This window comes from Ochotona curzoniae, unplaced genomic scaffold (genome assembly GCF_017591425.1).
Source record: "Ochotona curzoniae isolate NIBS_2020 unplaced genomic scaffold, NIBS_Ocur_1.0 patch295, whole genome shotgun sequence".
NCBI lineage: Eukaryota > Metazoa > Chordata > Mammalia > Lagomorpha > Ochotonidae > Ochotona > Ochotona curzoniae.
This window is the reverse complement of record NW_024466856.1, coordinates 1-119,455: the sequence shown is the minus strand read 5'-3', so window position 1 is coordinate 119,455 and position 119,455 is coordinate 1. Positions and strand designations below refer to the sequence as shown.

The 119,455-nt window shown below is 63.2% G+C and overlaps 7 protein-coding genes across 8 annotated transcripts; 3 read left to right on the top strand and 4 right to left on the bottom strand.

Moving 5' to 3' along the window:
• Window positions 1-11,472: 11,472 nt before the first annotated feature.
• Window positions 11,473-19,031, bottom strand: LOC121167048 (probable G-protein coupled receptor 146). The gene is made up of 2 exons (XM_040996421.1): window positions 18,848-19,031; window positions 11,473-12,590 (listed from the first exon to the last, which is right to left on the bottom strand). Exon 2 carries the CDS (start codon window positions 12,565-12,567, stop codon window positions 11,581-11,583), a length of 987 nt encoding a protein of 328 aa, XP_040852355.1. The 5' UTR covers window positions 12,568-12,590; window positions 18,848-19,031; the 3' UTR covers window positions 11,473-11,580.
• LOC121167049 (uncharacterized protein C7orf50-like) lies at window positions 18,728-27,040 on the top strand. Its single transcript, XM_040996422.1, has 5 exons — window positions 18,728-19,024; window positions 21,513-21,701; window positions 25,669-25,826; window positions 26,209-26,290; window positions 26,832-27,040. Exons 1-5 carry the CDS (start codon window positions 18,728-18,730, stop codon window positions 27,009-27,011), a joined length of 906 nt encoding a protein of 301 aa, XP_040852356.1. The 3' UTR covers window positions 27,012-27,040.
• Window positions 27,041-29,010: 1,970 nt separating this feature from the next.
• LOC121167050 (cytochrome P450 2W1-like) lies at window positions 29,011-32,664 on the bottom strand. The gene is made up of 9 exons (XM_040996423.1): window positions 32,482-32,664; window positions 31,648-31,810; window positions 30,960-31,109; window positions 30,734-30,891; window positions 30,211-30,384; window positions 29,960-30,098; window positions 29,695-29,879; window positions 29,276-29,417; window positions 29,011-29,198 (listed from the first exon to the last, which is right to left on the bottom strand). Exons 1-9 carry the CDS (start codon window positions 32,662-32,664, stop codon window positions 29,011-29,013), a joined length of 1,482 nt encoding a protein of 493 aa, XP_040852357.1.
• Window positions 32,665-37,464: 4,800 nt separating this feature from the next.
• LOC121167044 (cytochrome c oxidase assembly protein COX19-like) lies at window positions 37,465-39,564 on the top strand. 2 transcript variants are annotated; one of them, XM_040996416.1, is made up of 3 exons: window positions 37,465-37,560; window positions 37,634-37,745; window positions 39,070-39,564. In XM_040996416.1, the coding sequence occupies exons 1-3, from the start codon at window positions 37,479-37,481 to the stop codon at window positions 39,155-39,157; spliced, it is 282 nt and encodes a 93-aa protein (XP_040852350.1). In that variant the 5' UTR covers window positions 37,465-37,478; the 3' UTR covers window positions 39,158-39,564. The 2 variants fall into 2 exon arrangements, with proteins under 2 accessions (XP_040852350.1, XP_040852351.1); XM_040996417.1 differs by having other exon boundaries at window positions 37,634-37,749; window positions 39,074-39,564.
• Window positions 39,565-46,224: 6,660 nt separating this feature from the next.
• LOC121167046 (arf-GAP with dual PH domain-containing protein 1-like) lies at window positions 46,225-66,811 on the top strand. The gene is given in 12 exon segments (XM_040996419.1): window positions 46,225-46,385; window positions 53,909-53,974; window positions 53,977-54,029; window positions 58,254-58,345; window positions 59,437-59,519; window positions 63,672-63,784; window positions 64,421-64,567; window positions 65,185-65,268; window positions 65,389-65,451; window positions 65,550-65,621; window positions 65,701-65,929; window positions 66,003-66,811. Coding segments are annotated over 12 exon segments (1,113 nt in total). The 5' UTR covers window positions 46,225-46,303; the 3' UTR covers window positions 66,032-66,811.
• Window positions 66,812-67,199: 388 nt separating this feature from the next.
• Window positions 67,200-78,010, bottom strand: LOC121167047 (Golgi to ER traffic protein 4 homolog). The gene is made up of 9 exons (XM_040996420.1): window positions 77,841-78,010; window positions 74,111-74,189; window positions 73,811-73,892; window positions 73,135-73,284; window positions 70,633-70,771; window positions 70,096-70,236; window positions 68,568-68,643; window positions 68,418-68,490; window positions 67,200-67,913 (listed from the first exon to the last, which is right to left on the bottom strand). Exons 1-9 carry the CDS (start codon window positions 77,987-77,989, stop codon window positions 67,825-67,827), a joined length of 978 nt encoding a protein of 325 aa, XP_040852354.1. The 5' UTR covers window positions 77,990-78,010; the 3' UTR covers window positions 67,200-67,824.
• Window positions 78,011-79,711: 1,701 nt separating this feature from the next.
• On the bottom strand, window positions 79,712-112,863 carry LOC121167045 (SUN domain-containing protein 1-like). Its single transcript, XM_040996418.1, has 22 exons — window positions 112,839-112,863; window positions 109,376-109,470; window positions 106,859-107,026; window positions 104,482-104,657; window positions 103,882-103,908; window positions 103,599-103,784; window positions 98,914-98,997; window positions 98,622-98,732; window positions 97,670-97,768; window positions 96,470-96,563; window positions 94,266-94,324; window positions 94,039-94,181; window positions 93,067-93,276; window positions 91,058-91,144; window positions 90,376-90,419; window positions 89,247-89,376; window positions 87,681-87,935; window positions 86,948-87,032; window positions 85,778-85,893; window positions 80,906-81,073; window positions 80,120-80,212; window positions 79,712-80,018 (listed from the first exon to the last, which is right to left on the bottom strand). The coding sequence occupies exons 1-22, from the start codon at window positions 112,845-112,847 to the stop codon at window positions 79,905-79,907; spliced, it is 2,553 nt and encodes an 850-aa protein (XP_040852352.1). The 5' UTR covers window positions 112,848-112,863; the 3' UTR covers window positions 79,712-79,904.
• Between the last annotated feature and the right edge of the window lie 6,592 nt (window positions 112,864-119,455).

Sequence of the window (119,455 nt, the reverse complement as noted above, 5' to 3'; positions counted from 1 at the left end):
AGACACGCCCCAGCCCGCGTGTGGCTCCACGTCCATAGACACGCCCCAGCCTGCACACAGCAACACGCACCGGACACGCCCCAGCCCACGTGCGGCTCCATGTCCACAGATACGCCCCAGCCCACGTGCAGTTCCATGTCCACTGACACGCCCCAGCCCACGTGTGGCTCCACGTCCACACACACCCCAGCCTGCATATGACTACACATCCACAGACAGACACGCCCCAGCCCATGTGTGGCTCCATGTCCACAGACACACCCCAGCCTGCATGTGGCTCCACGTCTACAGACACGCCCCAGCCCACGTGCAGCTCCACGTCCACAGACACGCCCCAGCCCACGTGCAGTTCCACGTCCACAGACACGCCCCAGCCTGCATATGACTACACATCCACAGACAGACACGCCCCAGCCCACGTGCAGCTCCACGTCCACAGACACGCCCCAGCCCACGTGCAGCTCTACGTCCACACACGCCCCAGCCTGCATATGACTACACATCCACAGACATGCCCCAGCCTGCGTGTGGCTCCACGTCCATAGACACACCCCAGCCCACGTGCAGCTCCACGTCCACAGACACGCCCCAGCCTGCATATGACTACACATCCACAGACACATCCCAGCCCACGTGCGGCTCCATGTCCACAGATACGCCCCAGCCCACGTGCAGTTCCACGTCCACTGACACGCCCCAGCCCACGTGTGGCTCCACGTCCACACACGCCCCAGCCTGCATATGACTACACATCCACAGACAGACACGCCCCAGCCCGCGTGTGGCTCCACGTCCATAGACACGCCCCAGCCTGCACACAGCAACACGCACCGGACACGCCCCAGCCCACGTGTGGCTCCACGTCCACACACACCCCAGCCTGCATATGACTACACATCCACAGACAGACACGCCCCAGCCCGCGTGCGGCTCCACGCACACAGGTCAACACACCCCACCAAGGGCATACTGGTTGCTGGGAGAGGGCCTGCCTCCTGCCCCTGAACCTGTGGGCACATGGCGCTCCCTGGTGGGTGAGGGCACACTGGGTACTGAGAGAGGGCCTGCACACTTCCTTTTTGGCAGCTGGGTGCTTGAGACGCTGAAGTGGGAGGGGCGTGGCTCAATGTCCCCACCCAAGACCTCGGTGTCCGTGTGCTCAGAGGTCCAGCGTGGAACACGTCATGGTCACCCCTCCGCCGCCGTGCCCCTTCCCCTCCCTGCCCTGAGCTTCTCCCAGGCTCTGCCCGGCATCACCTTCCAGGCACAAGGCTGCGTGTCTGGGCCCCTGCCCCTCCCGGCCAGCCAAGAACCCACACCTCCAGGCCTGTGCCCATGCTGACCCCTCGCCAGCCTGCTGAGGATGCCCACCAGGCAGACAGTGGCAGCCACCGTCCGTCTTTCGTAGGAAGGCCTGGTGGTCTGCTGACCATTTCTTACTATGAATTATTACCTGGTAGGACCAGCCTGCAGTCTGAAGGGTGTCCAGTTGGCGGATCCAGGGGTCCCGGGCCTGCTGCTGCCCGGCCCGCTGCCGCCCGGCCCGCTGCTGCCCTTGCTTTGTGCAGACTGACGCCCACAGCTCTGCAAGGAAAACAGGAACCTGGTCCCCAGCCATGTAAACCACGGAACTGCCTTTGCCGTGTACTTGGCTGCCATGTGACCCAGAAGCATTCAAACCAGCCTATGTGGGGAGACGGAAAAAGTAACGCTCCCGGAGCCGGCTGGCTGCGGTTTTCCCCGCTGGCCACGTTCACAGCCCCGCCCAGGATGCAGGCGCGGCTGCTGCTTAAAGTAGGACCTGTGGGGAGGGCATTCACTCCCACGGCAGAGGGCTGTCCCGCCAAGGCGCCCACTCCCACGGCAGAGGGCTCAGGACAGCCACGTCTGATCAGAGCGAGGCAGCCTACTCCGCATCCTCTGCAGGCCTGAGGTCAAGCAAACGCTGGCTGAGCCCGTTCCGTGCTGAGCACGGCCAGCAGCCTAGACTGCAGTGTCCTGCCCTTGGCCTCTGGGCAGCGGGGATCAGGGGGCAGGAGGTGCCCGCGTTCAGGGGTGACAGCAGGCCTTCCTGGAGGGGCGGCGCCCAGGGTGGTGCTGGGCCGAGGACCTTGTGGGTCAGTGACTGTGCCCTGCGGGAGAGCCGCCCTGGAGCCCTACCAGGGCTTGGATGGCAACTGTGGCTTGATGATTTCCATGGCAACTGGAGGAGGGCGGCGCTTGCTTCCAGCCCACCCTCAGGCTGCAACCCGCAAGGATGGAATTGGGGGGGGGGGAGGTGCCTGGGGCTGTGAGATCACCAAAAGGGGCACAAACCCTTATCCCCCCCAAGTAAGGGCCAAGGCGACCCCCACCCCGTTCCGGCGTCCATGTCGAGAGGGGTTTAAAAACCCCTTGCACGGCTCCTCCAGCCTCTCCGTCCTCTACGGCTCGTCCTGCTTGTCTGCCACGTGGGGATGTGAAGCCGCGCACAGTTCCCTGAAAGAAAGCCACTGAAGTTCTTACTTAGCTGATGCATTCCTTCCTTGGTGGTCGGCAAATCTAACATGGCTGTCCTAACCAGACCCCTCCCAGGCATCTCAGACTCCTTGATTGTGCCCTGCAGGGGGTGAGGCGTTGTGCTGGTGCCCGCAGTGCCTTGCCTGCCGCCTGCCACAGGAGGCACACGCAGGGCCCGTCCCCCCGTGGGAGCGTTGACCAGCCAGCACTGTCCTCACTGCAGGTCGTCCCCTGCCCGCGTGCGCTCCTCTGCATTTCCCAGGGACTGCAGCACACCCTGCGTGAGGCGTCTTCCCAGGTCTAGATCTGCGGCTGTCACGAGTTCCTTGGTCTTGGTTCTCCCTGTGCTGGCTCAGAGGCCTGGCAGTGCTGAGATGGCCTGCTGCCCCACCTGCCCTGCGGTGTCCGTGGTCCCTGGAGCACAGGTGTCCCGCCCCGGGGAGTCCGTGGTCCCTGGAGCACAGGTGTCCCGCCCCGGGGTGGCCGTGGTCCCTGGAGCACAGGTGTCCCGCCCCGGGGTGTCCGTGGTCCCTGGAGCACAGGTGTCCCGCCCCGGGGAGTCCGTGGTCCCTGGAGCACAGGTGTCCCGCCCCGGGGTGGCCGTGGTCCCTGGAGCACAGGTGTCCCGCCCCGGGGTGGCCGTGGTCCCTGGAGCTAGGAGAGCTTCAGGTTCTGGGGGACATGTCCTTTCGAGGGACAGCACCCTGTGTCTCATCCCTGCACAGCCACTGGCTCCTCTGTGCCCACACCTGTCAGGTGGCCCTGCTTGTTGGCAAGGATGCCTACAAGGCAAGAGACCCATCTAGACATGTGCCTGCAGAGGAGAGGGGCGGGAGGCTGTGTGCTCTGTGCTGGGCATGAGAGGGCAGCAGGGTGATGGTCTCTCGGCAGATGTCTGGGGACCCCACACAGCAGGGCTCAGTGGCTCAGATGAGAGCCGGGTGCCGGTCAGGAAGGGAGGGATGGGATGGGGCCGTCAGGCAGAGGCCAGGAGAAGTGTTTGGTGGGACAGCGGGAGGCGTGTGTCCGGCTGCAGATTTTGTAGAAGTGATTTAATTTGTTCTGAAACTCAGGGCGGAGAAGTTCGGCAGAGGTGGGCATAGAAATATGCTCAACGGGGCCTCTCAGCACTGCCAAGTTGGGTCTTTCCTGCCCTGCCCAGTGCCTGGTAGAGCTGGAGAAAATTTGATTTGATGGTAAGGGTATCAGAGCTGCCTTGTGGGGGATGCAGGATCCCCAGGGACCCACTGTGCCCACAGGGCAGACCCACCCAGCCCCAGGGGGACTGGCCCAGGTGGTCCGAGGCCTGGGGGTTCCTGTGCCCACAAGGGAGACCCACCCACCCACAGGGCAGACCCGCCCAACCCAGGGGTCTGACCCAGGTGGCAGGCAGACTGGCCCAGCCCCAGCCTTCTGGAGAATGAATCAAATGGTCAATGCTGACCCCAGAACGACATGGAAAACCTGATTAAAACCTATGAACAGTTCAACTCAATTTAGAATTACAGCCTTTATGCGAGGAAGCTGCGGGCCCGGCCAACCCCCAGGCATGGTGCGGGCAGCATTCAGGTGTCCGAGGGTCCCCAGCGGCTGGGGGCATGTGTCTCCCACAGCAGGCACCCTGACCTTTCCTGACTGGTACTTGACTCTGGGGAACCCCATGCTGTGGCATGAAGGGTGGCAGTAGCCGCCCATGTGGGTCGGAGGACGCGGGCCGTGGTCCCTGCCTGTGGCCTTGCCGCCTCAACGGCCCGAGTGGCGGGTGTCCAGGGACTGGCCAGTGCCTGCTGAGCATGCCTAGGGGGACGGTGCAGCGTCAGGCCAGCAAGGTGTCTGGGGAGCACAGACATGGGGCGGGAAACCAAGAGACAAGGGCAGAGGAGAAGAGGACAGGGGCCAGAAGACTCAGTGGGCGCTGCAAGGCTGCGTGTGGAGGCCGTGAGGCTGCATTTAGAGGCCATGAAGCCACGTGTGGAGGTCATGAGGCTAGGTGTGGAGCCCGTGAGGCTGTGTTTAGAGGTCATGAGGCTGTGTATGGAGGTCATGAGGCTGTGTGTGGAGGCCGTGAGGCTGTGTGTGGAGGCCGTGAGGCTGTGTGTGGAGGCCGTGAGGCTGCATGTGGAGGCCGTGAGGCTGCGAGTGGAGGCCATGAGGCCATGTATATAGGTTGTGAGGCTGCGTGTGGAGGCCGTGAGGCTGCGTGTGGAGGCTGTGAGGCTGCGAGTGGAGGCCGTGAGGCTGCGTGTGGAGGCCGTGAGGCTGCGTGTGGAGGCCGTGAGGCTGCGAGTGGAGGCCATGAGGCCATGTATATAGGTTGTGAGGCTGCGTGTGGAGGCTGTGAGGCTGCGTGTGGAGGCTGTGAGGCTGCGTGTGGAGGCCGTGAGGCTGTATGTGGAGACCATGAGGCCATGTATATAGGTTGTGAGGCTGCGTGTGGAGGCTGTGAGGCTGTGTGTGGAGGCCGTGAGGCTGTGTGTGGAGGCCGTGAGGCTGCGAGTGGAGCCTGTGAGGCTGCGAGTGGAGGCTGTGAGGCTGTGTGTGGAGGCCGTGAGGCTGCGTGTGGAGGCTGTGAGGCTGCGAGTGGAGGCCGTGAGGCTGTGTGTGGAGGCCGTGAGGCTGCGAGTGGAGGCCATGAGGCCATGTATATAGGTTGTGAGGCTGTGTGTGGAGGCCGTGAGGCTGCGTGTGGAGGCTGTGAGGCTGTGTGTGGAGGCCGTGAGGCTGTGTGTGGAGGCCGTGAGGCTGCGAGTGGAGCCTGTGAGGCTGCGAGTGGAGGCTGTGAGGCTGTGTGTGGAGGCCGTGAGGCTGTGTGTGGAGGCCGTGAGGCTGCATGTGGAGCCTGTGAGGCTGCGTGTGGAGGCTGTGAGGCTGCGAGTGGAGGCCATGAGGCCATGTATATAGGTTGTGAGGCTGTGTGTGGAGGCCGTGAGGCTGCGAGTGGAGGCCGTGAGGCTGCGTGTGGAGGCTGTGAGGCTGTGTGTGGAGGCCGTGAGGCTGCGTGTGGAGGCTGTGAGGCTGCGAGTGGAGGCCGTGAGGCTGCGTGTGGAGGCCGTGAGGCTGCGAGTGGAGGCCATGAGGCCATGTATATAGGTTGTGAGGCTGTGTGTGGAGGCCGTGAGGCTGCGTGTGGAGGCTGTGAGGCTGCGAGTGGAGGCCGTGAGGCTGTGTGTGGAGGCCGTGAGGCTGCATGTGGAGCCTGTGAGGCAGAGTCTGCTACCACCACTCCTCCCTGCCTGCTTGGCAGCGCTACCCCCTAGCATGGCGCCTCCTCCACCCCTTTCTTGCCATCTTAGGGTGTCACTGTGGATTGGGCTTCGTTCCCAGTTGCAGGGTCCACATGAACTGTGCTGGTCCGACTGGGCACCGGCCAGCCTGCAGGCAGAGGCTGGACTGCAGCTGTGGTGGTCAGATGTGTGACAATGGACGGTGTGGACGTGTAGGACAGCATGGAACCCACGTGGCTCCCCGTGTCCTTGTGGCTGCACACACGTGTGTGTGTGTGTGCGTGCACGCTGGCAGCTTGCTTCACCCTGCCCTGGGCAACCAGTACCCTTGGCCATGGCTTTGATGGTCCATATGTCCCCAGGAAGTTTGTGACTCCAGTGCTATTTAGCCGACAGTGTCCTTGTGCCCTCGGCGGGGTTGCCTGGTGGTCTGAGGTGGGCACCCAGGGCCACTGTGCTATGCTCTGGACGCTGAGGCCTGGGCAGCAGGCACGCCCTCTGACCTAGCGTGAGGTAAAACTCGCGAGGTACACCCTGGCAGAGTGGGGTTCTCGAGCCAGGGCTGGGACGCTGGGTCACACAGAGGCCAGGCGGGACGACACCTGGGACTCCCTCCCAGCACCCGCAGGGCCGCCTCGGAGCATGCGCTATCACGTGGCACCTGCTGCCCGTGCTGTGGCCGCACTGAGGGAGGTTACTGTAAGTTGGAGGTGTTGGGCCCCTTGTGTCCACACGTGTGCCCCGGGGGGAGGGCACCCACACAGCTGGGGAGCTTTGCTGTGCACAAGCCAAGGTGTGACCAGCGGTAACCTCTTCCTGGCCTGCTGAGCCATGCAGGTCTGCCGGCAGCCACTGGGCGGAGCTCCGGAGCAGCCGGCTAGCGGCGCCCCGCAGCTTCCCCGCTCCTCTTGTCCCTCGGCCTGAGCAGACCAGTAGTGTATTGGAACTGACCCCCACGAGCCTGGACAGTGTGCACACCTGTGTGGCCGACCGCCCACACCTCCAACACTCCAGAAGGTTCCCTGTGTTCTGCCTGGACCTTACCTGGCCTGACCCTCAGGGCGGGCTATGCGTGGGCATGGTGGTGTCCGGCCACCCTCCCTGGGGGCAGTGCCTGTGGGCAGAGCCCAGTCTGTGTTGCCCACGTGGCTCCAAGAACCAGAGCTGCTGTGGGCATCTGTGCCCAGTGCCCGTGTGGGTGTCTGTTTTGTTTTCTTGGGTAAACACCTAGAGGTGGAATCACTGGGACAGATAGGAGTTGCACAACAGATGGTTTAATTTTTAAGTCACTGCCAAGTGGTTTGCCATTTTGCATTGCTGCTCCCCTTCCCCTAAGTGGCTGAATGTGGGAGGCAGGCCGGGAGCCTAGGACCACGTGCAGAGAGCCTGGGAGCCGCAGCTGCCCACACCTTCGGACTGGGCACCCAGGAAGGCCTTGGGAAGCACCCTGAACCTGCTCCTCCTGGGGTTGAGTGCAGCCGCAGCCCATGCTGCCATCTGCGGGCCCTGGGACTTTGGAGCTGCCCCTGCCTGGCCCTGGGTAGAACACAGGGAACCTTCTGGAACCTACATGAGACCCTCCGAGAGGCTGGGGGCCTGCATGGAAAGGCTGTCCCCGTGTCGGGGAGTCCTGGAGTTCCCGGGGACACAGCACACAGAGCCTGAGAGCAGAGCCAGGGCTGGCACCAGGACTCGGGCCTCAGCACTCGGCACAGCTGTGATGTCCAGGACTGCTCCCTGCTGCCATTGGCGAGGCCGAGGAGTCACAGTCTTGGGCATGGTCCCCACAATACCACCCAGCCTGCCATGCACAGGCAGGTGGCCACGGACAGTCTGAGGTCACCCAACCTTGAGGCTGACACGTGCGAAATCTCTTCTGGTGACTGTTCCTGGAGAGCAGACAGATGTGGGTGTGTGTCCTTGTGTATGTGTGAACCTGTATGTGTGGGGTAGACCCTGTGTGGATATGGGAGTGTGGATATGGGTGTGTGGGTGTGTATGTGGGTGTGTGGGTGTGTATATGGGTGTGCATATGGGGGTGTGGGTGTGTATATGGGGGTGTGGGTGTGTATGTGGGAGTGTGGGTGTGTATGTGGGGGTGTGGGTGTGTATATGGGTGTGGATATGGGGGTGTGGGTGTGTATATGGGTGTGTATGTGGGTGTGTATGTGGGGGTGTGGGTGTGTATGTGGGTGTGTATATGGGTGTGCATATGGGGGTGTGGGTGTGTATATGGGTGTGTATGTGGGTGTATGGGTGTGTGTGTATATGGGTGTGTGGGTGTATATGGGTGTGTATATGGGGGTGTGGGTGTGTATGTGGGTGTGTATATGGGTGTATGGGTGTGTGGCTGGGTATGTGGGTGTGTATATGGGTGTGTGTGTATATGGGTGTGTGGGTGTGTATGGGTGTGTATATGGGTGTGTGGGTGTGTATGTGGGTGTGTATATGGAGGTATGCGAGTGTGTATATGGGTGTATGTATAGATGGGTGTTTATGAGAGTTTATGGGTATCTGGGTGTGTATGTGGGTGTGTGTGTGGCTGGGTATGTGGGTGTGTATGTGTGTATATGGGTGTGTGTATATATGGGTGTGTGGGTGTGTATATGGGTATCTGGGTGTGTATGTGGGTGTGTGTGTGGCTGGGTATATGGGTATGTGGGTGTGTATATGGGTGTATGGGTGTGTGTGTATGGGTGTGTGGGTGTGTATATGGGTATCTGAGTGTGTGGGTGTGTGTGTATAGGTGTGTATATGAGGTTGTATATGGGTGCGTGTGAGTGTGTGGTATCTGAGTGTGTGGATGTGTATATGTGCAGTTGTGTATATGGGTATGTGTGTGGGTGTATATGGGTATGTACATGTGGGTGTGTGTATATGGATGCATGTGTGTGTGTGTGTGTGGATGTGTATATGTGCAGTTGTGTATATGGGTATGTGCAGTTGTGTATATGGGAGTGTGTGTCTGTATATGGGTATGTACATGTGGGTGTGTGTATATGGATGCATGTGTGTGTGTGTATGTGGGTGTGTGTATATATGGATGCGTGAGTGTGTGGGTATCTGAGTGTGTGGATGTGTATATGGGAGTGTGTGTCTGTATATGGGAGTGTGTGTCTGTATATGGGTATGTACATGTGGGTGTGTGTATGTGGATGCATGTGAGTGTGTATATGGATGCATGTGTGTGTGTGTGTGGGTGTGTGTATATGGATGCATGTGTGTGTGTATATGGATGCATGTGTGTGTGTGTGTGTATGTGGGTGTGTGTATATGGATGCGTGAGTGTGTGGGTATCTGAGTGTGTGGGGGTGTGTATATGGAAGTGTGTGCGTGGACACGGTGCACTGCTCTCAGGGTGCAGAGTTCCTGGAGCCTCCGTGGCCTGTCCGGGCAGCTCCCTGAAGCTGTGTGGTGTGGCTGAGCGCTGCCCTCCGCACTGGCAGAGAGGGTGCTTTCCTGAGTGTGTGGTCCCGGCCTCGGGCACGTGAGGAGAGGGGAAGGGTCGAGGCCGGTAGCAGTGGGGACACAGTCATTTAGCTGTGGACCTGCTGCAGCACACCAACACACAGGCCCAGGGCTGAGTGCCAGGAGCTGGGAGGGCAGCCGGTGGAGTGAGGGGCCGCTTGGCCTGAGAGCTGGGCACATCCCGATGGCCCTGCCAGATCTCAGCACTTGCACCTCAGCGAAAGGCAGTGAGAAGGCCCAGCGCAGTAGCCTGGTGGCTGGAGGATCCCATATGGGCATCCTGGCTGCTCTACTTCCCTTCCAGCTCCCTGCCTGTGGCCTGGGAACACAGTCGAGGGCGACCCAAAGCCTTGGGACCCTGCACCCACGTGGGAGACCTGAAGAAGCTCCTGGCTCATGGTTTTGGATTGGTTCAGTTCCAGCTGTTCCAGCCACTTGGGAAGTGAACCAGAGAAGATACAGGAAGCGAGGGGCACCCTGTCCCCTGGGTGCTTCCCTCCCCCACAGTGCTCCGTCCGGCCCTCCCGCGTGGCGGCAGGACCCAGGTCCTTGGGCCATCTCGCGCTGCCTCCCAGCCCATTAGCAGAGAGCTGGATCAGAACTGAGAAGCTGTACAGCTCCAGTGTCAGTGGGAAGAGAGGCTGGCCTGGGATCGAGCCGGCAGTGCCACGTGGGACGATGTCTCAAGTGGCAGCTTGCCCTGCAGTGTCGCCGCGCTGGCCCGACCCGCTGGCGCCCACAGTGCAGAGCAGCAGATTCTATAGCCTTCATCAAGTAACCTAAGATCAAACTCGCTTTGGGAATGAATCATTTTTAAGATTAATTTTTATTTTTTGGAAAGGCAGCATGGGGGGTGGGGAGGGACAGATCTTCGCTCTCCTGTCACTGCCCAGCTGGGCCCATCGGCCAGGGCTGGGCCGAGCTGAAGCCAGGAGCCTCATGCGGGTCTCCCACGGGGGTGCAGGCCCCGACACTCACCCTCCGCTGCTTTCCCAGGTGCACTGGAAGAGGTGGCAGCTTAGCCCGTTAGGCACAGCACCTGCCCCAACCACCTTTAAGCTACTCATACAGGTGTTGGTGGGGAGGCAGGGCTGGGAGCAGAGGAGGGCTGCCCAGAGACCTGCTCCCCTGGGCAGCCCAGCAGGGGAGGGATCAGATGTGCAGGCCAGGAGGTCTTGACTCCACAGCAGGGGCCCGGCTTAGGCGGGAGTGTCAGGCTGCCCAGCAACTGCCCACAGGTTAGCAGCTGGCACTCAGTCCCTCCCCCACAGACCGCCTTGTCCTGGGGACACTGCCAAGGCCACGATCCAGGTCTGGGCCGGGAGCCTAGGGGCTCTGGCAGGAGGGGCGATCCCAGGCCGGCCTCTCCTCCCACTGACACTTGGAGCTATTCAGCCAGCAGCCACTGCAGCCAGAACAGGAGGGCACCAGGAAGGGGGCAGGGCTCAGCTTCAGGCTGGAGACGCCCGCCGCCCTCAGAGCAGCAGGTATGGCCAGAGAACGCACCTGGCACCCCAGACCGCAGGGAAAGAGTGTCTGCCTCCTTCCTGATGAGGCTGGCAGAGGCAGACACTGAGCTCTGGGCCCGGCGGAGCAGCTGGCCGGGGGGGTGGTGGCGGGGGGGAGAGGGGCTCAGGGGCACGGGGGGGGGGGGGGGCAGGGGTTCAGGGGTGTCGGGGGCAGGCCGCCAGGGGCTCAGAGGAACGGGGGAGAGCAGGGACTCGGGCATGATTGGCAGGCCGCCAGGGGCTCAGGGGCACGGGGGGGGGGGGGGCAGGGGCTCAGGGGCACGGGGGGGCGGGCAGGGGCTCAGGGGCACGGGGGACAGGCCGCCAGGGGCTCAGGGACATGGGGGACAGGCCACCAGGGGCTCAGGGGCACGAGGGACAGGCCGCCAGGGGCTCAGGGGCGTGGGGGACAGGCCGCCAGGGGCTCAGGGGCATGGGGGACAGGCCACCAGGGGCTCAGGGGCGTGGGGGCAGGCCGCCAGGGGCTCAGGGGCGTGGGGGCAGGCCGCGAGGGACTGAGGCCAGGGCCAGCATGCAGGATGGGCAGGGGGTGCCGCAGGGCTCGGATTGGGCACCTAGAGGACGGCGGCTGGGCAGGGTTCTGTTCCTGGTGGCCGAGCTGTGGGCCCACCCCTGCCCTGGACACCTTACAGCCTTGGTATCAATTAGAGCTCTTGACCATGCCTCTTTATGTGCTGTAGTTGGGGGCACACGTGGGGGCTGACCCATACAGACCGTGCTGCCCACGGCCCGTGCTCTCAGTGGCAGTGCCGGGCGGCTTGGCATCATCTGTGTGGCTCTCCTGCCGTCGTCCCGAGGCAGATGCACGGTCGGGGCTGGAAGCTGCGTGTGGGAGGACTGCGGAGCACCCGGCGTGGCCCTCACCTGCTGGCGGCCTGGTCCGGGGGGCAGCGCCGGGGCCTGCAGCGCAGCCTCCCCATGAGCCGCTGGAGCTTGCCCGGGAAGCTCTTGCTGAGGCAACGGTACAGCAACGGCGTCACCAGGGCGCTGGAGAAGGCCAGGAAGCGGGACGCGTCCTGGGAGAGGCGCAGGAGCCCGCCGTCCGGGCCCCCCACAGGCGCCCCCCGCGAGACCAGCACCGCGTGTCCCAGCAGCGTCAGGTAGTAAGGTGTCCAGAGCCCCAGCTGTGTGCACACCGTGGCCAGCAGGAGCCTGTGCCCCGACGGGTCCAGCCGGCCCGAGTCCTGGTCCAGGGGCGTGGCCTGCGCCCGCACCCGAGAGAGGAGAGTCAGCGCGTAGAGCGCGGCCAGCGCCGGCACCACGAAGCCGATGAGCACCAGGATGGCCGCGGCTGCCTCCGTGTTGCGCATTTTGGCGCACTCGGCCACGCGGGCTGCCAGGTAGCTGCAGATGGAGAAGAGCAGCGAGGAGAAACTGGTGAGCAGGGCCCCGCCCCAGAGGAAGCCACACACTCGGCGGGTGTTATACACGCTGGCCATGTAGGTGCGCGGCAGGGCGCGCTCGATGTAGGAGTCCAGGCTGAGCAGGGCGGTGGAGTACATGATCACCAGCGAGGCCACGTGGAACAGCACCAGCAGGGTGACCTGCGCCTCGCTGCCCAGGCCCCAGAGCGCCCACCTGGCACTGGGCGGACCCAGCAGGTCCGCGGGGGCCAGGGCGGTGAGCAAAAGCCCAGCCACTGCCATGTTGACAAAGTACACGTCGGGCATGGTCATGGCACTCTTGTGGCACAGGTTCACCAGCACTAGCAGGGTGTTGGCGGCCAGGCCCACGGGTACACCCACAGCCAGGTACAGCAGCGACAGGACTGCCAGGCCCAGGCGCAGGTCATGGCACAGCGGCTCCTGGCCGGGCCCCGTCTCATTGAGGGGGCCACAGCCCCACATGGTGCCCGGCAGGCAGCGCAGCTCTGTGGAAGAAAGGAATAGCCGTCAGCCCCCTGTCCACGGCCAGTCCCCGCTCCCCCTGCACAGACGCCCCGTCCACGGCCAGTCCCCGCTCCCCCTGCACAGACGCCCCGTCCACGGCCAGTCCCCGCTCCCCCTGCACAGACGCCCCGTCCACGGCCAGTCCCCGCTCCCCCTGCACAGACGCCCCGTCCACGGCCAGTCCCCGCTCCCCCTGCACAGACGCCCCGTCCACGGCCAGTCCCCGCTCCCCCTGCACAGACGCCCTGTCCACGGCCAGTCCCCGCTTCCCCTGTCACGCTTGTCCTGCTGATGGGAGCTGCGGGTGACTCAGTCAGACCCTGTCTGCGTCCTCCTGACCTTCTGCCAGGAGGAGCCACAGCTTGGGCACTGCCCAGGGCCAGCACCTGCCTCCTCATATGGCTGCCCCTCTGTGGGACATGGAGATGTGTCTGTATCCCGCAGGGACCTGCGAGCATGTGTGTCACAGGGCACATTGGGGGCACACATGGGCACAAACCTCCATGCCCAAGGGACGTGAGCCCCACAGAGGCCATCTGCTTGGGGACCAGGAGGGCTGGCATGCTGAGGCAGGAGCTGTGACCCGCAGCACAGCAGTCCATTTGGTGGCTCTGCTTGGTCCCAGTGAGGTGGCCCCAGTGCAGGGTGATGTGGGACAGCCGGCCGTGCTGTGACCGGACAAGAAGGTGGCAGGTGAGGCTTGGAAGTCGAGTGGACCCCTCCCCTCTGAAGCCCCCACTCTCTGGCTCTTCCTTGGGGTGGAGTTGCGGGGTGACCGGCCAGCCCCCCTGCTCCCAGAACACAAAGGGCGGATCTGGAGCAGACACCCCAGGGGAAACATCACCCAGTTTCCCAGTCCAGGACAAAGCCAGGAAGCCACACGCTGACGGCAGCGCTGCTTCCCCACCCCTGCCCCAGCGAGGAAGCTCGGGCCGTGCAAAGCCCTTCTCCGCCCCCCCAGCCCTGTGCCTGGCTCGGCTCAGTCTCCCAGTGCGTCCCTGCCACCCGCAGTAAGGGACTAGCCCGTAACACAGGAGCTGGTGGCAGGGACATGGGTGGTTCAGTAGAAAGGGGAGGATGGAGGGAGTGGTGCTGCCAGCCCAGTACTGCCATCACCTGTGGGTGCCTCCTGGTCACCTCCGCTCCCCGCTGCCTGGACGCAGGTCCTCACACGCACACCTGTCCCCTCAGCATGCAAGGTGGTCCCAGGGGCTGGGGGTCCCAGAAGGCCTATGGGTTCTTGTAGTCACAGGACGGGGGGCCGTCGTCTGCGCCCTGTCAGCCCTGTCGTTGCCAGCCTGCAGCCATGGTGGTGCCCTGCCCATGTTTCCCCATGCCCTCGTCTAGCCCCCCCTTGTCTAGCACTCCTCAGTTGCCTAAGACAGGGGTCCAAGAGGGTACCTGCTACACCTGGGTGAGTGCCAGACCCGTCTGTGTGTCGCTGGCCCCCAAGTTGCCCCCACTCCAGCCCTGCAACCAGCAGTGTGGCCACGCAAAGGCAGGGAGCTGCATCCTGAGGAGGAACGGCCCCTTAGCAGTAGCAGCCTGTGGCTCCTTGGTCAAATGCTCACCTGCCCAGCCTCCCTTGGCAGGCAGGATGGACCCTCCCCATTCCTGTACCCTGCCTCAGATGCCAGGCCAGTGGGCAACTGCATACGCAGTTCACCCTGCTAGTGAACACCCAGGCTCCTGGTGCTGAGGGCACGGCCTGGCAAGCTTTAGGTGCACATCTTCCAGGGCCTCACCAGGAGACGCCCATGGAGGCTCCGGCTGAGCCTGCAGCACCCTGAGTCCCATAGCCGCGCACACATCTCCCCCGCAGACAGCTGGCATGGCAGAGCAGGCTGCAAGTCCCTTCATGTGTGCACACACTTGCGTGGTCCTGGTTGGTATAGCAGAGTGGGCTGCAAGTTCCTTGGTGTGTGCACACACACGTGGCCCCGGCTGGTATGGCAGAGTGGGTTTGAAGTCCCTCTGTGTGCACACACTCACGTGGCCCCGGCTGGTGTGGCAGAGTGCGTTTGAAGTCCCTCCGTGTGCACACTCACGTGGCTCCAGTTGGTGTGGCAGAGTAGGTTTGAAGTCCCTCCGTGTACACACACTCGCGTGGCTCCGGTTGGTGTGGCAGAGTAGGTTTGAAGTCCCTCCGTGTACACACACTCGCGTGGCCCCAGCTGGTGTGACAGAGTGGGCTGCAAGTCCCTCCATGTGTGCACACACCCACATGGCCCCAGCTGGCATGGTGGCCTGGAAGTCCCTTGGTGTGTGCCCACACTCACATGGCCCCAGCTGGCATGGTGGCCTGGAAGTCCCTTGGTGCGTGCCCACACTCACATGGCCCCAGCTGGAGGCATGCAGGCCGGTGCTGAGTGCCAAGGACATGCGTACTCCCTGGACTGTACTGGTGAGCGTCTTGTGTCTCCCTGAGCAATAACCCCTGTAGCCCCCGAGTGCAGGGCCTGGGGGGGCCTGTCTTCTCACGGTCAAGGCATCTGAGGGGACGCTCTTACCACCATCTCCTGCCACAGAGAGGACAGGCTCCAGGACTGTGGCCCAGGGTGAAGGGCAGCAGGTGGGCACCCTGAAGGCCTCAGCCAGCCTTGCACCTCGAGCTTGTGTCTGCCCTGGTGCCAGAAGGGGCAGACAGGCCCTCATGGATGCACTCCCCCTGGGGAAGCTACCCACCTTGGCTGCAGGGCCACCACCCGCTGCCTCCTCAGCTAGGCCTGGTCAGGACCCCAGTAAGCCTTGCTTGTCCACCCAGTTGCCAAGCACTGCCCGGCCACAGGGGCCCCTGCTTGGTGGCACGCCTTCCCGTGTCCCTGCCCCCAGCGCCCCCCAGGCTGGTTTCTCTGCTCCACCCAGCAGGTCTGGCCACCTGCCTCCCACTTCTAGCCCCAGTCTCTCCCAGCTTGTCGCTCAATACAGAATGCCACACTCCTGGTCAGCGAGGGGTGGCTGGCTGCACACCTGCTCAGCCTGGGTCAAGACTGGCATCCTGAGGGGGCTGAGGAGGGGAGCCACAGGGCAGGTGCTGGCCTAGTGAGAGGCGGGCAGTGGGAGCTGGCCTGGTGAGGGGCCGTCAGAGGAGCAGGCTGTGCCCACAGGGCAGGCGCTGGCTGGTGAGGGCTGGCAGAGGAGATGGCTGTGCCCACAGGGCAGGCGCTGGCTGGTGAGGGGCCGTCAGAGGGGCAGGCTGTGCCCAGGGCTGGCGCTGGCTGGTGAGGGCCGGCAGAGGGGCAGGCTGTGCCCACAGGGCAGGCGCTGGCTGGTGAGGGGCCGTCAGAGGGGCAGGCTGTGCCCACAGGGCAGGCGCTGGCTGGTGAGGGGCCGTCAGAGGGGCAGGCTGTGCCCACAGGGCAGGCGCTGGCCTGGTGAGGGCGGGCAGAGGAGCTGGCTGTGCCCACAGGGCAGGCGCTGGCCTGGTGAGGGGCTGTCAGAGGGGCAGGCTGTGCCCACAGGGCAGGCGCTGGCTGGTGAGGGGCCGTCAGAGGGGCAGGCTGTGCCCACAGGGCAGGCGCTGGCCTGGTGAGAGCAGGCAGTGGAGCTGGCTTCGCCACCATGGTTCCTCCTTGAACATTTTGGCTGGTGAACCATCTAGGACTGATGGCTCTTCCCACCTTCCCCCTACAGTGAGGGCTGGAGCAAAGTGCAAAGCACCAGAGGATATCTCTCCCTTTACCCACAACCTGGAGAGGACGTGGCACGGGGGGCAGGTGGCCGGCATCCCACTGAGGTGGTCCCACAGGCCTGAGGCCAGAGCCTCCTGCCTGCACCATTGGCTTAGCAGGGCTCTTGCCACTGGCGCCACACTGCATCCCCTCCCCCACACCCCGTCCAAGCTGCCATGCTGGCCCAAGTGCCCGCCAGCTTCCAGCAGCACCTGCTCCAGCTCACAGCGTCCCCATCCTCATCTGTAACTGGCAGCCCCTGGACCGCCCATGCAGACCCCCCCCCCTCGATTGCACCTGGTCATGTAGTGATCCAGAGCTGGGCAGAGAAGGGAGCCTGGGCAGGAGAAGCAAGATAGCACGGATCACCCTATCACTGGGCTGGGCGCATGGTGCACACGGTGACTCCTGGGCTGGCTGGGCACATGGGGACCCCTGGGCTGGCTGGGCACACAGTGCACATAGGTACCCCTAGACTGGCTGGACTGGCTGGGCGCATGGTGCACACGGGGACCCCTGGGCTGGCTGGGCACACAGTGCACATAGGCACCCCTGGACTGGCTGGACTGGCTGGGCGCATGGTGCACACGGGGACCCCTGGGCTGGCTGGGCTGGGTGCATGGTGCACATAGGCACCCCTGGGCTGGCTGGGCGCACGGTGCACACGGGACCTCTGGGCTGGCTGGGTTAAGCATACAGGTCCCTGGGACAGCCTCGGCCATTGTGTTAACAGGGAACTGGCTGGTAAGCAGAGCCACTGGGACTCGAACTGGTGCTCCAGGATGAGAGGCTAGCATTGCACACAGGAGCCACACTGTCCCCAGGCCTCCATCTCCCCAAGCCTGGGACATCCCTGTGAGATGGTTCATGCTGAGCAGGTGGGTACCTGGCTCTTCCAGGTCACCACCTTCCCCACCCCGACACAGAGGAGGAACTGCAGTGGGGACACAGGGGGTGGTCAGTGGGGGCACCCCGCACCCGGACACAGAGGAAGAACTATGGCGGGGCACATGGGGGTGGTCAGTGGAGGCACCCACCAGGCAGTGGGTCCCCAGGCTAGAGCAGAGTGTGAACTCGTGGCTCTGCTTTCACAGCTGGGGGTGGGGGGTACGCTGCCAGGACCTGGCACGGTGGCGCTGGGAAGGCGGCTGGAGGCCCATGCCCCAGGAAGGCCACAGGACAGCACTGCCTGCTGGCCAGCGGGGGTTCAAGGTCATCTCCCTTCCTGTGCCTTATTTAAAAGGGCCCAGCATGGCAGGGCTTCCCCAGCCCCCCTGAGCCCCAGCTGTGCTTCACCCAAGTCCAGGGCTGCTCTGGAGCGCGAATCCAGTGCACACACAGGGGCACGGGGGTGTGAAGGGACAGCTCAGGGTGGCCGGGGCGGGGGGGAAGCTGAGCCTGGGGCCGCTGGGTGTGTGTGGGCGTCCTCCCTGACAGTAGCTGGGGCCTCTGGCTTCCTGTGGCGGGCAGGGCGTAGGTCGGCGGGGGAGGCTTTTCCTGCTCAAGGGGGCTGGTGTTTGCCTCAGGACATTGTGGCAGCGTTCGGGCCTCAGGAAGGCATGGTGTGGCGCAGGGCAGCCCTTGGCGGGGTGCAGCGTGCTGGGTTCTGCAGCCCGGTGCTTTGCACTGCTCTGCGCTGCAGGCAGTGAGAGTACAAGCCACCACCTTCCACACCCCACAGTTCCTCTGTGTCCGGGCGCATGGTGCCCCACTGACCACCCCGTGTGTCCCCACCGTAGTTCCTCCTCTGTGTCAGGGTTTGGGGAACCCCACTGACCACCCCGTGTGTCCCTGCCACAGCCCCTGGAGGCCCCAGAGCCCAGTCCTGCTCCTGGTTGGCGTCTCATCCTGGTGTCTCCAGCTAGGTGATCACTGTTCTGCCCCACTCTGGTCCCCTCGCTGGCTCACACCTGCCTGGTCAGGGGCTGGGTCACCACGGGGCAGCTGTACTCAGCTCTCCTCGGGGGCTGGCCTCCAAGCACAGGGCCACTGTGGAGTGGGTGGTCAGCTGGCACAGGCGGCCCCTGGCCCTTAGAGGCCTTTGTGGGCGGGCAACAGTGTGGCCACATTCTGGCCCCGTCGTCCAGGGGTGCTCCTGGGCCCTGGAGGCGCTGCTTGCCTTGCCAAGGCCCCCAGAGCCAGCGTCTCCAGCTGCTCTCTGCAGCTCCCCCTGAGCAGTGTCAGGGTTCCCAGGAGGGAGCCCGCTGTGCCAGGTGCTCCAGGGCCTGGGAGAAGCGCTAGGCTAGCGGGGAGGAGCCAGCGGCTGTGACAAGTGCACAGGGCATGGGCCGCTAGCCTGGTGGGGAGCCCCGCTGGGCTGCTCCCTGCCCGAAGGACCCAGTCGCGCTGTCCCCAGACGGCCACAGTTCCAGGCTTACAGGGAGTTACAAGGAGCGTTCTAAGGGCAGAGCAGGACAGCTATGGCTGTCATGACCCGTAAAGCGCACATGGATCCAGCTGTCCGGCAACAGTCAGTGAACTGGTGGTCACTGTGCCCAGGAAGGGACCTCGCCACGCAGGGCCACGCACCGCGGGACCGCCGCCCCCAGCCCCCCGGGCCCACTCACCGGCTCGCTGGGCAGCGGGCAGCCCGGGCTCGCGGCGCGCACGCCGGCCGGGCCCTGTGCACACACGTGACGTGCGCCCGCCCCGCCGGTAACCGGAGCCGGCCCCGCCTCGCGCACGGCCCGCACCTGGGAGCGGCCGCGGTGCGGGCTGGCCTGGAGGTGCTGAGTCACCGGGAAGTGGGCGCACCTGGACCTCCTTCCTGGCTGCGAGGCGGCCTTGGCGGCAGATCCGCGAGGCTGCCGCGGAGCGGAAGGGGCCGGCCCCGCGCCTCCTGGGCCGCCCAGCCCACCCCTGTTTGCCGACTAGCAGGCTCGGACACAGCAGCCCTTCCAAGAGCCTTGGCTCCTGGTGCTGCCCAGGGCCACCACGTGACCCCATTTGCAGACGGATTAACTAAAAACACTGCTAGTGATCTGAGCAGGGCCCCGGGCCGTCCAGTGCTGCCTTCCCGTGGTGCAGCCCCGGCTCTGCTGAGGCTAGAGACCCGTCCCCGGACAATTCCCCTTGCCACATTCTCAAATCCTGGCAGGCCCTCTGGGTTGTTCCGGAGTGGCCCTGCCGTCCACCTGTCCTCATGGGGTGTCAGGGTGGGCTGGGAAGGCAAGTGTACTTCCCATGAGAACTTCCTGGGTGTACGCGAACCGCCCGTGGGGCATGCTGATGAGGGTGAGTGTGGTGTGGCTGTGCAGGCCTGGCGCCCCTCTGGTGTGCACTGAACTTCCTCTGTCCATGGCAGGGACGGGCCCAGGAAGGTTTGCTGTTAGCCTGGCGACGGCCGGAGGTTGCAGGCGCTACGCACAGGAGCTGGAGCGCAGGGCTACTCCCCCTGCTGCCAGCTGCCCTCTATTCTGTGACAGCTGCCAGCTGTGAGGCACCAGCCGGCCTGGAACACCTTGCTGTGACCCTGGGGAGACACCCTAGGTGTGGCAGACAGGCCAGCCTGAGCCACAGCTTCTCAGGCCCCAGTCCTCCCACTGTGCCCTCCCAGCAGCCCTGCCTCAGCCCCACCCTGAGGCCTTGGGCTTTGTGGTTGGTACATAGGGGAAAGACAGCCAGCTGTGCACCTGCCCCTGGCCTGTCCCCACAGCGCCCCTACTGGACAGCTGTCCTCATCGCTCTGAGCGACTCCACCTGCACCAGCACGCTGTGCCCACGTGGCTGGGGGGATGCTTGGCCTCCCTCCACGGCTGTGCCCACACGACTAGGGCAGGACACACGGCCTCCCTCCACGGCTGTGCCCACGTGGCTGGGGGGACACACGGCCTCCCTCCACGGCTGTGCCCACAGGGAGCCACATCCTTCTCTGGTGCCCTGGGCTCTCAGGTGTCGGACAGCACGGCCAGGACAGCCTGCATCAGGCTCCTGTGTGCTGACCGCTGTAATGTGCCCGACAAGTCCCCAGGACTTGGGAGACACAAGGACAAGTCCGCTGCCCACAGCTGACCACACTGGGAATCCTGCAAGCGTCCACGTTCTGGGTCTGTGAGATGGCAATACCAGTGCCAGCTCCCGAGACCTTTGCAGCTGTGTGCAACAGGCCCTGGGCAGTGGCAGAGGGATCCAGAAGGGCACTGGGGCCATCTCGGCCTCCAGCTTGTGCACAGCGCTGACTCGGAGCAGTGTCCACCTGGAAGGGTGGTCTCCCCAAGGGTGTGGGGGAAAGAGTTCAGGTTGTATGCGCCATGCAGTGGGGAGCCCCGGCCTCAGGCCTGTGTCTCTGTCCTGTGCTCTCAGTCCTATGCTCCGGTCCCAGGCTCAAGTCCCCAGCCCAGCGCTCCTGCTCCCACCCTGGGCCCGCGTCCCCAGCCTGCGTTCCCTAACCCTGCGCTCCCGCCCCAGGCCCTCGTCCCCAGCCTGCGTTCCCTAACCCTGCGCTCCCGCCCCAGGCCCTCGTCCCCAGCCTGCGTTCCCTAACCCTGCGCTCCCGCCCCAGGCCCTCGTCCCCAGCCTGCGTTCCCTAACCCTGCGCTCCCGCCCCAGGCCCTCGTCCCCAGCCTGCGTTCCCTAACCCTGCGCTCCCGCCCCAAGCCCGCGTCCCCAGCCTGCGTTCCCTAACCCTGCGCTCCCGCCCCAGGCCCGCGTCCCCAGCCTGCGTTCCCTAACCCTGCGCTCCCGCCCCAGGCCCAAGTCCCCCAGCCCTGCGCTCCCACCCCGGGCCCAAGTCCCCCAGCTCTGCGCTCCCGCCCGGGGCCCAGGTTCCCCAGCCCTGCGCTCCCACCCCGGGCCCAAGTCCCCCAGCTCTGCGCCCCCGCCCCGGGCCCAGGTTCCCCAGCCCTGCGCTCCCACCCCGGGCCCAAGTCCCCCAGCTCTGCGCTCCCGCCCCGGGCCCAGGTTCCCCAGCCCTGCGCTCCCACCCCGGGCCCAAGACCCCCAGCCCAGCCCTGCGCTCCCACCCCAGACCCAAGTCCCCAGCCCTGCGCTCCCGCCCCGGGCCCAAGTCCCCCAGCCCTGCGCTCCCGCCCCGGGCCCAGGTTCCCCAGCCCTGCGCTCCCGCCCCGGGCCCAGGTTCCCCAGCCCTGCGCTCCCGCCCCGGGCCCAGGTTCCCCAGCCCTGCGCTCCCGCCCCGGGCCCAAGTCCCCAGCCCTGCGCTCCCGCCCCAGACCCAGGTCCGCGTCCCCCTCCTCCCCGCACCCCTGAATCCTGGGGCGCCTGCGCGCTCTCGAGCCGCGGGGACCCCGCCCGGCGCTTGCGTCACCGCCCAGCCGGCTGGATCTGGATCCCGAGCCGCCGAGCGCACATGCGCAGTGCGCGGGCGCTGCGGAGGGCAGCGGAGCGGGCGGCAGGTGCGGCGGCGCTCGCGTTGCTGGGCCGGTCTCCGGCAGCGCCCGCGCGCCCCACGGCCTGGACGCGGAGGTCAGTGCCCCGGGAGGGGAGCGGCGGCCCTCTCCGGCCAAGCCCCGAGTCCTCTGACAGCCACCGAGTGCCCTTCCTGGTGGCGCTTGGCCCTGGGAGGCCCACCGCCGGAGGAACTCCTTGGTGGGCAGTGCGCCCTGGCTGAGATGCCCCAAGTCCGCCTGTGGAAGCCCGCGAGGGACAGTGGGCGGGAGCCGCCGGGTGGGGGTCCGCCGTTGCCTTTTGGGGGGCAGGAGGGGATCCGCTGTTTCGCGCAGCGCGCACCTGACCGGGTGCGGGGACAGGAGGGGCCAGCAAAGCCCCGCCGCTGCTCACGGTGACCGGTTCACGCACTCTCCTTGCCCTCTGGGAGCCCCGTGTCAGCTCAGACTGACGCTGGGCCGACCCGCGGCTGACCTGCATGGCCTGGCCCGAGCCGGGTCTCCTCCCAGGGCAGGGCCGTGCCGGCTGTGGAGGGAAGCCTGTTAGATGGCTAGGTGGTGGCCGTGTCAGCTACCCCATTACACGTCTGCATGCTGCAGGCGGGCCAGGGCCAGGTGTGGGGGACACGGAGAGCTGTCTGCAGGGATTGGGGTCTGTGTCCTGCCAGTGAGCCACGTGTGGCATGGGGCAGAAGTCTGCCAAGACTGGAGCGGCCAGTGGCAGGTGCCCAGTGGTGGACAGGGAGCCACACACCTGTGCCCACTGTCCTGGTGGCCCTGGGGTCTGCAGATCCTGCCAATCCTCACCCACCTGTGCCACCATGCGCACGAGCGACAGTGACAGGGCCGGACCTGCCCACGGCTGTGGTTCACGCGGGGGAGCCGCGCAGTCTGTCCTCACCTCCCTGCACCCGCAGCCTTGTCTCACGGCCTTGGGGCTGGACGGGATGGTGGCCGGCCCTTGGTCCCTCCCGTTGGGTGTTCTCGTCGGCGTGCCCACTGCCCCTGCTGCCTGGCAGCAGCTGTGAGGCAGTCCACGTGGAAGGCTGAGGTCAGAGCGCGGTGTGTCCCCGCTGCATCCGGCCTAGAGGCGGTCGGGCCTGGCCCTCACCCCCAGACAGGCTGAAAGAAAGCCAGAGGGCAAGCCTGGCCGTGGCCCCTGGGCAACCTGGTGCTGGTGTCCGGGGCCCTTGCTGGTACTGGTCACTGCCATGTGGCAAGGCGGGGCTGCTGTGACAGGGCGAGGCCTGGAGTCCATCTCGGGGGTCTAAACTTCTGGTTTGGGGGTCTGTTGTCCCCAGCACCAAGAAGGCCATGAAGTCTGACACAAATCCGCGTGGGGGGACCCAGAGCCCTAGCCAGTGACCTTCACTGGGCAGGGATCAGGAGTGGGCCAGAAGTGATGTCCCCGTGTGGTCCCGTCAGATCACAGTGTCCCCGTGTGGTCCCCTCAGATCACAGTGTCCCCGTGTGGTCCCCTCAGATCACATGTCCCCGTGGGGTCCCCTCAGATCACATGTCCCTGTGTGGTCCCCTCAGATCACAGTGTCCCCGTGTGGTCCCGTCAGATCACAGTGTCCCTGTGTGGTCCTGTCAGATCACAGTGTCCCCCGTGTGGTCCTGTCAGATCACAGTGTCCCCGTGTGGTCCTGTCAGATCACAGTGTCCCCGTGTGGTCCTGTCAGATCACAGTGTCTCCGTGTGGTCCCCTCAGATCACAGTGTCCCCGTGTGGTCCTGTCAGATCACAGTGTCCCCGTGTGGTCCTGTCAGATCACAGTGTCCCCGTGTGGTCCCCTCAGATCACAGTGTCCCCGTGTGGTCCCGTCAGATCACAGTGTCCCCGTGTGGTCCCGTCAGATCACAGTGTCCCCGTGTGGTCCCGTCAGATCACAGTGTCCCCGTGTGGTCCCCTCAGATCACAGTGTCCCCGTGTGGTCCCGTCAGATCACAGTGTCCCCGTGTGGTCCCCTCAGATCACAGTGTCCCCGTGTGGTCCCCTCAGATCACAGTGTCTCCGTGTGGTCCTGTCCGATCACAGTGTCCCCGTGTGGTCCCCTCAGATCACAGTGTCCCCGTGTGGTCCCCTCAGATCACAGTGTCCCCGTGTGGTCCCCTCAGATCACAGTGTCCCCGTGTGGTCCCGTCAGATCACAGTGTCCCCGTGTGGTCCCCTCAGATCACAGTGTCCCCAGATCACAGTGTCCCTGTGTGGTCCCGTCAGATCACAGTGTCCCCGTGTGGTCCCCTCAGATCACAGTGCCCCCCGGGTGGTCCCGTCAGATCACAGTGTCCCCGGGTGGTCCCCTCAGATCACAGTGTCCCCCGGGTGGTCCCGTCAGATCACAGTGTCCCCGTGTGGTCCCGTCATATCACAGTGTCCCCGTGTGGTCCTGTCAGACCAGTGTCCCCGGGTGGTCCTGTCAGACCAGTGTCCCTTGTGTGGGCCTGGTAGATGGTCCCATAGTTCCTTTTGTGGTCTCCTGGGCCCTAGTACGTTGAGCCTGAAGAGCATGGGTGTGGAACGACTGGGAGGGATGGGGGCTTTTTCCTACCCCCTAGGCTCCCGTGACTCAGGGAGTGAGCTGTAGGGGAAGGGCCCCCTCCCCTGTTGAGACACCTCACTTGGCTGTGGTCGCTGGGTCCCGCACACATGCCGGCTCTTCACATGTTCAACTTGTGCCGTGCTCTATGTCCACGGTGTGATGGGCCTGGGGTGAGGAGACAGCCTGCAGGCGTATCCGCGGCCGTGGGCAGGCGTGTCCGCAGCCGTGGGCAGGTGCAGCAGCCAGTGGCCAGCAGCACGGATACCGCAGCAGCCGCGACGGCCGCCCTCCCTGTCCTCCAGGAGCTCACGTCAGCCTGCCTGTGAGCGCCTCGATGACAGAGCCGGCGTCCGCCACAGTGATGTCAACAGTGGCTCTCCCGTTGAATGCCATGGCTAAGTGGGGGACGTCACCCCATTTGTGCGGTGATCAGGGCGGGACCGTGAGTGAAACTGGCCTGCGATGGCAGAGGTGCCGGGTCCCATGTGGGCAGTCCCGACTGCCCACTGCTGCCTGGAGACCAGCAGGTGGTCCAGATGCTGGGCAGCTCCTGGCTTCAGCCTGCACACCCTGGCCGTGTTGGACATCTGGGCAGTGAGGTAGTGAGTGGCAGGTCTCTGTCGTTCCTTCTCTCTGTAATTTGCTTTTAAATCAATAAAGACAACCTTTTTTAAAATGAAAAGCGGTTAGCAGTTCGGGGCCTTCATTGGGCTGAGCCAGGTAGAGATGTTGTGGTCATCAGCCTCATGTCAGAGTACAGCCTGGTACCACTGCCTGCACTGGGTGACGGCCCGAGCCCCGGGCGCCCGGCTTCGCCCTGACCAAGCGCTCTGGCTGCCTGGTACCACTGCCTGCACTGGGTGACGGCCCGAGCCCCTGGCCCAAGCGCTCTGGCTGCTATGAACCAGCAGGTCACTCTTCTCATCCGTCCCCAGCCATCCTGTCTTTCACGTGAGGAATGAATCCTCTCCCCAGCCCCAGGTCGGCCTGACCACTTGTCCCTGCCGTGCACACTACGAGAGAAGCACACCTCCTTGTGCCCTCCCACCCCATGACCCCTTGGAACTGCAGCTTCCGCGGGTCGCAAGACTCAGGCACAGCCCTGAGGGTGGCCTGGCCAGTACAGCGGTGGGACGGGGGTCTGACACTCCTGTCTTGAGTGCTGGGGCGGGGGTCTGGCCTCTCTGATGAGGGCCTTGGGCTGGCTGGCAGGAGGAAGGGACGAGCTCATGGTGGGGACCAGCCTCCCCCCACCCAGCACAGGGGGGCTGTGAGGGTGCTGAAGGGCTTGCCTCCCCAGGCTGCCTCTCTGGGTCCCACCTGTCAGGGACGCAGGGGGTCACTGCACACGGAGGGGGTGGCCTCCCAGAGGCTCCAGCGCGACCTGGCCCAGGCCGGCACCTTGCTACAGCCCGGTGCTCCTGCCTGCAGCCCTCCACGGCTGAGGACCTGGCCTGCCATCTGCGCCTGGGGGCCTGACTGGCAGGTGCTCCTCCCTCAGGATGCCGACCCCACCCTGACCCCAGAGGAGAAGAGGGTCCTGGAGCGGAAGCTCAAGAAGGAACGCAAGAAGGAGGAGAGGAAGCGGCTGCGGGAGGCAGGGCAGGCGGCCCCGGCGCAGCGCTCGGGCGCAGAGCTGGCCCTGGACTACCTGTGTGGGTGAGAGCCGCTCCCCTCGCCCTCCTTCCCCCGCACGGGCAGCAGCAGCATCGGGCAGGCATGCTTGGAAAGCCGCACGGAGACAGGGCAGCGCCCGTGTGGGTCACTGTGGATCACTCCCATGGGGGCAGCCTGCGGTGTGGGTGCAGTCCACACGGCACTCTAGGGACGGAGGTTCTGGTGGGCATCGGGTCGGGACGCCCACAGCCTGCATGGGGGACCCTGTGTGATTCTGGGGCACACCCGGCTCCAGCCTCCTGCAGCCGTGGCTCAGGGGTGCGGACCCTTGGCATCCCGTGCGGTCCCCGGGCACAGCCCAGTCACTGGCATTCAGGGGAGCCCGGCTCCCTCGGCCCTGTGCAGTCAGGCCCTGTGTCCCCAGGTGGGCCCAGAAGCAGGCGGGCTGGCGGTTCCAGAAGACGCGGCAGACGTGGCTCCTGCAGCACATGTTTGACCAGGACAAGGTCTGTGTTGGGGGGTGCCGGGGGAGGTCCCTGCTCTGTGAGGAGGTGGGGGTCCCTGCTCTGTGAGGAGGTAGGGGGCCCTGCTCTGTGAGGAGGTGCAGCCAGGGTCCTGCACTGGGAGTGCATGTTCAGGGCAGAATCTGTGCTGGCTCCCCAGGCTCAGACAGGTTTGGGAGCTCAGCCCACAGCTGTGAGGCGACTAGACCTGCCGCTGTCCCTGCCCAGACTGCATACATGGCATTTCCTCTGTGGGCCTGTGTGTGCCTTTTCCCAGGGCACCACAGGTCCTGCTGTGCCATCTGAGGGCAACTGGCACGGGGCTTCCGGGAAAGTTGCTGTACCCCACAACTCGCCCCACACCCTCACCCTCAGCCTGTAGCTACCCAGGTGCTCCTCCCCACCGAGTTTGGCCCCGCAGCTCCGCTGAACGCCAGCATGGGCATGCCTGAGCCGGGCACCTCTGTGGGACAGCAGGCAGGGGCTCTGCTGGGCGCCGCGAGGTGCCCACTCCTGACCAGAGCGCGTTGGACTTCCTGCACAGGTCCCTGACCAGCACTTCCCCACACTGCTGGCCTACCTGGAGGGGCTGCGGGGCAGAGCCCGTGAGCTGACCGTGCTCAAGGCCGAAGCCCTGATGCAAGAGCTGGACGCAGCGGATGAGACTCACGACTCCCCGGGCAAGGTGCAGCGCCTGCGGCAGGTGCTGCAGCTGCTGTCCTAGCAGGCGGATGGCAGACACCTGCGCCCTGGCCCGTGTGACGGGCAGCACAGGTGCTGCAGCTGCTGTCCTAGCAGGCGGACGGCGGACACCTGCGCCCTGGCCTGTGTGACGGGCAGCACAGGTGCTACAGCTGCCAGCAGGGCACGGCCGGGGCCGAGCGGGCCATGCCTCCCTGAGGGCTGCACATGGACTCTGCTCCAGGGTGTGGTGACCCCCTGGTACCCCTACTCGTGTTTCTAATAAACCAGCCTTGGCTGCCGTGCCTGCGACTTGGGGAGGTGCGTCTCACTGCCCACAGCTGTGCTGTCTCACACAGGGCTGCAGGAGCATGTTCTGACCCTGACCCTGACCCTGACCCCACCCCTGGCCTCAGCCCCACCAGCTGCTTGCAGCAGCTGCAGTAACAGTCCCAGCCGGAGAACACTTGGGACGAATGTTATGTGGCGTGTTTACCACAGGACACGGATGCCCGCCCCACAGCCCCACACAGGCGCCAGGCCACAGGACACAGATACCCGCCCCACAGCCTCACTGCCCCACACAGACACCAGGCCACAGGACACGGATGCCCGCCCCACAGCCTTACTGCCGCACACAGGTGCTGGCCCAGAGCTGACAGAGCCCTTGGGCCTATGCAGTGGGGCCAGGGCCGGGGCAGGAAGCAGCTGGCGACAGTCTGTGTCATGAGTCCAGGGCACTCAGGTAGACAGGGCACTGAACACTGAACCCTCTGAGCGGCTGGAAGCAGGAGTGGGACCTGGCACTTGGCTCACAGCAATTACTCAACAATCAGTTTGTAAATTCCTGTTCCCCAGGCAGCCCCACACACCCCCACGGGTTCTGGGCTGTGCCCTGTCAGAAAGTCGGCAGAGGTGGACCGACAGGTCCTTGGGAGGACCCCACCCGATGTGTGGGTGGCAAAGTGACCCTGAGCAGGTCGGGGGCCTCCATGCCAGTCCAGGCGCAGAGCCCCCTCTGGGGACTGACCAGCCAAGACAGTCAAGCAGATGGTGGGACTGGGGTTTTGTGTTCCGGATTCCGGAAGCCAGGATGTAGCCGCACAGGGTCTGGGGGGAGCAGGGGTCGTGTCTCCTCCAGAAGCAGTGTCCTCGGTGGAGTCCTATGCTGGACCCGATCCAGGGCTGCGGTGCTTTACGCCTGCGATCCAGTCCCTGCCGTCCACGGCTGGACCCTCAGAGTGGCCGTGGAGAGTCCATGGGGAGAGGAGCGATGTGGAAGACGGGTGAAGGGGCCTGAGGGAGGCGGCCCTGCCCCCTACCCAGCCCCCAGTTCTGCAGTGGCTGGCCCAGTAGGAGGGCATCGCACAAGATGGCTATGTGCCAAGCAGGAGGTCGCCGAAGCCCTCAAGGTCCAGGGCAGTGGAGGCGGGGGCTCAGCCCTGGTGGGCTCTGTGTCGTGGGGCAGAGGGGACAGCCTTGCTGTCCTCGGGGCCGCCTGGGACTGTGGGCCGCTGTTCTAGGCCTCGTGCAGCAGCTCCCCACCTCTGTGGCTTCCCCTGAGACAGGTCCCCTCCTGGCCCCAGCTCTGAGGGCTCAGCACTGGAGCAGAGCTCTCTCCACCCCTCAGCCTAAGGTGTCCTAGCTGGGCACCTCCTGCCAAGGCTGTCTTCCTGGTGGGTACACTGAGGCCCGGGAGAGCTGGGGTCTGCCCCACGTTCACAGCCTCCCAGGAGCCTCGGAATGGGGAGAAGTACAAGGGTGTGCAGGCCTGGCCACACCCCCAGGGAGCCCCTGGCAGTCGCTGGCCTGGGGTAGAATTGGGTTGCAGCTGCAGTCCTAGGGAAGGGCATGGGTGTGGGGGCCGCAAGGGCTGGTGGGCATCTGGGGGCAGCCAGAGGGCGGGGGAGGCAAGCCCAGCAGCTTGGGAACAATGGGGATTGGGGTGTGTGCATCCTGGGTGCAGGAATCCAGGGGCAGGGGGTATAGCTGCCCTCGGGTAGGTGGACACGCCTGACCATGGGGACAGGTAAGGACTGTCCCTAGGGCCTGGGCACTGCACACAGGGCCTGGGCCCGCGGACGCATTGTGAAGGCCCGGGCAGGCTCCGTGTCCAGGGCGGCAGGGCTGGTGCCAGGAGGGGGCAGCAGGCGGTACCTCTGCAGGAGGCCAGCAAACAGCAGAAACAGCTCGGTCCTGGCCAGGCGCTCCCCAACGCACACACGGCGGCCTGTGGGCAGAGGGTGTGCTAGGCTGGCCCTGGAGGCTGGAGGCACCCGGATGATGCCCGACCTCCGGGCCTGGTACCTGCGGAGAAGGGCAGGAAGGCAGCGGGTTGCACAAAGCGTCCGTGCTTATCCAGGAAGTGGTCAGGGTTGAACTGGCCCGGGCTCTTCCACTGGGTCCTGTCCAGTAGCACCGAGGTGAGCAGGGGGATCACAGGTGTGCCCTAGGGACAAAAGGGTGTGGGCAGGGGGCATTGTCAGAGGGGCATGGGCAGGGGACATGGACAGAAGGGCATGGGCAGGTGGGCATGGGCAGGCGTGTCATGGAGACGGGGGCATGGGCAGGTGTATCCTGGGGACAGGTGGGCGTGGGCAGTGGGCAGGAGGTGTGGGCAGTGGGGCATGGGCAGGGGCATGGACAGAGGACCTGCTCCTGCAGGGACTAGGCCACTTCCTGCTATGCCAGGGCAGCCCGGGGGGAGGGCAGGCCAGGGGCCCCACCTTGGGCAGCAGGTAGCCACCCAGCCGGGTGTCGGCGGCCGTGCAGCGGGGCACGTGTGGCAGAAGCGTGATGTAGCGCTGTACCTCGTGGAGCACCGCATTGGTGTAGGGCAGTGCCGCCTGGTGCTCTGGGCGGAGCTGCTGCCCTGGCCCCAACACGCGGTCCAGCTCCTCTTGCACCCGGCCTACGGGGCAGTGGTCAGTATGCTGAGAGGAACTCTCAGTGGGAGGGGAGGGGATGGCCACCTGGTGCACCGAGCCTCACCCTGCACGCCCTGGTGCTGGGCCATCAGCAGGATGGCCCACTGCAGCGTGGCTGAGGTGGTCTCCGTGCCAGCCATGATCATGTCCAGTGTGCATGCCACAGCGTTGTCCTCAGCAAACAGACCCTGGGAGTCATCCCTCTGCAGAGATGGGCAGGATGGCTTGGCTGGAGTGGGCATACCTGTGTCCTGGGTTCCCCCGTGGAAGGGCTCCAAGCTGGGGGCTCCTCCTCACCCCCGCCATCTCGCACACCTGTGCCTGCTGCATCAGCGCGTCCGCGTAACTGTGGGCAGGGCCTGGCCCAGGCCCAGAGGCCCGCCGAGCCTCCAGCAGGGTCCTCAGGATGTCACGGACCTGCTCGATCTTGCTCAGGAGCGGCCGGTGCAGCTGTAGCAGCGCGCCCAGCCAGGGGTAGAGGTTGAACAGCTGGGCAGGGGCGAGGTGGGGTGAGGCCAGCAGGTGTGCTGGGCGCCTCCCGGGGTCCAGGGGACTGCAGGCGGTCTGAGCTCAATCCCCAGCCCCCACCAGAGCCAGGAAGACACTGCAACAGCTGCAGGCTGCTCACCTGCCCAGGCAGCGGGAGTCTGTGGGGCTGGCACCCGGAGCAAGCCTGGGCAGGGAGGAGGTGTGCACAGCGCCCCAAGGCCCTCTTGTCCATGAGGAAGGTCACGCACCTCACAGACACCTCACACAGGCAGGGCAGAGTGCCCATGCACACATGCACTTGAGGGCCTGGGAGCTGAGGACCCCTGCCCGCACGCCCAGGAAGCCTCACCTGTACGCTGGGGGAACCCAGCAGGACCATGACCTCATCAATGAGGCCCAGCAAGGCCAGGAACACAGGGTCCTGGTAGTGGAACCGCTGACCGAAGAGCAGCGCGAAGGTGACGTTGGAAGGGGCCCAGCCAAGCAGGGCCAGGGGGAAGGGCTGGCCTGAGGGAGCGACAGAGTCAGGCTGGCCAGGGGCCGCGGGCAGGGGCAGCCAGACCCCCCGCGCTCACCTCCGTAGCTGTCCAGCTCATGCTGCAGGCACCTCAGCTCCTGCAGCACCTTGCCGGCCACCGGTCCCCGGCCCACGCCCAGGCCGTGCAGGGTGCGCACCGTGAACTGGCGGGCAGCCTTCCAGCGTGGTCCAGATGCAAAGAAGATGCCTAGGGGATGCCATCGGGTGAGGGACAGCCCAGTCCCCATGGACGCCGCGCCTCCCCTCCCTGCCCAGTCCCCATGGACGCCGCGTGGACGCCGCGCCTCCCCTCCCTGCCCAGTCCCCATGGACGCCGCGCCTCCCCTCCCTGCCCTGGCCCGCGTGGACGCCGCGCCTCCCCTCCCTGCCCAGTCCCCATGGACGCCGCGCCTCCCCTCCCTGCCTTGGCCCGCGTGGACGCCGCGCCTCCGCCTCCCTGCGCCTCCCCTCCCTGCCCTGGCCCGCGTGGACGCCGCGCCTCCCCTCCCTGCCCTGCCCGCGTGGAGTCCCGCGTGGACGCCGCGCCTCCCCTCCCTGCCCTGGCCCGCGTGGACGCCGCGCCTCCCCTCCCTGCCCTGGCCCGCGTGGACGCCGCGCCTCCCCTCCCTGCCCTGGCCCGCGTGGACCCCGCGCCTCCCCTCCAAGCCCCCAGTCCCCATGGACACCACACACCCCCCCCCCCGACCCTCTACTCTTGCAGCATGCTCTTCCTCTCACACACCTACCCCCTCCTCGCTGGATGAGGTGGAAGATGGGAATGGGGGGCCGGCCGGCCAGCTGCTGCCCGGTGCTGAGCAGCGCCTCCCTCACCGCTTCATAACCGGTCAGCACCACTGTCTTCTGGAGCCCCAGGTGGACAGTGAACACGGGTCCGTAGCGCTGTGAGAGCTGGGCGGACAGCCAGGTTACCACGGGAGCCATGAAGCCAGCAGGGCTGGGCTGGGATTCCCCAGGCAGGAAGGGCTCGGACACTCAGGCAGACAAGGCCAGTGCCCGGGGCCTGGGCTGGACAGGCCTCCCTGGCTGCGGACCTTGCCAAGCAGCAAGGCTGCCTCAGGGCTGCCCCGTCCCCTCCCCACGCCCCTGCCTGGGACGTGAGCACGGTTGCCTGCAGCTAGGCGTCCACCTGCTCGCTGACCGCCAGGCCTCCAGCCGCTCCCCACGCCTGCAGTCTTCAGGCTGGGCTGGGCTGGTGTCTTCAGGGACACCTTTGGAACGGGGCTGAGCCTGTTCCCTGTCTGGGAGCAGCCTGGGTTGTGTTGCCCTCATAGGTGGGTTGAGCTCCCCTCCTCCCCTTCACTGCAGGTGCCCCAGGACCCTCAGGCACCAGCCGGCCCCAGGCACCTCTGTGCCGAAATCCAGGCCAGAACCTCTCTGCTTTCTCCTCCAGGCAGCCTTCTCGGCCTGCCACTCACCCCTGGACCCTGGACATGCAGCCTGCCTCGTCCGAGGCCAGACCCCAGTTCCACACCTGGGGAGCCCAGACGGTGATGGGGCCAGGCTGAGCTGCGGGGCTGGTAGGGGCTGGGCCGGGTGGTGCGCAGTCCTAGCCGTCCTACCTCCATCAGTGAGCGGTCCTGCTGGGTCACACGCAGCAAGTGCAGGTTGCCGATGAGCGGCAGCGGGCGCGGCCCCGGGGGCCAGCACGGAGCAGGAGCCGGGCCCCTGACCCAGGCTTGCAGCCAGCCCCAGAGGCCCAGCAGGCCGCAGAGACCCAGCAGCCCCAGGAGCAGCAGAGCCATGAGGACAACGGGCGCTGTGGCCCTGGCCCCTTCCCTGTGCCTCCCTCCCAGAGGGCGTGCCAGCACCCCACCCACCCCACCACCCCGAGAATGTGGAACGAGCAGTTTGCAGGGGACAGCCCCAGCGAGCGGCTTAAAGCCACAGGCTGTGTGCAGAGGTGTGGTGGGACTTGGTGGAGGGACTTCAGACCCTTTGCTGGGAATCCTGGTCGCCTTGATCTGCCCAGCCCACAGTCCCTCCCCGGCTCCATCATCCCACCCCGGTCTCTCCCAGACCATGCCACCGGGTCCATCTGAGTCCTGTCCCACCCTGCCCAGTGGGGGTGGCCAGCAGTAGAGACCCTGGTTTCTGCACCTGAGGGCCCGAGAATCCCAGGGCCAAGGTGGGCAGTGGGGGCAGCAAGTACGGCGTCGCTTGGGGTGCCCACATCACACAGGGGCACTATGCCAGCACTCCAAACCTGGCCTTGGTCCTGACTGCAGCGCCGTGCCAGCGTGCGCCCTGGGAGGCCGCCAGTGGTGGCTCAAGTGCTTGGGTCCCTGCCACCCACGTGGGCGACCTGGAGCCAGTTGCAGGCGCTTGGCTCTGGCCCGGCCCAACCCTGGCTGTTCCCAGCATCTGAGGACTGAGCCAGTAGGTGCTGCGTCCGCTCCCTTGGGAAGACATAAAATGAATCTAAAACTTAGAAACTCAGGGTCCTCAGAGATTGCTGGCAGGCCTGTCCCCCCACTAGCTGTGTTCCCCATCTCACGATCACCCCAAGTGCTGTCCCGGGAGGCTTCCCAACAGCTGCTACCTGAGCCGAGAGGGGCTGGGAGGAGGGAGGCTGCGGCCCCCTCCCCAGGCAGGGCCCACTGGGGGCAGGAGGGCCTGGCCCGTCCCTGGCTGCTGAATGCTGGGTTGGGGGAGAGACGGGAGGGGTGGGCCAACTCTTGGCAGCAGAAGTGGCTAGGCCTGCTCCCCGCCACCTGCCCCGACAAGAGACAGCCGGGCTCTTCGTGCTCCCCGTAAGCCGCACCCCACAGTACACTGAGAGGAAAGCCCCACCCCACTACGCACCCCGTGACAGGGCCCTCAGCACCACTGTCCTTGCCCAGTGCAGGGCTGGGGCCGTGGCGACCGTGCGGCTCATGGTTCTGACCCCAGTCCTGGGCCAGTCGTGCCTGAGGGTGGGGGTCCTGGCTCTGGTCGTGCTGAGGAACCTGGAAGCTCAGTGCAGACTCCAGAGACACGAGGTGCTGGGAGAACCCTGGCCTCGGCCGCTGTAACATCTGCCAGGCGCTGCCCACTGCTGTGGGCCCAAGAAAATGCTGCGACAGAGGCCGAGTGGCCGGGTGGCCGGGTAGGCAGTCAAGTCCTCTCACAGCAGCTGGCCACGGGCTGGCGGGCCCAACACTGCTGCGACACAGAGGCCGGGTGGCCGGGTGGGCGGCCAGGTCCCCTCTCAGCAGCTGGCCACGGGCTGGCGGGCCCAACACTGCTGCGACACAGAGGCCGGGTGGCCGGGTGGGCGGCCAGGTCCCCTCTCAGCAGCTGGCCACGGGCTGGCGGGCCCAACACTGCTGCGACACAGAGGCCAGGTCCCCTCTCAGCAGCTGGCCACGGGCTGGCGGGCCCAACACTGCTGCGACACAGAGGCCGGGTGAGCGGGTGGCCGGGTGGGCGGCCAGGTCCTCCCAGAGGCTCCCCTGCAGCTCCCTGTCCAACATGACATCCAGGCCCCTGGGAGCCCCTGCACACATCATGTTCCTGTGCGATGTGAACAGCGTGCAGCCGTATGTGTGTCTGTGTGTGCTGACCACATGTTTAAAGCAGAGACCATACCCATCTGGCCAGACCCTCGAAGCTGATGGTCCTCCAGCGGCCTGGGCAGGGCTTCTGCACCGGCCACCCCTTGGCCACACAACAGGACCTGGGGTCTGGGCGGAGCATCTGCCCAGATGGACTGACCCAGGCTGTGCCCGGCCATGGCACCATAGATGAGGGGAGATATCTGGCTCCTGACTGGACTCTACTCGCTGGCCATGGTGGCCAGTGGCTCCCATGGACATGCACATGGAAAGGCCCCCACCCAGGGTGCAGCATGCCCTCTGGGCACCCCCACCCGCTGTGCCAGCATGTCAGACTTCCCATCATGCCATCCATCCTCAGTAGGGGGTCCCTGCCTGCTTTAAACTATCCATCCCTTTCCTCCTAAGAACCCCAAACCCAGCTTGAGCGCTGCTCTATCTGGCAAAGGCCTGGCCCCTGGCGCCAGCCCAGCCCACTCACTCATCCATTCAAGAGTGACTGGTAGAAGAGTGTTGGCTTGTCGCCCTATGAACCACCATTGATAGCCTGCCCTCTGGTCTTCCCACAGGAGGCCCCACCCAGCCCCATCCCAGCCCCCATCGCAGCCCCATTGCAGCCCCCATCCCAGCCCCCATCTCAGCCCCCATTTCAGCCCCCATCCCAGCTGTCCCCCTCCATGGACAGCTCAGGGCTGGGCTGGGCCCTGGGAGCTGGGATTATGGTGGGTAGTTAGGGGGCAGGGATGTGTGCTGCATATCGGGGTGCAGTGTGGGGTGGGGACTGTGTGCTGTGTTGTGGGGTACAGTGTGGGGTGGGGAGTGTGTGCTGTGTTGTGGGGTGCAGTATTGGGGCAGACACTCTGCTGGGTGGTGAAAGCTCCATTGTTCCAGCCCTAGGAACATTAATGAGTAACCCAGTGTGTGGCCCCAGGGCAGTGCTGGTGTGACAGCTGTAATTCACTTATGGGACAAGGCCAGCCCACCCCTGGGGCCCCTGTGGGTGTGAAGTCAGTCTGGTGCTGCCCATCCCCACCCAGGGCCCAGGGTGCGCCCCTTGGGGATAAGGCTGAGCTAGGGTGCAGCCTGGGGCTCCCCTGGGTGTGCTGGGGGGGCGGCAGTGCTGGGGGCGCAGCCTGGGGCTCTCTGGGTGTGCTCCTGGGGGTGGCAGTGCTGGGGGCGCAGCCCGGGGTCCCTGGGTGTGCTCTTGGGGGTGGCAGTGCTGGGGGCGTAGCCCGGGGCTCCCTGGGTGTGCTCCTGGGGGTGGCAGTGCTGGGGGCGCAGCCCGGGGTCCCTGTGTGTGCTCTTGGGGGTGGCAGTGCTGGGGGCGTAGCCCGGGGCTCCCTGGGTGTGCTCCTGGGGGTGGCAGTGCTGGGGGCGCAGCCCGGGGCTCCCTGGGTGGGCTCCTGGGGGTGGCAGTGCTGGGTGCGCAGCCCTGGGTGTGCTCCTGGGGGTGGCAGTGCTGGGGGCGCAGCCCTGGGTGGGCTCCTGGGGGTGGCAGTGCTGGGGGCGCAGGCCGGGGCTCCCTGGGTGTGCTCCTGGGGGTGGCAGTGCTGGGGGCGCAGCCCGGGGCTCCATGGATGTGGTCCTGGGGGATGGCAGTGCTGGGGGGGGGGCGCAGCCCAGGGCCGCCTGGGTGTGCTCCTGGGGGTGGCAGTGCTGGGGGCGCAGCCCGGGGCTCCCTGGGTGGGCTCCTGGGGGTGGCAGTGCTGGGGCGCAGCCCGGGGTCCCTGGGTGGGCTCCTGGGGGGTGGGGTGGCAGTGCTGGGGATGCAGCTGGGGCTCCCTGGGTGGGCTCCTGGGGGTGGCCGTGCTGGGGGTGCAGCCGGGGCTCCCTGGGTGGGCTCCTGGGGGTGGCAGTGCTGGGGCGCAGCCCGGGGTCCCTGGGTGGGCTCCTGGGGGGTGGGGTGGCAGTGCTGGGGATGCAGCTGGGGCTCCCTGGGTGTGCTCCTGGGGATGGCCGTGCTTGGGGGTGCAGCCCGGGGCTCCCTGGGTGGGCTCCTGGGGGTGGCAGTGCTGGGGGCGCAGCCCGGGGTCCCTGGGTGGGCTCCGGGGGGGTGGCAGTGCTGGGGGCGCAGCCCGGGGTCCCTGGGTGGGCTCCTGGGGGTGGCAGTGCTGGGGACGCAGCCCTGGGTGTGCTCCTGGGGGTGGCAGTGCTGGGGGCGCAGCCGGGGCTCCCTGGGTGGGCTCCTGGGGGTGGCAGTGCTGGGGGCGCAGCCCGGGGTCCCTGGGTGGGCTCCTGGGGGTGGCAGTGCTGGGTGCGCAGCCCTGGGTGTGCTCCTGGGGGTGGCAGTGCTGGGGGCGCAGCCCTGGGTGGGCTCCTGGGGGTGGCAGTGCTGGGGGCGCAGGCCGGGGCTCCCTGGGTGGGCTCCTGGGGGTGGCAGTGCTGGGGGCGCGCCCGGGGTCCCTGGGTGATGGCAGTGCTGGGGGCGCAGCCCAGGGCCGCCTGGGTGTGCTCCTGGGGGGTGGCAGTGCTGGGGGCGCAGCTCCCTGGGTGGGCTCCTGGGGGTGGCAGTGCTGGGGCGCAGCCCGGGGCTCCCTGGGTGGGTTCCTGGGGGTGGCAGTGCTGGGGGCGCAGCCCGGGGCTCCCTGGGTGTGCTCCTGGGGGGTGGGGTGGCAGTGCTGGGGGCGCAGCCCGGGGCTCCCTGGGTGGGCTCCTGGGGGCGCAGCCCGGGGTCCCTGGGTGTGCTCCTGGGGGTGGCAGTGCTGGGGGCGCAGCCCTGGGTGGGCTCCTGGGGGTGGCAGTGCTGGGGGCGCAGCCCGGGGTCCCTGGGTGTGCTCCTGGGGGTGCAGCCCGGGACTCCCGGGACCCGCGAGCCAGGGCGATGATCCCACCGGGCGGAGAGCAGGGGACGCTCGTCCTGCCCCGAGTGTGTCCTCGGCGCCTTCACGGCCCCTCAGGCCTGACCCCTGACCCCCGACCCCCGACCTCGCAGGGGGCGGGACCGGTGGCCGCGCTCGACGCGTTCGGCGCTCCCCGGGCCTGCTCGGCGCTCGGCCGGCCGCCCTGCGCACTGCGCCGCCGTCATGTCGACCGCCATGAACTTCGGGAACAAGAGCTTCCAGCCGCGGCCGCCGGACAAGGGCAGCTTCCCGCTGGACCACTTCGGTGCGGCTCGGGGGGCTCGGGGGGCTCGGGGGCGGCGGCGGGCGGGCCCTCAAGCCGCCCCCTCTCCCTGCAGGCGAGTGTCGGAGCTTCAAGGACAAGTTCATGCGGTGTCTCCGCGAGAACCGCTTCGAGAACGCCGCGTGCCGGCTCGAGTCCCGAGAATACCTGCGCTGCCGGATGGACAGGCGAGTGCGGAGCGGCCCCACGGGTGACCGTGACCCCCGAGGCTGACCGTGACCCCCGGGGCTGACCGTGACCCCCGAGGCTGACCGTGACCCCCGGGGCTGACCCCGTGACCCCCAGGGTGACCGTGAGTCCCGGGGCTGTCCCCGTGACCCCCGGGGTTGACCGTGAGTCCCCGGGGGTGACCGTGACCCGTGGGGCTGACCATGATCCCCTGGGCTGACCCCATGACCCCCAAGACTGTGTCTGTGACCCCCGGGACTGTCCGTGATGCCCAGTGTTGTGTCCGTTCCCTCGGGGCTGACCATGTGAACCCCGTGGCTGACCTTGAGGCCAGGGCTGTCCATGACCCCCAGGGCTGACCATGACCCCCCAGGCTTTCCCCACAAACCCCAGGCTGTTCTATCTCCAGGTCAGTGACTGCCAGGGTCAGGCCAGGGTCTCCAGTGGCTGCTGTGTGCCCATCCTATCCTTTGCCATGTCTGGGAGCCCGACCAGTGTCCCTTCTGTCATATGTGTCTCCTTGGCATCCTTGGTGACCACCTGGGTCACCCCAGATGCTGCAGCTGGTGGGAACAGGGCCGCCGGAGGCTGAGGGCGGATGGGGGACCGATGTGCGGGACTCCTGCCCTCTGGAGGAGAGGGTTGCACAGGTGCCCTGTGAGGGGTACCATTCTCTTGGGCCAGCACGGCCAGCACAGGTGGCGCCCAGCGGATGGTCTCAGCACCCTTGGCCACTGGTTGTGGGGGTGCGGCCAGGAACAGTTAGCTGTAGGAGTTGCTTTCAGCAACACCAGTGTCCAGTGTCCTCCTAAGGCCCTCCCACCGTGCCCTGCAGCTCAGCCGCCGGATGAGGCTTCATCCACACTCCTGTGGGGTGGCCTCCAGGCCGCTCGGGCGTGGGTCCGGCTTGTCCCACAGCGCCCCAGGCAGCACCCTGCCGGAGTCTTCATGCTGCTCCTGAGGGCTGCATCCCATCCCTACTGGGTGTGGCCAGGAGTGTCCTGTTGCATGGCATAGCCACAGGAAGTGCGTGTGAGGAGCCCACCCCTGGGCAGCCAGCTCCTCCCTGGGCTGTGAGGGGAGCTCTGGCAAAGGTACGTGGTGCCCAGTGCTGGGCAGGCCTGGCCGCTGGCCCTGGCTGTGCAAGTGGGAGCAGGTGTGTGGCCCACCCACCTCAGGGCTGTGCTTACCTCCTGCTGACCAGAGGCCAAGCTCTGGCCACGGTCTGAGGGGTGCTGGATCTCCAGCCCAGGTCCCTGGAAGGCCAAGGTCGGGGCGTGTGGAGGCCTTTGTGCACTGACACCACCTCCTGTGTCCCTGCAGGCAGCTGATGGCGCAGGAGCCCTTGGAGAAGCTGGGATTCGGAGACCTGGAGGACGGCAAGGCCGAGGCCCAGAGAAGTGCTGAGTAGCCCTGGCGAGGCGGCCCTGCCGGGCTCCCCTCCCCTCATGGTCTGTCCTCTTAGCTGTGTGAGCAGGGTGGCTCCAGGCCGTGGGGTGAGGGTGTGGCCACACCTGCTGTGCCCTCAGCCTGGGGGAGAGCCAGGCTTCGTCAGATGGACACGAGGGTGACCTGCTCAGGCGTTCCGGCTTTTCACTCCTGAGTCCTGTGCTCGCCAGTGGACGAGGGCCAGTCATGGCAGCCCTCCTGGGTCCAGATGCCAAGGTGGCGAGTCAGGGTGACTGACGTGGACTGCTCAGACTGAATGAAAAGCCCCGTGTGCACAGGCTGCCTCTGTCCGTGACTAATGGGGAGGGACCAGCCCCGCACGTGGCCCCTGGGCCCCGTCTGTCTGCAGAGGAGGTGGGGCGGAGCTGTGAGAGGGGGGACTTTGCAGTGGACCCCACCTGTCTGCGTGGAAGTCCTTCTCCGCGTGCTGGGGGCAAGGCCTCCGTGAGCCACATGCACTGGCCTCCCACCCACTCCAGGCTTCCGCGTGCTCCCATGTAGCCTCTGTGGCCACTGCTGTGAACGAGCTGCCTGCCAGTTCTCAAGCAAGCACTGTCAGGCGTGGGCTGCACTTCTCAGCCCCTCCATCTGTGGTGTTAAAGTGGGGCGACCCTCTGCCCTCAGGGTCTGAGCACGGCACATGCACGCGAGGGGCCTGCCAGGGTCAGGCGCCACCAGGTGAGGGGGCGTCGAGGTGCGCCTCCAGGCCTCCGCACCCGCCACCCTAGGTGTGCCTGGTCATGCGATTCTGGCTCCCAGCCTGTGGGGGACCCGAGTGTGACGGTCCATGCACCATGCCCACCGAAGGGCAGGGGCAACAGCCACCCAAGCAACTGAGGGCTGTGTGAGTGGCTGCACGTGTGTGTGTGTGTGTGCGTGCACACGGGCAGGGTGTGTGAGTTCCTGGACAGGTGCGTGTGCTGTGTGAGTGCTTGGACAGCTGTGTGTGTGCACAGGTGTGTGAATTCCTGTGGGTGTGTGTGCAGGCAGGTTTGGGTGTGAGCTCCTGGGCAGGTGTGTGCAGGTGGGTGTTTGCAGGCAGCTCTGTGGGTGTGCACAGGTGTGTGAGCACCTGTGTGCACGTGGCTCAGCAATAGGGCTGGGAAGGAGCAGAGGTGGCTGTGCAGTGGCTCTCACGGAAGACAGTGACAGCAGTGCCCCCAGTCCCAGGACAAGCCGTCGTCGAGAGGGGCAGGGCCCAGGAACATGTCTGCTTGTGCCCTTGGGAGTCTGAGTCATTTGGAGTTGCAAAGATTAAACACATTTTTGTGTGCTGCCATGGCTGAGTATTGTCCACTCTGCCGTGAGGGTCCCAAAGGCCTATGTGTCCCTGCCCAGGTGCCCGTCACCTCCTGTGGAAAGGGCGTTGTGTTTCCCACACAGGAAGTGTCCCTGGGCCCCAGCTGGGTGTGTGGGGCCTCAGGAGAGAGGGGGTCCCTGGCCTGACCCTGTGGTCGCGTGCCAACCAGGGGTATCTCCCCAGCCACCTGCATGGCGTGTGCTGTGGGAGCTCCGAGGACAGGACAGCCTTGCACCCCGTTATTTCTTGCAGCAGAGAAAGCTGGCGACACCCTGGGACGCCCACGTTACAGAGCAGAAACCGGAAGTCACCAGAATAGCCATGCGGGCGGGGTGCGGCTCTCAAACCCAGGTTGGGGGCTTGCTGTGCGTGGGTAGAGTCCCCTCATGAGAGCTGGTGGCCTTCACCTGTCCTGGAGTGGCCAGCCAGGGCTCGGGTGGGACGGAAGCTTGCACACAGTGAGCCCCTAGGAGGTGGCACCTCCCGCATCCAGCGCTGGCTTGGAGCCATCCCTGGCTCTCCTGCTCTGAGCAATGCAGCTGGAGGGGTGGGGCAGCCCCCCAGCAGGCCCAGCACAGGTCTCTGGCGTTCCCACAGTGAGCTGCCTCATGGAGCTCTCTTTCTGCTCTGCCACTTGAATTAAAAATCACTAAAGTTTCCTTTATTTGAAAGGCAGGAGTTAGAGATCTTCCCTCTGCTGGTTCACCCGCTGCCCAGGAGGCTGCGCTGGCCAGAGCTGCAGCAGTGGGTTTATTCTGGGACTCCCCCCTGGGTGCGGGGGTCAAGGACTTGGGCCATCTTCTGCTTTCCCGGGCCATTACAAAGGGCTGAATCGGGCCTCGGCAGCTGGGACTCAGACTGGTACCCACATGGGTACTGGCTCGCTCCCCGCATGGTGGGGCCTGCTCCCCTCACACGTGGGGCCTGCTCCCTGCATAGTGGGGCCTGTTCCCTGCACGGCGGGGCCTGCTGCAGACCCCACCTCCCTGGTCAGGAGCAGGACTGTGCCATGTTATCTCTGGTGTCCTGGGGAAGGTGCTCAGGGCTGAGGGCACCGCTCACCGGGCAGCCACAGTGGGTACAGCGGGTGGTTGGCAGCCGCCCAAGAGCAGATGAGTGCTGGCCTCCTTGTCCAGGCACTGGGCTCGTTCCTGACTTGGAATGGGCAGTTGCTGACTGTGGAAGACATTAAAGTCGGTCTCTTCTGCTTTAGAAAATGGAACCTAAAGACTCAGCAGCCAGCCCCCAGTGTGACTGTCCTGACCCCAGGACGTGGAGCGGACCCCAGCCATGCTGCCAGGAGCAGGCACCGTGGGCCGCGGCCTGGGGCTGCCGCGTGTCCGTGGGCTCCATGACGACATTACTTCGCAGAGCTGCCTCCTGTATCGATGCTCGTGCTGCCCATTGGATGTACTGGCACATGGAGCCCCTGGGGGAGAGAACCAAGCTCCCTGGACACCACAGGCTGTGCCCAGGCTGAGCGTGCAGGGCTCTGGGGCCTTAGGGACAGTGGGTGCTCAGCTTGGAGCCCAGGGCTGTCTTGTGCCCGGGACAACCCCCTTTCCTGTGCCTCCTGTCACCTCCAGGATGGACAGGCAGAGGGTTGCTGGGCCTGTGACTTCAGCAATAGGGAAGGGACCAGGTCACGTAGACCCTGCATCCCCACAGTGCCCTGCATTGCCCCTCGGGCACTACCTGGGTCATCTGTGCCCGGCCCCGGCTGCCCACTGTCCCTGCATGGCCCCTCGGGCACTACCAGGGTCGTCTGTGCCCGGCCCCTGCTTCCCACTGACCCTGCACGGCCCCTGGGGACTACCTGGGTCGTCTGGGCCTGCCCCTGACCACAGCTGTCCCAGGACCGGCTGCCAACTGGCTGCTGCCGCCTTGTCTGCCTTCTGCAGGGTTTCTGACCCCTGGGCTCTGGTGCAGGGGAGGGAGGGCCGAGGCCCACGCCCTGCAGCTGCTGAGGTCTCTGAGGTGAGAGCTCCACAGTGGGCACAGAGCTGCACAGAGGCCCCAGCCAGAGGCTCCCTAGGGAAGCAAATGCATGTGGCGCCCCCTGCAGGACAGAGATGGCGCCTGCTCAGCCCGTGTGCCGCTGGGAGTGGGGAAGATCTGGTCCTCTGGGACCCTGTGAACAGTGGGCACTTATGCTGGACAGGGCTGCTCGTGCCTGCAAGCCCCCACCTGCCTTCACCCCCTGTGCAACCCCCGTTTTTGTGAGGAGACAGGAAGGAGAGCGGAACAAATGACACGGGGTTGGTCCTGTGCGTGTGTCCATTTCACCAGTGGAGGCGTGTTCCCATCCCCGGCTGAGCCCGGGTGGCAGCCGTCCCTGGGGTCTGAGGGCCTGGAACAGCTGTGGGCATTACAGGCCAGCACTTCTGTGCCCGTGGCAAGAGAAGGCTCCATGTTGGGGTGGGAAGGAGCACCCTGGGCTCTGTTGAAGCTGTTGTCCCTTGAGGTCTTGCATTCCTGGGTGGTCATAGTCCTGCCCACTTTGTCCCCTCAGATCCCTCCTGCCCAGGGAGTAGGGAGGCTCCCCTTAGCATGCCCTGTGGGCCTCGTCCAGCAGGCTGGCCCAGGCTGGGATGGTGGCCCCGTGTCCTGTACCTCCCCACACAGCAGGGTCAGCCTGCCCTGGCGGTCCCTCTTGAGCTCGGGACCCAAGGCCTACTCTCTGGACCCACGTCTGCCCAGGTGCTGACAGCAGAAGTCCCAAACTCAGAACCTGCTCAGGGTGCCAGTGGTATCCTGAGGTGTCCCATACCTGCTCCCGTACCTTAGGGGTGTCCCCTCAGACCAGGAGCCTGAGACTCTGGCCCTGAAGATCTTCCTCAGGGGAGTCCCCCAAGACCACCTTCCTCAGGGGAGTCCCCCCAGACCACCTTCCTCAGGGGTGTCCCCCCCAGACCACCTTCCTCAGGGGTGTCCCCTCAGACCACCTTCCTCAGGGGTGTCCCCCCAGGCCACCTTCCTCAGGGGTGTCCCCCCCAGACCACCTTCCTCAGGGATGTCCCCCCCAGGCCACCTTCCTCGGGGATGTCCCCCCCCACCACATTTCTCAGGGGTGTCCCCCAGACTACCTTCCTCAGGGGTGTCCCCCCCACCACATTTCTCAGGGGTGTCCCCCAGACTACCTTCCTCAGGGGTGTCCCCCAGACCACCTTCCTCAGGGGTGTCCCCCCAGACCACCTTCCTCAGGGGTGTCCCCCCAGACCAGGAGCCTGAGGCTCCAGCCCTGAAGAGCAGACCTTCCTCAGACACGTGGCCTGGCACCCAGTGTTGGGAGAAGAGCACTGGTTTGAGGGAGGGTAGATGGGAAGGAACCCATGGAAAGAGCTAGAAAGCAGAAGCAGGGAGGGGTTGGGGCTTGCAGTGGGAGCAGAGCTCCCTGTGTGTGGGCTGTGGAAGGGGAAGGAAAGGCCTGCCCGTGGCTGGGGTGCCTCCCGCTGCCGACCAGACCCTCTAGGGAGGACGGTGAGGCGAGCCCAAGCTACCTGTGTGCCCTGACAGGGCCGCTGGCTGGCACTGTGAATGCATGGAAGCAGCTGTGTGGGGTTGGTGCTGTGGCGCCAGCATCCCATATGGGCCCCATCTTGCTTGTGGCCTGGGAAAGCAGGGGAGGATAGCTCAGAGCCCTGGGGCACTGCACCCACTGGGGGACCTGAAGGAGAGCTGGCTCCTGGCTTCTGCCTGGGCCTGCCCTGGCCCTTGTGTCTGTCTGGGCAGTGGACCAGTACATATAGCAGAGCTCTGTATGACTCCCTTGTCATAGAAACAGTTGTTTTAAACAGACTGTGTGTGCAGCCCTGCGAGGGTCTGGGGCAGCCGGACCCCAGGCCATAGCCCAAGTCCACTGTCCAGCCAAGTAGCTTGCTGTAGGCCCTGTGGACATTCAGGCATGACAAAGAACACACCTGCCCCACATCTGTGTGACATCCTGCCCCATGTCCCCGTGTGCGCCCCAAGTCCTCCCCATCCCCGTGTGCTCCTCACCCCATGTCCCATCCCCGTGTGCTCCCCACCCCATGTCCCTGTCCCGTGTGCTCCCCACCCCATGTCCCTGTCCCGTGTGCTCCCCACCCCATGTCCCTGTCCCGTGTGCTCCCCACCCCATGTCCCTGTCCCGTGTGCTCCCCACCCCATGTCCCTGTCCCGTGTGCTCCCCACCCCATGTCCCTGTCCCGTGTGCTCCCCACCCCATGTCCCATCCCCGTGTGCTCCCCACCCCATGTCCCTGTCCCGTGTGCTCCCCACCCCATGTCCCTGTCCCGTGTGCTCCCCACCCCATGTCCCTGTCCCGTGTGCTCCCCACCCCATGTCCCTGTCCCGTGTGCTCCCCACCCCATGTCCCTGTCCCGTGTGCTCCCCACCCCATGTCCCTGTCCCGTGTGCTCCCCATCTCCTTCCCCTCCCCGTCCACTCCATGTCCCACCCCATGTTCCCCATCCCTGTGTGCTCCTCGTGTCCCTGTCCTGTGTGCTCCCCATCCTGCCCCTTCTCGCAGGTATGTGTCCCTGACCAGGCAACCACAGGGGTCCCACTCACATGCATTGCCCCACAACCCCTCTTTCACGCTCTGCCCCTCCCTGGCCAGGGGTCTGGGCGTTACTCTTGCTGTCCCTGAGCCCAGCTGTGCCGGGGCTCAGTGTCTCTCCGCAGAGCTCCTGCTGGCTGCTGCCCCCTCAGGCCAGCCATGAGGAGTCGTGGGCTGGAAGGGAAGCTGGTGGCCGCGTGCAGGGCCATGAGGTGCAGCTCTGTGTCGCTAGCATTTGCTCTGCAGGGGCGGAGGTGTACAGAGATAGCCAGCGTGTCAGCTCTTGAGGCTCCAGGGTCCTGGGGGAAGGTCGGGTGCGGAGGAGGCTCTCCCGCGGGTCCGAGCAGCTGCTTGGGAGAGCATGGGGACCCTGGCCTTGGGTGGCTGCCAGCCATGGCGCTGGGCTCCTCCAAGGGCTCAGGCCTGCTCTGGGCCTACTGTGTGCAGGGGCTGTGCCTGCAGGATTCCTGCTGAGGTCCGGACACCAGGGGGCGCGCTTCCTCCCCAGGTGCAGATGCCACAGTTCCCCCTTCCCCACCAGCCCGTGGGTTCTGAACCCACAAAGGCGACCCCAGAAACAAAGCCACTGAAGTGGGTTGCTCTGTTGTGCCTACGGTGGCCGGGACCCCACAGGCCTGCCGGTCAGCGTGGACTCCAGTGCCTGCCCCAGTGGGACCCAGCCCAGCCAGAGACACGGATGGGGTGACAGAGCGGGCAGCGGCCAGCCAGTGGACCCTGAGTGGACAGGAAGGCAGATACTCTGCAACTCGGCCGCAAAGGGAGGCTGAACCCGGACCCCTGCGCCCACAGGGCGCGGAACCTTCTAGAAGGGGCCAAGGAGCACGGCATGCCTTAGGGCCGAGTCTGAGGCGGGATGTGGCTTCCCCAAGTTGGAGGAACGCCCTGCCCCGGGCCAGGCTCCGTCGGAGGGCAGAGGGCTCCGTGGGAGGAGCTCCCGCCCCGACACCTTGCGTCCCAGTGTGAGGGCGGAGGCCGGCGGGGCCAGTGGGCGTGCAGGCGTGCAGCCTGGTGCCAGTGGGCGCGCCGGCAGCCTGGTGCGCAGCGGAGAGCCGCCCGCGCCGCTGGGGGCCGCCCGCGGGCCGCGCCGGGCAGAGCGCGCCGTGCGCCCGGGCCCCGCGCCGCACACGCTCGGCGGCCGCGCGGAGACACGGGCGGCGGAGCCGCGGGCGGCAGGAATGCGGAACCCGCGCGCGGGCTGAGGCGCCGGCATGGCGCAGGGGCGGCTGTGAGCGCGCGGGGTCGCGGCCATGGCCAAGGAGCGGCGCCGGGCGGTCCTGGAGCTGCTGCGGCGGCCGGGAAACGAGCACTGCGCGGACTGCGGCGCCCCGGGTAGGTGCGGGCGCGGCGCGCGGGGGTACGGGCGGCGCCCGGCGCCGGGGAGGCTGCGGTGGGCTGCCCGGGGGATGGAGCGCCCGCTGCCCGGCGGGTGCGCCGCGGGCTCGGCGCCCACCCGGTGCACCTGCGGGAGCGGGCGTTGCCCCGCGCTGGCCCCGCGCCGGCCCCGCGCCGGCTCCTGCTCCCATCCCCCACCGCCGGCTGCGTGTCTCGCTGTCACTCGCGGGCCGCTCGCCGCCTTGCGAAACCTTGGGCTCCGCAAAGAAAGAGGAAATGGGGGCAGGGGCAGAGGGGCCGGCCTGGGAGGGTGTGGGGTGTGTGCGCGCGCGGGATTGCGGGGGGCCACCTGGCTCCCCAGCCACCTGCGGGTGACGTCATGTTGGAGGAGCGGGGGTCCACCTTGCTCCCCGCCACCTGCTGGTGACGTCATGGCGGGCAGCCCTGGTGCAGGTGTGACGGGGCAGCCCTGCGGCTTCCTGGCCGCGGACTTTGTTCCCCGCGATTGCTGCCCAGAGTCCCCTGAGGGATGCCCCTCCCTTGATGGCCACCGTCGCCGCGTTGGGGCGGAAGGAGCGTGCCCTGGCCAGCCTGACCCTGCCCCCAGCTGGCAGGTGCAGCAGGGACCCTGCTCGTGCCACCCTCAGGGCAGGGTCCCCTGGGATCCTAGCCCCCTCAGAACAACCCCAGCACCACAGAGCAGGAGGGTGGGGCCTCACGGGGCTCTCCCCACGCAGGGGCCACAGCAGGAGCAGGCATCCGTAGTGGGTGGCACTGGGGGTGGGCGGCAGCGGTTCCTGGCAGCGAGGCTTGGCTGTGCCCACACTCGCGGCCGCCTCTCCCAGACCTGGTGTCCGTGTGCCAGGAGAGCGAGCAGAGGGGTGGGCACTGACCCACGCACAGGCCAGGCCAGGGGGCTGTGCCTGGCAGGAAGCCACCCAGGGTGCCCACGGTGGTCTTTCCCACCTGGGAGGCCCCCTGCCAGCTCTTGGCCTGAGTCCAGGGCAGCCACCGGTGACTTGGGCCAGCACCTCCTGCACTGGGCCCCGCCATTGTCTGCTCAGAATCTGCGAGACATCAGCGTCTTGACTCCTGGACCAGCAGCCGTGGAGAGGGAGGCGCAGGGTGTGGAAGCCCCTCTGACCATCAGCCCCACAGGGCCGGGAGAGCCAGCGTGCTTGAGGCCTGCTGGGTGTGGAGCCCGGGGCTTCCCCCGGGACCCTGAGCAGACATGAGCCTCCAGCTCGCAGCTGCCCAGAGAGCGGTTACTGCTCGGGGCCTGGTGGGGTGCGCTTGGCCAGCCGCCCCTGTGCGGTGCTGGAAGGGAGACGTGCCCATCTCCCTGGTGTCGCAGGTCGTGGCTGGGTGATCACTGAGCTCCAGAGTGAGCGGGCATCGGGGCCAGTGGCCACTCTGCTGGCGGCGTCCCACGGGCTGGGCTTGGCTCACGCTCCTTGAGCACACCCTGCCAGTTTCAGGGTGCCATGGTGAGGTGGCTGGAAGTGCCGGGCAGAGAAGGGGAGCCCAGGGAGAAGGCCCTGGTGGGGGCCTGCTGAGGGTAGGCTGGCCACAGCCACTGCCCTGGGAAGGAGCTGGCAGGGTTGTTTTTGCCTGTGTGTTTTAGAAGACTCACTTATTTGTGTTGGAAAGGCAGGTCAAATGATTTACAGAGAGAAGGAGAGAGAGATCTTCCTGGGTCTGGTGCGATAGCATAGTGGCTAAAGTCCTCCCCTTGAACACGCTGGGATCCCATATGGGCACCAGTTCTAGTCCCGGCAGCTCCAATTCCCATCCAGCTCCCTGCTGTGGCCTGGGAAAGCAGTGGAGGACGGCCCAGAGCATTGGGACCCTGCACCCGCGTGGGAGACCCAGAGGAAGTTCCTGGCTCCTGTCTCCGGATCAGCACAGCACCGGCTGCTGCAGTCACTTGGGGAGTGAATCAGCGGACGGAAAGTCTTCCTCTCTGTACATCTGCCTTTCCAATAAAAATAAATAAATCTTAAAAAATTATATCTTTCTCCTGCTGGTTCGCTCCCCAAATGCCTGCCATGGCCAGAGCTGAGCCCATCCAACATCCAAAGCCGGCGCTTCTGCCGGGTCTCCCGCGTGGGCGCAGCAGCCCAAGCACTTGGGCGTCCTGCACTGCTTCCCAGGCCATGAGCCCCCGCTGGACGGCGAGGGAGCAGGCGAGTCTGTATGCTGGGGTGCCAACCCCAGAATCTCTCTTTTTTTAATTTTTTATATTATTATGAACATTTTATTTATTTATTTATTTAAGATTTATTTATTTTTATTACAAAGTCAGATATACAGAGAGGAAGAGAGACAGAGAGGAACATCTTCTGTCTGTTGATTCACTCCCCAAGTGGCCGCAAGGGGCAAAGCTGAGCTGCTCTGAAGCCAGGAGCTAGGAGTCTCCTCGGGGTCTCCCACACGGGTGCAGGGTCCCAAGGCTTTGGGCCGTCCTCCACTGCTTTCCCAGGCCGCAAGCAGGGAGCTGGATGGGAACTGGGGCTGCTGGGATTAGAACCGGCGACCATATAGGATCCTGGCATGTTCAGGGCGAGGACTTTAGCCACGATGTCACCACACCAGGTCCTAAAGTTTTATTATTAATGATGTTTACACAGTTGAGAAGGATGCATGCCCATGTGGACCACTGACCCCAGATCACCCAGCTGCCTGCCAGGGTTTGCACGCACAAGAGGCCAGCCCCGGGCACCCGGCCCTGACCTGCGCTCTGGGTGCTTTGGTCAGTGTGCAGAATGAGAGCTGGGTGAGTGTCCGGCTCTCGCATCCCCAGGCCGTGCCCGGCGTCCACCCTGCCTGCTCGGCGTCCGGCGGGGCTTGTCCGTGTGACCTGAGTGTCGTCTGCCATCTTGGGCACAGGGCCCCCACCTGCTCAGGGCTGGGCAGTCTCCGGTGGCTCATCCCTCGCGCCCCATCAGTGGGCCCAGGGCGGCTCCTGCCCCTCGAGGGCGGTGGGTGGTGCCGCATTCATTCCTCCCTGAGCACCTAAGGAACTCCGTGGGGAGGAGCCCATCCTTGTCCTCTGCCTGGCTTTGTGCTCCAGCTGGACGTGGAGGCTGCTGGGGCTACGGAGGGAGCAAGTCTGGGCCTGTGGCCTGAGCCTGCCTGTGGGGGTCGTGGGTCAGCTGCCCTCGCAGTGTCTTGGCAGCCTGGGCAGGGCCAGGGTGAGCAGCCACGGGCCGGTGGCTGGGAAAGGCTGCTCCGTCTAGGGAGGGCACGCAGAGAGCGCCACAATGAGTTGGGAGGATGGCGTGTGGGCTTCGGGCTGTTTGGGAGTGGGGACTGGTGTCTCTCTGGGGTGCAGGGATGCAGAGGTGGGGGCAGGGAGCCCAGTGCTGGGGCTGCAGAGAGCAAGAGGCCCACGTCGGTGGTGACGGGCGGTCAGGCAGAGGTGTGCTGGCCGCTGGACACACATGTACCAGAGCCGGTGGTCCAGGGCGGGGGCCGAGCGGCCTGGCACTGCCACTTTCTTCAGTCTTCAGGATGTGGCTAGGTCCTGGGCAGGGGCGCCGGGCCGAGAGCCAGAGGCACAGGGTTGGCCTTGTGGTGCTCCCACGCCGGGGAGGGGGTGTTGAAAGAACGAGGCTTCCAGGGAGGGGGTGTACTGTGAGGGGTCCCTGGGTGGGGACGCCTGGGGACTCGCAGAGCTTTGGGGTATCTGGTGAGGTGGGTGGCACCTGGGCAGAACGGCAGGGGGAAAGCATGGTGCAGCTTCCGCGTGAGGCAGTGCTGGGGCGGAGGGTCCAAGTCCAGGCCTGATGACGGACACGTGGGGAGGGGATGCGCAGGGAGCAGCTGGACAAGCTGCGTGGGGGCGAGAGTGGGCGCTCCCACTCGGGGTGAGGGTCCCGCACCGGTGTTGGCCATCCTGCGTCCATGACTGCCACCTGCAGCTGTGAGGGCAGGCCTGGGTTGCAGAGGAAGAGGGGAGCCTGGGATGCACCCTTGGGGGTGGATGGGGCCCTGCACCTCTCCTAGGGCCTGGCTCCCGGGCCTCGCTCCTACTAGGGTGTCCTGGGACGCCCATGACTGCTCACAGATGGCGCCCCACCCGGCGGGGCTCTTGGCCCTGCCTTGGCTCCTGTGGGCAACTGGGAAATGAACCAGCAAATGAAAGGCCCCTCTCTCTGCCCTCCCCCTCATAGAGAGAGAATGAACAGGGTGAGGCCCACCCTGGATGAGGCTGTCCCATGGGCTGTGTGCTTGGCTGAGCAAGGGGTGTGGAGCACGGTCTCCAAGGGCCAGGTGTGGCTTCCTGAAACTGGCCCCTGGCCCCTGCAGGGCCGCCCCACCCACCTGCCCAGGGGACACACCTGCCTTATTACCCCAAAGGCCCTCACCTGGGCTGGGCCTCACCTACCCAGGTGCCTCGGGCAGCTGCCGGAAGTGACGAGGGGTTGAGTCAGCACCTGAGGCCCTGGAGATGCTGGGGGCAGCGGGGCAGGCGGAGGGGGCAGAAGGCCTGCAGAGCTGAGTCCTCCTTGGCCTGACCACCTGCTGTCCCAAGCCTGACCTGGGGTGGGCACTGATGCCTTGCATTAGCTGGACCCAAGTCCTGAGTGGGGTGAAGGTGTTTCCTGGCTGAGTTGAGTTGGAGCCTGTGTGGTGGGCAGCAGAGCCTGTCTGAGGGGTAAATAACCCATCCCCCAGGTGTCTGTACCCTCACCCTGTCGGGGGGCTGGCTGCATGGTGGAGGGCTCCGTGGGGAGGCCCTGAAGGCTCCTGGCCGCACGGTGGAGGGCTCCGTGGGGAGGCCCTGAAGGCTCCTGGCCGCACGGGGGAGGGCTCCGTGGGGAGGCCCTGAAGGGTCCTGGCCGCATGGTGGAGGGCCCCGTGGGGGAGGCCCCATGGGGGTCCTGGCTGCACGGTGGAGGGCTCCATGGGGAGACCCCGCAGGGTCCTCGTCGCAAGTGAGTAGAGGGCTCCATGGGGGTCCTGGCCGCACGGTGGAGCGTGGAGGGCTCCATGGGGAGGTCCCATGGGGGTCCTGGCTGCACGGTGGAGGGTGGAGGGCTCCGTGGGGAGGCCCCGCAGGGTCCTGGTTCCGGCCCTGGTCGGGCCCAGGCCTGTTTGCCATGGCCATCTGGGAGTGACCCAGATGGTCTCTGTCCCTCTCCATAATTCTGTGACTCACAAGAACAGATGGATGAATGAATGAGCCTTTTAAACAAGCCGCTGCCTCTGGTTTGTCCCAAGCTCCACCGTCCCCAGGGGACTCTGCGTGCTCTGTGAGGCCCCGGTTGGCCTGTCACTGCCGTCCATGCATCGCCAGCCTGTGCTGGTCCTGTGGGTCAGAAGGCAGCAGCACCCCCAACCTGGTCCCCCATGGCCCTGGGGTGTGATGCAGGTGTGAGGGGGGGTCCCCACGTGCTGAGTGCCCACGGGTGGTTTTCAGGGTGCGTGGAGGTGGTCTCTTTCTTTTTCATGCTTAGCTGCCGTTGACTAATTGTTGGCGTCACACCAGTCTCGTCTCCCCGTGAGTAGGGGTGCCCAGTTCCGCGTCGTTGGCCCGTGTGTGTGTGTGCCACGGGCACCCCTGCTCTCCCCGCGCTTGCTGGAGGCCCCGCCATTGTCTGCAGCTGGGGGTTTTATTTTATTTTAAAGATTTATTTGTTTTTATTGGAAAATCAGATATACAGAGAGAAGGAGAGACAGAGGGAAAGATCTCTCTGCTGGTTCACTCCCCAAGCGGCCAGAGCTGAGCTGATTCGGAGCCAGCAGCCTCCTCCGGGTCTCCCACGTGGGTGCAGGGCCGTCCTGGACTGCTTTCCCAGGCCACAGCAGGGAGCTGGATGGGAAGCAGGGCTACCAGGACACGACCCTGCGTCCATATGGGATTCCACATGGCAAGGACTTTAGCCCCTAGGCTACCACACCGGGCCCAGGTTTTGTTTTCAAAAATTTAAAGTTTAGATCGTCTTTTCTTTTTAGACTTATTTATTGGAAGGAAGGAATGACACACAGAGAGAGAAAGATGGTACATTCAAGCCCCAGGTCACTTCCAGATGGCTACAGCAGACAGGGCTGGACTGGCCAGAGCCAGGAGCTAGGACCCCGCGGGGCCTCCTGGGGACCTGGGCTACCACCACTGTGTCCCCAGTGCCTTAGCTGGGAGCTGTCGGGAGGGGCAGGCACTGGCCCAGATCCTCTGTGGGATGGACCAACCCTCAGCCCGGGCGCCGCGCACGGCCAGGCCTGCTCAGACCCCCGGCAGGCCACGTGTGCGAGCGGGAGGCACTTTGCTGCAGCTGTCGCTGGCTCCTCTCAGGAGAGGGCTCTGGCCTGGGCACGGTGCTGCCCACCCAGGCCACACCCCTGCCAGGCCCTCCCAGCGTTGCTGGGAATTTCCAGAAAGATGCAGCACGGGGGTGAACTTGGGGTTCTCCTCCCAAGACCCCCACTCAGCGCCCCCACCAGCCTGGGAGCACATGGGCAAGGCAGGGCATGCTTGTCCACTTAGGGGGACGGGATTTCAACCGGCCAGGGCAGACTCGCATGGGGACCTGCCCTGGGTCCCAGGTGGGCGGTGGCCCAGGTGGGCGGTGGTCCCAGGTGGGCGGTGGCCTGGGTCGCACAGGCTGCCCTCCCCGCTGGGGCCATGTCCGGCCCAGGCACTCCAGCCTGACCCTGCTGCAGAGTGGCCGACCTGCATCCCTGGGAGATCCCTGCAGGAGAGCAGGCCAGGCAGTGGGGATAGAAAGGGTCGGGGGTCCCTGCCGCCAGCAGGGAGCCTGGGGGGCGGGTCCCCAGCTTCTGCTGCATCGTGGCCCTGCCCAGCCCCAGGCCTGTGGGTACTGGAGCGTGAGCCGTCAGATGGCGGCTGGCTTCTGCTGCTCACCACAGCATGGAGGCAAGCGCGGCTCCGCGATGACTCAGCCCTGTCAGGGAGAGCATCCTCTGGGGGCCTTGCCACTCCACACCCTGAGGCCCACACCCCTGTCAGGGAGAGCGTCCTCGGGGGGCCTTGGCCGCTCCACACCCTGAGGCCCACACCCCTTGGTTCCCCTCAGCCAGTTGTGCCATGAGCGGTGTCAGGCACATGCGCACTGGACGCTCCATGCTGACCCACACCCCTGTGGGAGAGCCTCCACGTGGGGGCCGTGGACGCTCCATGAGGCCTCCCCTGTCAGGGGGCTCCCCCCTTGCCATGTTCCTGAGGCCCTGTCAGGGAGAGCGTCCTCGGGGGGCCTTGGCCGCTCCACACCCTGAGGCCCACACCCCTTGGTTCCCCTCAGCCAGTTGTGCCATGAGCGGTGTCAGGCACATGCTCACTGGACGCTCCATGCTGACCCTCATCTGTGGGCTCCCTCCACGTGGGCACCGTGGACGCTCCATGCTGCCTCCCATCCATGGGCTCCCCCTCTTGGCCATGTTCCTGAGCCCTGCTGGGTGCGCTGGGAATGGTGCAGCCCTGTCCATGTTCATTCAGGGAGAGGGCTTAGGGCTGCCCCAGAGGGGGCCATGACTTCTGACCCACACTTCCCCTGCAGACCCCGACTGGGCCTCCTACACGCTGGGTGTGTTCATCTGCCTGAGCTGCTCCGGGGCACAGGAACATGGGGCGGGGCCAGGGCAATGTGGGCGGATGCCTGGGAGGACTCACAGGTGGAGGTACGCGGCAGGGCCATGGGTGGTGGGGCGGGGCCTGGGGTGACAGGGCGGGGCCAGGGCCATGGGCGGGGCCAGGGCCATGGGGCGGGGCCTGGGCAATGGGGTGGGGTTTGGGGTGACAGGGCGGGGCCAGGGCCATGGGGCGGGGCCTGGGGTGACAGGGCGGGGCCAGGGCCATGGGGCGGGGCCAGGGCAATGGGGCGGGGCCTGGGCAATGGGGTGGGGCTTGGGGTGACAGGGCGGGGCCAGGGCCATGGGGCGGGGCCTGGGGTGACAGGGCGGGGCCAGGGCCATGGGGCGGGGTCTGGGGTGACAGGGCGGGGCCAGGGCCATGGGGCGGGGCCTGGAGTGACAGGGCGGGGCCAGGGCCATGGGGTGGGGCCTGGGCGATGGGGCGGGGTCTGGTATGGGCATGGAGCCTGGTGGGTGATTGGGTGGAACCTGGGGCGATGGGTGGTCCCTGGTGTGGGAGTGGTGCTGGTGGGTGGGGCCTGGGCACCCACCCCCACCCTGATCCCTGCCAGCCTAGCCGCCCTGTGCTGTGGACAGCGTGAGGCGTCCTGCAGCCCAGGCCCTCTAGGTTGTTCCTGGGGGCAAGGCCAGGGCAGGGGGCTGCTGGGACTGGGAGTGAGCCAAGTGTGTGCCCCGCGTGCCTTGTGCCCAGGCACAGCTCCCCTGTCCATGTCCTTGCCCCATAACCCAAGGTACCCTGCCAGCGGGGAGGGCTCCCGGGGCTGTGTCCGAGGCTGGGAGGGCTCTCGTGCCCGCAGGCTCTGTGGGGCCACACAGGCAGGTGGGCCGTGTGCGGGCGCAGTCTCCTGTGCCAGCGTCATCCCTCCCGTCCAGGCCTCCAGGCCGGTGTGGCCTCTCCACTGCCAGCGCTGCCTGTGTGCCTGGACGCCCACTCCAGGCCCCAGCCTGGCTCGGCAGTGTTGCTCCCAGTGCTGGCTGCCAGGGGCAGGGGGTCACTAACCCTCACGTGTCCCATGGCCTGGGGACTGGTGGGAGTGTGACCCCAAACCCCCAACAAGGCTTGCTGTCCACAGGATCTTTGGAGTTCTCGCAAATGCTGATTTATCTGGAAGGAAGTGAGGGGCCAGTGCAGTGGCCCAGGGGCTAAACCCTCCGCCTTGTACGTACCGGGGTCCCACAAGGCTCTCATGGGTTGCCAGTTCATGTCCCAGATGCCCCACTTCCCATTCAGCCTCTGCTTGTGGTGTGGGAAGGCAGTCAAGGACAGCCCAAAGCCTTGGGACCCTGCAGCCCTGAAGAAGCTGCAGGCTCCTGGCTTCAGGTCAGCTCATCTCCAGCCATAATGGTCACTTAAGGAGTCTATCTCCTCTCTGTAACTCTGCCTTACCAACAAAATAAATCAGTCTTTAAAAAGAGAAGAAAAGAGAGAGAGCTTGATCTTGCACCCTGTGGCTCACTGCCCAAGTGTCCACAATGGCTGGGCCCAGCCAGCCTGCAGCCAGGGCCAGGGGCCTCTTCTGGGTCTCCCACATAGGTCCACGGGCCCCAGGACCTGGGCCATCCTCTACTACCTTCGCAGGCCCCAAGCAGGGTGCTGGCTGGGAAGTGGGGCAGCTCGCCTGGGCTGCCCGAGTGCTGGGCAGTGGCTTAACCGGCTGGGCTGCAGCCAGCGCCTGGCAGGTCCTCACCCTGCATGAGCGGGTATCCCCGTGTGAGAGCCGTGTGTGCTCACAGCCCCGCTGCAGCTCGTCACATCCAGCCCCTGGGCTCAGGCCCGGCTTTCCCTGCGAGGTCAGAGTTCACCCGCAATGCAGCCAGTCTCAGGCAGGGCGGCTTCTGAGAGAAAACAATGATTGATTCACAGGGACCGGGCATGGCACAGCAGAGCTGGCCCACCCCCACCCCCAGGAGCGGGGCAGAGCCTGGCTGAAGCTGGGAGCCCCACGCGGGTGCAGCTGCTCAGCCCTGGGGTGGGTTGGCAGGGAGCCGGAGGAGACGGGCTGGCACTGTGGCGTAACAGGGCAAGCCGCCTGCTGCTTCACTGGGTCCAGCTGGGCAGTTGTTTGTAGTCCCAGCCGGCCTCCATCCCCGCTATTGCTGCTGGAAAGCAGTGGGAGGGACCGAGCGCACGGACCCCTGTGCCCCCGCGGAAGACCCGGATGGGGCTGTGGCTCTTGGCCTAACCTGGCCCAGTCCTGGCTGTTGCTGCCATCTGGGAAGCAAACCCACGGATGGAAGGTCTCTCCATCTCCGTCTCTCTCCCTAACTCTGCCTTTCAAACCGGTGACTCTTAGAGCCGGAGGTGCCGGCGCTCTGCTGCGGCTTGTGGCCGGCCGTGAGCAGGCCGGACACCGCCTCTCCCCCGCTGGCTGAGTGACCAGGCCACAGTGCTTCCTGCGCGGGTCGGTGGCGGACTCCCGTGGGTCTGCGTCTCGTGACCTTTGAGGCCCTCCTACCCGCTCCCGGCAGTGGCCTGGCGGGCAGGAAGTCACAGCCGCAGTGGCCCTGGGCCCCTCCCTCCCCCGGGGACGTCCGCTGAGCCCCCTCCTCGCCCTTGGTCCCTGAGTGAGGGGGGATATGTGCCCAGAGCTGTGGTTTGTTCTCCCAAGCCCTTGGTTCATCTCCGCTGCGGCCCAGGATGGCAAGTGGAGCAGCCGGGACTGGAACCTGCACCCTGTGGGGTGCTGGTGGTCCCCACGGTCGCTGTTCCCCGGGGAATATCTGGCCCCTCCCACTGTCCTGCCGAGGCTGGGTCCCCCTGTGCACTCATTCACTCAGTGTCAGCAGAGAAGCCGCCCCGCCCCCGTGCCCTGGCTGCACCTTCCTGTGGCTGTCCGCTGCTCTGTGGTTAGCCAGTAGCTCTAAATTGATATTGAGAACCGTGGTGGTGAACCCCACCCCGGGGAGGGGGGGTGGAGTGTCCAATGGAAGGGCACATTTCCAGGAAGAGCCTTGGCCCCCGGCACCCACCTTGCCCCCCCATCCCCACCTTGCCCCCAGCCCCCACCTTGCCTCCCCGTCCCCACCTTGCCCCACCAGCCCCTACCTTGCCCTCCCAGCCCCCACCTTGCCCCCGAGCCCCTACCTTGCCCCCCGGCCCCCACCTTGCCCCCCACCCCCCCCCTGGCCCCCCCCCCCCCCCCTGCCCCCCCCCCCGCCCCCACCTTGCCCTGAGGCTGGCGGCTCAGCAGAGGAGACCCCAATGGCTCGGTCCTCAGTGGACCGGCTGCCCGCACCTGGGACCTCCCTGGAGCCTCGTGTGTGTCCGTGGTGTCTTGAGCCTATACGTGTGTGAGTGCGTGTCGGCGTGCACATGTGTTCATACACATGTGGAGGAGCAGAGTTCAGTGTGGTCCTGAGGAAAGCCTGGGCCCCCAGCTACAAGCCCCTTCTGTACAGGAGCAGGCCAGGGACCCGGCTCCACATTCAGTCACGAGCATGGGCCACAGGGCGCCCATGAGCGTGGGCCCTGGGGGCTGGGGGTCCCCAGCTCCACATTCAGTCACAAGCCTGGGCCACGGGGGCTGGGCGCCCACGAGTGTGGGCCACGGGGGCTGGGTGCCCACGAGTGTGGGCCACGGGGGCTGGGCGCCCATGAGCGTGGGCCACGGGGGGTTAGGGTTTAAATGTAGTGAAGATGTTACATTCTTATGTGCAGCGACTTCCGGCAACCGAGTCCTTGTGTCATGGTTAATTTGCCACGAGCCGAAATAGCCCAAATCACAGATGCGGCGAGGTGCAGGGGAGGGCCTTCATTCAGACGGCAGCAATGGGAAGGGGTGGTGGGAGAGCCGAGAGGAAAAAGGGCAAAGCCTCCTGCCATGGTGGCAGGTGGGGCCTGCCAGGGCAGGGGAGGGGGCGAGATGGAGGACGAGGGCGGGGAGAAGGGGAGGGGACACACGTGGAACCCCAGGTGAGCCTGGAAGGTGGGGGCTTGGGGAATTGGCTGGGAGGGGCTGTGGGTGGGCCCAGGGACTGGTGACCGGGGTGATCTGAGCCACAGGTGGGTGGGGGGCCAGAGGGAGGGCTGCAGGGATGGGGGTTGGAGTTGCAGGGCAGAGGCCAGGTTACGTCTGATTGGTGGACAACTGAACAGCGCGAATTCCACGAGCTGTGGGAAGGGAGAAGCAGGAAGTGGCCCCGGGCCGAGCTGGGATGTTGGGATCGCTCCTCACCAGGGGTCTGGGTGTCCCTGGTCCGGCCCGGGCAGCTCTGTGCGGGCGTCTGACCGGGCGTTGCTCTCCCTTGCAGTTCCTGGCCTCCCATGGCAACGCCGCCGCCAGAGCCACGTTCGAGGCCCAAGTGCCACCCTTCTATTATCGGCCCACCTGCGCTGACTGCCCGTGAGTACAGGCTGTGCCGGGTGCCTCCTGCCCGTGGCCTTGGCGGGCCTCCCCGGATGTCCCTCCTGGGCCTGCTGCCGTGCAGGTGCTGGAAGGCTCAGCCCCCAGCCACACCCCAGTGCCCCTGGCAGGGAGCAGGGCCCCTGGCCAAGGCCTTGGAGACAACTGGCCATCTCCCTGCTCAGGGTGGGGAAGGCAGTGCTGCGGGGACTTGGTCAGGATGGTCCTCCGGCTACAGGCACCGGGCAGATCCCGAGTGGTGGGAACCAAGCACCCAGGAGCCACTGAGAGACGGGAAGCGGGCAGGGCTGCCCCAGGTGCTGAGGTGCCTGGCATGAGCCACAGGCCTAGAGGGGAAGAAGGGGGGACCCTCATGACCTGACCTTGGCCCCTTGCCGCTTCTGGGGAATGTTGTAAGTGGTGGTCGTGACCCAGGCCTTGCCTGGCCTTTGGACACCTGGGGCCCCCTCGGTGCACCCACAGTCTGTGGACACCTTGGGCCCCCCTCGGGTGCGCCCACGGCCTGTGGACACCTCAGGCTCCCCGGGTGCACCCACGGCCTGTGGACACCTCGGGCCCCCCTGGGTGTGCCCACGGCCTGTGTCCCTTTTGTCCAACCCTGGAGGACCAGGGCCTCCAGTGAGCTGACAGGCAGCCTTCCTGTTAGTCTGCTGAGTTTTATTTGTAAGCATTTGTGCGGCAGCCTGAGACGGGAAGGGAGGGAGAGCGCCCCCACCTGCTGGTTCATTGCCCAGATGGCTGCTGTGGGTGGTTCCTTGTGCACCTGTGCCCTGAGGGGTCAGGCCGGACCGGGGCTCTGTCAGTGCGGGGATGGATGGTCAGGGTGGAGAGGGCTGACGGATGCAGGAGTGGGGCGAGACTGGCGAGGGGACGTGGGAGCTGGGGCGGGGGGCAGGAGGGGTGTGAGGAGGGGGCGGGAGGGGTGTGAGGGGCGGGGTGGGCGTATTCCTGCGAATGGCCAGGTGCCAGGATGCCTGCCACCGGTGTGGGGACCCGGCCTGGAGCTGTGGCCGTGGGGATGCCCTCGCCGTCGGGGTCATGACAAGGCTGGATGTCCCGTGTCCACTCAGACTCCTGCGAGAGCAGTGGATCCGTGCCAAGTACGAGCGCCTGGAATTCATGCTGCCCGAGAAGCAGGAGCCCTATTCGGCGGGTGAGTGCGCCCCTGCAGCTCAGCAGTGGGGAGCCCCACGCATGGGGGACTGCAGCAGGCTGGCCGGGCTCTGACCACACCGGCTCAGGTGCCACCACGCAGGGAAGTGCGTGCCTCTCCTGCTGTGCTTGCCGGGTTTGGGGAGGGAGGTGCCCGCTGGCCCCATGGCCAACCCCCCAGAGCCATAGCAGGGCAGCGGCCCGGGCCCTGCATCTCAGTCTCGGGGGAGCAGGAAGCAGTGGTGCCCAGAGCAGTGTGGCTCCAGCCTGAGCCCACCCGGCCTGTCCCAGCCAAGCCGAGGAACCGGCCAGCCCTGGAAACTGCAGCCAGGCCCGGGGTGCAGGGCCAAGGACTGGTCATGTGACCTCCAGGGCCATCCCAACCAGGAAGGGCACATGGCCCTGTGTGGGAGGGAGTGACCAACCGGTCAGCTGGGGATGCCACACCTGCGGGGGCGCCGTCACTCACCACGAGAAGGAGTGTGAGGACAGTGGGGGACAAGTGAGGGACAGAGTGGGACAGCAAGAGGATGGTGTGCGACAGTGTGAGTCACGTTGTGCCCGGTGGTGGCAGCACCATGAAACCTGGCTCAGAGGACACATCTGGGGTGGCCTCATCTGGGGTGGCCTCATCTGGGGTCGCCTCATCTGGGGTGGCCTCATCTGGGGTGGCCTCATCTGGGGTGGCCTCATCTGGGGTCACCTCATCTGGGGTGGCCTCATCTGGGGTGGCCTCATCTGGGGTCACCTCATCTGGGGTGGCCTCATCTGGGGTCACCTCATCTGGGGTGGCCTCATCTGGGGTCACCTCATCTGGGGTGGCCTCATCTGGGGTGGCCTCATCTGGGCTCGCCTCATCTGGGGTGGCCTCATCTGGGGTCACCTCATCTGGGGTGGCCTCATCTGGGGTCGCCTCTGGCCCAGCGTCCCTTGGCGCTTGGCCTGTGCTGTCTGGCTCTGTTTTGTGTCTGCATGTGTGTGCCCACCTTCCTTGCGTGCTGGAGACATCAGCTGGGCCCACAGGTACGTCAGACCGGAAGGACACAGTGCTGGCGGCCCAGGTCTGCCCTGGGTGGCACCCATCCCTGGCCGGGCTTCGGCATGGATCTCAGGGCGAGTGTGAACAGCGGCCTCGGCCCTGGCCTGCACAGGGCGCTGTTGAGTGGATGGCCACTGCCACACTGCCCAGCCCTCTGTGGGCCACGAGCTGCATGTCAGCTAGGGCTGGCATCCAGCCCACTGGGTCAGGTGGACAGGGCTGCAGGAGACAGCTCTGTCCCGACGGCCTGGGGAGGCAGCTGAAGGCCTGGTGGGGCTGGAGCCACCTGTGTGGCTGCAGGGGACGGGGCTCAGGGAGCCCTCAGGCTGTCTCTAGGCCCTGGAGAGGTCCCTGGGTGCTCTGCCGCCCTTGCCAGGGCAGGGCACTCACATTGACCTAGGGTCTGCTCACCGCTCCCCCATGAAGGAAGCCCCGAGCACTGGCCCCTTGCAGCGTCGCCCATGTCCCTGCTTTGCTGACCCCATGACAAGCAGTGGCTCGTGGGTGCTGACTTCTCCCAGGGCCCACCCTCCGTCCCCCAAGCCCTTTGCTGGCAGTCATGCCTGGGCCTCCACAAGGTTCTCAGCCTGTTCCCAGTGCTACATCCACTCCCACCTTGGACAGTGGGGGTACAGCCTGCCACCCCTGCCGTTGCCGGGCCCAGTACCTGGCAGTGAGTGGAGGGAGAGTAGCCGGAGGCTGGGCTCCCGTGGATGCCTGGGGTCACTTCCTGTCTGGGTGTGAGGATGGCCCCGCCCTGCCTCCTGCACAAATGCAGAAGCTCCCCCAAAACAGGAAGTGCTGGTGCAGACAGCCCCCCACCCCGGGGTGAGCTGGCTTTGGGGTTCCCAGGGCTCCACAGTTGCCACGCAGGCACTGCATGCTGGGGCTGTCCTCAAGGGCCCCCAGGGGTGTGGCTGGGCCCACACCACCCACGGCGGCCACGCGGGCACTGTGTGCTGGGGCCGTCCTCAAGGGCCCCCCAGCCACCTGTGCAGCCGCTCGTCCTGGACGCCCCCGGGGGGGGGGACCTGACCATCCGTGGGCTGTGTGCCACCCGTGGACTTTGTGCTGGTTCCACACTGTTCCTTGATCTGAAACTGGTTCAGGCCAGAAGGATGGGCTTGTGCTGGGGGGGTGGGGCCGGGCAATGGGGTTCCCCTGCTGGACGGGATCCTGTGTCCTGCCTGGCCTCATGGGGCCAGAGAGCAAGTGTCTGCTCAGGTCCTGCCCCACAGTCCAGGCTGGGCTATAGGGGAGGAACCCCAGGTATCAGGGTGCGGTGGGTGGGGCCCTGTCCTTGGGGCGTCTGTGACAGCTGTTCCTGGCTGCCTGTACTGTGCCCGCCTTGGGCCATGCCTCAATGGCTGCCTTTCATGGCGCCAGGACAATGCCTGCGCTGTCCCCGGCCAGGGCCGCCCACCTCCCCAGGGGCTTGGCATTCCCCCCCCCGCCATGATGCCAGGCTGTTCCAACCTTTATCCTCAGTGTGGGGACCCAGGAGCCCCGCCCTGTCCCCGGGAGGCCCCCACCCCCACCCCAGCCACGTGATAGGTCCAACTTCACTGTCCTGTGTGGTCTGTGTCGCCACGCGTGTCTGTGCAGTCCATCGCTGTGTGCACCTGTGTGGTCCGTGTTGCTGCCAGCCTCTGAGACACCTGCCCTTTTTAACACACAGCACAGCTGCCCGTCTGGCTTGTGCCACCTGTGTGAGTTCTGGCTTCCCCTTGGCCATGTGGCAGCCTGGGTCTCGCCTTAGAGGAAGTTGCTGGCCGTTCCTCAGGTGCCCATGGCAAGGCGGCTGCCCCACATCCCTAGCCATGCTGGGAGCAGCCCCCGGAGGGGACGCAGGGTTGGCTATCTCTCCGAGGCAGGAGGAGAGGCTGCGGGGCAGGTGTTGGCGTGAGAGCGTACCTCTGCTCCATGGGGTGACCACGGGCCTGTGTCCCCATGACAGAAGTGAGGCTCGTCCAGTGAGGACACTGGCTGGGGCCGGTCGCGAGGACACTGGCTTGGGCTCGGGCACCCTGTCCCCAGGAGGGAGGCTGGATGGGGGCTGCCTGGTGATGCTGCATGCCGCCAGGCACCGGGGCAGTGCGGGCTCAGCCTGTGCTGGCTTCAGGTCTCTCGGCTGCTGCTGCCACCTTCTGGACACGATGGATGTGGCAGCAGTTCCTACAGGGTACCCAGCTGGGTGGCTGGGGTGGAGGGTGCTGCTGGGGGAGAATCTGGTGGTCAGGCCTGGCTCACAGCCGACGTGGCGTGGGACCTGGGGGCAGGGGGGTTGTAGGGCCTCCCTCAGGATGGCCAAGAACTGGGCATGTCCAGACGTCCACTGGCTGGTGTCTGGGAGACCATGGGGGCCGCATGTGCAGTGGACTCTTTCTTGACCAGGAGAGGTACAAGGAGCGGGGTTTGGGGGGTGCTGGGAGGCAGCGCCTGGAGCTCACAGCTGGGGCCAGAGCCAATGCCCCATGGGACATGGCTGGGCCGTAAGTTCCTGGGAGACCTCTCGCTACTGCCCCAGTTCTGGTGGCCACACAGCCCCTCTGCCCCTGAGCCGGGGAGCCTGGGTGGCTCAGGATGCCCTCCTGAGGGAGTCCCTTGGGCAGCGAGTTCTTCCGGGCAGGGGCAGTTAGCATCCATCTTCTCTGTGCCACTCAGTGTGGTGCAGCCCCAGGGGGCAGGACAAGGACAGTGGCAGCTCTCCCTGCTGGGCTTGGAGCCGTGGGCACCAGGCCTGGCCCGCTGGGCTGGCAGTGCAGAGGGCTGCAAGGGCTGCTCTGACGGGTGCTGGGTGCCCATGCCAGGCAGGTGGCTCAGAGAGGCTAGGGTGCCACGCGTGTCCCTGAACAGGCTCCCAGGTGTGTGGGGCAGAACCCCCCATTTCCTGGCTTGCTGGGTAGCCGAATGGGCAGCCAGCTGGGTGGGCAAGGCCGCAGCTCCTCATGGATCATGGCCCAGGAGTGTGTGTGTGGGAGGGTGCATGTGGTCATGGGGGACGGGGCACAGCTTGTGCCTACAGGGTGGGGGTGGGGGGCTGCGAGGTGCCTCGTCTGCCTGGAATGCCAGCGTCGCACTGCCCACCCCCTGATGGCTGCATCTCCCCAACAGGGTACCGGGAGGGTTTTCTCTGGAAGCGTGGCCGGGACAACGGGCAATTCCTGAGCCGGAAGTTCGTGCTGACGGAACGTGAGGGGGCCCTCAAGTACTTCAACAGAAATGATGTGAGCAGGTGCCAGGCAGGGCAGCGGGGGCTGCATGTGGCCAGTGGTGGGGTCCCCTCCCAGCTGGCACTGCCAGGGCAGATGGCCACACTGCAGGCCAGCTCAGGACACAGCTGGAAGTGGATGGTCCAGCTCTGCAGGATGTGCCCAGGGGTAGGACACACTATCGCTCTGGTGAGGGCTCGTCTGTGGGGACAAACCACGAACAGGGGACATGGACAGACCACAGACTCCCTGTGGGGGGACACAGACCCCTGTGGGGATACAGACCCACAAGGATGGGCAGCCATGAGAACACTTCCCTCAGGTACACACGGAGGACACTCCTATGGGTCCTGGGTGGGTCTCACCTTCCAGGTGCTGCCCCTCAGCCGGCTCATCCCTGTCGGCGCACCTAGCCCAGCCCTGGGCAGTGGGTGCAGCCCCACTCCTGCTCACAGCACCTCTGTTTATCCGGGGACTGGATGAACGTGGTGGGAGGGCTGGGGTCTCCAGGAGGCGCTGTGGCGCCCAGCGCAGGTCTGAGTCTAGGATAGCCGACGGGTTGGGGGTGGGGGCACAGTCCCCTCCTGCGGGATGTAGCCCCCACCCCCAGGGCCAGGCTGTGGCTCAGCCCACTCTCCCACCTGCTCACAGGCCAAGGAGCCCAAGGCTGTGATGAAAATTGAGCACCTCAATGCCACCTTCCAGCCAGCCAAGATTGGCCACCCGCATGGCTTGCAGGTCACCCACCTCAAGGACAACAGTACCCGTAACATCTTCATCTACCACGAGGACGGCAAGGTGGGGCTCCAGCCGGGGGGCCACGGGGCCTGGGAGGAGCTGGGGCTGCCCAGATGGCCACCAGGGCCGGTGCAGTCAGCGACCCTGGCCTGGAATGGTGCCCTTGCATGTGTGTCCCCCTCTGCTCCTCAGGGTGCAGCTGGCCTGGTCCCCCTTGGTTGTCTGTCCATCCTGCCCTTGGGGACCAGTCCAGGGTGTGGGAGGTCTCCAGAACCCCCCTCTGCAGGGCCAGAACCTGGCATGCCAGGGAGGCAGGCTCTGGCCCAGTGTTCCGAGGGGTGGGGATGGCAGAACAGTGTGCGTAGGGACCTGCGGGCGGGGGGGGGACGGGGTGCGCTGGTACTGTGTGGGTGACCCCACTGGCCTGACACCTGTTGGGGTCCCAGGCTGCTGGGTGCTGCTGGGCTTGGTGGTCAGTGGCATGGCAGCAGCGTGGGTCTGGGAAAGGAAGAAGACACAGGGGCCTGCCCGCCATCAGAGTGGCCACAGCACACGGAGAAGACGCTGCCCAGGGGCCCTCCTGGCCACACAGCCCATACTGGCCCTTGGGTACTTCCCGGGTGGGGATGGGGCCCAGCTCCGCCTGCCGCCGCCGACCCCTCTCCCTCTGCCCCCAGGAGATTGTGGACTGGTTCAACGCGCTACGAGCTGCCCGCTTCCACTACCTGCAGGTGGCGTTCCCGGGGGCCAGCGATGCAGAAGTGAGTGGCTGGCCTGCGGGCTCCCCCAGGAGCAAGGGCCCCCGAGGTGGGGTGTGTCTCCGGGGTGGGGGCCACGTGGGCAGCTGGGCTCCAGCTCCATCCTGGCCCTCTGTGTCCCAGCTGGTGCCGAAGCTCTCCAGGAACTACCTCAAGGAAGGCTACATGGAGAAGACGGGGCCCAAGGTAGGTGTGGGGGTGCCCCGAGCTGTGCTGGGGGGCTGCCCCGAGTCTGCACCCAGCAGGGCCGAGGGCCAGCTCCTCACGGCCACCCTGACCCACAGCAAACCGAGGGCTTCCGCAAGCGCTGGTTCACCATGGATGACCGGAGGCTCCTGTATTTCAAGGACCCGCTGGTGAGGAGCCCGGGGCTGCTCCTGGGCGGGTGGGCAGGCGGGGTGGCCGGCCAGGGACCAGAGGGGCCATCTGTCGCAGGACGCCTTCGCCCGTGGGGAGGTCTTCATTGGCAGCAAGGAGAGTGGCTACACGGTGCTGGAGGGGCTGCCGCCATCCACCCAGGGCCACCACTGGCCACACGGCATCACCATCGTCACGCCTGACCGCAAGTTTCTGTTCACCTGCGAGACGGAAGCCGAGCAGCAGGAGTGGGTGCAGGCGTTTCAGAAAGTGGTGGCCAGGCCCATGTTGCCACAGGAGTATGCAGGTGAGGGGCGACCGGGGTGCGGCCTCTCCTGGGCACGCAGCTGGGGGCCACCTGACGCCCATTCTATTTGCAGTGGAAGCCCACTTCAAGCATAAACCCTAGCGGAGGCAGCTGGACACCCGGGGACCCCGGACACGCGACGTGGCTGTCAGTAGCTGCGATGGGGGGTGGGGGGCTGTGCACATGGCGAGCCCAGGCTGAGCTGCGTCCCCACCAGAACTGGCCTTGGGGCTGACTGGGCACCCAGGCCCTCAGTACCAACTCCCCCAGAGGCTCCCTGCCTCTAAGCAGGACTCAAGAGCTGGCTGCTGCACACACACGCTGTGGCCCGAGGGACTGTGCCCTCGCCCTGCCCCCTCGCCCTGCCCCCTCCAGTATTTATTGGGCACTGCTGCATGGGCAGTGAGCAGTGTGTGCACAGCTCCTGGGGACCCTCTGCTGGCTGGAGGCCCCCACCTTGCCCCTGGCCCACAGCCAGCCCTTTTGGGCTGCCCAGCCGCTGCACTCTGAGAACCCCGTGGCCCTGGCTTTTGTGGGTGCTGACCAGTGGCCACTGCCCGCCCATGCCCAGCTTGCCCTCCCTGCTGGCTGCTGGCAGGCCAGTGGCTAAGGCCACAGTGGATGTGTCACCTGCAGGTGCCCTGGCTACTCCCCCAGCTCCCCCACCCTGCCCCGGGTGTGTTCAGCACACACACGTGTAGGCCTGCATGTGGAGTGTGCACGGTGGACAGCCACGACCTTAGCAAACCCCAGACCCAGCTCTGGATGGAAGATGCCCCTACGAGGTGGCGGTGGTGGCGGGAGCCCATGGCAGCCCTTCCTGTCCACCCCGTGTTGGGGTTCTGAGTGCACAAACCCACAATAAATGGCACTTGACCCGCACGGTCTTGAGGTGTGTGGGGCTGGGGGCACGAGGCGGTGTCTTCTGGCTCCATGTCCATCTGTCTACCTGTGCCCAGGCCCACTGCAGACCCTCCACCTGCTGGCTGCATGCGATCCTACAGGTGCTGTGGTCCTGTGGGGTGCCCCTACCAGGTCACCCCTCTCCCCTCCATCCCTGTGACCAAAGGGCTCCTCAAAGCCACGACCTCCACCCTGGCCCGTCAGTCTCCGAGTCTGCTGGCCGCTCTGCGGCCCATGTCCCAGCCCACATGGCAGAGCCGGGCACGCGCAAAGGACCACGGCTGCACGCCTGGTGCACAGGTTTATTTACACGCATATTGACACAGGCCTCCACGCTCCCCCAGCTGCCCGCTGCCGGCATCCAGAGCCCTCGACCGGCAGGCGGGCTTCCACGTCCCGTCGGCACCTCAGCTCCGTGGCTTGGACGTCTGCACTTCCTGCCCTGCTCAGAGGGCCACCAGTGCCCAGGAAAAAAATCCATCCAGGCACCCCGGGGAGCCCCAGGCTGACCAGCCACTGCCCAGCCTGAGCTTGGTGCTCCAGCTTCCGGGTTCTGTCCATGGGCACCAGCAAGACCCCAGGCATCCAACAAAAACAGGATGAAGAAAACTTTAGTTTGCAGGCCATAGGCAGCCCACACACCTGAGCGGCCGCTGCCTCCCAGGCCCCGGCAGGGCACCAGGCGTGGGACGCAGGCCCAGCCGGTCCCTCTGCCCGCCCCACAGAACCAGAAACAAAGCAGCGGGAGAGGGAGGCGCCATGGCAAGGCCTGTGCTTTATTGCGGGTCATCGGAGGGGACGCGGTGGCGGCAGCAGGCTCGGCCGCACAGCATGGGCAGCTGCACAGCCCTTGGCCACCTGACACCCCCACAGACACCACACGGGCACCCCCGGCCTCCGACCAGGCACCCATGGGTGCGAGGAGCCACGCTGCAGGTCCTTGCCCGGCACGTCCCTCGGGCATCCACGTGGCGCCTGCACGCAGGCCGCGCTCAGTCCAGCTCGATGGGGCTGCCACCGCAGGGGCTGTCCTCGCCCTCCTCCTGCTCCGAGGAGCCCATGAGGCTGCTCAGCAGGTCCCCTGTGCAACAGTGGGTGGTGTGAGGGAACCGCGGGCACCCAGTGAGGCCTGGGTCAGGACCTCAGCCAGCCCCCCAGAACATGGCTGGCAGGGCTGCCCACGGTCAGAGCAGGTGGGCACACCTGGGGCAAGACTGCCACCATCTGGAAGCTCCTGGACACTACAGCGAAGCGTGGATGGGAGCAAGGCTGGGTGGTCTGGGCCTCAGGTCCTCGAGGTGCCAGGCTGAGCTGCAGTGCCAGCCTCAGCTAGTGAAGGCCTTTGGGACCCCCACACAGCCAGGGCACGAGGGTGCACACCCACCCTGCCCCCTGCCAGGGAGCAGCTCAGGACGGCTCCTCCGTGCCCGAGTGGACAAAGGGACATGGACAGGCCTGAAATGTGGCCTGCAAACCAGCAGTGTGGGACCTGCTGGGCACGGTGCTGTGGGCACAAAACAGCCACAGCCCGTCACAGCCATGCACGCCAGGGGAGCAGCAGCCCAGGGAATGGGCCCCGTCTTACCGAGCAGGCCCCCGTAGGATGACGTCTGCTTGGGTGGCACCCCGAAGAAAAGCTGTCCTATCCTGTCGAGGTACTGCAGGGACAGGCAGCGGTTATGGGGGGCTGCACGCTGCGCCTGACCCTACCTGTGGCAGCCAGGGGGGGCCTTACCTCATTATACATGGGGTCTCTCCGCAGCGACGGCTGGTACTGCTCACACAGCACTGTGAACACGGCCAGCTTCCCGCTGCGGGTGCAGGACAGGCTTGATGTCAGCGTCCAGACATGGTCACACCCCGCACCCAAACCCCTCACTGCCCCGCACCCATACTCCACCCATACACCCCGCACCCACTCCACAGCCCCGCACCCACTCCACAGCCCCGCACCCACTCCACCTCACAGCCCTGCACCCACTCCACCTCACAGCCCCGCACCCACTCCACCTCACAGCCCCGTACCCACTCCACCTCACAGCCCCGCACCCACCTCACAGCTCCACACCCACACTCCATCTCACAGCCCCGCACCCACTCCACAGCGCTGCACCCACTCCACCTCACAGCCCCGCACCCACTCCATCTCACTGTCCCGCACCCACTCCATCTCACTGTCCCGCACCCACTCCACCTCACAGCCCCGCACCCCCTCCACCTCACAGCCCCGCACCCACTCCACCTCACAGCCCCACACCCACTCCACCTCACAGCCCCGCACCCACTCCACCTCACAGCCCCGTACCCACTCCACAGCCCCGCACCCACTCCACCTCACAGCCCTGCACCCACTCCATCTCACTGTCCCGCACCCACTCCACCTCACAGCCCCGCACCCACTCCACAGCCCCGCACCCACTCCACCTCACAGCCCCGCACCCACTCCACCTCACAGCCCTGCACCCACTCCATCTCACTGTCCCGCACCCACTCCACCTCACAGCCCCGCACCCACTCCACAGCCCCGCACCCACTCCATCTCACTGTCCCGCACCCACTCCATCTCACTGTCCCGCACCCACTCCACCTCACAGCCCCGCACCCACTCCACCTCACAGCCCCGCACCCACTCCACAGCCCCGCACCCACTCCACAGCCCCGCACCCACACTCCACCTCACAGCCCTGCCCCAACTCTACCTCACAGCCCTGCACCCACTCCACAGCCCCGCACCCACTCCACCTCACAGCCCCGCACCCACACTCCACCTCACAGCCCCGCACCCACTCCACAGCCCCGCACCCACTCCACCTCACAGCCCTGCACCCACTCCACAGCCCCACACCCACCTCACAGCCCCGCACCCACTCCACCTCACAGCCCCGCACCCACTCCACCTCACAGCTCCACACCCACTCCACCTCACAGCTCCACACCCACTCCACCTCACAGCTCCGCACCCACTCCACCTCACAGCCCCGTACCCACTCCACAGCCCCGCACCCACTCCACAGCCCCACACCCACTCCACCTCACAGCCCCGCACCCACTCCACCTCACAGCCCCGCACCCACTCCACAGCCCCACACCCACTCCACCTCACAGCCCCGCACCCACTCCACCTCACAGCCCCGCACCCACACTCCACCTCACAGCTCCACACCCACACTCCATCTCACAGCCCTGCACCCACACTCCAGTGTGTGGAGTCCTTGCACCACCCTGCCGCACCCTGGCCCTCTGCCTTCCTCTGCCAGCCTCACCCGTCGAGCGCCAGCAGCAGGAACCAGATGAAGTTGAGCAGGGGCTGCACGAAGGGGGGCCCGCCTTCGATGGACGGGTGCTTCTGCGTGTACGTCGTGAAGACCACCAGCGCACTGTTCTTGTTCTTCAGACAGAGGAACCTGGCGGCACCCGGGGGGACAGAGCGCTTGAGGACGAAGCGGGCCGGACGCCGTGCCAGCCAGGCCGAGGCTCTGCCCTCGGGGGGCCATGCCTGTGCTGGCTCTGCTTCCAGGCAGCACCCGGCCCCAGGCCCCAGCCCAGAGCGGGGAGCTCTGCTTCCAGCTCCAGCAGCTGCGTCCCTCACTGGGAGCTCACCCTGCACCCAGCCTCAACCTCACAGGACAGACCCGGCCCTGGCACACGCAGGCAGACCTCAGCTCCCACCTCACCCCGTCCCCCAGCACCCAGCACCCCCTGCCCTCCCTGGCAGACCTGCATTCAGCCCCCATGTCCATGACAACCGGGCATCCCGCCCCGGGAATGGCCCAAGCACAGACCGGGTACCAAGTACCTACTGTAGGACAGCCTGGGCCACGAACATGTCGGCCTCGCTGCGGAAGCCCCTCGAGGTGGAGTACTCGACCAGCATGTGGGCACAGCCCTCCCCGTCCGTGGAGTGCAGGAAATGGTACCGCGACTCACAGTAGTTCTGTTCTGCAGGGGGACAGCGGCATGACACACACGGCCACTGACCTGGCTCACGTGCCTCGCCAGCCGGGGCTCGCCAAGCAGGCCCTGGGCAGCCCAAGGCCACAAGGTGTGCCGAGCCTGACCTACGTCACAGGCCCACACGGACACGCTGACGGCAAGTTCACGTGCAGATGCGTGATGCAAGGCGCCGTCAGAGTGCTGGTAGCTTATGCTCCTGCAGGCGAGGCCCGGGCTGAGGGGGCCTGTCTGTCCTGACTCCCTGCACTCTGGGCCAGCCTCTGCAGAGGGCAGCAGCCGAGCTGGGCACAGCCCCTGCAATGAGTGGCGCCCCAACTCCTTCAGGGGATGACAGCATGCTGCCTCAGGGAGCAGAGCACAGAAGGGGCACGGGGATCAGCTGGGGTCAGGCCTGGGGAGCAAGGGGCACTGTGTCCATGTGGGGGTGTCAGGGATGAGGAGAAGGGGCGCTGTGTCCATGTGGGGGTGTCAGGGATGAGGAGAAGGCGCGCTGTGTCCATGTGGGGGTGTCAGGGATGAGGAGAAGGGGCGCTGTGTCCATGTGGGGGTGTCAGTCAGGGATGAGGAGAAGGGGCGTTGTGTCCATGAGGGGGTGTCAGTCAGGGATGAGAAGGGGTGCTGTGTCCATGTGGGGGTGTCAGTCAGGGATGAGAAGGGGCGCTGTGTCCATGTGGGGGTGTCAGGGATGAGGAGAAGGGGCGCTGTGTCCATGTGGGGGTGTCAGGGATGAGGAGAAGGGGCGCTGTGTCCCTGTGGGGGTGTCAGGGATGAGGAGAAGGGGCGCTGTGTCCATGTGGGGGTGTCAGTCAGGGATGAGGAGAAGGGGCGCTGTGTCCATGTGGGGGTGTCAGTCAGGGATGAGGAGAAGGGGCGCTATGTCCATGAGGGGGTGTCAGTCAGGGATGAGGAGAAGGGGTGCTGTGTCCATGTGGGGGTGTCTGTCAGGGATGAGGAGAAGGGGCGCTGTGTCCATGAGGGGGTGTCAGTCGGGGATGAGGAGAAGGGGCGCTGTGTCCATGAGGGGGTGTCAGTCAGGGATGAGAAGGGGCGCTGTGTCCATGTGAGGGGGTGTCAGAGATGTGCAGGAGAAGGGGCCCTGTGTCCATGAGGGGGTGTCAGTCAGGGATGTGCAGGAGAAGGGGCGCTGTGTCCATGTGGGGGTGTAGGTCAGGGATGTGCAGGAGAAGGGGCGCTGTGTCCATGTGGGGGTGTCAGGGATGAGGAGAAGGGGTGCTGTGTCCATGTGGGGGTGTCAGTCAGGGATGAGAAGGGGCGCTGTGTCCATGTGGGGGTGTCAGTCGGGGATGAGGAGAAGGGGCGCTGTGTCCATGTGGGGGTGTCAGGGATGAGGAGAAGGGGCGCTGTGTCCATGTGGGGGTGTCAGTCAGGGATGAGGAGAAGGGGTGCTGTGTCCATGTGGGGGTGTCAGTCAGGGATGAGGAGAAGGGGCGCTGTGTCCATGTGGGGGTGTCAGGGATGAGGAGGAGGGGTGCTGTGTCCATGTGGGGGTGTCAGTCAGGGATGAGAACGGGCCCTGTGTCCATGTGGGGGTGTCAGTCGGGGATGAGGAGAAGGGGCGCTGTGTCCATGTGGGGGTGTCAGTCGGGGATGAGGAGAAGGGGCGCTGTGTCCATGTGGGGGTGTCAGTCAGGGATGAGGAGAAGGGGTGCTGTGTCCATGTGGGGGTGTCAGTCAGGGATTTGGAGAAGGGGCGCTGTGTCCATGTGGGGGTGTCAGTCAGGGATGAGGAGAAGGGGCGCTGTGTCCATGAGGGGGTGTCAGTCAGGGATGAGGAGAAGGGACGCTGTGTCCATAAGGGGGTGTCATGTCAATCAGGGATGAGGAGAAGGGGCGCTGTGTCCATGTGGGGGTGTCAGTCAGGGATGAGGAGAAGGGGCGCTGTGTCCATGTGGGGGTGTCAGTCAGGGATGAGGAGAAGGGGCGCTGTGTCCATGTGGGGGTGTCAGTCAGGGATGAGGAGAAGGGGCGCTGTGTCCATGTGGGGGTGTCAGGGATGAGGAGAAGGGGCGCTGTGTCCATGTGGGGGTGTCAGGGATGAGGAGAAGGGGCGCTGTGTCCATGTGGGGGTGTCAGTCAGGGATGAGGAGAAGGGGCGCTGTGTCCATGTGGGGGTGTCAGGGATGAGGAGAAGGGGCGCTGTGTCCATGTGGGGGTGTCAGGGATGAGGAGAAGGGGCGCTGTGCTCACAGGGAGTTCTGGCCACCCCTTGTCCCTCCTCAAATCTCCCGACCAGTCTGGACAGACAGGTGAGCTCCACCAACTGGCCCAGACAGTGCGCTCAAAGCTGAGGAAGTACTGGAAGGCCCCCATTGGGTGCCCAGCCTCACCTTTCCATAGCGTGAGGGCCAGCAGCTGGTGGAGTCGGGGATGGCCCAGCTTCCCGGAGCCTCCGCTGGACCATTTGAGGGCTCGGGACACAAAAGCCACTCGCTCTGGAGAATTGGGGTCCATCAGGCTAAACACGGTGGCCAGGTTCTCTGCAAACACACAGAGCATCAGGACCTGGACACACAGTGCTGCCCCGGCTGCAGCCAGCACCTGCCTCAATGTCTGTGCTGCCTGGCCAGCCCCTGGCTTCCCGGCAGTGGAGCTGGCCCCGTTTTGTTCCCAGCAGGGCGGGCTGCTGGCCCCACAGCACCCAGAGGCCACAGGGTGTCCATGTAGGGGTGTCAATCAGGAATGGGCAGGAGAAGGGTCCCTGTGTCCATGAGCAGAAGAGGCTGGGTTGGCATTCTGCTCACCCTGCAGCTGGGCAGCTCAGAAGGGTGTGGTCAGCTGCATAGTCACCAAATGGACGGGCCAACAAGCCACGTCCCGGGTCAGAAGGGTGCCCAGCCGGCTGGATGGCTGGGCAGTCACCGCCCATTGAGAACCGTGACTGAGTGGATAGAACGGGGACAGCTCTGCCACACTGTTTGAGGGGCTGGCACAGGGACACAGCATCACCCAAGTAATCCCGACCAGGAGCCACCAGGGTGGGGCCCGAGACAGCCTGCTGCTCACCCAACAACTCCTCGGTCACGTCCACCTCCGCCTTCTCCAGCGACTCCAAGACGAGCATGGACAGGTCTGCGGCACTGTTTTGCTATGAGACAAGACACGAAGCTTGGCCACGTCCAGGGCAGATGCCAGCCAGTGGGGCAGTGACTTCAGCCCCCAGACACGCATGATGGCCACCATAGGCAGCCCTGCAGGAAGGATCCCAGGACCTGTCCCCCCAGTCCACTCCTCCAGGGGGCAGAGGACCCCAGGACCCATGTACCAGTCCACTTCCCCAAGCAGGACAGGACCCAGGCTGCATACTTGGCCATGGCTGAAAAACAGCAGGGCTCCAGAGTACATGAGCTCACGGGCCTCCACATGCTTGCTGTGGGACATGTACCTGCAAGACAGGGGGAGGAGTGAACGAGCACAGCCCCGGCCCGAGTCCCCCGGCGTGAGCGCAGCCCCATGTCCCCCCTGTGTGAGCGCAGCCCCGGCCCGTGTCCCCCGGCGTGAGCGCAGCCCCATGTCCCCCGGCGTGAGCGCAGCCCCATGTCCCCCCTGTGTGAGTGCAGCCCCGGCCCGTGTCCCCCGGCGTGAGCACAGCCCCAGCCCGTGTCCCCCGGCGTGAGCGCAGCCCCATGTCCCCCGATGTGAGCGCAGCCCCGGCCCGTGTCCCCCGGCGTGAGCGCAGCCCCGGCCCGTGTCCCCCCGATGTGAGCGCAGCCCCGGCCCATGTCCCCCTGGCGTGATCACAGCCCTGGCCCGTGTCCCCCCGATGTGAGCGCAGCCCCGACCCGTGTCCCCCCTGTGTGAGCGCAGCCCCGGCCCATGTCCCCCAGCGTGAGCGCAGCCCCATGTCCCCCCGATGTGAGCGCAGCCCCATGTCCCCCCGATGTGAGCGCAGCCCCGGCCCGTGTCCCCCGGCGTGAGCGCAGCCCCGGCCCGTGCCCCCCCCCGTGTGAGCGCAGCCCCGGCCCGTGCCCCCCCCCCGTGTGAGCGCAGCTTTGGCCCATAACCCCCTTTGTGAGCACAGCCCCGGCTGGTCCACTGCTGCAGCTGCTTGCCCAGCAGGCCTCTTCAGGGTTGCAGCTGTTCCCCGCAGCCACTGTGGCCCAACGCTGCAGAGCCCGCCTGCTACCTCTGCACACTCGGGCAGCAGGTACAACAGGGAGGAGCAGGGGACCCACACATTGCGCACTTGGGAACAGGGGACTCCACTGGGCCCTGTCCACACTGCGGCTTGCTCAGGAAGCTGGGAAAAGTTGCCTTCCAGGTACAGCAGGTACTTGAGGGACGGGGTGTATTCACACTGGTTCTGGGACACAGTTCTGAACTTCGCTGTCCGAGACCTCTGCAAAGCTTGACGGCTCAGGAGACAGGGCGGGGTGGGGGAGGCCCCTGGAGTGAAGGCGCCAACTCCTGGGCCAGGGACCTGGCTGTTGGGCACCAGCGGCCAGCCTGAAGCAGATGAGGTTGTCACTTCTGCCCAGTTCAGACCCAAGCTGTTGGGCCATGGAAGGGACAGAGCCGTGTCTCACTCGGGGTGCTGCTGCGCACTACAGTGGGCTCACAGCAGGGCAGCCGTGCAGTGTTTGGGGTTTACTTTGCTTTATTTTACACAAACACAAATGAGGGCAGCACACTAATCTTCCACCTGCGGTGCCAGCTTCCTGTATGGGCACCGGTTCACATCCCGGCTGCTCCCTGCTGATGACCTGGGAAAGCAGCTTTGGAACCCTGCACTCGTGGAAGGCCGGGAGGAAGCTCCCAGCTAGGGTGCTGACAGCCACCTGCGTCCCCAGCCAGCTCAGGCAGAGCTGTGACACTGATGCCACTGGCCGAGTCACAGCTGCCAGGCTGGCCACACCTGCCCTCCGTGGGACATGGCACACCACGGACAAGGTGACTTCCGTGACCTTGCCTGGGGTGACAAGTGGCAGACGGTGCAGGGGAGGACCACAGGCCGCTGCAAGGGCAGGCATGGTGACAAGCCGTCCTCTTGGGGGACGCGCAGGTCCCCACCAACCCTCGCGAGGCCCCATAGCCAAGGAGCACCGAGACCCAGGCATCCGGGCCCCACAGCGAGGCACAGGCCACTTCCTCCGATGTTCCTTCAAGGGACATTGGCTAGCTACCAGCTTAAGGGGCCAAGCCGTGGTGGTGGGTCAGGTCTACTGAGGTGCCGACACCCCATCACAACACAGCGTTCAGGGCCACCCCACGTGCTCCTGCACCCAGCGTCACCCTGCTCCGGCACGGAGACCTGGGTGGGCTTCAGCCTGGACCACCAACAGAGGGTCTCAGAACCGGGCCCCGACAAGGAACTTCTGGGGAGCTCCACCTGCAGCCATGCGCCCGCACTGTCAGCCCTGCCACACCTCAGGCCCCAGAGACAATCCACCCTGCTCACTAGGCAGTCAGACCCAAGGGTGACCCCAGCCACCGGTGGCCAGTGAGCTGACCAACTCATCCTGTGGACGTGGGCCATGCCGAGCCCATCTGGCAGCAGGAAGCCTGCGCCACCTCAGGGGAAACCAGTTCCCCCACTGTCCCCAGCAGCTGCACACTCAGTGACAAACCCACACACGGCCAGCAGAAGCTTGGCCTTAACACAGAGAAGGCTCCAGAACCAGGCTTGTCCTTCCAGTCACTGAGAAGTCAGGACAGTGATTCACAGCTCCACCCAAGGCCAGAGCCAGGGACTCCTGACCATGCCGACTGGGCTGCATACACAACGCCCGCACGTCCAGCAGTGGCCAGTGGCAGCCTTGGACCCCCCTCGGAGGTGGCCTTGACCCAGAGGGGGACACACTGGCCTCACCCCCCGGAGAGGGACATGCCAGCCTCGTCTCTGCCGAGGTGGACATGTTGGCCTCATCGCCGCCCCCTCAGGAGGTGGGCAGTGCCGGCCTTGACTTTGGAGGGAGACACACTGGCCTCGTGCTCCCAGGAGGTTGGGCAGAGCTGGCCTTGACCGTGGAGGGGCACATGCCAGCCTCATCTCCCCGAGAGGTGAACATGCCGGCTCCTCCCTCCAAGAGATGGGCAGTGCCGGGCTCATTACCCCCACGAGGTGGACATGCCAGCCTCTTGCCCCCGAGGGATGGGCAGTGCCGACCTCGTCCCTCCAGAGGGTGGACATGCCAGTCCCCTCCACTGGGGGTGGACATGGCGGCCTCATTCCCATCACGCTGGGGGACATGCGGCCTCGTCCCCCCAGGTGGATATGCAGCCTTGTCCCACCAGGAGGTAAACAAGCGGCCTCGTCCACCCGGGGGGACATGCGGCCTCATCCCTCACAAGAGGTGGACATGTGGCCTCGCCCCCTCCAGGAGATGCACATGCCAGCCTCAGTCCCCCCAGGTGGACGTGCTGGTCCCCTCCCCCCAGGTGGACATGCGGCCTCGCCCCCAGGTGGACATGCGGCCTGGTCCCCCCCAGGTGGACATGCGGCCTGGTCCCCCCAGGTGGACATGCGGCCTCGCCCCCAGGTGGACATGCAGCCTCGCCCCCAGGTGGACATGCGGCCTGGTCCCCCCAGGTGGACATGCGGCCTCGCCCCCAGGTGGACATGCGGCCTGGTCCCCCCCAGGTGGACATGCGGCCTGGTCCCCCCAGGTGGACATACGGCCTGGTCCCCCCAGGTGGACATGCGGCCTGGTCCCCCCAGGTGGACATGCGGCCTGGTCCCCCCAGGTGGACATGCGGCCTCGCCCCCAGGTGGACATGCGGCCTGGTCCCCCCAGGTGGACATGCGGCCTGGTCCCCCCAGGTGGACATGCGGCCTGGTCCCCCCAGGTGGACATGCGGCCTCGCCCCCAGGTGGACATGCGGCCTGGTCCCCCCAGGTGGACATGCGGCCTGGTCCCCCCAGGTGGACATGCGGCCTCGCCCCCAGGTGGACATGCCGACCCCCTCCCCCGGCCCCAGGCCGCGCGGCCTCCCCGGGCAGGACCCGCGGACCCCGGCAAGCTGGACGCGACCCCCGCTCCGGGTGAAGTGCCCCCAGCGCCCCTGGAGCCGCGCGGCCCGGGCCCGGCCGGCGTACCTGAAGAAGAGCGTCCGGTACATCTGGTGCGCCTCGTAGTAGTCGCCCTTCTCGACGCTGGCGCGCAGCTTGCCCTCCACGCGCTGGACGCCGCCGCGGTTGCGCGCGCCGTTGCGGGCGCCGTCCTGCTCGGCCATCGCCGCCGCCATGGGCCGGCGCTCCGCGGGGCTGACGCTTCGCAGGCTCGGCCCTCCCGGCTTCCGTCCGCGCCACGCCCTCCGCGCCGCACGCAGCGCACGTGACCGGCCGGCCCACGTGACCGCGGGGCCCACGTGACGCCGGCGCCCCCGGCACTATGGCGCGGCCGTGACGGGAGAGGCCTGGGCGTGGGGAGCGCGGACGGGGAGGGAGGACCGAGCCGGGAGACCTGCTGACCAGGAGGAGCGGGGAGGGAGAGGGCCCGGCGGGAGGGACGGGGAGACCCCGGCCGGGGGGCAGCACCCACCGCGGCGACCCCCGCGCCTGCTGCCCGGACCCTCGGGATTCCACCTGCAGACTGGAAGCCCAGGGCGAGACATGATTTGGGGCCGTGGCTGCCCAGGAGTGGCCGATCTCGCCCCACGGCCCGCCCTTGGGCACGGGCGCCCAGCTCCGGCCAGGCCCTGCGGCCATCCGGGGAGTGCAGCCAGAGGGGACAGGCATCTCTCCCTCTGTTGCTTAACAAAGTAAAAGGCGAGCTGGGTGGGACATGGTGGAGCTGGCAGAGGTCCCCATACTGCTACTCCCAGGGTGCTGGACTAGTCCAGCTGACCAGGTCCACCCGGACAGGACCGCCATGGACAGGTCCGCCTCGGCATGTCTGCCTGACCAGGTCCACCCGGACAGGACCGCCTCGGCATGTCTGCCTGACCAGGTCCACCTGGACAGGACCGCCCTGGACAGGTCCGCCTCGGCATGTCTGCCTGACCAGGTCCACCCGGACAGGACCGCCCTGGACAGGACCACCTCGGCATGTCTGCCTGACCAGGTCCACCCGGACAGGTCCGCCTCGGCATGTCTGCCTGACCAGGTCCACCCGGACAGGACCGCCCTGGACAGGTCCGCCTGCAGGTAGATTAGCCCTGGGACTCCCCCCACCCCGTTCCTGGTACAGAAACAGAGAAATGGAGGAAAGAAAACGGTTTATTGTTCATCTGAAATATCACATGCACTGTTAAAAATTAAAACTCTTTATTAGAACATTTCGGTCATCTTGTCAATTTGGTGTCAGCAAAAGCAGCATTACCAAAGATGCATTTTGAAAAGCATTTACAAAAATACATTGCACAAACTGCTATCTTTAAAAATAAATATTCAAAATATTTCCACCCCAACTCCCAAATTTAGTTTAATATAGGAAATTCTGATGTCTATATGCAAGCTGTAATCTGTATGGAACGTGTACACGTTTTATCAGCTTCACTGCATAGGTGAGTTCTGTGGCCTTGTGCTGTGCGACACGACTCAGAACCTCCGCACCATCAGTTTGTGTGAAAACACATTTGCGGCACATCAAGAGTTCTCAGGCGACACACCTGTGGTCCCAAGGGCCTGGCACCACCTGGATTATAAAGTCAGCTCTGTGAAATTGTCTAAATATTAAATATCAAGAGTAACCAGAAAGGGACCCAGTAGCAGCAGGAAGAACAGATGACAGCTGCAGCAAAGGGCCAAGCCTACCGAGGGCCAGGCAGCGAGGGCCCTGAGGTCCAGCAGCTGTGAGCCTGCCCGCCAGGACCCACAGCCGCCTCGGGCAGGACACCCTGGGGTTTGCTGGGAACAGCCCAAGGTGGTGGGGTTGGGGTCCACTTGATGTCAGCAGAGTCCCGCGTGGGTCCCTCAGAAGGGGGGTCAGACCCAGGAGGAAGTATGCCCATCCCTCCCAGATGTGGGCCCTGTAGTGTGCTGGACGTCTCTGCCACGCCCTGCACATGGGTCCAGAAGGTGCTACGCAGGCGGGCTGCGGTCAGACCATGGCACCCACACAGGTGTCCGGTCACGTTTATTGGCCATGCCTCCATCCTGAAGGGTTCCAGTGTTTCTGGCTCTTAGTATATACAGAAATACACACAGCAGTGCCAGGCTTCACTCGGCGGGATCCCCGTGGACTCGGAACCGGTAGAGGCACGTGTACTCGGGGTGGCCCCAGTTGGACAGGATCCGCAGCTCCACCATCTGGAAAGCTTTGTCGGGCCTCGGCTGAGAGCAAGGCAGAACACGCTTACAGCTCGCAAGGGCAGCAGGCCCCCACCGGGTCCTTGCCCGCGCAGTGGCCCCCAGGGGAGCTCCACCGGCCTTACCAGGACACGGAACATCTGCAGTGAGTCACCATCCTGGTCGTAGGTGAACTGTCCCAGCAACTGCCCTTCCTCTTGGTACTCGCTTTCCAGACCCTGAAACCAAAACCACACAGTCACTAACCCACTGAGGGCTGACCTAGGGCGTCTGCTGTGCCCAGCCAGCAGGGTGCAGCCTCATTAACAACCCATGGCGACAGGCCGGCAGGCAGCAGAGGGCAGGCCATGTGCCCTCGGCTGTGCTCAGACAATGGGAACTATGAGCCGGGGTTGAGGGGGAGGTGCAGGCAGATGCAGTGTGCCCCCTAAATGCCACTGGTGGACATCATGGCCAGTTTAATCACAATAAAAGAACAAGAACCCAGGAACATACTGGCCATCCTAAGACCACAGGAGACACTGGGTAGCAGGCATGTGTAGCCCTGAGATGGAGAAGGGCAGACGGGACTATCCAACTAAGACATGGGTGAGGGTACAGCTGGCCTGGGGAGGTGTTGGTGGCCAAAGCTGCCCCAGAGCTCTTTCTGAAGGGAAAGAGACCAGAGGTGGTAGGGCACGGAGGGCAACTCCTCAGGACCTGAGTGCGCCTCCCCAATCCCGATGTGCCTTGTCCTCTGTGCCCTGGCTGCTTGAGCCCACAGGGGCCGCAACACCGTCAGGCATGTCCCGCCTGCGTGCACGACACACAGGGTGCCTCAGGATGGTGGTGGCTCTGTGCTAACCCTAACCCAGACTGGCACTGCTGGTGGGTGCCAGGGGAGGGCCGTCTTCTCTGGGGGCTGTACTCACATAGACTGCGAAGTCCTTGGGGGCGCTGGCGATGTTGCCGGTGGGCGCCAGAGCCTTGGGGATGTGCTCCAGTGTGAACGTGGTTGGCCAGATGGGCATGGACAGCCTCACCACCAGGTAGCCCTGGGAGCCCTTGAATGCCCAGCAGTTTCCCGGATAAATGTCAGGCTAGGGGGAGAAGAACCAACAGGTCCTTAGCCACTTACACAGGCTCTAAGAGAAAACGCTAACATGAAATACAAGCATTGTCCATAGTCCCAACTGTCCCAAGCCAAATCACAGGACAACGGCAAGTCGGATAAGGAGAGAAACATCTTCTGTCCACTGATTTCACTCCCCAAGTAGCCACAACAGCTGGAACTGAACCACTCCAAAGCCAGGAACCAGGAGCTTCTTCCACTCCCATGTGGGTGCAGGGACCAAAGGCTTTGAGCCATCCTCTACTGCTTTCCCAGATCACAAGCAGGGAGCTGGATGGGAAGTGGAATGGCCAGGAAACAAACTGATGCCCGTATGGGATGCCAGTGAATGCAAGGTGAGGACTTTGCCACGAGGTTACCATGCAAAGCCCCGGGGAAAGTCATTTTCAGCTTGCGTCCTGAGCGCTCCTCACTAACACCCAAGCCAGTTTTGTGAGTTACCAGGACCTTAAAGACAAGCGGGAAGGACACACATTCGAAGGAGAACTTGGTCGAGCACTCTGGCAGACACCCCAGATCTCTCGTGGGTGCCAGCTCATGTCCCAACCCAGCCCCCCGCTGACGTGTCGGACAAAGCTCCACAGGATGGCCCAGGTACTCGGGGCCCTGCTGCCCACACGGGAGACCCAGCTGAAGCTCCTGGCTCCTGCCTTTGGCCCAGTGCAACTGTGGCTGTTGTGGTCATTTGGGGAGTGAACTAGCTGATGAAAGATTTGTTTCTCGGCCTCGGCATGATGGCTCAGTGGCTAAATCCTTGCCTTGCAAGTGTCGGCATCCCATATGGGTGCAGTTAGTGTCCTGGCTGCTCTGCTTCCCCTCCTGCTCCCTGCTATGGCTGGGAAAGCAGCAGAGGACAAGCTCAGGCCTCGGGACCCTGCACCCACATAGGAGACCTGGAAGAGCTCTGGCTTCAGATCGGCTCAGCTCCAACTGTTGTGGCCACTTGAGGAGTGAGCCAGCAGATGGAAGATCTTTCTGTCTGTCTCTCCATAAAATCTGCCTTTCCAATAAAAACAAATACATCTTTTTTTTTTTAAGATTTATTTTTTTTATTATTTTTTCATTGGAAAAGGCGGATATACAGAGAGAAGAGACAGAGAGGAAGATCTTCCGTCCGATGATTCACTCCCCAAGTGAGCGCAACGGGCCGATACTATGCCGATCCGAAGCCAGGAGACTCTTGGCGGGTCTCCCACGCAGGTGCAGGTTCCCAAAGCTTTGGGCCGTCCTCGACTGCTTTCCCAGGCCACAGGCAGGGAGCCGGAAGGGAAGCGGGGCTGCCGGGATTAGAACCGGCGCCCATATGGGATCCCGGGGGTGCAAGGCAAGGACCTTTAACCACTTGCGCCACCGCGCCGGGCCCCAAATACATCTTTTTTAAAAAAAGTTTTCCCATCTTTCTAACTCTGCCTTTCAAATGAAATAAACCTCAAAAATACATAAATAAATAAATAAATAAATAACATGGGAATGCCACTGGTCCTCAAGGGAAACAGCCAGTGTGTGGTACAGCTGCCTGCAAAGCTGGCATCCCCAGACTACCACCGAGGAACCCACAGTCCAAAATTCTAACCATCTGCCCCGCTCGGTGCTAACTGCTGTGTTCCTGCTTCTCTTGCTCTGCTAAGAAATTGTGTGACTCCAGGCCTGACAATTTAGGGGACATTTGCCCAGGCACCCTGATGGGACCATCCTGCCTATTTGACATTTGTCCCATCAACCACACAAAGCCTCCACCCACCTTTTGAACTAATCATTAGTGTAAGATCCCATACCCTCTGATTGGCTGATTTTTGTATAAAAACCCTAAAGTTTGGAGGCTCGGGGTCTTTCCACTTCTTCGGAGACCTGGGCATGCTCGAATAAACATTGCTGTCCGCATCTGACTCCTGGGGATTCTTTGGGGAAGCTCAGAGGCAGCAGTGGCACCGGCAGTGGTGACCATGACCGCGTGGACGGCACCGACCAAGGGGGCAGCAGCGGTGGAGGCGGTGGTGACCGAAGCGGCAGCAGTGACCACAGCGGTGACCGTGACCACGTGGACAGCACCGACCAAGGGGGCAGCAGCAGTGGAGGCGGCGGTGACCGAAGCGGCAGCAGCAGCAGTGACCATGACCACAGTGGTGGAGGCTTGCTACTGCTCTAAGCTGTGACGACCACAGGTCGTCTGGCTGTAGAGCTGCAACGCCGACCCCGAGACCTCGAGACGCCTGCAGAGCTGTACGTGGACCGGACCGGCTGCCAACTAGTGGCCACTGAGCTGTGACAATGTCCGAGGTTGCAACCAATTGTGACCTGAAGAGCTGAGACCCCGACCCCTCCTTCGCCCGCTTGCCCGCCTGCGGTTTCCACTGTCCAGGGGACTGCGGACCTGTCCGCTGCCTTGGAGCCGGTTCCGGCACAACACCGCCCCACTCTGAGCCAGCTCCCTCTTACAGGCCCAGCACATAAGGGAAATGTAGGCCCTGGTGCCCGTGTGGGAGAGCCCAGTGGAGTGCCAGATTACTGACTGGTCCAGCCCAGCCACAGCTGTTACGGCTACATGCAGAGGGAACCAGCGGATGGGAGATTCTCCCTCTAACTCTGCCTTTCAAATTAAATCAAATCGAGAAAATATGAAAAACACAAAGCAGGTGTGAGACCATGAGACCTGTGGCAACTGACGGGTGGGCAGTGCCAGTGGACAGATCGTGGGATCTGATGGAAAGCCTGACAGTGCAGGACATTGTGACCCAGAAGGGCACTGAGCCCAGGCCAACAACGGATACGATATCCATCGTAGGAGAACAGCTGAGTGAACACCTTTATATAACTGACTGGACAGCCTCTGCGTGAGAACACCTGAATGGGTGCCATTCGTATAACTGAATGAGAACAGCTGAGTGGACAGCACGTAAATGAGAACACTTGGGGGGATATACAAGAGTTCCAAACCAGAGTATAGAAACATTGATGGGTTCCGTACATAAACTCAGTACCTGCTCCTTCATCCGGTGTGACCTTCGGTCTATAAAAGTCTGATGCCACTAACAAACTGCGGCTATTGACCACCAGCTGGTAGTCCACGCGTGTTATTAGCACGTTAATCTCAGGCTCTGCTGCAGGACGGCGGACAGGGCAGCACGCGAGGCTCCCACACTGTTCTCAGGAGCAGTCCACTGCACTGTGAACACTTCCAGACCCGGCACAGCCTGACTTGTTGCGGGCACTGAGCCACAGCCATGCCCCTGGCCTTGAATGTGGTAGGGAGGCACCTTCAGGTGCTGGCCCAGGTTGGTGCTGGGGAGGTGGCCCCCTCCCACCACCCCACACTCCTCAGCAGCTCTGTGCATCCCTGGGGAGCCGAGGGCCTGAGCCCCCCGCCTCAGGTGCAAGTCCTGTGTGACGCGCTGTGCCTGAGCAGCATGCTCTGGCTGCCAACACACTCGTGGCACATCTGCTCAGGGCATTGCACACAATGCCATGGCCTCTGGGGCCGTGTCAGGGCACTGGAGGCCAGCCTGCTGGACACAGGCGCCTCGGTGAGTCTGCATGGCGCAGGCGGCCGTGGGAAAGCCAGCCAGAGGTGCGGCTCACAGCACAGCAGGGACAACAGGGGCACGACGCATGAGGGACACGTTCTATCACCCCAGGGACTGCCTGCAACCAGAGGACAGTGAAAGCTCTGTGCAAGCTGTGTCACACGCGTGTGAATTCACACATCAACATTTTCCCAATTTGATCTCTGCAGGAAACCCTAAAACACCCATGGTACCAACTTCATCAGATGCAAAGAACACAGACTAAGGAGGGAGGGTCCTGGGCCCTCCTCCGCAAAGCCTGAGCATATTACAGGGTTCTTGAGAAGCAGCTCTGGCCCAACAAAGCACTCACCAGGAACCCGGCTGCCCCATCACCAGTGACCGCCCAGCACCAACACATTCCAGGCACAACGGTGGTGGTGCATGTCCAGAAAGCCTGCTCTGGAATGTTCCACCTGACTGCAGGCACCAGAACTCTGGAGATCTTCTGTTCCTGGCTCACTCTCAGCTCCTCACTCTGCTGCTGCAAACATGTCCAGCTGCAGGGGTCTGGATTCCCCACGGCCCACTCAGGCTCTCAGGCCTCCCTCGGGAGAGCCTGACCACGACACCCTGGACCAAGCTGGTCATTATGGGCATTTGAAGTGAACCAGTGACACAAAATAATTCTCTGCCTTTCAAATAAAGTAATTAAAAAATAAACCTACGGGTCTGGGAGTGCCGAAATCCCACGTGGCACTGGTCTGAGAGCTGGCCGTACCAGTTCTGATCCAGTTCCTTGCTGATGGGCTGGGAAAGCAGCGGATGATGGCGCAAGCGCCTGGGGCCCTGTCACCCACATGAAGCTGCTGGCTTTGTGTGGCCATCTGGGAGGTGAACCGGCAGATGGAAGATCTCGAGCCCTCTCTCTCCCCCTCCATTTGTAACTCTTTCAAATCAGCCTTTAAGAACGGCCAACACTGATCCCAGCACAGCCTTGGAGGACGGAGAGCGGAGTGCGTGCGGCTGAGGGCAGCTGGGGACAGAGGGTGGCCATCTGGTCGCAGGGTGCAAGGCTCCCTGTGCGGAACACCCCAGGGGGCCAGGGGCCCAATGGTGCTGGGCACACGGCTGTGTCCAGCGTCCCTTTATGCGGTGCAAGCACACCTTACCTGGATGACTACGCGGGGCGACTGCGAGAAGTACCACAGTGGGATCCCGAAGAGGCTGATGAGCGCTGTCTTGGTCTCGTAGGTCTCGGAGCAGCGGGTGCTCAGGACGCTGCCGCCTGGGGGCAGACACATGTCTGGGTCAGAGCCACACGACGACCCACCTTGAGGATTTACACAGAGTGGCTTCAAATGGACTCCAGCCCACCCACCCACCCCGCACAAAACTCCCCTCTCAGGCACTGGTTCCACAGCATACAGCGTGCAGACAACCCCACCCGAGCAAGACCAGCAGCTCGCAGAGCCGGCCTCTCCTCCCCGACCACAGGCTGGTGGCTCTCAACAGACTCCTGTCTCTTCAGCCAGCCAAGTCCAGCGGTCATCCGACAGACCAACTTCAGACCACCCCAACCAGCCCCAGGATACTGGCTGCTGCAAGGGCACAGCAAGCCACTCTCCTGCACACTTCCCAGCACGGAGGCCCATGTCATGAGACCTTCATCTTAGCCAGACAAAAAGCATCGAACAGGGCACAGCCAGGGTCAGGGCAGGCTCCCCACGCACGAGGCCACAGCAACGAGAGCCCCTGTGCACATGCACACAGAGCAGTCTCCCAGGCAGCCACACCTGGCGTCCGGCCCTGAGAGGAGCTCACCCTTATTCTCACAGTGACAAGCTGACTCCCCTGACCCGGCCCAGGCTGTGCAGCACAGGTGCCCTCGGATGCCTCTGAGGCACACAGCTGCTGTGTAATACGCTGTGGTTCACAGTGCATCAGCAGCATGCTTACCGCTCTCAGAACAGTCCCTGCCTTCCCCTCCAGCTCTGTCAGGATGGGCCTGGACCAGTGGTACCTCATGTGTCTTCAATCACCAAGATAAGCTGAATCCACACCACTGCTGGCCACAGGTCCCACCTGACACACTCATGTGCACGCACAGCTACACACCATGGCATGGACCTCCTCAGACCCGACAGACGACAACTCTTAAGTTCACTTCTTCAAGGAACCAAAGTAGCATGCATTCCCCTCCATGGGGCCTGCCCTGCAGCCTGCCCACCACAGGCACTCAGTGACTGGCTGGGAGCCACTGCACTGCAGGCCAGGCCCTGGACGTGAGCTGTGAGCACCGCTAGCCTCCCCAGGAAAAGGCCCCTGAGGGACACACTCACCCCCGGATTCCAGAGCGAAGTCCACCAGTCCAGTCTTGTCCTGGGAATACAACTTCAGAGCGTTGTTCACGATGGCCTGAGCTCGCTGTACAGACAGAAGGAAGGAGGACCAGGAGCCCGGTATGTCAGCACAGTGTGGCGCTATGACACTGCAGCCCCCATGCCAGACAGCCACAGGCACCAGCTGGGCACGTACACCCCACCCAGAGTGAATGCCACAGCCAGCAGCAGAAGGGACACGTTGGAGGTCAAGGTGTCTGCAGACAGGCCCAGCACAACCACACGCTCTGCCATCCCAAAGGTATCGGTCATGACCATGACATCAGCTCAAAGACACAAACAGTCCATCCTCCCTTGGGTCATCTGTTGGAAGGCCCTTCTGCACACCCGACCCTCTCCACAGGCCTTCCCGCAGACATGACCCTCTCCACAGGCCCTCCCGCAGACATGACCATCTCCACAGGCCCTCCCGCAGACATGACCTTCCACAGGCCCTCCTGCACACCCGACCATCTCCACAGGCCCTCCCGCAGACATGACCATCTCCACAGGCCCTCCCGCAGACATGACCCTCTCCACAGGCCCTCCCGCACACCCGACCCTCTCCACAGGCCCTCCTGCACACCCGACCCTCCCCTGGGTCATCTCAGCAGGTTCCAGCTCAGCTCTTGGCCTGCTCCCAGGGCCAGGCACTGCCCCCGCTGTGGCCCCTGCATGCACCTCCCTCACTCACCGCCTCTGTGATGCCAGTGAGCCCCGCCTCAGCCACGGCGGCCAGCACGGCCTCGGAGGTCGGTGCCTGCTTGGTCACGGCCATGTGCTGAGTGACGTTGGTGAGTATGCGCAGCTCCAGCACCTGCAGTGCCGCCTGCAAGTCCTCCTTGCTCACAAACCGCGCAGCCAAGCTCTGCAGCAGCTGCTCTAGCGCCTCGTCCTGCTGCTCTTCAGCAAACAGCAGCCTGACACTTTCTCTGACCTGGGCCTGTACCTGCGCCGTCAGGGAAAGACACGTCAGCTCACCCCTGCCCAGCACACTCTCCCCTGGCAAGCACACACTTTGTCCTCTTCAGCCAAGAGCCCAGCGCTGGGCATGCAGACGAGGGCAGGAAGGGGAGCCCACGACATGGGCAGCACAGTCTGTCTCCCTGGCCAGCCCTGCACCCCACTCGTTAGGTAGAGAGAAGAGCCCTTTATCCTAGAGACTTGGCTGGTAGCAAGCAGCTGCTTCAGGGGGCTGCATGACACTTGGCCAAGCCACTGCCTGCAACACTTACAGCCCACCCTCAAGTGCCAGTTCTGTGCCAGCTCCTGCTAATATACCCAGGGAGGTGGGTCCCTGCCACCCTGTGGGAAACCCGGACGGAGTTCCTGGCTCCCAGTTTTGGCCTAGCCCAGACACGGCAATATGGCCACTTGAGGGATGGAACAGCAAGTCAGAAACCTTTCTCTGCAACTGTGTCTTATTTATTTTAGAGGAAGAGCCACAGCTAGCGCCAAAGCCAGGGTGGAAGGTCAAGGACTAGAGACAGACAGGGAGAGGGAGGCAGAGAGAATGCCTACCTGTTGGTTCATTCTCTCAACTGCCATGCCAGCCAGGGCTGGTCCAGGCTCCCGATTTCAGCCTGGGTCCCCCACATGGGTGCAGGGACTCCCACACTCGGCACCTGCACTAACTGGGATCTGCACAGGAAGTGGAGCAGCGGAGACTTCAACTGGGATGGTCTCTAGCACGGCCTGACCTGACCTACCACAGGGCCGGCCTCGCAGATCTTCGGTCACACGTGTGCCACGTGCTTTTCCACGCAGTCTGCATATCTGAGCCAGCTCTCGCCATCCTGAGGAACTCCCTCCGTAGTCAGCACCCCACGACAATGCCCAAACCACAATCCCACACTTGGCTCTTGCGCAGGCTGTCTGTAACTGCTCATGACCCACGGCTTTCCCCAGGGTCACAGCCCAGCCGGCAGTGCAGTTGGGGCTGGGAATGGCTCTGGGCTGACGCTGTACAGGCCACGGAGCCACCAGGAGCCTGAGCCCTACTTTCCTGTCACCTCCAGCCTGTGGCCACTCCAATAGCAGTCTTTCTTTACCAGTGGGCAGTTCTGTATCTTCCCCCACCCCGTCAAGGATGGAAGCAGCTGAGGCAGGGCCTGTGGTGGGCAAGCTGCTGGGTCTAGCCGCGTCTGTTCTGGTGGCAATGATGGGCCCTGCCGAGGTACCACAGCCTCTGCACATGCAGCCCTGTGGAATGTCTGCTGTGACTTCACGGCACAAACAGGTAGGGCCTGGGTTCACCTACCTTTTCCTGCAGGGCGTCTCCCTCCAGACAGCCGCTCTGTGAATCTGGCCAGTCTGACATACGTGCTCTCAAGCTGCTCAGCTCCAGCTCCAGGTGCTTCACGCTAGCCAGCAGGTGCTGCTGCTCCTCACTCCCGCTGCATGCACATGGGAGTGAGGGACAAGGCAAAAGCCTGGCTGAGTCCACAGGGACACCCATGGTGGCTCACTACGGCCGTACAACGCGGTGAGATGCTGAGCTGCACCCATTTCCCTCACGGTCAGGCTCCAAGATGAGACAATCTTCAGCTACCATCATCAGAGACGAGCCCACTCATGAGGCTCCGTTGTCTGAACGAACGTGTAGCACAGGCACCGACTGCACACGGCCTGTCTCACACTCCTGGGGAAGCCTTTAGGGCTGCCTGGGCGCTGTGTTCAACACAGCTGGGGCGGGGACCTGCCTTCTCGTCCTTCCAGGACTATCGGCACCTTTGTCACGCCACATGCAGGCCCTACACAACCATCACCCTAAGAAGGAGCCTGCGCACGCCAGACTCAAGTCCCGCCTGTGGCTCTGGCAGGGCTGCTCTGCAGGCTGCCAGCCGAGCCAAAGGCTCTGCATGCACAGCAGCGTGCAGACTCACAGGCTGTTCACAGGGATGCAGTGGGCACGTGGGGCCTGCAGAGGTGGGAAAGCACAGGGTTGCAGAGGCCGGCACAGCAAGGGAAGGGTCAGGGTTAGGGTTTGAGATGGAGTTGCAGAGGCACCAGGGCAAAGGCAGCACTGCCCTCTAGGGACCCGGGCAACAGACAGCTCAGGAGACAACCGGAGGGGCCCCAGCCCAGGGTCTACTTCTGGCCAGCAGCACGAGCAAGGCGGCAGAGTGCCCTGTGAGGGCAGCTCAGTCAGTGCTTTGAGAGCCGCTGAGCAGGGAGGCCCCGGCCCAGAGCGGGCTGCGGTCAGCTCGGGGACTGGGCAGCATTGGCCACAGGCACCTCATGGTAAGGAGGCGTGATCAGTAGCTTGGGAGCCCCCGCCTGCCAGGGTCCTCCCGGAGTGGTCCCCCACAAGGCCAGATCCCCAAGTGAGCACCCAGGTGAGAGCAGGGGTGTGTGTCGACACTGCTTGCCACCCGAAGCCGCCCTACCTTGCTGCCGCGAGCTTTGCCTCCTGCAGCTCCTTCTGGAAGGCCTGAGGGAATGTGGAGACAAGAGAGTTGACCTGACCACACATGATGACAGCCCCGACTGGCCTCCACCTTTCTGTGCCCAGCCTTCTCCTGTGCCTCCACGCACGTCGGCCTATGGCCTGGAGCAGGGCACTGGTTTTATCTTTCAGAAGGCCAGCCCAGGACAGACACATCGCACTGACAGGCTGCACTGGACGTGAGAGGGCCAGCCTGAGGAGGCAGAGACATCTGCACTGACAGGCACCACCCCAAGCGCATGCAGAAGGAACTAGGTGGGTACCAGCCCCTCCCCACAGTCAGGAAGACAGAGCTGCCCGTGCCCCCTTTCCCTTCCTGCTCAGCAGTCAAGCCACCATGGAGCCAGCTCCATCCCTGGTTTTCCCACATCCCCTTCTCTGCAGCTCAGGTGCTTGCCCTAACACCTGCTCAGGGGAATGTGCACGTAACAGCTCCAGGCCATCTGCTCTCCCTCTGAAGGGATCCGCGACCCCATGCAGCTGGGTGGCCTTGGCATGCCTACTGTGACCGGACTGGACCAGGAGACCCCCAGGACAAATGGGGGCAGTCAGGTATTCGTGTTAACAGCAACAAGGTCCAACTGTCTGAGAAAAAGGCCTGGTCTGACAGGACCCGTCCTTACCTTGGCTCGCTCTGCCAGTTCCCCAAGGATCCCTTCCAAGGCAGAGAGGCGCACTTCATGTTCACGATGCAAAGTCATAAAGTCGGCCTTGGGAAGCAAGCACAGGGAGATGGTCAAAGCACAGCAGAGCCTGACCTGCCGCACGAACTGATGTCGGGCACAGGGAGGGCCATGATGTCACATCTGAGGGCCTTGGGCTTGAGGCCAGCAGCCTGTGGGAGGCAGGGGTGGCGTCTGCGTGCCTGTGAGGCCTGTGCTAAGCTGCTGCAGGCACCCGGGGACTCTGCTCATCTCTATGGCAGGGACCCAGCAGCCCTGGAGGAGGCATTGTGAACCCCAACCCTATGCTCAGGCAGCTTCCGGCTGCACAGTCCCCCTGACCACCCTGTGCTCGGGCAGCTTCCGGCTGCACAGTCCCCCTGACCACCCTGTGCTCGGGCAGCTTCCGGCTGCACAGTCCCCCTGATCACCCTGTGCTCAGAGCAGCTTCCGGCTGCACAGTCCCCCTGACCACCCTGTGCTCGGGCAGCTTCCGGCTGCACAGTCTCCCTGACCACCCTGTGCTCAGAGCAGCTTCCGGCTGCACAGTCCCCCTGACCACCCTGTGCTCGGGCAGCTTCCAGCTGCACAGTCCCCCTGATCACCCTGTGCTCAGAGCAGCTCCATCCAGGAGTGCTGCGGGCAAGGCAGCTCGATTGCCCCCACCACGGATGGAGCCACGGAGGCCTCCCTGCCTCAGCCCGAGCCCATGACAAGCGCGCAGTTAGGGCAGTTCCCAAGGCCATAGCCCCTCCCATGATCCAGAGAGCTTATGTGGGGACAGCCTCCACATGGGTGGCTGACAGGGGTTTGTCTCCACCCACTTCTTCAGTTTCCAGGGAGAATCACGTCCAACTACTGGACATGCTTCCTGGCGAGCCCAGAGGGACCACTGCTGATTACACAGCTGCACATACACACACACACACAACTGCAGCACCCGGGGCAGTGCTGGACCTGCTGGAGGACCCCACACCAAACAACTCAGACCCCACAAGAAGGGAGACAGGCAGCCACATGTTGGGTGCTACCTAGTACTTGGGGTTGGGATGGCTGGACTGAGTCGCTGGCCCCTGGGCACTTAGGGAAATCGACCAGTGGATGGGAGTGTGTGAGCCTGTGCTCTCTGCCTCAACAATGAATAATTACACATGTAAATAACAAGACAACTGAGAACAGGCAGGCCAGAGCAGCACTACACTGAGCCATGAACTCTGCCAGGGCAGCAGAGGCGCCATGGCTGCTCACAGCACCGTCCCACATGGCGGCCACCAGGTATGTGTGGCCATCAAGCCTGGCACTATGGCTGGTGCACCCGAAAAACCCACTGCACAGCCATCTTTCCCGGCCAGTGCCCAGGGTCTGCTCAGCCTGCATCCAGATCAGCATGCCTGCTGCCATGAGCCACACCAGTCCTAGAGCCCCACTGCACAAGTGCAGACTGCAGAGCATCCAGCCACAGAACACAACACGGCAGCTCTCGCCTGTCTGTGAGACACGGTCATCCATACCATCATGGAGCCCTGAGACTGACGGCATCTCGGCTCTCAGGGACCTGAAATCAGGACTCGAGGAGCCAGGCCCTGCCCTCCAGGCACACGGCATCTTCACCACCAGGTGACAGGCCTGCAGTGGCAGCAGTGTGTGCGTGAGGAAGCATGACAGAGACAGACGGAGGGAGAGACGAGATCCTTGAGCTGGCCTAGGCTGAAGCCAGGGGACAGAATTCCACTCGGGTCTCCCAGACGGGCAGCAGGGGCCGAAGTACTCGGAACACCTCCAGCTGTCTGTCCAGGCACATCAGCAGAGTTGGATAAAAGTGGAGCAACAAGGATGCTGGCACCATAGCTGGCACCCTCTCTCTGGAAACACTCTGCCAGACCGGCTGACAAGAGCTGCAGGACACAGCAATGAGAGGCTCAGAGAACCTCGGACCGCACCTTAGTGCCCGGCAGCCTGGCAGCGTCCACCTCCTGCAGCTGCTGCCCGATGAGATCCTTGACCCACGAGGACAGCCCTGCTCGGCCCTCGTCCACCTGGTCCAGCCGTGCATGCAGTTTGTGCAGCTCAAGGGTGAGTTCCTGGAGCTGCTTGTCATGCGTGTGGCACCGGCCAGTCAGAGCCGTCACCTGCTGGTCCATGCTGCTCCTCCAGCGCCACGGAAACGCTGTGTCCCCTGCCTGCAACAGGAAGACACAGGCAGAGTCCACCAGAGGGGCTTGGTGAGGCACTGCGCTATCGGGGTGCCTGGCTTCCTGCCGACGCGCACCCAACCTGACCCCAATCTGGGAGACCAAGGCTTGAGTCCAGCCTAGGCGGAACTGTTGCTCATTTGGGAAATTAACCAGCCAATGGAAACTGCTCTATGTCTGAAACCAAAGCCTGGGGCGGTGCCAGCATTCCCTAAGGGTGCTGGTTCGAATTCCAACTGCTTCACTTCCAATCCAGCTCCCTACTTATGGCCTAGGACCCTGTACCCACATGGGAGACCCAGAAGAAGCTCCCGGCTCTAGGGTCCTGGCTTCAGACCAGCCCACTCCTGGCTGACGTGGTCATTTGGGGAATGAATCAGCAGATGGAAGATCTCTGTCTCTCCTCTCTCTGTAAATCTGCCTTCCAAATAAAACCAAATCTTAAGGGACAAAAATCTATTGAAGATAAACCACCACATGGTATAGCAGCAAGATGCCAACTGCCGGGTCCACAGCTTAACTCTCAGCAGTACCCTGACCCGATGTGGCTGGGGTGGCTTTAATTTTCCTCTGTAGACACATCAACATATTTTTTTGGATACAAACTGCCCTTGGCTACTGCTAAGGCAGCTTGCACCTTGCGGAATGACAGCTTCTAATCTGTTCTGGGTTAGCAAGCAGAGACATTGAGAGCCCTGGAACCCGCTCCCTTGGGTCTTGAGTGGTGGGTGGGGAACACATAGACCTCACCTGGACAGGAGGGTTGAGGGGAGCGGCGCCAGGTCCCAGCCCGTCCCCAGGGTGCTCAGCCTTCGGCGATCTATGCAGGTCCGGCCAGTTGAACGCAGGCAGGGGAGAGAGGAAACCACCCTGACCCCACCAGGTGACTCCGGCTCCTGGGAGGAGAGAGACCACTGCACATGGCACCCCTCAATGCACGCCCAGGGGCTGAGGCGACTGGGCTGAGCCTTACTCACCAAGCAAGAGCAGCAGTGGAAGGAGCAGGATGAGAAACCTGCAGAGATGTCGGAGGCACCTGGGGATGTGGGGGGAGCCTGTAACTGGGAAGGCGGGCAGCAGGGCTCACCCCGACTCCTCCTGGTGACCCCAACACCCATCAGAGCCACAGCTGCTTGCACCTACAGTAGGCCTGTGGCAGAGACGCATGGGGACCAGTGAGTGAGTCACTGGGTAATACCTACTTCCTGTCTGGCGTGCCAGGCTCTCACACCAGCTTCCTGTTACTGTTCAACCTGGGGGCAGGAGTGAGGCTGAGATGGTCAGCCCACTCGTGTGGACAGTCCAGGGGGGCTTTTGGCACAGGGGTTAGCTGTCACCTCTGCGCTAGCATCCCATATGCACACAGGTGTGCTCCACTACCATCCATCTCCCTGTACTGCACCTGCAAAGACAGCAGGAGACAGCCCCATGTCTGGCCCTGAGCCGTGTGGGAGACCAAACGGAGGCTCCTGGCCCTCAGCTCCGGGCATCACGGTCATCCGGGGAGTAAGCTAACAGACGGAGGCTCCTGGCCCTCAGCTCTGGACAGCATGGTCAGCTGGAGAGCAAACTAACAGAGGATCCATCTGCAACTTCGCCTTTCAAATATTTTTGTTAACTTAATAAAAAAAAAGTGACCCCCAAAAAAGAAATCCTCCCAGGTGGCGTTAGCCAGCCACCGGCTGACAATCCGGGCTCTGGCCAGCCGGGCGCTCTGGCCAGCCGGGGGCTGACAATCCGGGCTCTGGTCAGCCGGGCGCTCTGGCCAGCCGGGGGCTGACAATCCGGGCTCTGGTCAGCCAGGCGCTCTGGCCAGCCGGGGGCTCTGGCCAGCCGGGGGCTGCGAGCGCCCATCCTGCGCTCCTGCACACCACCCCTTCTGTGTACATCCACTCTTTCTCTGTTTACACGATTTATTCATTTGAAAGTCAGAGTTACAGAGAGATCCGCCTGCCAGTTCATTCTGCATGTGCCCATAATGGCTGGAGCTGTGTCTGTTCCCCACGTGGACACAGGCTTCTCCCAGGCCGTAAGCAGAGGCTGGAAGTGCAGTCTGAGGCTCAGCCTATTCTGCACAGCACCAGCACACTTCTGCTTCTCTTACTAGTACCTGCTTTTTTTTTTTTTTTAATCTATTTTTTTTAAAAGATTTATTTTATTTTTATTGGAAAGGCGGATATACAGAGAGGAGAGACAGAGAGGAAGATCTTCCATCCGATGATTCACTCCCCAAGTGAGCGCAACGGCCGATACTATGCCGATCCGAAGCCAGGAGCCTCTTCCGGGTCTCCCACGTGGGTGCAGGGTCCCAAGGCTTTGGGCCGTCCTCGACTGCCTTCCCGGGCCACAGGCAGGGAGCTGGATGGGAAGTGGAGCTGCCAGGATTAGAACCGGCGCCCATATGGGATCCCGGGCGTGCAAGGCGAGGACCTTAACCACTGCGCCACCGCACCGGGCCCACTAGTACCTGCTTTTTAGCACCTTCTTATCCACCTCGGGAACAGCAGGGACAGGCACTGTGGCCTAGCGGCTAAAGTCCTCGCCTCACACATGCCAGAACCCCAAAAGGGCGCCGGTTTAATCCCAGTGGCCCCGCTTCCCATCTAGCTCCCTGCATGTGGCCTGGGAAAGCAGTTCAGCACGGCCCAAAGCCTTGGGATCCTGCACCCACATGGGAGACCCGGAGGAGGCTTCTGACTCCTGGCTTCAGATTGGTACAGCACCAGCTTCTGTGGCCACTTGGGGAGGGAATCATTGGACAGAAAATCTTTCTCTCTGTCTGTCCTTCTGTTTGTATATCTGACTTCCAACAAAAATTAAAATAAATCTTAAAACAAAAAAAGACTGGGAACATCAAAGTGCTTCACAACGCACGGGCATTACACAGGACTAGGTCAAGATGAGATCATGTAAAGCAACACGCACAGGCTGCACTGTGGCTCAGTGGGTTAAACTGCAGCCTGCAGCGTGTCCTAGTCAGGCTGGGAGACCCAGATGGAATCCAGGCTCCTGGCTTGTCTGCAGCCTAAGGCAGGGACCCAACAGAGGCAACACCCCTCTATCTCTTCTTCCCTCCCTCTCTCCTTATAACTCTTCAATAAACAAACTCTAAAACAAACAAAACAATAAGCCAGACAAGCGCCTGGTCCAACACCCCAGGACAGGGGATCAGGGTTCTTACCTTGTTAGAAGAAACACATTCAGCCATGAGACCAGAGTCACAAACTGATACCATCCAATCCCCAGCCACCAGAACATTCCAGATGCTGCTCTCCCTGCAAAGAGGAAATGTGCTTGAAGGAACCAAACTCCTCAGCCTACTGCTTCTGTGACAGCTCAGCTCACAAGCAGGCACTCTGTAAGCGTGTTAGGATGAGGAGAATTGGCACGTGTGCACACTCACACACACACAGTCACAGCAGGCACTCTGTAAGCGTGTTAGGATGAGGAGAATTGGCACGTGTGCACACTCTCACACACTCACACAGTCACAGCAGGCACTCTGTAAGCATGTTAGGATGAGGAATTCGTGTGCACACTCACACACTCACACACAGTCACAGCAGGCACTCTGTAAGCGTGTTAGGATGAGGAGAATTGGCACGTGTGCACACTCTCACACACTCACACAGTCACAGCAGGCACTCTGTAAGCGTGTTAGGATGAGGAGAATTGGCACGTGTGCACACTCACACACACACACAGTCACAGCAGGCACTCTGTAAGCGTGTTAGGATGAGGAGAATTGGCACGTGTGCACACTCTCACACACACACAGTCACAGCAGGCACTCTGTAAGCGTGTTAGGATGAGGAGAATTGGCACGTGTGCACACTCACACACTCACACACAGTCACAGCAGGCACTCTGTAAGCGTGTTAGGATGAGGAGAATTGGCACGTGTGCACACTCACACACTCACACACACACAGTCACAGCAGGCACTCTGTAAGCATGTTAGGATGAGAATTGGCACGTGTGCACACTCTCACACACTCACACAGTCACAGCAGGCACTCTGTAAGCGTGTTAGGATGAGGAGAATTGGCACGTGTGCACACTCTCACACACTCACACAGTCACAGCAGGCACTCTGTAAGCGTGTTAGGATGAGGAGTCCACAATGGCGGGAATTGGTGTGTACACACACACAGACCATGTATATATAGGGTCGAGGTGCAGGAGATGAACCCCCACTCTCAGTTACACAGAAGCAGCACGCACACGCACCCCAACCACAGTCGGCTGGCAGGAAAAGGACCCACCACCACAGAAAAGGGACATGGGTTTCATTTTCATGCAGTTCGAGACATCACGTACTGCAGGACTACACGGCACAAAGCTCTGGAAAGAAGCAAACGGAGGAATCTAAAATAACCACCTGGAGTCGCCGCAGCCAGCCAAAGAATGGACCACAGCGTCCTGGACACGTGGCACCCGGCAGCCCAGACCCTCCGCAGTGTCTGCACCAGGAAGTGACCTGCAGCATAGGAGATGTGCTGGCCTCAGACGTGAGACACGAGACACCTCCCCACCCCATGCCTCCACCAGCGCTTCTCACAGAGCGACTCCTTCACGCCTCAGGAAAGCCTGCTGGGCTCACCTCCCTGCGTGGGCAGCTGCTCCAGTGTGAGGCCGGCCTAAAGCCCACGGGGTGGGGGGGTGATAGCTACCAGAACGTACACTGGACAAGTCAGCATTCGAGGGCAGCCGGAGAGGCATGGACAGCAGTGTCCACACGCCAGCTCCAGAAGAGAACTGCTCTAACAAGGGATGCTCTCTGGTCGACAGGGCTCCAACAGTGCGCCCACCCCACTGGACGACACAACACAGTGAGCTCAGCAGCAACGTCACACATCGCTCAGCGGAAATGGCTCCATACACAAATCTGGACACATTTCTTCCAGTCACTGTAACATTTGTACATTGGCCCCAGAACCACTAAATAATCTTAATGAGGTTGTAAGGCAACGGCATACATAGACCAAGAGGATTTTAAAAAAATCATTCATTTATGTTATTAACACTTAAAATAGCTGAGCTTTTAAAGAACAGCTGCCAAAAAAGGGGTCCCTTTTACCAGAAAGTTACAGGGGTTAAGCAGGGTAACGTGGTGAGACAGGGCCTCATGCTGTGCACGCGGGCAGGGCCACTGGCCTCTGCTGCCCTCTGCACGTGTCCACACACTCAGTCACTACGCAAGCTGGCAAGGACGCGCTAAGACACAAGCTCGGTGTTTGAAACGACAGCCCGCACCCCGCCTGCTCTCAGCGGATTACTGCGAACACATGCCCAACAAGGAACGACACGGGGGAGGGAGCGACGGTGACAACCTGCACGGGCACCGAGGTGCCCCATGGTCCCTGCCAGCCTGTGTGGCCTGGAGGACTGCGAGTGGGTGGCTGTGTGTGTCTCAAGGTGCCGCTTCCTCTTACAGTCATCGCCTGCGGGTGTGGTGACAAGCAGTGAAGTCACAGATTAATACATAACAGTGCACAACATCTCAGTTCAAACACCAAGGCCAATGGCACACAGGGGTCAGAGCGGGGGGCGCTGATTCTCGGTCTCAGTGCTCGACACACCAGACAGGGACCCCCTTCACACACTCAGAGAAGCCATACTTACACATAGACTCGCCACGGCCCCCGAGGCGGCCATCGACTCTGAGACACTCTGTCACATTCACGCTCCCACAGCAACCGGCATGAGCTGCAACACACACGAGAGAGGCTTAGCGTGGTCCCCGCAGGCCATGCAGCCACCGGGACACAGCCCACTTCAAACACTGCCAAACCACATGGGTCCAGGCATCGTTCAAATAAATCAGTTTTGAGTTACAGAGGCCTAACAAGGAAAATGGAAAGTTGAGCATAATGAACTGACAGTTCACAGTGAAGCTGCAGCAGGGGCCAAATTCAGGAAGCGGAGCTGCAGAGAACACGCGGCCCTCCCCAAGCTCCCAGGACACGCAGGGGCAGGCAGGCAGCCCCGAGAGGCGGCAAGGCGACAGGAGCGAGAAGCACAGGGCTTTCGCCACCTTGGAAGCAGTATTCAGTGAAAAAAAGGAGGAAAGAAAATTAAAATACCTTTTGATTCATAGCTTTTTGACTTAAAGCTTTCTGATTCACCATCTTTTGATTCGTAACTTTTCAATTTGAAATTGTCAGATTCATAATTGAGCTTCAGTAAAACCACTTGGAAAAGCTGAACTAAGAGTGTTGACAGAGACGACATCGCACACGTGGCCAGCCCCAAGAGCCTGTCCGCATAGAGACACGCACCGCCTAGGGACACACGTGGGCACGCGTCATTCCTCCCCCGAGCCTGCGACCCTCCCTGGGGCTCACCTCAGGTGCAGCACCCAAGCAGCCCCAAAACAAGCACCCAGGACGCCTCAGAAGCAGCGGCGGTCCAGAGAGCCCAGGGTGCTGCCAGTGCAGCTTCCACCTACGCCACAGCTCAGCCACTGCTGGTGCCAGACCCCCACGCCAACCCTGAGACCCACAACCGCAGCATGGCCCACAGCACCCACCAAGTTTGGGACACCCGCCACCTGACACTGCTGCACCCACCCTCACTCCGTGGGCACATTCTCTGTGAACCTAAACACAGCCACGAGCACCCTTCCAGCAGCTGCCAGAAGTCCCCGTGCCTGAAGCGGAGCAGCCAGGGTCAGTCTCCCTGGGCTTCCCACCCTGCCCCAGCCAGAGAGCCGGTCAGCCTGGGACAGGCAGTGGGCAAAGCCCAGGTCCCGGGACCCGTGTGGGCAACACTGCAGAGTAAACTGTGTGCAGACTGCGACAAAACACAATGTCATGAAGAGGCAATGCAGCAGCTGGCCCAGGGAGCAGGTTAACCTGCTCCCTTCAGCACCGGCATCCAACACGCAGGCAGTTCAAGTCCCGGCTGCTGCACTTGGGAAAGCAACAGCAGATAATCCAAGTCCCTGGCTCCTGCACCTCCCCTCCCTACACACACCCTGGGAGACCTGGGTGACGTCCCTGGCTCCTGTACCTCCCCTCCCTACACACACCCTGGGAGACCTGGGTGACGTCCCTGGCCCCTGTCTGGGCCTGACCCAGCCCTACACACACATCCTAGGAGGAGACTGGGTGACGTCCCTGGCCCCTGTCCGGGCCTGACCCAGCCCTCTGGATCAAAGGTTTGGCTTTTGATTACCAGCCATTAGATCAAAGATTTTTCTCTTCCTTTCCCTGTTACTCTGCATTCCAATTAAATTAATAAATCTTGAACCACCACCATGCAGTGGTAACTCACGGCAGTCTGATGAGTAATTTCCTTTCTCACCACCAGGCTGGCAAGAATCAGAAAAAGCCACATTAAGATCTTCCAGAGGGTGGGCACGATGGCTGAATCCTCACCTTGTACGCACTGGGATCCCATATGAACCGCAGTTCATGTCCTGGCTGCTCCACTTCCCATCCGGCTCCCTGCCGGTGGCCTGGGAAAGCAGAGCAGGACGGCCCAAAGCCTTGGGATCCTGCACCCACATGGGAGACCTGGAAGAGGCTCTTGGCCCGTGGCTTTAGATTGGCTCAGTTCTGCCCAAGATAGCCAACTTGGGGAGTGAACCAGCGATGGAAGATCTTCCTCTCTTGTCTCTCCTCCTCTCTGTATATCTGACTTTGCAATAAAAATAAATCTTTTAAAAAAAAAGAAAAAGAAAGCGTTGGAGCTGGCGCCATGTTACAGCAGGTTAATCCTCTGCCCCTTGGCACCAGCATCCCATGTGGGCAACAGTTCGTATCCCATCTGCTCCACTTGCGATCCAGCTCTCTGCTTATGACCGGGGAAAGCAGTGGAGGACAGATCAAGTGCCTGAGGCCCCGGGCCTGACGTGGGCTTTGAACTGGCCTAGCTCTGGCTGTTGTGGCCACTGGGAAGAGAACCAACAGAGGAAAGACCTTCTCTCTGTCTTGCCTTCTCTGTAAAACCTGCCTTTCAAATAATAATGAATCTTAAAAGAAAAGAAAGGATTTGTGTGCACTAGCAGACAAACGTGCAAAGACCAGCTCTCGGGTGGACAAAGGAAGCCCCGGTGTTCATCCTGAAACCGCAAATGTAACCATGTAACCTGTCCCTCAAACACAGGTGCACAGGGCACCTGGCAGGGCCCCGCACCCCCTGGACACTCCCCATGCCGCCCAACACCAGCAGCTTCTTCAGTGTACTGGACAAGAAGATACAGACAAGCAGCATGTGACGGGCATGCCATTTTCTGCTCCAGCAAACCCGGCCACACACAGCCCGTGCACTCTAACCCCCAGCACACAGCAGGCCAGCAGCAGCAGCCCCTGCCTCCTCCTGCCTGCCATCACAGGAAGCCACACTCTATGGGGAGTGAGCTGGCACTGGTTCTCTACACAGCGGTGTGACAGCCATGAGGACTGGTTCTCCATACAGCAGGATGCCTCTTTCTGCTCACACACAGCTTACACCAGCCCAACACAACTTGGCCTCATGGACCACACTGGGCGCCGAGCCCCACGAGCCTGGGACACAGGGTAGCTTGTTATGGCAAGCAGCAAGAAATTGCACAGACCACCGCAGGTGCACCCTGAGCGCCTTCAGCAGTGGGCTCCTGAGGGACTCAGTGCTGCTGCTGCAGTCCAGCACATTAAGCTGTCACCTGCAAAGCCAGCATTTCATATGGGTGCCTGTTCCAGTTTAGGCTGCTCTACTTCCTGCTAATGACCTGGCAAAAGCAGTGGTACCCACATGGGAGACCCAGAAACCCCTGGCTCCAATGTGGCCCAGCCCCAGCCACTCTCGCCATTGGAGGGAGTGCAACAGGATGCCAAGACCACTCACTCTCTTGTTCTCTAATTCTGCCATTCAGATAAATAAAATGAATCTTTAAAGTGTTGGACCCACACTAACAGTGCAGGTCACCTAAGCGCCAGCAGGGGGCACCCGGCTCTGCAGCATCAAGGGTGCAAGGCCCACACCCACTACACCTGCTGGTTCACTTGCAACCAGCAAACGCTGCGTGGCTGTCTTGATCCCTCATCCCTCCTCTCCCCTCAGGAAGGACACCCCCATGGCATTCTGATCCTGCATCCCTCCTCTTCCCTCAGGAAGGACACCGCCATGGCGTTCTGATCCTGCATCCCTCCTCTTCCCTCAGGAAGGACACCGCCATGGCGTTCTGATCCCTCATCCCTCCTCTCCCCTCAGGAAGGACACCGCCATGGCGTTCTGATCCCTCATCCCTCCTCTCCCCTCATGGAGAACAGCCCCATGGCATTCTGATCCCTCATCCCTCCTCTCCCCTTACAACAGTACCATAGCAAGGCCCAGCAAGGTAGCCAGTGGCTAAAGTCCTCACCTTACACGCCCAGGATCCCATACAGGAGCCAGTTCTAATCCCAACCACCCTGCTTCCCATCCAGTTCCCTGCCTGTGGCCTAGGAAAGCAGTCAAGGAAGGTCCACCCTATACCCGTATGGGAGATCCAGAAGAAGCTCCTGGTTCCTGGCTTAAGACTGGCTCAGCTCCAGCTGTTGCAACCGCTTGGGGAGTGAATGATCGGACGTAAGATCTTCCTTTCTGTCTTTCCTCCCCTCTGTATATCTGCCTTTCCCATAAAGGTAAAAAAAAAATCTCTAAAATAAATAAATAAATAAAGACCTGAAAATAGAAAGCTAGGACTTGCTTCTTGGTCCTGGGTCACTCTCCACTGTTCCACCCCCCAGGCACACCAACCGTACTCCCCAGGCTATTAAGGGCCCAGCTCAGACTCCAGGCTGCTCCCCGAGACCAGTCAGAAGGGTGAGGGGTCTGTGGCCTCGGCTAGTACCCGCACAGCCTTCCCTTAGCCCCTCAGCGCCAACATCTGTAGTCAGGCTTTCAAGGCCACTGGGAGGGTCCCTGCAAGAGCTGACGACCCAGAAAAACTAGGGCCCCAAAGAGCCCCCCTAGATCCGAGGATCATCTGAAGTGCTCCCATCACTGCTCCCTGCTGAGCACCTTGGCACCCTCTGTAGTCCCGCCATGTAACCAGGAATGTGCAAGCATCCCCCACAGGCAGGGTGCTGCCACCAGTGCCCTCTGCAAGTGCCAGCACCTTGCCAGCACTGCCAAGCCACCCTGAGGGTAACCAGATCCCACACAGCTCTCAAGTGTCTGCACGGTTTTATGTACAAGAACGTTCTTTTGCTCCTTAATTAAACACAAGTTTATACAATTTCAAACATTGCTCAGCACAGAAACACTATGTAAGTGTGACATGGAAAGGAGACAATGGGACAAGGCTGTTTTCCCCTCGGCTGAGGACAGTGCACACTTACGCTTCTGCATCCTGTCACGGGAATAGACCCTGGAGGCCAGCGTGTGGGCCGTGGGCTGCGCGGTCAGGGTGTCCCTGCGCTCAGACAGCAGGCGGCAGCTGCTGCAGGTGTACCCGTTGTGCCCAGTGGCTTCGGCAGCCTCCACTGCCAGGGCTCCGTTTTCCTGAACAACGGCTTTGCCTGCACCTACGTTGTCAGAAAGTAGACCCAATCTTTATCACACTCGACAGCGTGCAGCTGGAACTTGTGAAATGTGTGAGGAAGAAAAGCCCAAGGCAATTACCTTTAGTGTCACCATCATCGTCGAGACCTGCGAGAGAAACCACAGTTCTGCTGCCAAGCTTGGTAACAGAGGCGGTACAGGCCGAGGGGGCCACGGTGTGCCCAGCTGCAGGCACACCCGAGGGTCATGCAGAGAGGACTGCCTCCTCACAGCCTGCCCGCTGTGGGCAGGGAAACAGTCTCACAGGCTGAGCAACAGAGCAGCCTGTAAAGTGACCAGGGCCTTCCGCCTGCCAAGGGCGGCCAGAGGCTTGCCTCCTCAGCCAGCTGGACCCTGTGCACAGCCCAGGGCATGGCCATGGCCTTGGGGCAGGGAGTGCACCCCTCCCTCGTGACTCAGGATAGAAAGGGTCTTCTGGAACACACAGCAGGACTGCATGCTGCCTCCAAGAAGGCATGCACCCAGCAGCAGCAGCGTCCCGTCCCAGCACTACACCATCCATACTCCACATGGGCACAGCTGGCCACGGCTGGCCAGGGCAGAAAGGAAGCAGCCTTCAAGTGCCTGTAGAGAAGCCTCAGGGCCCCTAGCACCCAGGCAGTAGCCACCCTCCTCCCCACACCAAGGCGCATGGGCCCTGCACACCACCCAGGCACTCACCCCAGAAGTGGGTCACCTCTGTCTGCTCACGGATCAAGGACTCATCCAGCACGCATGGCTGCAGGGCCGCAGCAGCCCGCACACTGCGAGAGCCGCCCTGGCTGCCTGCAGCTCTCCGGGACACGGGGCTCACACTGGGAGCAGCTTTGCCTGCACTTCTGCGCTGTCTTAGTGTTCTGCAAAGGAGAGAAGGAGCAAGGTCTCAGAATTCCCAGCACAGAGCTCTGAAAACACACACAGAATTTTAAGGCCAGCCATTTTCTAGTGCATTTCTGCTGCCATGAACCAATGCAAGAGTTTTATGCTGGGATTTAGAGACTCCTTCTAAAGCCACAAACACAAAATAACGCAGGCTTCTGCTGATTCTGAGCAAAGACATACAACAGACCACAAGTAAAAATGACCAAAACAAAAGGCTTGCATCCATATATGGACGTGCCCACAACTCACTTCTGCCCCCGGCGAAGCCATGCAGCCAGACATGTGGCGCGAGTGGAGACCTAGGGTCCTGTCTGCACAACAGCCCAAACAAGCCTGGGCAGGAGTGCAGGGGTAACACCGGGGCCCACACCAGTTCAAAACCTGGCTACCCCTTTTCTGATCCAGCTCCCTGGTAATGACCTGGGAAAGCAGTGGAATACAGCCCATGTGCCTGGGACCCTGCACCTACATGACAGACCCAGAGGAAGTTCACGCCTTCCAACAGGCCCAGTCCCAGCCAATGCAGCCATAGGGGAATGGAAGGAATCTCTCTCCTGACTTCTCTTTAACTCTGCCCTTCAAATAAGACCAAAAAAAAAAAAAAAAAGCATTTTATAATTCAGCAAACTGAGCATCAAGTTAGGGAGTAGAAAAACAGACTCAGCCCCTGCTCGAGCATCTGGGAGTGGCAAGGGGTGCAGTGACACACATGGCAGGGCCAGGTCACCAGGCAGTGCTGGCCCTGGGCTTCTGCGGGGCAGGAAGAGCCCTGACAGCCCAGGAATGTCATCCTACTCGTCAAAAATCTATTTGTGTTGGAAAGGCAGATTAACAGAGAAAAAGGGCCCAGTGCAATGGTGTAGTGGTTAAGGTCCTCGCCTTGCACGCCCAGGATCCCATATGGGTGCAGCTTCTAATCCCAGCAGCCCCGCTTCCCTTCCAGCTCCCTGCCTGTGGCCCGGGAAAGCAGTCGAGGACAGCCCAAAGCTTTGGGACCCTGCACCCGCGTGGGAGGCACAGAAGAGGCTCCTGGCTTGGATCGGCATAGCATCGGCCATTGCGCTCACTTGGGGAGTGAATCATTGGACGGAAGATCTTCCTCTCTGTCTCTCCTCTCTGTATATCCGCCTTTCCAATACAAATAAAATAAATCTTTAAAAAAAAAAAAAACACAGAGAAAAGGACAAAGATCTTCCATTTCCTGGAACACTCCCCACAGGGCCACAAAAGCCCATTTGAAGCCAGGAGCCCCCTCTTGTCTCCCATGTGAGTGAAGGGGCCCAAGGACTTGGGCCATCCTCTGCTTCTTTCTTACGCTGTAACTATGAAGCTGGATTGGAAATCGGCAGCCAGGACTTGAACAAACACTGCAGGCAGAGAATTAGCCTGGTTTGCCACTGCAGCACCCCCAGAAACATTTTCAAATGTTAAACTACCTCAATTTTTTTTTAAAGATTTATTTATTTTTTTTTTTATTGGAAAGGCGGATATACAGAGAGGAGAGACAGAGAGGAAGATCTTCCGTCCGATGATTCACTCCCCAAGTGAGCGCAACGGCCGATACTATGCCGATCCGAAGCCAGGAGCCTCTTCCGGGTCTCCCACGCGGGTGCAGGGTCCCAAAGCTTTGGGCCGTCCTCGACTGCCTTCCCGGGCCACAGGCAGGGAGCTGGAAGGGAAGCGGGGCTGCTGGGATAGAACCGGCGCCCATATGGGATCCCGGGCATGCAAGGCGAGAACCTTAACCACTTGCGCCACCGCGCCGGGCCCAAAACTACCTCAATTTTTGCTGCTTCTTGATACAGATGGCCAAGCCATCGAAAGATCTCACCCACCACACTGGTAACCATGTGAGCCTTCGGTGCAGGTGTGTGCGGCCTGTGACTGTGGGTGGACCTGTATGTGTGACTGACCGTGTGTGGGTGGACCTGTATGTGTGACTGTGGGTGGACCTGTATGTGTGGACTGTGGGTGGACCTGTATGTGGGTGGACCTGTATGTGTGACTGGGTGGACCTGTATGTGTGACTGTGGGTGGACCTGTATGTGTGTGTGGACCTGTGTGACTGTGGGTGGACCTGTGTCACTGCAGGTGGACCTGCGTGAGTGCACACAGTCTGGAATTCATGGTTTTACATCAGTTTCGCCATAGGAAGGCAGAGCTGGGCAGGGCTTACCTTGGTACTCCATCCTGGGAGGGGTGCGTATCTCCTGCCTTACTGTCCCCTGTGGAGTAGCTCGTCCTGACCAGGCGCAAACTACGGCGGGACATCCTAGGGGAATCAAACACGGGATCCAACCGGTGCTGTGTTTCGAAGTCCAGAGCATCAGAAGAATAGCTCGAGCTGTAAGGACACAGCTGTCAGAGGGCAGCAGCGCTCCTGGCTCCCCACATCCCCACGTCCAGCTTGCAGGGAAGCCACTGCTGTGGACAATATCTGGAAGGAGGCGAGTGACCCTGTCCTGCCTGCCCCACTACACCTGCTCCAGCTGTCCCTGTCCCCCACTCAGAACTGCTTCAGGACATGAAGTCCATGAAGACCCCCAGGAACGTTAGGCAGGAGCTGGAAGGGGAGAGAGATGTCCATTGACCAGGTCACTACCCAGAGGGTCATAGCAGCCAGTGTGCCACAGGGTGACCCAAGCCCTCCCTCCCAGGGAGTCATCAACAGGGGCAGAGATGGGCACTGATATGAGATGTGGGCACCATAGGCGGCACCTGTGGCACAGTGCCAGCCCTACACAGGTACTGCTCTTGGCTCATCTTTGTGCCATTCCAGTCTAGGCACTGCCCTTGAGAGCAGCTGCTACAGCAAAAGATGGCCGCGGTCAGAGAGGGCCACCACGCCCTGCTAAGTGACACACTCGGGGCCCTCCTCTTCCTGCTCACCTATGAAGCCTTCAGCCATGCAGAAGCACAGAGCCTCACCACGAGGCTCCGAGGCCCACGCTGCCTCACTGCCCTAGCTGGCCAGGCTCACCCTCCCCTCCAGCTCTCGGTAGGGGGTCCCAAAGCCAAACCTGTGCTGGATCCAGCCTCCCTGCCTGCCAGCCATCTGCCCTCCACCTGGGGACACCTGGTTCTGCCTCAGGGCCTGTTCCAGTATTCCAGGGCCCAGTCTGGCTGCAGCTCCAGGCCATGTGCTGACTCAGTCCTTCTGGAGGACCCAACGCTCCAGGCCGTGCCCCTGGCGGGAAGGCGGCACACTCACTCCTTCCTCCTGGAAGGCCCCACCCCTCTGTCCAGCACAATCTTCTGAACCAAGCTCCACAGCCACACCTCTGGCTCCCACCGCCCTAAAACAGTCCAGACTCCAAGACAGCCAGCATAACCCCAGCCGGGGGCCTCTGCCCTGCCCTCTCCCAGGTCTCACTGGCCTGCCCTGGGCCAGCTGGAAGTGTTGCTAAGGCAGCCTCGGCAGGCTGGAGGATGAGAACATGACTGCGGGGCCAGAACTGCTCCAGCCTTCTGAAGCAACCAGGGGCCTGAGAACCACACTGCTTCTACAGCAAGGGCAACACAGCGTCACTTCAAAGACCGTCCAGGCCAGACAGCACAGGTGCTGTGAAGAGGCACTTTGCTAACCAGCAGAGCCAAGATAATCTGTCGCCATTACTCCGCCTTATATTCCCTTAGAATTCATCCTATCCTCCTGAGCTTGCATTCCCACCCCACCTGCTAGAGCCCCGCCCCCTCAGCCACACCACACCTGCTAGTGCCCCGCCCCCTCAGCCACACCACACCTGCTAGAGCCCCACCCCCTCAGCTACACAACACCTGCTAGAGCCCCGCCCCCTCAGCCACACCACACCTGCTGCTCAGCCCCGCCCCCTCAGCCACACCACACCTGCTAGAGCCCCGCCCCCTCAGCCACACCACACCTGCTAGAGCCCCGCCCCCTCAGCCACACCACACCTGCTAGAGCCCCGCCCCCTCAGCCACACCACACCTGCTAGAGCCCCGTCCCCTCAGCCACACACCCAGGAACCTTCAACACCTCTCTGGCCTAGCTACCAAACTCCAGCCAATGAAGTGATACCAACCCAGAAGTTACCTAACTCCTGTTCCTGGGTTTTAAAAAAGACCCTTAGACTTACTTGTTCCTTTTAAAGCGTAACACAGACTGCCTACTCAGTGACTCACAACAGTGGGATCTGGACCAGGCCCGAGGCAGAACAGCGGGAAGCCACCACCACCGGCCTCTGACACATGCTGGGTCACCGGCAGAGGCAGCAGGCCCTGGCACCTCACTATGGCCATGGCTCTGTGTCCCAGGCAGCTCAACTACAGGCCAGCAGGGCAGGTCAGCAATTACTAGGACTCAAACCTTACAGGCTGAACGCAACCAGGTCCTGGGCAGCTGAGGGCACTGGGAGCCCCACCAGCACGCTGCCGCAGGAGACCGCTGGACACAGAACTGTGGGAGCCCCACCAGCACGCTGCCGCAGGAGACCGCTGGACACAGAACTGTGGGAGCCCCACCAGCACGCTGCCGCAGGAGGCCGCTGGACACAGAACTCTCCAGGCTGTGAGATACCGATCAGCACACTCCTGTAGGCGATCCCACGCCTGGGAGGGCTCTGAGACTGTCTTGATGACTCACCGAATTACAGGGAAAACCCGGGGAAGCACAGAGCTTTCCCAATGCCCCTCAACTCCTCGTGAGTCCTAGAGCCGCGGCCCCCCGACTCACCTGAGCGCGTAGGTGTAGCCCGTGTTGTCCGGCACACACTGCGGAGGGCTGTAGAGGTGCAGCCGGGAGAAGTCCATGTCTCGCCTCAGCTCATGCTGCAGGTGGAGAGGGAACAGGCCTTCAGGGACCTCAGTAGCACGCTTATCACCAGGACCATAAACAGGCAGAGCGGCACCTGCCGAGGATGCGGAAGCCGGCCTGGAACCCTTCCCAGGAGTGCTACGTGCAGGAGTCCCTCAAGGAGGCGCTGACTGATGGCCAGAACAGGACCCGGCCCAGGAGCCACCCTCTGCTCCCTCCCCAGGGACGCAGATCAGCTCCAACACCAAAGTGCCGGCCTTGTTTCTCTGGTTATCATCGAGACGTCTGTGGACCTGGAATGATTCGTTAAGAATATTCACGCACACACCCCAAATTAAAGGAACAAAGTCCTCACAGTAGTAATATGCATCATAACCTGTTGTTCAAACTCTACGAGATAAGACTAAAAATAAAGAGCGCCTTGGGCAACAGTATTTATGGACACAAAACTGGGCTCTGTTGCAAACCACAAAGCCCGAGTCCCATCACCTGGAAACAGGCCAAACACCTACTGAAGTCAAGGACTGACTACAGATCACATAGGAAACTTGACTGCTCCACACACTCCACAAAGCCCCTGGGTTTGGGATAACATTCTACAACACTCTCGGTCTGTCCTGAGTCCCTGGTGCTCCAGTCAGCCAGAGCTCATTCACCAGGCATAAGCTGCCACTTTGCAAACAAAATCAGCTACGGCTGTTTAACCCACGTAATGTTTAACCCCTCTGTAACTGCCCTGACCTGTCCCATCTGCTCAACTCAACCCTTAAATCTGGACTGGGACACCCAAGGCCCAATGGCGTGCTTGCCAACACACTCGAACGTCTCCAGCTCCGAGTCCAGCCGGCTCACACTGCCACTATGGGACGTCTCCAGCTCCGAGTCAGGCCAGCTCACACTGCCACTATGGAATGCAGTCGTACTGTGGCTGTGTCATAATGCCTGCTGGCCACACTCCAGTTTAGGAAGCACTCCCAGGCATGTGGATGCCAGGCTGAACGCCACCGCTAACGCCCGTGACCCTCTCATCTCACACGCTTTGCTCCAAAGGTATCCTCCCTCCCTGGGTCAGTACACCCTGGCACTGCTAACACACTCGGGGAGCGAGTGCAGCTCACAGGAGCTGTGTGCACTGCTAGCACACTCAGAGTCCAGGACCAAGTGCAGCCGAGAAAGGCCATCCCCGGCCCCACCTTCAGGTGCGGGGCCATCTGGGGAGTGATCCAGCAGGCACCACTTCTCTTGATCTCTAACTCGGTTCTCCCAATACGCACACACACCTTTTTTTAAGAAGATGTTTGTTTCTACTTGAAAGGCAGATTGAGAGAGGAAACAGTCTGCCATCTGCTGGTTCACTACCCAAGTGGCCCCAGTGGCCGGAGCTGAGCTGATTTGAATCTGGTGCCAGGAGCTTCTTCCGGCTTTCCCAAGTGGGTGCAGGGTCCCAAGGTATGGGCTGTCCTAGACTGCTTTCCCAGGCTACTGGCAGGGAGCTGGATGGGAAGCGGGGCAGCCGGCACCAACCTATGCCTCCATGGAATGCCAGTGCTTGTAGGGTGAATGCCTGTGGAGACAGTGTTGACCTCCAAATACATCTCCTTTTTTTGTTAAAATAAAATTAGGTGTTAGGGTGGGCACTTGGCCTGGCAGCTAAACTGCTGAGGGTCCTGCAGCCCACATCCAGGTGTCTGAGTGCGAGTCCTGGGTCTGTTCCCAACTCCAGGTCCTGCCAAGGTGCACCCTGGGAGGCCCCGAGGAACAGGAGCGTCCCCAGATGCAGTTTCAGCCCCAGGTCCTGCAGGCCCTTGGGAAGACAGCCAGTGCTGAAGTTCTTTATGCTGTCTCTTTCAAATCAAGGAAAATGAGCAAAGCTTCAAAAGAGTCTATGGAAATCAAGGGTCCTGTGTCCTCGGGTCCTTTCTCCCCCTCCTCCCTGTAGACTCAGTAGACCAGAACAGGTGTGCACCTCAGCCTGGGTCCTGCGAAGTCCAGCCCCGTACCCGCTGCAGCCTTGGCAAGGCTCTGAGCTCCCAGGCGAAGCAGGAAGGAGCACCGAATCCCTTCCAGATGCGGTAGACTGCAAGTAGACTCTTCATACTCCACATGTAACATGCATCTTATATAAATTTTAAAACCAAAATATGGACCCAGTCTGATGGGCTACTGTCTAAATCCTTGCCTTGCAAGCGCCAGTACTCCACATGGGCACTAGTTCATGTCCCAGCTGGCCCACTTCCCATCCAGTTCCCTGCCTGTAGCCTGGGAAAGCAGTTGAGGATGGCCCAAAGCCTTGGGACCCTGCACCCACGTGGGAGACCCAGAAGGATCAGCTCAGCTCCAGCTGTTGTGCTCACCTGGGGAGTGAACCACCAGATGGGAGATCTCTGCCTTTCCTCCTCTCTATAAGCCTGATCCGCCTTTAACCAACATCAAGCTGGCAAAGGGCGGCTGTGCTGTGGGATGTGTACCTGCCCTGGGCATCCCTCACACACTGGGGCCTCCATCCGCCTCTTAGTCTGTGGCCTACATCCCAAACCAGAATCCACAACCTGCAGCAATGGAGGTGTTCCTGCCCACTAAATAAAACCCACAACTCCAGTCTGACCACTGAGTGCGATGTCAGATAGGACTCACGCTGTAAATGCATAACAAGGTAGGCCAGCGGCTGCCTCATAAAGCAGCCAGCTCAGCTGTCATTACCCAGCACCTTCTACATGCGTGGGCCCACTGAAGTGTAGGCAGACCCAGCAGGTTCCTCAATTCTAAAACAAAGGGGCTGAGAACTCAAACAGCCGTGACAGAGCAAGACGAGGAAGAAAGCAAACGCGTTCTCAATCACCGAAGCACAAGACCCTCCAAGGCCCCGCTGTGTGGCGGCGTGCCCCTGCCTGCCAGCCCTGACGTACACTGCCGTCCTGAATGCCCCTTGCCAAGCAGCGCTGAGGCCAAGGCTACAGCTGCAAGGCTGCAGGGACTGCCTCGGCATTCAGTGCCACAGAAGTCTCACCGACTGGAAATAGCACAGAGCACCCCAGAGACCCTCTGATCCCCCAAGCTCAGGGCCAGGGACTCCCAGTGGACATGCCGTGCTCAACAAAGTGCCATACACTTCTGAAAAAGGGTCTCCCTGCAAAAGCATAGATATCTATGAGAAAGGCAGAGTAGAACAGGACAACGGAGGACGGGGCCCCTACAGGGCCAAGCAGGAGCAGAAGCGCAGCGCCCCAGCACACAAGCTAACACTGCACACTGCTGCAGGCCCAGGCAGGCAAAGCTGCACAAGTACCTCAGCTGGCCAGAGGGCACCACACTCAACTCTCAGGAAAAACACCCAATGGACCGGGGCTGTGGCACAGCATTTTAAGCCTCCATTGTGGCTAACCTGTCCCATATGGCACCGGTTTGAGTCCAGGCTGTTCCAACCTCGTCAAGCTCCTTGCTTATGGCCTGGGAAAGCAGCAGAGGGTGGCCCAGGTGTCTGGGCTCCTGTGCCCATGTGAGACACCTGGGGGAGGGAAGAAAAGCCCTCAACACACCAGAGCCTGGAGGGAGAGGCTACAGACGGGAAAGCGAGGCTGTGCACAGCACTGCCCCCCCATCCGTGAGGAGACAGGGCTGGCCAGGCGCTAGTGGCACCCACAGGAAAGGGCGTGGGGTGGAGTTGGCTCCTCTTCCCACCGTACACAGCCCAGGAGCTAACAGGTCCCTGTGGGAGATGTGGAGCTCCTGGCCCAGAGCTGGCTGTTGCAGGCAGGTGGGCAGTACAACGGTGAATGGGAGAGCTCTCCATCTGCCTTCCACATAAACAAACAACAAATAATATGCTTTTACGAAAAGGTAACAGCCTTTCCTAGGGCTAGAGATAGGCAAGGTTCCACTTTGGCCATTGCTTCCAACACTATCCCGGAAGTCAATAGAAAGCTGAGACAGACACACATCAGGAAGGGATCTCAGATGCGTCAGTCCCTGTGAGGGGAGCTCGGACCCTCAGTCAGGAACACCTGAGCCCCGTGATGGGGGGCTAGAACCCTCAGGAACACGTCAGCCCCGTGATGGGGAGCTAGGACCCTCAGTCAGGAACACCTGAGTCCCATGATGGGGAGCTAGAACCCTCAGGAACACATCAGCCCCCGTGATGGGGAGCTAGGACCCTCAGTCAGGAACATGTCAGCCCCCGTGAGGGGAGCTAGGACCCTCAGTCAGGAACACGTCAGCCCACATGAGGGGAAACTGAGACCCTCAGTCAGGAACATCTTAGCCCTGTGATGGGGAGCTAGGACCCTCAGTCAGGAACACCTGAGCCCCGTGATGGGAGGCTAGACCCCTCAGGACCACACGTCAGCCCCCGTGATGGGGAGCTAGGACCCTCAGTCAGGAACATGTCAGCCCCCGTGAGGGGAGCTAGGACCCTCAGTCAGGAACACGTTAGCCCACATGAGGGGAAACTGAGACCCTCAGTCAGGAACACCTTAGCCCTGTGATGGGGAGCTAGGACCCTCAGTCAGGAACACCTGAGTCCCATGATGGGGAGCTAGAACCCTCAGGAACACGTCAGCCCACATGAGGGGAAACTGAGACCCTCAGTCAGGAACACCTGAGCCCCGTGATGGGGAGCTAGGACCCTCAGTCAGGAACACGTCAGCCCAAATGAGGGGAAACTGAGACCCTCAGTCAGGAACATCTCAGCCCTGTGATGGGGAGCTAGGACCCTCAGTCAGGAACACCTGAGCCCCGTGATGGGGAGCTAGGACGCTCCCAGGAGCACACACAGTTGAGCTGCCCCAGTGGCCTGCCGCCTGCAGGGAAGCAGCCCCAGGGAAACAGCAGTCACCCTCTGCCGTCAGCAGGGACACCCTAACACCAGACACAGCAGGAGTTCAAGCCAGATCAAAGCCCTAAATGTAGGAATTAAAAACATCAAACTTGGAAAAGTTCAGATGGGTAAACTCTTCAGAGCCTGGATTTGTCCAAGGTAAGGCAGGAGGACACTGCAACACCTGCTGTCACCTGTGCCTCAGGGGATGTGACCCTGAGCCGGGCAGACTGCCAGCACCTGCAGCTCACCTGGCTGATAAGGTCCAGGTGCGTCTGAGAGAGCTGCCTGCAGGGCTCCCGCAGGCAACCAAAGGGCAAGCCCGAGGTCACCCCAACACTCACTCCCCACTTGCCGGGACCCAGGGTGTCTGGAGCCCCAACTCATCACCGACAGGGTAGCCCGCTGCACCCCAAACCCACCTCAGGCAGGAGAGCCCACTGCACCCCAAGCCCACCCCGGGCAAGGGAGCCCGCTGCACCCCAAGCCCACCAAAGCAGGGGAGCCCGCTGAACCCCAAGCTCACCACGGCAAGGGAGCCCACAGCACCCCGAGACCACCCCAGGCAGGGGAGCCCGCTGCACCCGAAGCCCAGCTCGGACAGGGGAGCCCGCTGCACCCCGAGCTCTTCCAGGGCAGGGGAGCCCGCAGCACCCCGAGCCCACCCCGGGCAGGGGAGCCTACTGCAGCACCGCCCGGAGAGCACCAGCCCGGAGGAGCCCAGAAGGCCGAGGCCGAGCGGACACCACGGAGTGTCCAGCGCCCCCGCGTCCTCCCGGAGCGTCCGGCATCCCAGCTCCGGCGCGGCCGGCCAGGGCCGAGGCCCGGGAGCCCCTCATGGCGGCCGCGGCCGTTGGCGTCCTGGGGGTGCCCGCCCGCCGCCCGGCCCCGCCGCCCCCGGAGGAGCGCGGCCCGCACTCGCCCGCCAGCCACCCCGGCGCCCCTCGGCGCCCGCCGCTGCTCGGCTGGCCGCCCCGGGCCCGGCGCCCCGTCCCAGCTCACCTGCCGCCGCCGCCGCAGGCCTCGCCGCGCCGCCCAGGCCCGGCCGGAGAGGACGCCCCGAAGGCGCCGGCCAATCGGACGCCGCGCCCGCCCTGGGGGGCGGGAACCCCGCGTCTGTCCACCAATCCCTAACGGGCTCTCGGAGCGCCTTGGCCAATGACGAAGCGGCTCCCGGCCGCAGGCTGAGTGAGGCGCGGGGAGCGGGAGGAGCCCGGATGTCGTCACTGGGCGGGCCGCAAGCGGCGTGGGGGTAGCGGGGAGCTCAGGCCTGACAGAGGCGGGCACCCCGCGCCCCGGGCCTGAGCGAGGGGACCCCGGGCCTGAGCGAGGGGGACCCCGGGCCTGAGCGAGGGGGACTCTGGACCGGGGCATGAGGGGGGGACCCCGGACCGGGGCATGAAGGAGGGGGACCCCGGACCTGAGCGAGGGGGACCCCGCGACCCTGTCATGAGGGAGGGGGACCCCCGACCCGGGCATGAAGGAGGGGGACCCCCACCCGGGGGTGACCAGGCCGCCTCTTCTGGCAGTGACCCCGCACCCCGGCCCTGCTTCCCCGCGGGTCCTCCGGAGCAGCTTTGCTCCCAGGAGCCCGGGCTGCCATCCGCACTGCACGGCCTTGTCCCGCACCCCATGGGGCCTCCGCTGCCATGGCACTGCCCCTCGGCCGAGCCCCTTTCTTATCTGCCCCTCACAAACGTCCCTCCTTTGCATTTTTACAAGTAGACCTTTCGCTTGTGAAAACCGGGATTGTACCTGTTGTCCATACAGGCCGAGCTGATTAGGGGTGCCCATGCCTGGCCTCCCTGTGGGCACTGCGAGGCCTCAGCCCAAGAGACTGCCCGGTGGCCCCTCTGCCCAGCGCCCTGACATGCCCCGCAAGTGTCAGAGGCCTTGGCTGCTGCACCCAGGCAGGCCCTGGGGGCATTAGGCGACAGGTGCGGGGTGCCCTCTGCTTTCATCCTCCCCGTGCCAAGGCAGCCAGGCGGTTGTAAACAAGGACTCCTGTGGGATTTAGGGCGTGGCTCTGCAGCTCCGTGCCATCTGGGGGAAGCTGTGAAGGCGAAGGCAGGGAAGGCAGGGCTGCTGAGGGCCCTGCTCCGGGTGGGAGGGCTGTGTCCCGCCCATCTGCCCAGCAGGGTGGGAGCCACAGGGCACCCAGCTCTGGCTCCAGGCCATCCCTGCGGCCTCTGTCTCCTTTGTAAATAGGACGCGTGAGGTGGCATTCCAGCACCCGCCACCCCTGCGGGTGATCTGTCTGCAGATCTCACCTTGACTGTCCCAGGCACCCTGGAGGCCCCACTGGACCTGGACATGTCCTGGGTTTTGTATGTTGTTTCCTTTTTTAAACTAATGATTACATGGTTGATCAGGGTGGGAAGGATGAAGGTTTAGGGAAAATTGGGTGAATTCATTGCTGTTTCTTGTTCCTGGGATAAGGAGAGAAACAAAGGGGGAGACCACTCACAACCTTCCACACGTCCCAGTACCCAGAGACGAGGAACTGCCACCTCACGTCAACCCAGAGGCCCCATGTGGGCATATTCCGAGGGTTCTGTCCAGGTGGTTTGGATAGTTCTGAAATGCCGATTCCTCCGATCCGAGAATGATGGCACCCTCCCAAATACTCATTGCCTTCATTCACTGGAATTTGTTGCTGTCACCTATTGCAGTTTAACACACTTGCTGACTGATCACCTGGGCCCCCCCCCCCAAACCTCTTGGCTCTCGCCCTACATCCCCCTCCCGCCTGCTGCTGACCACCGAGCTGGGGACATGTGTCCCCACAACGACACTGCCACTCCTTCCTTCTTGGGAGCTCCACACCAGGCTGCCTGCGTTCCCCCACCCCGGCCCTGCCTCCCTGAAAGAGGGACTCGGAGACCACCGGCTCCCCTGTCCCCCTTGCCGGAGGCCACCTGCCTGCCAGCACGCCTGCCAGCAGAGCTGTGGCGCGTCCCTGGAAGCAGATCTGCAAATCCAGTCCATCCCGCCTGCAGCTGCCCTGACCCTGGCAGGAGCTGCCCTCCGTCTCATGTGAACCCTTGGCTTTCAGCCCTCTCAGCAGGTGCCTGGATGGTCAGACACAGCCGTCAGGACTCCTGGGGCACGTGGAGGAGCCCCATCACACCTCATTTATACGTTAGTAAAGCTTTACTTAACTAGTAAAAGATGTGTTTATGCATTTGAAAGACAGAATTACAGAGAGGGAGAAATAGAAAGATCTTCCATCTGCTGGTTCACTCCCTAAATGGCTACAATGGCTGGAGCTGAGCCGGTCCAAAGCCAGAAGCCAGGAGCTTCTTCCGGGCCTCCCGCATATGTGCAGGGGTCCAAGCATCTGAGCCATCCCCCACTGTCTTCCCTGGCACATGAGCAGGGAGCTGGATGGGAAGTGAAGCAGCCGGGATTGAACCAGCTAGTTCAGGTGGCAGCTAGTTGGCTGTGCCACGGCTCTGGGACCCTGGGCTTTATTTATGCACTTGAAAGAGTGATGTGAGGAGATACAGAAGACAGACCTTGTCCATCCTCTGGCTCACTCCCCAGATGGCCCCAACAACCGGGTCTGGGCCAGGCCACAGCCAGGAGCCAGCTAGGCTGCTTCTGCCGCCTTCATAGGCACATTGTAAGGGGGCTGGAGCAGGATAGGGGGTGCGATGGGAAGGGGTACTGAAATTAGAACTGCAGGTACTGCTGGCTTGCCCTGCCCTGCATACAAGGAGCCACTGTCTGGGAGAGCAGCAGGGCACATCTGCTATACAAAGCCACAGGGTAGTTCCTGAAAACAATGAACAGGTGACTGGGCAAGCCCCGAGAAGCAATAGCAGACCCTGGAAAACAGCCCCCTGGACAGGGCAGTGCCCGCTACGAGCAGATCCAGAGCAGGACCTGTGTCACACATCCCGTGGATCTGCTCACAGGGGTCACGCCACAGGCTCATCACCCTTCGTGGTTCTTTCACTGCCTGCCCTGGGTGCTGCCAGATCCCCAAAGGCAGGCAGAGGGCCTCAGAAAGCCTGGGAAAGCAGTGAAGGATGGCCCAAAGCCTTGGGACCCTGCACCTGCATGGGAGACCTGGAGCAGCTCCTGGCTTCGGATTGGCTCAGCTCCAGCCGTTGCAGTCACTTGAGGAGTGAATCATCGGACGAAAGATCTTCTCTGTTCTCTCTCCCCCCCCCCCCCCCCCGTCCCTCTCTCTCTCTCTCTCTCTCTCTCTCTCTCACACACACACACACACTTGGCAATAAAAATAAATGAATCTTGGGCCCGGCGTGATGGCATAGTGGCTAAAGTCCTCACCTTAAATGCGCCAGGATCCCATATGGGCGTCGCTACTCTCCTGGCTGCCCTGCATCCCATCCAGCTGCCTGCTTATGGCCTGGGAAGACAGTTGAGGATAGCCCAAAGCTTTGGGATCCTGCACCCACACGGGAGACCTGGAAGAAACTCCTGGCACCTGGCTTTGGATCGGGACAGATCCGGCCATTAGAGCCACGTGGGCAGTAAACCAAGCAATGGACAGAGATCTTTTTCTCTGTAACTCTTTTTCTCTATAAATCTGGCCTTCAATAAAAATAAATAAAACTTTAAAACAAAAAGCAAGCAAGCAAACTGCCAACATGTCAAGTTTATAGGCTTTCACAGCTTTTGTTTTTAAGATTTATTTATTTATTTAGAAAAGGCAGATTTACAGAGAAGTGAGACAGACCAAGATCTTGTGTCCACTGGTTCACTCCCCAAATGGCCACAATGGCCAGATGTGTGCTGATAAGAGGCAGGAGTTCCATCTGGATCTCCTATGTGGGTGCAGGGGCCCAAACACTTGGGTTATTCTCGGTTGCTTTCCCAGGCCACAGCAGAGCTGGATGGGAGACGAAGCAGCCAGGGAACCAACTGGCAGCTATATGGGATGCAGGCGCTTGCAGTCGGATAATTAGCCAGTTGAGTCACAGTAGTGACCTTAGGACTTCACAGCTTTAAACCTAGGATCCCAACTTCCTTGGAGAGGCGGATGTCTGGTAGTGCTGGGCCTGCCATTCTGTGGCTCCTTTCTGGGCAACCGCTGGCATGTGGGACCAGCCCTCCCCTGGGGCTCAGAGTGGAGTGGAGGAGGGCCAGGGGGCCGAGGGTGGGGAGCCCGTAATGGCAGTGGCAGCTGCCCCAAGGCCTTCCTGCGGATGAGAGCC

Coding starts and splice junctions, on each gene's coding strand:
- LOC121167048 (XM_040996421.1), bottom strand. CDS start 12,567: ATGTGGGGCTGTGGCCCCCTCAATGAGACGGGGCCCGGCCAGGAGCCG.
- LOC121167049 (XM_040996422.1), top strand. CDS start 18,728: ATGGATCCAGCTGTCCGGCAACAGTCAGTGAACTGGTGGTCACTGTGC. Junction 19,025..21,512: donor AGGTGCTGAGTCACCGGGAA/GTGGGCGCACCT, acceptor CGCGCTCTCGAG/CCGCGGGGACCCCGCCCGGC. Junction 26,291..26,831: donor ACATGTTTGACCAGGACAAG/GTCTGTGTTGGG, acceptor CTTCCTGCACAG/GTCCCTGACCAGCACTTCCC.
- LOC121167050 (XM_040996423.1), bottom strand. CDS start 32,664: ATGGCTCTGCTGCTCCTGGGGCTGCTGGGTCTCTGCGGCCTGCTGGGC. Junction 30,385..30,733: donor TGGGTTCCCCCAGCGTACAG/GTGAGGCTTCCT, acceptor GCCCCTGCCCAG/CTGTTCAACCTCTACCCCTG. Junction 29,418..29,694: donor GTGGCTACCTGCTGCCCAAG/GTGGGGCCCCTG, acceptor TTTTGTCCCTAG/GGCACACCTGTGATCCCCCT.
- LOC121167044 (XM_040996416.1), top strand. CDS start 37,479: ATGTCGACCGCCATGAACTTCGGGAACAAGAGCTTCCAGCCGCGGCCG. Junction 37,561..37,633: donor CTTCCCGCTGGACCACTTCG/GTGCGGCTCGGG, acceptor CTCTCCCTGCAG/GCGAGTGTCGGAGCTTCAAG. Junction 37,746..39,069: donor CTGCGCTGCCGGATGGACAG/GCGAGTGCGGAG, acceptor GTGTCCCTGCAG/GCAGCTGATGGCGCAGGAGC.
- LOC121167047 (XM_040996420.1), bottom strand. CDS start 77,989: ATGGCGGCGGCGATGGCCGAGCAGGACGGCGCCCGCAACGGCGCGCGC. Junction 73,893..74,110: donor TGTTTTTCAGCCATGGCCAA/GTATGCAGCCTG, acceptor CTTGTCTCATAG/CAAAACAGTGCCGCAGACCT. Junction 73,285..73,810: donor CGTGACCGAGGAGTTGTTGG/GTGAGCAGCAGG, acceptor GTGTGTTTGCAG/AGAACCTGGCCACCGTGTTT.
- LOC121167045 (XM_040996418.1), bottom strand. Junction 103,909..104,481: donor AGAGGTGACCCACTTCTGGG/GTGAGTGCCTGG, acceptor TTTCTCTCGCAG/GTCTCGACGATGATGGTGAC. Junction 85,894..86,947: donor CTTCGCTCTGGAATCCGGGG/GTGAGTGTGTCC, acceptor GTCTGCCCCCAG/GCGGCAGCGTCCTGAGCACC.